Source organism: Dendrobates tinctorius, unplaced genomic scaffold, assembly GCF_039654945.1.
Source record: "Dendrobates tinctorius isolate UK_male_01 unplaced genomic scaffold, ASM3965494v1 ptg000128l, whole genome shotgun sequence".
NCBI classification, from domain to species: Eukaryota; Metazoa; Chordata; class Amphibia; order Anura; family Dendrobatidae; genus Dendrobates; species Dendrobates tinctorius.
The window spans coordinates 7,709,771-7,853,949 of NW_027361796.1; the positions used below are offsets into that span (position 1 = coordinate 7,709,771).

A 144,179-nucleotide genomic window follows, 5' to 3' on the forward strand; every position below is an offset into this window, starting at 1 on the left:
TCAGTACTCTGGGGTGTAATTCATCTGGACCTGGAGACTTGAATTCATTTAGGTTAGCTAAGTGTTTCCTCACTATCTTTCTGTTTATAGATATCCTGGATTCTTCTATTCCCTTAATAGGACAGTGAATAACAGTTGATGTTACATTTCCTTTCTGAGAGAAAACAGATGCAAAATAGGAATTTAAAAGTTCAGCCTTCTCAACATCCTGTCTTACCATTTCATCATTTTCATCCTGTAAAAATCCTATAGCATCTTTGACTTTTCTTTTACTTTTGACATATCCCCAAAATCCTTTATTATTGCTTTTGACATCTCTTGCAAGCCTCAATTCATTTTCAGCTTTAGCTAATCTGATTTGTGCCCTGCAGGTTCTGCAGACAGCATTATATTCTTCTTTAGATATGCCTCCCTCTTTCCATTTTATAAACATTTTTTTCTTCCTTTTTAGCATGTGCTTAAGTTCTGTGTTCATCCATCCTGGTTTCCTTAAATGCTTCCTATTCTTCCCTCTTTTCGGAATTGTTAACAACTGTGCTTTGAGAATTTCATTTTTCAAGATTTCCCATCCTTCCTGGACATTTTTGTCTTTAAGGATATCCAGCCATTGGATCCCTCCAATTCTCTTTCTGAATCCCTTAAAATCTGCCTTTCTGAAATCTAACCTTGACGTCTGAGTCTTCACAGGTCTTCCGCCTCTAGTTATCCAAAATTCTAAAATAGCATGGTCGCTACCTCCTAGGGTCCCAGCCACTTTTACCTCCTCAACCATTTCCTCCCTGTTTATAAGGATTAGATCCAAGGTAGCAGTTCCCCTTGTTTTCTCCTTTACCTTTTGGAAGATAAAGTTGTCAGCAAGAGAGGATAAGAATTTCCTTGACCTGTTAGTTTTGCCTGAGAGAGATTCCCAACAAATGTCTGGATAGTTGAAATCTCCCATGACAACTATGTCATATTTTTTGGAGAACTTGGCCATTTGATGCATAAAGAGTTCATCCATATCTTCAGCTTGCACAGGCGGCCTGTAATAAATGCCTACAATGGTGTCCTTTCCATTGTTCTGTCCTTGTATTCTTACCCAAACAGTTTCCACAGAACTCCCAGTCTCTGAAGCTTCAATCTCTGTGCAGATATACGCATTTCTAACATACAATGCGACACCTCCTCCTCGTTTATCAAGTCTGTTTCTTGCAAATAAGTTGTATCCTTCTAGTCTTGTATTCCAATCATGTGTATTGTCCCACCAAGTTTCAGTGATTCCAATGACATCATATTTCTTTTCCTGTGTTAGTAGTTCCAATTCTCCTTGTTTGTTGCCCATGCTTTGTGCATTAGTATAGAAACATTTTAGTTTGTGATTGGTTTCTCTTTCTCCAATATTTTTATTAATTAGATTCTTTTGTCTTTGTTCTTCCTTTCCACTTCTAATAGCAGAGTTCTCAATAGCATTTGTCAGGTGTATGGCTTTTTCTGGTCTTTTGCTTCCCTTCCCATGTTGTTCTAGTTTAAAGCTCTCCTTACAAGTGTAGCAAGGCGACTTCCAAATACCTGCTTTCCAGTCTTCGTAAGGTGCACCCCATCTCTAGCAAGTAGTCCATCATATAAGTAGTTCACTCCGTGATCCAGAAATCCAAATCGTTGCTGACGGCACCATCGACGTAGCCAGTTGTTCACCTGCAGAATCTTATTCCACCTCCTTGTTCCATGGCCATCCACTGGGAGGATGGAAGAGAAGACCACCTGCGCTCCCAGTTCTTTCACTTTCTTGCCTAAGTCTTCAAAGTCTCTGCAGATGGTTTCCAGGTCGTTTCTTGCGGTGTCATTTGTCCCCACATGTAGTAGCAGGAATGGGTAGTCATCTGTAGGTCTGAAGAGTCCTGATATCCTGTCAGACACATCTTTAATTTTTGCACCTGGAAGACAGCACATTTCTCTTGAAGTTATATCCGGTCTGCAGATAGCGGCCTCTGTTCCTCTCAACAGGGAATCCCCCATGACCACCACTCTCCGTTTCTTCTTCACAACATTTTTCTTTCTCCATCCAGGAGGACTCTGAAGGCGTACAAGGTTGCTGTTTGTTGGCAAAGTCTTATCCTGATGTATTTCTTCATCGTTTTCCTGCGTGAGAGCCTGGTACTGGTTTCTGAGCAGTATGGGTGCTGACTGCCTCCTGATCCTCCTGCTTCTCTGGGTCACATGTCTCCATTCCTCTGTTTCTTCAGGTGCACTTCGAATTTCTTCTCTTTCTGTATCATGAAGAGATAATTCTGCTCTGTCCAAGAACTCTTCACCTTGCTTAATGATCTTCAACGTAGCTAACCTCTCTTCGAGATTTTGCAACTTTTCCTCCAACAGGGTCACAAGCTTGCATTTGTGGCATGTGAAGTTTGGCTTTTCCACTGGTAAATCTGTGAACATGTAGCAAGAAATGCAGCTCACCAAATGGCTCCTGGCCTCTTCCATCTTGAGATTTCTTAAAAACGATGAAAGATGAGCCAAAATTTTTCCGATTTCCTCTTTTCAGCTGCAACGGCCAAAACCCAGTGATCGTTGAGCTCGCGAAGACTCTTCACTTATCCCAGAAGGCACTGGGAATATGCAAATGATCTCCTCAAGACTCTTCCCCTGGTTTTCCGATTTCCTCTTTTCAGCTGCAACGGCCAAAACCCAGTGATCGTTGAGCTCGCGGAGACTCTTCACTTATCCCAGAAGGCACTGGGAATATGCAAATGATCTCCTCAAGACTCTTCCCCTGGTTTAGACAATGTAGACAAAATCCAACAAACTATATAGTAATGTAAAACAAGGTACAAGGTGTCTATAGGACAGGGGAGATTTTGAATTTCTGCAGACACTTGTGGACACTGGACACTTTTGGATTGTGTGAGGCCCAATGAATATTTGAGCGCTATGTGACAGGCTCGATGGCACAGCTGTGACAAAAGTGACGAGAGGATAAGGGAGATTTTGAATTTCTGTAGACACTTGTGGACACTGGACACTTTAGGATTGTGTGAGGCCCAATGAATATATGAGCGCTATGTGACAGGCTCGATGGCACAGCTGTGACCAAAGTGACTAGAGGATAAGGGAGATTTTGAATTTCTGTAGACACTTGTGGACACTGGACACTTTTGGATTGTGTGAGGCCCAATGAATATCTGAGCGCTATGTGACAGGCTCGATGGCACAGCTGTGACCAAAGTGACTAGAGGATAAGGGAGATTTTGAATTTCTGCACACACTTGTGGACACTGGACACTTTTGGATTGTGTGAGGCCCAATGAATATCTGAGCGCTATGTGACAGGCTCGATGGCACAGCTGTTACCAAAGTGACTAGAGGATAAGGGAGATTTTGAATTTCTGCACACACTTGTGGACACTGGACACTTTTGGATTGTGTGAGGCCCAATGAATATCTGAGCGCTATGTGACAGGCTCGATGCCACAGCTGTGACCAAAGTGACTAGAGGATAAGGGAGATTTTGAATTTCTGCACACACTTGTGGACACTGGACACTTTTGGATTGTGTGAGGCCCAATGAATATCTGAGCGCTATGTGACAGGCTCGATGGCACAGCTGTGACCAAAGTGACTAGAGGATAAGGGAGATTTTGAATTTCAGCAGACACTTGTGGACACTGGACACTTTTGGATTGTGTGAGGCCCAATGAATATCTGAGCGCTATGTGACAGGCTCGATGGCACAGCTGTGACCAAAGTGACGAGAGGATAAGGGAGATTTTGAATTTCTGCACACACTTGTGGACACTGGACACTTTTGGATTGTGTGAGGCCCAATGAATATCTGAGCGCTATGTGACAGGCTCGATGGCACAGCTGTGACCAAAGTGACTAGAGGATAAGGGAGATTTTGAATTTCTGCACACACTTGTGGACACTGGACACTTTTGGATTGTGTGAGGCCCAATGAATATCTGAGCGCTATGTGACAGGCTCGATGGCACAGCTGTGACCAAAGTGACTAGAGGATAAGGGAGATTTTGAATTTCAGCAGACACTTGTGGACACTGGACACTTTTGGATTGTGTGAGGCCCAATGAATATCTGAGCGCTATGTGACAGGCTCGATGGCACAGCTGTGACCAAAGTGACTAGAGGATAAGGGAGATTTTGAATTTCTGCACACACTTGTGGACACTGGACACTTTTGGATTGTGTGAGGCCCAATGAATATCTGAGCGCTATGTGACAGGCTCGATGGCACAGCTGTGACCAAAGTGACTAGAGGATAAGGGAGATTTTGAATTTCTGCACACACTTGTGGACACTGGACACTTTTGGATTGTGTGAGGCCCAATGAATATCTGAGCGCTATGTGACAGGCTCGATGGCACAGCTGTGACCAAAGTGACTAGAGGATAAGGGAGATTTTGAATTTCTGCACACACTTGTGGACACTGGACACTTTTGGATTGTGTGAGGCCCAATGAATATCTGAGTGCTATGTGACAGGCTCGATGGCACAGCTGTGACCAAAGTGACTAGAGGATAAGGGAGATTTTGAATTTCTGCACACACTTGTGGACACTGGACACTTTTGGATTGTGTGAGGCCCAATGAATATCTGAGCGCTATGTGACAGGCTCGATGGCACAGCTGTGACCAAAGTGACTAGAGGATAAGGGAGATTTTGAATTTCTGCACACACTTGTGGACACTGGACACTTTTGGATTGTGTGAGGCCCAATGAATATCTGAGCGCTATGTGACAGGCTCGATGGCACAGCTGTGACCAAAGTGACTAGAGGATAAGGGAGATTTTGAATTTCTGCACAAACTTGTGGACACTGGACACTTTTGGATTGTGTGAGGCCCATTGAATATCTGAGCGCTATGTGACAGGCTCGATGGCACAGCTGTGACCAAAGTGACTAGAGGATAAGGGAGATTTTGAATTTCTGCACACACTTGTGGACACTGGACACTTTTGGATTGTGTGAGGCCCAATGAATATCTGAGCGCTATGTGACAGGCTTGATGGCACAGCTGTGACCAATGTGACTAGAGGATAAGTGAGATTTTGAATTTCAGCAGACACTTGTGGACACTGGACACTTTTGGATTGTGTGAGGCCCAATGAATATCTGAGCGCTATGTGACAGGCTCGATGGCACAGCTGTGACCAAAGTGACTAGAGGATAAGTGAGATTTTGAATTTCAGCAGACACTTGTGGACACTGGACACTTTTGGATTGTGTGAGGCCCAATGAATATCTGAGCGCTATGTGACAGGCTCGATGGTACAGCTGTGACCAAAGTGACTAGAGGATAAGGGAGATTTTGAATTTCTGCACACACTTGTGGACACTGGACACTTTTGGATTGTGTGAGGCCCACTGATATCTGAGCGCTATGTGACAGGCTCGATGGCACAGCTGTGACCAAAGTGACTAGAGTATAAGGGAGATTTTGAATTTCTGCGCACACTTGTGGACACTGGACACTTTTGGATTGTGTGAGGCCCAGTGAATATCACAGCGCTATGTCACAGGCAGAAATTGGCTAGTGTATCACAAACTGCAAGGTGTATGTAGAATTGGGCAGAATAGGAATCTCCCTAGAGTGCAGGTCTGTAAGAACGGAACATGTCCTCGTTTTATTCTCACAGAGTGACACACTGAAAGCTTCACTGTGGCTGTGATAACAGCCGTTACACGGTACTGTGTGAGGAGCGTACACCGCTGTATGGTGTGAAAAAATGCACGCTCAGTACCTCAGCAGGACAAAAAATTGGGATTGCTTTTAAAAAAGCAGTTTGCGGAGCAGTGGGTAAACAGCAATGCAAGAATGTCAGGAAGCCTTAGAAGGCAGCCCAACAACCAACACCACTGATACACCACTATATAGCCTCTCCTTGCACTGCACACACAGTGACTGATGTGTTGTACAGGCAAAATCGCTAGCAGCAGAAGCAGTTTTTGGTGTCTTCTTCCCTGCCTAACGCTCTCCCTACAAAATCATCATCAGCAGCAGCTCTCCCTATTCTGAGATCAGCATGAGTAACATGGCGGTCGGCGTGCACGCCCTTTTATACCCCCTGTGACGCCCCCCAAAGCAAGCCAATCACTTGCATGCCCTTCTGAAAGATGGTGGTGACCCGTGCCTATGTCATCACGTTGCCCTCAGTGTCCGTGGATCCTGATTGGCTGAAAAAGAGCGCAAAACAAACTTTTGAAACGCGACTTTGGCGCGTAAGTCGCCGACCTCGTGGCCGACCCCATCCTAGGGTCGGGTTTCGTTTCATGAAACCCGACTTTGCCAAAAGTCGGCGACTTTTGAAATTTTTCGACCCGTTTCGCTCAACTCTATTGGTCACCTTATATGGTCAATAGCCACGACCACCAGATCACATGGCTATGACCTTATCGCAGGTCCTACAACTATTCACACACATACTGTTCACTATGAGCATTTTAAACACACGCCCATGGGTGGATTTGTAGGTGATTGATCCCACCAGTCTCACCAACCACCTAAAGGCTTCTCCCTGACACATTGTAACAGAACATCAGCAGTAGCCCTGCTGATAAACACATAATCAAGCTTTCTTCCCAAGGCCACCCACCTTGGGATACATAAGGGTCATTTAGGATCCTGCTCCTATTACCACCCTGGATATGGCTATATGCCCATCTTGGGACACCCACACAGTGCCCTCTAGCGGACAGAGTGGTCACTACAACCATATATCTAATATATAAAGCTCAAAGTGTGTATGTATGTGTGTGTGTGTGTGTATGTGTATATGTCCGGTATAGGCATCCGCACCGTCGCAGCTACAGCCACAAAATTTGGCACAGTCGCACGTCTCGACCCCAAGAGCATCCTAAGCTATGTTGTGAGGCGAAATTTTAACCCCGTGCGCTCTAATTCACCAAACAATTTTGCCCCTATCTACATACTGGGGGAAAAAGTGTGTGCACGTCAAGCCCCGCCCCTCATTGTGATGTCATAATGCCCCTATTTGCATACTGGGGAAGCAGTGTGTGCGTATCAAGCCCCGCCCCTCATTATGATGTCACAATGGTTGCCATGGCGACGCTGATGTCATCAAAGGTTGCAAACCCTGCCGCCGCTCATTATGATGTCATAATGGTTGACTATGGAATGGAGGATGTGTGATGGGTATATGGGCACTGGACTATGGGATGGAGGATATGTATGACGGGTATATGGGAACGGGACTATGGGATGGAGGATGTGTGATGGTTATATGGGCACTGGACTATGGGATGGAGGATATGTATGATGGGTATATGGGCACGGGACTATGGTATGGCGGATATGTATGATGGGTATATGAGCACTGGACTATGGGATGGAGGATATGTATGATGGGTATATGGGCACGGGACTATGGGATGGAGGATGTGTGATGGGTATATGGGCACTGGACTATGGGATGGTGGATATGTATGATGGGTATATGGGCACGGGGACTATGGGATGGAGGATATGTATGACAGGTATATGGACACGGGACTATGGTATGGCGGATATGTGTGATGGGTATATGGGCACGGGACTATGGGATGGAGGATATGTATGATGGGTATATAGGCACGGTACTATGGGATGGTGGATATGTATGATGGGTATATGGGCATGGGCCCATGGGATGGTGGATATGTTTGATGGGTATATGGGCATGGGACTATGGGATGGAGGATGTGTAATGGGTATATGGGCACTGGACTATGGGATGGAGGATATGTATGATGGCTATATGGGCATGGGACTATGCGATGAAGGATGTGTGATGGGTATATGGGCACTCTACTATGGGATGGCGAATATGTATGATGGGTATATGGGCACGGGCCTATGGGATGGTGGATATGTATGATGGGTATATGGGCACAGGACTATGGGATGGAGGATGTGTGATGGGTATATGGGCACTGGACAATGGGATGGAGGATATGTATGACAGGTATATGGACACGGGACTATGGTATGGCGGATATGTGTGATGGGTATATGGGCACGGGACTATGGGATGGAGGATATGTATGATGGGTATATAGGCACGGTACTATGGGATGCTGGATATGTATGATGGGTATATGGGCATGGGCCCATGGGATGGTGGATATGTATGATGGGTATATGGGCATGGGACTATGGGATGGAGGATGTGTAATGGGTATATGGGCACAGGACTATGGGATGGAGGATATGTGATGGGTATATGGGCACTGGACTATGGGATGGAGGATATGTATGATGGCTATATGGGCATGGGACTATGCGATGAAGGATGTGTGATGGGTATATGGGCATGGGACTATGGGATGGAGGATGTGTGATGGGTATATGGGCACAGGACTATGGGATGGAGGATATGTGATGGGTATATGGGCACTGGACTATGGGATGGAGGATATGTATGATGGCTATATGGGCATGGGACTATGCGATGAAGGATGTGTGATGGGTACATGGGTATGGGACTATGGGATGGAGAATGTGTGATGGGTATATGGGCACTCGATTATGGGATGATGGATATATATGATGGGTATATGGACACTGGACTATTGGATGGAGGATATGTAATGGGTATATGGGCATGGGACTATGGGATGGAGGATGTGTAATGGGTATATGGGCACGGGACTATGGGATGGAGGATGTGTGATGGGTATATGGTCACTTGACTATGGGATGGAGGATATGTTTGACGGGTATATGGGCACGGGATTATGGGATGGCTGATATGTATATAGGCACGGGCCTATGGGATGGTGGATATGTATGATGGGTATATGGGCACGGGACTATGGGATGGAGGATATGTATGATGGGTATATGGGCACGGGACTATGGGATGGAGGATGTGTGATGGGTATATGGGCACTCGACTATGGGATGGAGGATATGTATGATGGGTATATGGGCACTCGACTAAGGGATGGCGAATATATATGATGGGTATATGGGCATGGGACTATGGGATGGAGGATGTGTGATGGGTATATGGGCATGGGACTACGTGATGGAGGATGTGTGATGGGTATATTGCCACTCGACTATGGGATGGAGGATTTGTATGATGGGTATATGGGCACGGGCCTATGGGATGGAGGATGTGTAATGGATATATGGGCATGGGACTATGGGATGGAGGATGTGTGATGGGTATCTGAGCACTTGACTATGGGTTGGAGGATATGTATGACAGGTATATGGGCATGGGACTATGGGATGGCGGATATGTATGATGGGTATATGGGCATGGGACTATGGGATGGAGGAAGTGTGATGGGTATATGGGCACAGGACTATGGGATGGAGGATATGTGATGGGTATATGGGCACTGGACTATGGGATGGAGGATATGTATGATGGCTATATGGGCATGGGACTATGCGATGAAGGATGTGTGATGGGTATATGGGCATTGGACTATGGGATGGAGGATGTGTGTGATGGGTATATGGGCATGGGACTATGGGATGGAAGGTGTGTGATAGGTATATGAGCACTGGACCTTGGGATGGAGGATATGTATGACGGGTATATGGGCATGGGACTATGGGATGGCGGATATGTATGATGGGTATATGGGCATGGGACTATGGGATGGAGGAAGTGTGATGGGTATATGGGCACTGGACTGTGGGATGGAGGATATGTATAATGGGTATATGGGCACGGGCCTATGGGACGGAGGATATGTATGACGGGTATATGGGCATGGGACTATGGGATGGAGAATATGTATGACGGGTATATGGGCACGGGACTATGGGATGGAGGATGTGTGATGGGTATATGGGCACTCGACTATGGGATGGAGGATATGTATGATGGGTATATGGGCACGGGCCTATGGGATCGTGGATATGTATGATGGGTATATGGGCATGGGACTATGGGATGGCGGATATATATGATGGGTATATGGGCACTCGACTATGGGATGGCGAGTATGTATGATGGGTATATGGGCATGGGACTATGGGATGGAGGATGTGTGATGGGTATATGGGCATGGGACTATGGGATGGAGGATGAGTGATGGGTATATGGGCATTGGACTATGGGATGGAGGATGTGTGTGATGGGTATATGGGCATGGGACTATGGGATGGAAGGTGTGTGATAGGTATATGAGCACTGGACCTTGGGATGGAGGATATGTATGACGGGTATATGGGCATGGGACTATGGAATGGCGGATATGTATGATGGGTATATAGGCATGGGACTATGGGATGGAGGAAGTGTGATGGGTATATGGGCACTGGACTGTGGGATGGAGGATATGTATAACGGGTATATGGGCACGGGCCTATGGGATGGTGGATACGTATGACGGGTATATGGGCACAGGACTATGGGATGGAGGTTATGTGATGGGTATATGGGCACTGGACTATGGGATGGAGGATATGTATGACGGGTATATGGACGCGGGACTATGGGATGGCGGATATGTATGATTGGTATATGGGCACGGGACTATGGGATGGAGGATATGTATTATGGGTATATGGGCATGGGACTATGAGATCAAGGATGTTTGATGGGTATATGGGCACTCTACTATGGGATGGCGAATATGTATGATGGGTATATGGGCACGGGCCTATGGGATGGTGGATATGTATGATGGGTATATGGGCACAGGACTATGGGATGGAGGATAATTATAATTTGTTATAACTAACCACAGTTAGTTACTATGCAAGGGCAGCGCTGGACTCTTCAGTCTTCAGCTAGTACAATATATTTATGCGGTTTGCATCGCCAGGATAGTTCTATTCCTAATCTGTGATATTCCTGGGGCCATTACCTGTGTGGCGAGAGGTGGCCATAAGATTACATGGGTGTCGATTGTGTTGCGATCTGTGCTATTAAAGAGATCCGATTATGTAAGTGCCGTTTTTGTAAAAAGCGCTCTCTTTGTAACTTATAAAGATTAATGATCAAGGCTCCTTGCACTGATCTTTGACTTTTTATTTCATCAGGAACACATTAGTAACACTTTGGCCTTATCTACGCCGCTCGATCATGTTTTGTTCTTATTACTCTGTTTTGTATTGTTTGCTTCTCTCGTTGCTATGGTTCCACCCTTAATTGGTGATGTACTTCCTGGGGTGGATACCACTGTTGCATGGGGATAGCACAAGATCGCGCAGGCGCCGACCGCGTTATGGGCTGCGCTTTCTAAATGATTATACTGCACATGTATTGAATATGTGAAGGTTTGCGTGCTTGGCACCTTTCACTTCCGGGTTCTCTCCGAATCATTTCCTGTCCACGTGTGCTGTATACACACTATCCCAGACTCTTCAAAGGACTTGCCGCCGCTTCCTTGATATGTGACTGATGAGGTAATTTTGCAGCTGCTTTCTATAAATTATCTCCCCTATTTATAGGATACTGTTTTGACATAATCACTTGCCCCTGACGAAGCCACCTAGTTGTGGCTGATACGCGTCGGGCATCTCCACAATTTCCCCCAGCAATTGATTCCCCCACTTGATCGCATTCAGTTTTCCTCTTAAAGGGATGGGTATCTTCTTAATCTAAGTTGTTTTCTGCATTTATACCATCGGTAAATTATATTGATATATTTTTGGATATTGTCTTCATTGCCCCCAGTTGGAGCATTTGGGTCCACCTATGGTGATCTGATTTGTTGGGATCTTTCACTATTTGAATGATTTATATCAACATTTGGGGGATGGGTGACTGAGTGCCGTGTTAGCCTCTATGCTCAATTGCTTCTACTTGTTTATATTCTAAATTTACATCTGTCATATTTAAGGCTATTTGTCCTATATTTTATTGGTTACTCTATATGGCCTATGTATAATATTGGTTTTTGGGGGGAGTTATTTAGCTCTATTGTGGGCTAAATAGGGTATGGTCATTGTCATGTTTTTGACTTTTAAATGTTTTTAACCTTGGTTATGTCTGTCTTGTATCCAATAAAGACTTATATTTGTTTATTCAGGTGATCTGGTTATAGTCTGTAGCTTTTCTCTCCATGATTAAAATAATCACCCCCTCATCCTCATCCTCCTCCTCTTCCTCTTCTTCCTCCACCTCATCCTGGACAGTTCCCTGACCAGACAATGGCTGACTGTCATCAAGGCTTCCCTCCTCTTCCTCTGCAGACGCCTGATCCTTAATGTGCATCTAACTTTGCATGAGCAGATGCATAAGTGGGATGCTCATGCTTATGATGGCATCATCTGTGCTTACCAGCCATGTGCATTCCTCAAAACACTGAAGGACTTTACAGAGGTCTTTCAGCTTTAACCACTGCACACCCGACAATTCCATGTCTTCCCTCAAACTGCCTGCCCGTGTATCCTCCCCAAATGCATTACAGTCTGCCTCAGTTCGCACAGCCTCTCAACCATGTGCAGGGTGGAGTTCCACCTTGTTGCAACGTCTATGATTAGGTGGTGCTTGGGGAGGTGGAGCAATCGCTGCAGCTTCTGCATACGACTGGAGTGTACGGCCGAACAACGGATGTGCAAGCACAGTCTTCGCACCTTATGGAGCAGGGATGTTAACTCCGGATCATTATTAAGGAAGCACTGCACCACCATGTTCAAAGTGTGAGTTTTGCATGGGCTATGGCTGCCACAAAATACGGCCGGTATCACTGACTACCTTGCCTGCCTCAAGATGTAGGCTGCCCAGCCATGACTCTGTTTGTCGCTGAAAGTAGTTGGCCAGTACCTCCGCGGTGTGTCTGTTGTCGCCCAAAGACATCATCTTTAACACAGCCTGCTGACGCCTACCACTAGCTGTTCGATAGTGGGACACCTCGTGTGCAACACTGCCAGCTGCAGATGTAGTGCTCATGCGACTGCGCTCTGTGGACGAGCTTTGGCTGATAGACGAGGAGGAGGAGGCACGAAAGCCTACAGCCAACTGTTTCCTATACCATGGGTTAGGCAGCACTGTTCCACCGCCGCTGTCCCCAGTGATGCCTGCATCCACCACATTAACCCAGTGCGCAGTGATGGACATGTAACGGCCTTGGCAATGCCTACTGGTCCATGCATCCGTTGTGAGGTGCTCTTTTCCACTCACTGACTGTTTTAGTGCATGGACAATGCGGTCTTTCACATGCAGGTGGAGGGCAGGGATGGCTTTTCGAGAAAAGAAGTGCGTGGTCATAGCGTGGGACAGCGTAGGCCATGAGGTCGCGGAAAGCTTCGCTTTCAACCAAACGGTAGGGCATCATCTCTAATGAGATTAGTTTGGCAATGTAGGCGTTCAAACACAGTGTACACGGATGAGAGGATGAGTACTTTCTTGTCCTACTCAGAGTGTCTGGTAGGGTGAGCTGGACTGGAGAGCTGCATATGGGGAAGTAGCAGTGGACCGGATGGAGTGAGAAGGGGTTGGTGATGGCCTAGATTCAGTGTTGTGTTGCAAAACCATTGTGATTCCTTGAGTGCTTTAGCCTTGCGACGACACCTCCACATTTAGTGCTGGTGGTGTGCTAATGGTGGCGATGGTCTTACAGTGGGGGTAGTGATGGAGCGTTGTTGGCTACCTTCAGTCGGAGCAGGTGCACATGTGCTACCTGAGGTTTTGTAGTCCATCCACGCTTGCAAGTGCATGTTGATTAAATGTCTAAGCATGCAACTGGTATTCAAATTTCTGAGTTGTTTACCTCGGCTAAAGGTCCTTCCGCACTTCTTTCAGGTAACCTTTGCCTCATCAGCAGGATTTTGGACAAAGAAGTGCCACACTGCACTCTTCCTGCTATGGTAAACATTTTCTAGCCTTGCATGCTGTGCTAAGTTGACCGTCTGGTCAAACTGTCCTGCCACTCTCATAATTTTTGTACCACATTTTAGGACAGCTACGGGCCTGCTAGATAACCGCTGCTGCGATTTCAATGCCTGCTGCAGATCCTTCTCCTTATCTGAACTATTGCCAGCACCACTCTCCTCCCCCAATGGATGCCAATCAGGGTCCAGAACTGGGTCATCCATCACCTCCTCTTTAAAGTCATCTGCACCTTCCTCTTTACTTTCCTCTGTGTCACCGTTTAAGGTGGTATAGTATGCGGGAAGGGGCATCTGGGTTTCATCAGGGTCAGATTCTGGCTCAATAGACTGCGAGGGCAATGTAGTGCTGTGGGTCAATGTACCAGCAGAATCATCTAGCAGTGGCTGTACATCAGTGCACTCCACGTCAGATTCATTTTGGACAGGGGAATTCAGGTTTTTACTTGATAACCCAGGCATGGTATGTGAAAAGAGCTCCATAGAGTAATCTGAAGTGTGGGCTGCCGCATCCTTAAATTTTGGTGGGGGTGAAGGACACAAGGAAAGGGTTTTTTTATGACCAGAACCCTGCACTGACGACTCTGCTTGCAGGTTTCAACCGTTCAGAAGAGGAGGCAATAGAGCAGGTGGCTGTTTCGGCAATGTACGCCAAAACCTGTTCCTGTTGCTCCGGCTTTAAAACCGATTTTCCTACTCCAAGAAAAGGCAACCTTACAGACCTTCTTGGGTCAGAGGATGATGCAGGCTCAACACCTCCTGCCTTAGCTGCTATTGTGCTTTTGCCAGAACCAACCGATGCACCACCACCATCAGTACCAGCTGCGCCCCCCTGCCCACGTCCGTGGCCTCTTCCACCATACTTCCTCATGTTTGGGAAAATGTACCAAAAATACCAGCAGAGAGATGGTACTGTATGAGGAGCGTCCAGCTGTGTAAGGTGTATTAAACAAATTAAATCAACGTATATATTAAGTTAGTCACAGACGCTCTCACATTACGTATTTGACCGTGATCCAACAAGCAGATATACGGAACTGTATCAGAAGTGTACAGCTGTATACGATTTTTGTGCAACTAACAATCTCTGTATATGTATTTACAGAGTGTCACACACACACCGACAAGGTATAAAAGTGACTGTAATGCGAACGGCAGATATACAATACTGCTGGAGAATCAGACAGCTCTATACGATGTGTGTAAGGAAAATTGTCAAGTTCCGTGTATTTGTATATGGACTGACACACGCTGTCTAGTTTTGACCATTATCAAACAGCAGATATACGAAACTGTTTGAAAAATGGACACGACTCTAAGGTGTAGGTCTGGAAAAGGAAAAACTCGGCTTTTTTTTCCAGAGTCACACACAGGTAGCTTCTATTTGTCCGTGCTAGAAGGCGGTACACGGTAGTGTGTGAGGAGCGTACACCGCTGTACGGTGTGTGTATGTAAAATTGTCAAGCTCCGTGTATTTGTATACAGACTGACACACGCTGTCTCTGTCTAGTTTTGACTGTTATCAAGCAGCAGATATACGAAGCTGTTTGAAAAACGGACACGACCCTAAGGTGTAGGTCTGGAAAAGGAAAAACTTCTCGGCTTTTTTTTCCAGAGTCACACACAGGTAGCTTCTATTTGTCGGTGCCAGACGGCGGTACATGGTAGTATGTGAGGAGCATACACCACTGTATGGTGTGTGAATGGAAAATTGTCAATCTCCATCTATTTGTATAGGGACTGACACACGCTGTCTCTGTCTAGTTTTGACCGTTATCAAACAGCAGATATGCGAAACTGTTTGAAAAACGGACACAACTCTAAGGTGTAGGTCTGGAAAAACTCGGCTTTTTCTTCCAGAATCACACCCAGATAGCTTCTATTTGTCCTTGATACCAGCCGGTACACAGCAGGGTGTGAGGAGCGTACACTGCTAGACGGTGTCTGTATGAAAAATTGTCAAGCTCCGTGTATTTGTATGCGGACTGACACACGCTGTCTCTGTCTTGTTTTGACTGTAATCAAACAGCAGATATACGAAACTGTTTGAAAAACGGACACAACTCTAAGGTGTAGGTCTGGAAAAATGGACAAACTCCTCGGCTTTTTCTTCCAGAGTCACACCCAGATAGCTTCTATTTGTCCGTGATACCAGCCGCTACACGGCAGTGTGTGAGGAGCGTACACCGCTAGACGGTGTCTGTATGGAAAATTGTCAAGCTCCGTGTATTTGTATACAGACTGACACACGCTGTCTCTGTCTAGTTTTGACTGTAATCAAACAGCAGATATTTGAAATTGTTTGAAAAACGGACACAACTCTAAGGCTGGAGTCACACTAGTGAATAAATCGGACGCATGCAATGCGATAAAAAAAGCCGGAGCTGGCTGACCACACGGAAACTGAAATAGACAAAACCAGATCAAATGTGAACAATAGCAAAAGAACACTTAGCTGAGCATGCAGGGACTGAACTGGAAACTAAGACCTCAGGAGGCAGGAAAAATCACCAGCAGGGATAGAGGGAGTCGGCTATCTTAAATCCAGTCAGAAACTCCAGATCTCCAGTCATCCTCCTCAGGTGGCAGGACTCTGTTAATTAGATCAGCTCCATTAGCTCCAGTAACCACCAGAGGGAGCCCGGAAAGAGAACTCGTGACCCCTCTGTCAATATGACCAGCTCCACTACCTTCACTAGTAACCAGAGGTAGGCCAGAAAGCGAATTCACAACACTGGGCCTTTTTTTGAGACCACAAGGACCCAACTCATGTTATCTGCCAAATTTGCAAAAAAAAAAAACTCAGTAGAGGCAAAAATTGCAATAATTTGACAACTACATGCATGAAGCGGCACATGCGCGATCAACATACTTTACTCTGGGAGTCTCACAGCATCAAAATGCCGACTAGCGAGCCTCATCAACCAACGGCCAGCCCATCAACCACATCTGCTGCTTCTTCCTCCGTCACTGTGCCAAATGTTCTCACACAGGTCTCCAGATGCAGAAACTCCACTTGCTGACCCCCTACAGTCAGAGTGAGTGAGTCCATCAGCTGTTTCGGAAATGGATATGACTGCTGTTTTTGTGTCACCTAGCACAACACATCTTTCTCACTCCACCATAGCATCTCCACTTGCACCTCACTCACAGTCCGGCAGTTTGTCTTGTTCTTCCTACTCCATTATCTCTCAGCACACCAGCCAGCCCATAGTCCCACAGTGGTCATGTAAAATAATGTTTCCTCCTAAACATGTCAAATCTATGAGCTTGAACTCCACAATCTCCAATGTGTTGGACATGAAAATGCTGCTCTTCCACCTGGTGGATACAGAGTATTCATGGGTTGCCCCTCACACCTAGGGCAGCGGGGTACTCGGTACCGGGCCGATGTCAGGGGGATGTGTCACAGCAGCGGTGACCCGGTCTGTGGCCCTGGGCGCCCAATATCAATGGCGGTGATGTTAATAGTATAGTTTATATGGATAGTTCGTGACGCCACCAGTGGTGTTTGGCAAGGGAGATGGTAAGCCAACGCTGCATGCAGATCCGCTGGGACTGATGGTGTGGTGCAGCAAAGATGGTATAGCTCCCCACAGGTGGAGCTGTTGTCCCAGGGCAGTGTAGGTGCAATGAACGAGGAGAGGTGCAGAATGGTATAGATGCTGTTACCCAGATGTAACGATGCTGGAGGTGTTAGCAACGAATGAATGGAGGACACCAGGGCTTGTAGTTTCAACGCTTTACTCACAGTTCGTGGTACCCACTGGTGCCTGCCTCCGTGCCGTGTCCTCCGGGGTAGAGACTCAATCAACCTCCCGGGCAAGTCAGGATTCTCCTCTCCAACACTCTGCCAACATGTGCCTTTCCTGAACGACTCCTCTATTGCGCCTTTTAGTGTGAAGAACTCCAGTACTGTAGTTCTCTGGAATTCCTCCTGTCAGATGTTCCTAGAACCTTACTTGTATGACAGACAGCTGTAGCCTCTATCGGGGACTCCCTTCTCAGAAGTCCTGGCTCTCTATCCAGTTGCTGTTGTGCCCCAAGTCTTTGATGGGAGTAGTGCATTTACAGCCAACTACTCCACCGGTGTCTGCTGCAGAACCATAAGTGTCCATACAACCTTGGGGACCGGGCCCCGGCCTTGCGCTGAGAACCTATAGGCAGGGTTTCTCTTCCAACCCACAACTCCTCTCTGTTCTCTTACTCCTTCGTTCCGTGCTGTTCCTTCTCTCTCTTATGGAAGCTTAGGTTGCAGGTCTACGTCTTTCTCCTTCTTTTCTCTATCCCGTACCAGCTGGCTCAGATCACTGAGGCAGCTGCAGCACTCTTTCTAAACTGAACTCAAACTAAACTCAAAACTAACTTCAGAACTAAACTCCTCTCACCTGACCTCCCGTCAGACTAATCTACAATTCTCAACTTTCCCTCTCTTTTATACTAACTCCACCCACCTCCCAGCACATCTTGTGTTACGAAGCAGGGTTCCACAAAGCCTGAAGCTGCTAGGTGGACCTGCTGAACTATCCTGTGTGTGGGATGCAGATGTTGGAGAGAGGAAAGGAGTTCCCAACTTACCTAGGCGGTGAGGCACTACACCTTAGGAGAAGGTGCAGTACCTCTGTGGTGACTGAGCCTCAGGGGCGCCACATTCACACATTAAGTTAATTAAAAAAATACAGTCCACTGCTACTCTGACCTCTCCTCACCCCCTCCTTCATCAAACACATCCCCCCTGCTCATCATGCGGCACCACTGTCCTAGCCAAAGTCCTACCAAAGGCATTAGTGGAAACTCGATCATTTACCGAACTTTGGCCAAATTTGAGGAAAATGCTCCGAAATCTGAACACGAATCTGAATGTGCAACGTTCGTGCTGACTTTGAGATTGTATTATAAGGTCCTCATGGAACCACAGAGAAACACACCAAATATAAATACTTATTTGTATAATGTGTGGCAAACAAATTTATCAATGACAATAAAGGGATCAATTGCTTCTTACACCATAGCACTAATGAAAAATATGATAAAAAAAATCCTAAAAATGTTTTTCAAAAAGTAGAAAAAACTTTATTAAATACATCAAAGATACATGGAGAAGGGAAGGATGGGAGGGGAAAGGCAGAACCACATGTACACACAAACAAAAAAGACACACATGCTACCAAAGGGGGTAAATAGTATTCACATCAATAGTACAAAAATCATAATATTACCCCACTGTATTGCACACTCCCAAATGGCCTAGTAAACAGAACCAACATTATGTTATAGGTATATACAGTTAATTAACAATCATTATTGATATACCTGACCAAGTGCCAGTGTAGCAATACGCCCTCCCCTCCTTCTACTTTTTGAAAAACGTTTTTGGGATTTTTTTATCGTATTTTTTTAAATGAGGAGAATCCAAGTTGGGTGTCCTTCATCTGTGTTGCCTGTAGAAGTAAGGCTCCCAGACAGGCAGGACTGCACTTAATTTCAGTCAACTACCTGTGTTACTATCCTTATATATTTCTCTATGAAACTAATGTTTGTGCCATAAGTGTGACTGGGAAAAAAAGTGGAGCTATTACATGAGGTATCAGGGCTCCCATCAAAGAAGGATTACACCAGTCCCTTAACCACCAGGTCTTCATTGAAACTTCAATTCAAAGCTGTGAATGCTGGCCCAGACCCTGATACCTCATGCATGGCCCATAGTTGACTGCTTTTGTGCCATTATAAAATGTTGTACAGGAAGTCAATTGATCAGTCAGCTACCTGTGTTACTTTCCTTACAATTTTTCTCTGTAGTTTCCTCCCCAATAGAGATCAAACCTGACGCAGGGTCTCCTGCCAATGCAGGGTCCCTATAGGCTTATCCCACTATTATCATTATTCCCTGATAAATCCCCTTTATTGGGGAGGCAACGCATAGGGAGTTTAATCTATATATTTTACCGGTGGGTACATTGTAGCAGCCTACCCTTTGGGACTGTCCTTGTGAAGGCAGGAGCAATGCAGGGGCACAAATGGGAATCACAGGGAACTCTTTTGAGCCCTCATATACAGTATAACTGCATTTGCTGTTCCTATGTAACTTAAACTTACTACAGATAAAATTTGGCAAACTGGTGAGACCAAACCATTTTTTAAATGCACACTGGCATTTTACTCATGTATATGCTGTATTTTGTGTTGAGCGATACCACCCGATACTGAAAAATATCGTATCGGAATGGATCGGCCAATCTAAAAAAAAGTATTGGGTATCGCTGATTCCGATCCTGGAAGTCCCATTCAAGTCAATGGAACAGAAATATCGAAATTAAAAAAAATTCTTCTTCTTCTTCTTCTTTCCAGGGGCACCATGAGGAGGAACGGACTCACCCCCATACACTGCTTAGTCTTCTTCCGCTTATAAATTTGATAATCTCATTTGCTCAGATTTTTAGTCTTATGCTTAATGTTCTTCTGCTTTTGGTTTTTATGCTTCTTGGTCTTCTGTCTCTTGTTGTTCTGCATCTTGGTGGTTGTCTTCCTGTTCTTTGTCCTCTTGGTCATCTTCTTCAGGGTCATCTTTTAGGTATTCTTCTGTGTGGTCTTCAGGGTCGTCATCTTCAGGGTCATTGTCAGGGAGATCCAGAGTGAGAATCAAAAACCATGTCCACAAGCTTGAACTTTGAAAAGTAGCAGAAGTTACAAGAAGGCTGAGGAACTGGCGAGAACCAGCTGATGGTACAGGAACCTGGAGTTGCAGCAGAATGAACAAGAGCCAATGGCACAACCGTGGACCAGCTGACGGTGCTGGAACACGGTTACTAAGCAGGAGGTACCTGTGCTACAAAGCACTACCAAGGACCAGCTGACGTTGCTGGAACTCGGATACCGACAAGGAGGCACCTAGGCCAAAGGCTCTGCCGGGAACCAGCTGACGTTGCTGGAACCCGGATGGGTAGCAGAAGGTACCCATGATTAACAAAGTGTCGCATCCGTGAGCAGGCCGCAGTTACCGAAACCCACAGTCCTACAGGGGGTGCTTTTCCTATTGGCACTATGGAACCAGCCTTTGTTACCAGAACCCGCAGTCCACATAGGAAGCACTGAAACTGCAGGCACCATAGACTCGGCTAACCCGACCGCAACACGACAGGACAACGTATCAGTGGCAAAGTGACGTTGACACTACCCAGAAACAGCAGGCATGCTGGAACCAGGCTGGGCAGGAGGGAGTGCCAGTGCCATAGACACTTCCGAGAACCAGCTGACGGTGCTGGAACCCGGATGGGTAGCATTAGCTACAAGAGTCAATGGAACTACCGAGAACCAGCTGACTGTGCTGGAACCCAGAGTGGCAGCAGAAGGAACAACAGTCAAAGGCACAACCGTGGACCAGCTGACGGTGCTGGAACACGGTTACTAAGCAGGAGGTACCTGTGCTACAAAGCACTACCAACGACCAGCAGACATTGCTGGAACTCGGATACCAAGAAGGAGGCACCTAGGCCAAAGGCTCTGCCGAGAGCCAGCTGACAGTGCTGGAACCCGGATGGGTAGCAGAAGCTGCAAGAGCAAATGACACTAGTGAGGACCAGCTGACGGTGTTGGAACCCAGAGCTGCAGCAGAAGGAACAAGAGCCAATGGGACAACCGTGGACTAGCTGGAAACTGGATGGGTAGCACAAGGTACCCATAATCAACAAAGTTGCAAGGCCTCGAGCAGGACGCAGTTACCGAAACCCACAGTCCAACAGGGGGTGCTTGTCCTATTGGCACTACGGAACCAGCCTTTATTACCAGAACTCGCAGCCGACATAAGAAGCACCTAAACTGCAGGCACCATAGACTCGGCTAACCCGTCCGCAACACGACAGGACAACGTATTGGTGGCCTCTGGCTCCACTGTCTCTAGTATTTCCCCTGGCCTCCAATCCCGCCTCCAATCCCGCCAGTCGCTGCTCTGATGTGCCGAACAAGTGTGGATTGTGCTGACGCCACTTCAGAGCTGTCACTGGCGGGGTTGGAGGCCAGGGGAAATACTAGAGACAGTGGAGCCAGAGGCCTAAGTGGAGCAGGGTTAAAAATCAGTAGTAGTCTGAATGTGGATGGAGCAGGAGACTTTGCCGTCCACACAACAGGGGAGCAGCTGGCATTACTGAACCCCACTAACACAGGAGCGAGTGTTTCAATCTGTGCGGACGGCACTTCCAGGCTACAACTGGCTGTGTTGTAGCCCAGGATCAATGCTCCGAGCAGACTGAGGCCTACTTGGAGCGAGGAGAAAAAGCATTGTAGTGTGAGTTTGGAGAAAGCAGGAGACTTTGCCATCCACACAGCAGGGGAACAGCTGGCGTTACCTAACCCCACAGACACAGGAGCAAATGTTTATATCTGTGCGGACGGCACTTCCAGGCTACAACTGGCTGTGTTGTAGCCTAGGATCAATGCTCCGAGCAGGCTGAGGCCTACTTGGAGCGAGGAGAAAAAGCATTGTAGTGTGAGTTTGGAGGCAGCAGGAGACTTTGCCATCCACACAGCAGGGGAACAGCTGGCGTTACTGAACCCCACTAACACAGGAGCGAGTGTTTCAATCTGTGCGGATGGCACTTCCAGGCTACAACTGGCTGTGTTGTAGCCCAGGATGAAGCATGCAGCAGGCGGAGGACAACTTGCAGCTGGTTTTATAGAGGTTGTAGACTACTACTGATTGTCACCGTGCTCCACTATGGCCTCCGGCTCCACTGTCTCTAGTATTTCCCCTGGCCAACAACCCTGCCAGTTACAGCTCTGAAGTGGCATCTGCACAATCCACACTTGTTCCTGTGTAACTGTGGCTCAGTCCCGTCTGTTAATCCCCTGATGTGTGTCTGGCAAGCTCTCCTGCTCAGTCCTCATTCACACTACTAGTAATGTGAATGTGGACAGAGCAGGAGACCTTGCCGGACACACATCGGGGGATCAACTGACGGGACTGAGCCACAGTAACTCAGGAACAAGTGTGGATTGTGCAGACGCCACTTCAGAGCTGTAACTGGCGGGGTTGTTGGCCAGGGGAAATACTAGAGACAGTGGAGCCAGAGGCCTAAGTTGAGCACAGTTACAAATCTGTAGTAGTTTGCCTGTGGATGGACATTGCTGTCTACATAGCAGGGGAACAGCTGGCATTACTGAACCCCACTAACACAGGAGCTAGTGTGTTTTTCTCTGTGAAGACGGCACTTCTGAATGCCAACTAGCATTGTTGGAGCCCAGGTTGAGGCATGGAGCAGGCTGAGGCCTGATGTTGTTGGCATGTGGAGGCAGCAGGAGACTTTGCCGTCTACACAGCAGGGGAACAGCTGGCATTACTGAACCCCACAGACACAGTAGCGAGTGTGTTTTTCTCTGTGAAGACGGCACTTCTGAACACCAACTAGCGTTGTTGGAGCCCAGGTTGAGGCATGGAGCAGGCTGAGGCCTGATGTTGTTGGCATGTGGAGGTAGCAGGAGACTTTGCCGTCTACACAGCAGGGGAAAAGCTGGCATTACTGAACCCCACTAACACAGGAGCTAGTGTGTTTTTCTCTGTGAAGATGGCACTTCTGAACACCAACTAGCGTTGTTGGAGCCCAGGTTGAGGCATGGAGCAGGCTGAGGCCTGATGTTGTTGGCATGTGGAGGCAGCAGGAGACTTTGCCATCTACACAGCAGGGAAACAGCTGGCATTACTGAACCCCACAGACACAGTAGCGAGTGTGTTTTTCTCTGTGAAGATGGCACTTCTGAACACCAACTGGCGTTGATGGAGCCGAGGATGAGGCATGGAGCAGGCTGAGGCCAACTTGCAGCACGTTTTATAGAGGTAGTAGACTACTACTGATTGTAACCGTGCTCCACTATGGCATCCGGCTCCACTGTTTCTAGTATTTCCCCTGGCCTCCAACCCCGCCAGTGACAGCTCTGAAGTGGCGTCAGCACAATCCACACTTGTTCCTGTGTTACTTGGCCTCAGTCCCGTCAGTTGATCCCCTGATGTGTGTCCGGCAAGGTCTCCTGCTCTGTCCTCATTCACACTACTAGTAATGGGAATGTGGACAGAGCAGAAGACCTTGCCGGACACACATCAGGGGATCAACTGACGTGACTGAGGCCAAATAACACTGGAACAAGTGTGGATTATGCAGACGCCACTTAAGAGCTGTCACTGGCGGGGTTGGAGGCCAGGGGAAATACTAGAGACAGTGGAGCCAGAGGCCTAAGTGGAGCAGGATTAAAAATCAGTAGTAGTTTGAATGTGGATGGAGCAGGAGACTTTGCCGTCCACACAACAGGGGAGCAGCTGGCGTTACTGAACCCCACTAACACAGGAGCTAGTGTTTTTGTCTGTGCAGACGACACATCTGAGCGACAACTGGCTGTGTTGAAGCCCAGGGATTGTAGTTCAGGTGGTAGAAACATGAACACAACAGGAGACCTGGATACAGTTGCCAACCAATTATTTAGTCGGGAAGAGGACTGGCAAATTCTGGGGAGATCAAGGCCTTGTTCATTTTCAGAAAAGTAAGCCGATCGACGTTATCGGAAGAAAGTCGCGTACGACAGTCTGTTAGTACACCACCTGTGGCACTAAGGACGCGTTCCGATAATACACTGGCAGCAGGGCAAGCCAGCACCTCCAATGCATACTGGCTAAGCTCTGGCCATGTATCCAGCTTAGAGACCCAAAACTTGAAGGGGGAAGAGCCATCTGGGAGTACAGTCACAGGGCAAGACATGTAGTCTGTCACCATCTGACGGAAACGTTGCCTCCTGCTGACTGGAGCTGTCAGTGATGGTGTAGACAATTGTGGCGGACACACAAAACTTTGCCACATTTGGGCCATAGTGGTCTTGCCTTGTGCTGAGGCGCTGCCTCTGCTCCCTCTTTGTGCCGAGTTTCCTCCACTGGCTCGACGCACAGAGGTGCTTTGTAAAGCACTAGCACCACTGCTGTCGGGTGGAATGGAAAACATGATGGACTGCACCAGTGTGTCTTGGTACTCCCGCAGTTTATGCTCCCGGTTCAACGTTGGTATGAGGGTTTGCAAGTTGTCCCGGTAGCGAGGATCTAGGACGGTGTACACCCAATAATCAGCCGTGTAGAGAATGTGGGCGATGCGGCGGTCGTTTCTCAGGCACTGCAGCATGTAGTCAACCATGTGCTGCAGACTCCCAACTGCCAAAGAAACGCTGTCCCCTGCTTGAGGCGTGATCTCTGCCTGCTTTGCATCACCCCACCCTCGCTGTACATACTGACTAGAGCTTTGTGTACCTCCCTCCTGTATAGAGATGTCTTCCTCCTCCATCGACTCCTCCTCATCCTCCTCACAAAGTGTCCCCTGCCTAGGCCTTTGTGAGGAAGCACGTAGCGCAGACTGTCCAGAGGCAGATGGCATTTGGGACTCCTCCTCCTCCACCTCTTCCAAAACCTCATCCCTTAGTGCTTGCAGTGTTTTTTGAAGCAGGCAAATAAGGGGGACAGTCATGCTGACTAGTGCATCATCTGCACTCGCCATCCGCGTGGAATCATCGAAGGCACGCAAAACGAGGCAGATGTCCTTCATAGAGGCCCACTCAGTGGTGCTGAAGTGTGACCGGCGCACAGTGCGACTTGTTTGCGCCTGATGCAGCTGGTACTCCATGACTGCTGCCTGCTGCTCACACAACCGCGCCAACATATGTAACGTTGAATTCCACCTGGTGGGTAGGTCACATATGATGCGATGTTCCGGAAGGCGTAATCGGCGCTGCTGAGCAGCAAGACGCGATCTTGCCGTGCTGGAACGACGCAAGTGAGCGCACTCTATGCGGACCTTGTGCAGCAGTGCATCAAGATCCGGATAGTCCCTCAGAAAGCTCTGCACGACCAAGTTGAGCACATGTGCCAGACATGGGATGTGAGTGAGGTTGCCAAGGCCAAGAGCTCCCACCAGATTTTGGCGATTGTCACACACTACCAAGCCTGGCTGGAGATTCGCTGGCAGAAACCACATGTCGCTCTCCTGCTTGATGGCATTCCAGAGCTCCTGCGCTGTGTGGCTTCGATTCCCAAAGAAATTCATTTGAGTACGGCCTGTTGACGTTTGGCCACGGCTGTGCTCATATCGGTCATAACAGGCTCCTGCTGCGCTGTTTCAGAGGAACTTGAGTAGGAGGAGGAGTCAATGTGTACAGACTGGATTCCTGCAATCCGTGGAGTTGGCAGAACACAGAGCGCCAGTCTCCAGATCTGTACCCGGCTCCACAACATTGACCCAATGGGCAGTGAGGGAAAGGTATCGTCCCTGTCCATGGTTACTGGTCCACGCATCGGTGGTCAGGTGGACCTTGCTACTGACGGCGTTTAGTAGCGCATGTTTTATGTTTGCCTCCACATGTTTCTGCAGGGCAGGGACGGCTCGTCTGCTGAAATAAAAGCAGCTGGGCACGGTGTATTGTGGGACTGTCAATGCCATGAAGTCCCGGAAGGTGTCAGTCTCCACCAGCCTGAATGACAGCATTTCAAGTGCCAGTAGTTTGGCAATGCCAGCATTCAGAGCCTGTGCTCAGGGATGGTTTGCCGAGTATGGCCGCCTTTTATCCCATACCTGTGCTACCGATGGCTGTAGAGTGGCCTGGTAGTGTGAGGATGACTGGGAACATGGTGGTGTGGGTGGAATGTCACAGGGTCTCCGGACAACAGTGCCGAGGGTCTTCCTTGGCGATCCTGTGAGGAAGCCGAACCAGCTGTGTGTGAGCTAGAGGAAGAGGCCCCAACACGAGCTGAAGAGGTGGTAGGTGGTGCTGTACATTGGCCTACGTCTTCATTTGGTCTGTGTAACTCCACCTCGTGCATGGTCCGTACATGTTTCCACATATTTGTCGTATTGAGGTTGCTGACATTTTTCCCTCTTTTGACTTTCTGATGACACAGCTTGCATTTGACAAAGCAAATGTCATCTGCAACTGTGTCAAAAAAGGACCACGCACTGCAAGTCTTGGGAGCGCCCGTTTTGCCTTTTGAAAGTGGAATGCTCCTAACGGGTGCCGAAGTGGAGGCTACAGGCAACCAAGTCTGCCCCCTCCCTCTCCCTCCGGTTTTGGCCATTCGGGGAATCTCTTCCTTAGAGCTGCTCCCACCACCTTCCTGTTCCTCACGCCATGATGGGTCAAGGACCTCATCATCTACACTCCCCTCTTCAAACACCTGCTCCTCCTGGGTTGTCTCACCAGCACCATACGCACCAGAAAGTGGTAACGGAGTCTCGTCATCATCTGATGCGTACTGAGGTGTGCTGACCATAGGCACTGGCCCACCCGCCTCTTCAGATTCAGAGGGACAAAGAAGTTGCGCATCACTGCATATTCCCTCTTCTTCACATTCTGGAATGCTGCTTGGCTGGCCCCCTCTTTCCAAACCAACAGATTCCGAGAACAGAAGTAGAGACTGTGATGGCTCCTGTCCAGGGCTCTCTGACTGCCTGGGCACTTTGGCAGGTGGTGAAGAGACAGATGGTTGCTCTTCGGTGCTCTGGCTCTGAGAGGATGTGGAAGCAATTGAAGTCAATGCGTTAGCTGCCATCCATCCCACAACGGCTTCAATTTGTTCCTCTCTGCGCATAAAGGACTGTTGCCTGCTAAAACTGGGGGATGCTGACTCACTGGTGCCAACAGCAGGCACAGAATCCCCACGTCCTCTCCCTGCAGAATCCCCACGTCCTCTCTCTGCTGAAACGCCACGCCCACGGCCACGTGCCTTACTCCCTGCCTTCTTCATCTTGCTAGACTGAGAAAGATAGGCAGAAAAGTACAAAGGGGTGCCTTAGTGTGCTTATTCCTGAACAGCTGGTTACAGGTATAAGAAACACTAATTTTATTAAGTGTGTGTGTCGACTACACTTTAATGGGAGCTAATGTGGCCTACACAACTTTCAAATGTAGTGTTTGGTGAACTTTGTTGTTTTTTTGGGGGGGGAAAAAGCTAAAAGGATGTGGCCAAAGATTTGAAAGTCAGAGTATCACCAACTTTCTGGAGCTATTACAATGCAGGCAGGTAACCTACAATGCAAAAGATGAGGCTCCAAAAAAATTGGGTAATACTAATCTGGCTGCAGCTGAAGGGCACACGCCAGAAAAAAGGCTCCTCTATCTACTCCTATATAGTGTTTGCAAACAACCAATGTAGATGGATAGGGATGGATGCACACTAATAGGAGAAGAAAAATGAGCTGCAATTAAAGAAAAATATGTGTGAGGCAGTGACGCACGCTGAGCGGCCTACAACCAGACAGAGCTGCAGGACACACTACTCAGCGTGAGCTGCACTCACACACAGTCAGAGACCTCTCAGACAGCCGTGAACAGTGCAGCTAAGTGGGCACTAGCACTGAAAGGCTGCAGAAAGGCTCCGCTGTCTACTACTAGTGTTTGCAACCAACATATATGGATACGGATGGAAGCACACTAGATAGAATTTTTTAAAAATAAGCAGCTCAAAAAGAAAAATATGTATGAGGCAGCAGTGAGGCACGCTGGGCGGCCTACAACCAGGCGTGGCTGCAGGACCCACTCCACAGCGTGAGCTGCACTCACACAGCCCTTGCAGACAGCTGTGAACACTGCTGCTAGGCAAAAGAAAGCTACAGTGGTGGTTTATGTAGCCTGGGTAAAGCACAATATTGTTTTTAGAATCGCTATTTCTAACTGTCCCTCACAGTCTTCAACAGCAGCCTGTCCCTAACTGAATTCACAGCAGAGTGACCAGAAATGGCGGCGGCGGTGGCTTTTATAGTGCATCATGACATCATTTCAGCAGCCAATCACAGCCATGCCAATAGTTAACATGCCTATTTGCCTAACAAGATGTGCCCACACTTCTGAGGATTCCCATTGGCTGAATCAAAGCGAGCGGGCTGATAGCATTATGGGAACTTCCGATTCCGGTATCCGATATAAAAAAGTATCGGAAGTCAGTATCGGAATTCCGATACAGCTAATATCGGCCGATACCCGATACTTGCGGTATCGGAAAGCTCAACACTAGTTGTGTCACCGCGGTTTATGTACAACATTAATTTTATCTTGGTTTAAATAAAAGTTACATTTTACACATAGGGAATCTCTCCCAGCTACATTCCTGCTGTGCCATTAGCAAATTTCTACTGTGAGTCAATTGATGCCACATTTCATTGTGTCTGCCCCTAATTTTAGTTGTTTGGGAAGCTTTTTGTCACCCTTAAGGTATTGTATATATATTGGTTTGGCCTCCCATTGAATTTAATGGTGTCCGGATACATTCGTTGAACATGTTCGGCGAATATTGGGACGTTTGGCGAACCAAAAGTTTGGCTCATCTCTATGCATAACCTAGAGAATTACGCTATATAAAAGCTCATGTTAAAATCTTGTTGCAATCGGATAGCAATTGCATGGCATTCGGATGTCAATCGGATGGTAGGTGTGAAAAATTGGATTGAATGCGCATGAAAATCGCATGGAACTTGCGTGACAGTAGTCCTACTTTTCTAGACCAAAGTCGGAATGTTTTTTTCACTGTGAAGGTTATGAGCTCTTAATGAAGGTGGAGCCGAGGAACAAATGGAGGAGGATGAGGAGGAAGATAAGATGGGTGTGCAACAGTCAGGAGATGAAAAAGATAATGATCCACTGTCTGTAGTCGGTGGCAGGAGATGGAGGAAGAATGCTTTAGTGTTACCCCGACACCAATACACCTTGGACCTTATGGAAGATCCAGACACATAAGCACCTTCTTGCTGCAACATGAATGTTGGCCGCATTTTTAGGATTAGAAATAGTGCTGATTGCTGGGCTGCCACTCTGTTAGATGCACGATACAAGAGTAAATTTTGCCAGATGCTTCACCCACTGGAAAGTGACGTTTGCATACTGGAGTATCGAAGTATAGAAACACGCTTGTAGACAAACTTAAGGGTGGTTTTCCCCAAGACAGCAGTGAGGCACACACAGTGTGCATTGCAGTTTTAGACTTCCATCCCTGGGAATGTTGAGTTGTCAATGCAAAAGCATTACCAACATCAATTTCTGTGAGTCATTTCACACAATTTTTAGACCAGTCTGTGCACCAGCAGAACAGAGTACAAGTCTGACACATAGTGAACAACTCGAGAGGATGGTGCAGGAGTATCTAGAGCTAATTATTAATGCCATCAGGAGGGTTTGACCCCTTTTGCATTTTGATCTTCAAAAAATGGAAGAGTGGCATGAGCTCGAGTGTCACTCCTTGGAGGTTTTGTCATGCCTGGCAGCCAGCATGTTGGTGGTGTCCTGATAGATAACCTCCTAACTTTCATCAAAATTAATAATTGATGGATATTTAATACTTTTGCACCCCAGTCGCAGACTAGGCAGTCTGAGCAGACCAGGTGGTGGTGTAGTTTGTAGTGTGCTGCATTGATCTCACATTAGTGCAGTCTGTGCCGCCTTTGTTGTGGCTTCTGTGCCTGCTGTTGCTACTGCTGCTGAATGTTACTAACAATTTTTTCACGCATGGATACTCCAAGTTGTGTCTTTATCTGGTGGCTTGCCTGTAGTGGAAGAAGTGTCAAAGCCCCATAATTCTATTTCTACTCTGGGAAAATTGATGACATTTTACTGATATCTGCCCCTACTATTTGGAAATCTTGGATTCCAAGTTGTGTCACCTTCATGTGTGCTGCCTGTAGAAGTAGGGCTCCCAGCCCGGTAGGCCTGTACTTATTTTCAGTCAACTACCTGGGTTAGTTTTCTTACATTTTTTAAACAATAGTAGTCTGCGAAGGTGATATGTGTTCCATCTGAGTGTATCTGAACAGTAAAGCAGTTTGAGCTGTTGCAGCCCTACAGTGGTCCTTCACTCACCTCTTAATTTGAACTTAAATTCAAAGCTGTAAATACTGGCCCAGATCCTGGCTCATAAATGGTCCATGCCTGACTGCTTCTGTCCTGTGCCATTATAACATTTGTACTGTGGGTCAGTTGATGTCACTTTTCCTGGTGCCTATGCCTAATTTTTTGGAAATGTTTGGACTCAAAGTTGGGTCTCCTTCATGTGTGTTGCCTGAATTTTTCAGGGCTCTCAGAGCACCAGGCCTACACCTATCACTCATCCACTTATCCACCTGTTACTGATCAATGTTTAAGCTAGAACTGCAGGTCCAAGCCCTGTCCCATGCATTCATGCTGCACAATTATACTATTTGTACTCTGGGTGAGTTGGGCGGTTGGAGAGTTGTGACGAGGGGGAAGCAAGGGTAATTGGTAATTGGGCTGCCACCTCTGAGGACTCTACTGTGTATGATGTTAAGCTGGAGGAAGAGGAGGAGAGGCTACTTGATGCAGCGTTTACCATCCACTGGAGCACATGTTCATTCTGGCCCTCATTTACAAGGCTGTGCTGCTGCCAAAAAAAGGGAGTCGAGTAGACCATCCAGTAAAAGAAGTTGCCTGTCAGCTTTCTTTTGATAGGATGAGCCGGTGTTTGTTCAGTAAAGCTTTCTGTAACTTTACCACCTACCCTATGTACACCTCGAACACTAAGCCTATTCCCCCTTCCACTACTACCTCGCTTTTTCCCACTCATGTTGGATATACCCTTCCCCTCTTTTAACCAGCTGCTTCGCAACCCAAGGCCCACACCATTCGGTCCCCTGTTACTAAATTAACAATCTGTGTTTATTTGCTGTGAAAGTGTAGCTGGACCACAGAATCAGTACGAAGGATTTAGATGCTGAAATGTAGACCCTTGAATGGACAACATAATTAGCACAAAGGATTTAGATGCTGAAATGTATACTGCTGGCTGGACTAGATAATTTGCACAAAGGATTTATATTCTGAAATGTGGACTCCTGGCTGGACCACACTTTTAGCATAAGCTATTTAGATTCTGAATGTGGACTCCTGGCTGGTCCACACTATTAGCAGAAAGGATTTAGATTCTGAAATTTGACCTGGTGTCTGGACCACACTATTACCACAAACAATATAGATTCTGAAATGTGATCTAATGCATGGCCCACTCTATTAGCTGGAAGGATTTAGATTCGGAAATGTGGCCTGGTCTCTGGCCCACACGATTAGCGCAAACTATTTAGATGCTGGAAGGTCGATTTTACACAAGATCCTATCTATCTGAACTAGCTGACTACATGCAGCAGCAGCTTCTTTGCGCTATTACACTGACAAAATGGCGCAAAAACAGCATGTCCACTATATGGAGAGGGACATGTGACTTCGGCAGCCAGTGACAGAAGCCCTTGTATCTGGACATCGTGGATGGTTTCTGAGCCCTGATTGGCTGCCAGAATATTCACACATTAAGTTAATTAAAAAAAAATACAGTCCACTGCTACTCTGACCTCTCTTTACCCCCTCCTTCATCAAACACATCCCCCCTGCTCTTCATGTGGCACCACTGTCCTAGCCAAAGTCCTAACAAAGGCATTAGTGGAAACTTGATCATTTACCGAACTTTGGCCAAATTTGAGGAAAATGCTCCGAAATCCGAACATGAATCTGAATGTGCAACGTTTGTGCTGACTTTGAGATTGTCCTCATGGAACCACACAGAAACACACAAAATATAAATACTTATTTGTATAATGTGTAGCAAACAAATTTATCAATGACAATAAAGGGATAAATCGCTTCTTACACCATAGCACTAAATAAAAATATGATCAAAAATTCCTAAAAACATTTTTCAAAAAGCAGAAATAAACTTTATTAAATACATCAAAGATACATGGAGAAGGGAAGGATGGGAGGGGAAAGGCAGAACCACATGTACACACAAACAAAAAAGACACACATGCTACCAAAGGGGGTAAATAGTATTCACATCAATAGTACAAAAATCATAATATTACCCCACTGTATTGCACACTCCCAAATGGCCTAGTAAACAGAACCAACATTATGTTATAGGTATATACAGTTAATTAACAATCATTATTGATATACCTGACCAAGTGGCAGTGTAGCAGTGCGCCCTCCCCTCCTTCTACTTTTTGAAAAACGTTTTTAGGATTTTTTTTATCGTATTTTTCATTAGTGCTATGACTTTGAGATTGGTAAACATTTTCCGAGCAGGTTCGTTCATCTCTAGTAATACCTCTACATAATTATCCAGTCTGTTGACATTATGAAGTACCTGTAAATGTAAGCTACATCATTACAGTACCTTTTTCTTAGGTACTAAATGCTATTTAGTAGAATGCTAAAGTCTTCAGATGCTTTCTGGAACATTGTCAAATGATCATAGCAACCCAAATCTATAGAAACAGAATAAATAAAGACTTTTTTTCAGTCCAGCAAATCCACTTTTTCTGGTTTGGCATTCACATTTTCTTTTTTTGGCAGTTTAGGATAGATTTTACATTGTGACTAATACACAATGCAGCTAGTGTTTCACTGTTTCTAAAAAATAGATATGGCTGTATGGGGAAAACATGTACACAGTACACCAGTCACTATATAAAGGGCAAATGGAAAAGTGGTGTTAAGCAATAAAATGAATATGGGTCAAATGAATATGAGTCAGGAGATTTTCCATACTTCTGAGCTTCTCGCTATGCCTGAAATATTCCATAAAACATGCACAATTTATTAAACTTACCTGACCAGAGGTATTCTGCGCATTTGGGATGGACACATAAATATGAGCAGACATGCTGCTGTCCTTGGAGGGTATACTGACCGTGACTAATTTTCATTACTGCCCTAATATGTTAAAAATTAAATTTATACAACTTTATAATAGTTCTTGGTTTACAATTTTTAACAATGTTTTTATTTGGTATATTCAGTAAGAAATATAAACCCCACCTATAACTTTGCAATGTGTCTCATTATTATGAAGAGAAAGAAAAAATAGGATGGCACTCACCGGTCATGTGAATCAATTCACTTTATTTCACATACACAAGGCATCGGCATAGGCACGGGAGCAATGTACTGGAAGACGGACAACAGCCGTTTCACGCTCAATACGCTACAACAGGTCCTATGCTCAGAATACAGGTAATGTAAATAAAACACATGTGTGAATAATAACTCCTCCCCTTCACCTGAGCATGTCTTGTGACTCCTCTACCAAAAAAACTGTTTAATGAAAAAAACAAAAAACAGAAAACAGAAAAACAAGAAGATAAAAAACATTTCCCTCTACAGCATTATAATACAATAAAAAATAAAAAAAAATGTTTTAATTTTTTTTTATATTAAATATTCCAAGGAATACAGCCATATCTACCTTTTCATTTAACCCTAATGGACCTGTGGCTTTAGTGCGGAGAATCCATCTAGCTTCAACCTGCAAAAGACGCTTATCATGATTCCCTCCATATTGCGGTGCAGAAACTCTTTCAAAACCAGCAAAACGCAGTGCCTCCGCATGTCCACCATGGAATTTCCTCATGTGTTCTATAAGTCTGGGGACTCCTTTTCCTGTGGTAATTGAATTAAAATGTTCTCTAAACCTGATGTAAAGAGGCCGAATTGTTTGTAGAACAAACAAGTGCTGTAGAGGGAAATGTTTTTTATCTTCTTGTGTTTTTTGTTTTTTTGTTTTTTTCATTAAAGAGTTTTATTGGTAGAGGAGTCACAAGACATGCTCAGGTGAAGGGGAGGAGTTATTATTCACACATGTGTTTTATTTGCATTACCTGTATTCTGAGCATAGGACCTGTTGTAGCGTATTGAGCGCAAAACGGCTGTTGTCCGTCTTCCAGCACATTGCTCCCGTGCCTATGCCGATGCCTTGTGTATGTGAAATAAAGTGATTTGATTCACATGAACGGTGAGTGCCATCCTATTTTTTCTTTCTCTTCACAATGAAATGTTCTGTTTTTTCAACATGGGATTGAGCACCCGTTCCAAGTGGGATTAAGGTGTTTTTTATAAATGTGAAAAATATATGTGCAGACATCCAGGGTATTTTTCCACACAACGGTGCCGGATATCTATTTTCTCAATTTGTCTCATTATTATGTATAGGAATATACATTTGTGGCTGAAAGTGTTGGAACCCTTGAAATTGTTGCAAAAAATGAATTGTTTCACCCCAAAAATTAATGCAATTGCACATGTTGTTATACTCATGTTTATTTCCTTTGTGTGTTTTGTAACAACACAAAGAAACAGAAAAAAAAAAAGGCAAAATAGACATAATTTCACAATTTTTTTCACATACTGTAATTTTCACACTTTCGGCCATGACTTTATATGTTAAGACAATTACATGTCGTAAGTAAATATTATGTTAGCATGCTGTGGAATGCATGGTCAGGTCTACCATGTTATTCAACAAAATGTGGTTGTTTTAATGATATATTTAGCCTATAGGAGCTATTATGGAATTATTAGAGATGAGCAGATCGTTCTGCTGCAGCTAGTCTTGGAGTTAAATTTACTGACATACACAATTTCTCACAAATTCCAACAAATTAAAATTTGATTTGCAAGGATTGAAAAAAAAATGCATGGTGCCAATTCGCACACTGCTGAAGATTGCAGGAGCCATAAAGCAGGCTCATAACATCAGGAGCAGCCGTGCAGCCTTTCCCATAATACCATGCAGCTATCACATCACTTGGTCTAGCACAGACAATCAGGGGAGCTGACTCCAGCCCCTATAAAGATGAAGGTTGAGTGAACGAAGTGCAAATAGTAATCAGCACCCAGACATTGACAAGATCTCCTGTAGCTCAGCAGACAATCACAGGACTGCCGAATTGAATCCCAGGGCATGACATCAACAGAGTAGAAATCAAGGGAACGGTAGGAGGGGTAAACAAAATGGGAGAGGTCTGGATAAACACACAATACCAAATTCACTCAGAAATTTCCTGCAATCTAAACCTAATTCAGAACTGTCCTTAACCACCAAACCAGGAGTCTATGACTGACAACTCTCAGGTGGCACTGGCAAGCATATTTACCAGAGGCGAATGGCCAACACAGAACAGCTGAGACAATTCAGGATGGAAAGCTCCAGGAGACCAAATGAACTGACTAACTCTTGCCATGACAGAGCAAGAAAAAACCAAAGACAGAAACATAATGATTAAATACCCTGCAGTAAATAAAAAAATAGCATAGTGCATGAAAATAATATACGGTACTTAATGTTTTTATACTAAAAAAAATGCAAAAGCCATCTCGCCTCATCATGGCGGCCATAGTTGGGAGAATCCTAACTCTAATATTAAAAATCTTACTGTTTGTGGCTGAGAGGGACTAAACCCAACTAGTGGACAGACAGCCAAGGAAGACCACATCAATAATGCTCAGTTCCAAAGAAAGGCAGGCCATACCTTTATATGCAAACAGAGCGAAAAAAACCCAAAGGTATGAACTGGGATATAAACTGGTGTGCATGCAGCGTGTAAGCCCACGTTCACACAGGCCACTAACCAGAAAAAAACAAAGACAAACATAATTAGATACCTTGCAGTAAATAAATAAATAGCATAGTACATGAAAATAATACACGGTACTTAGTTATCATGTTTTTTGATTAAAAAAATGCGAAAGCCATCCCTCCTTGTCATGGCGACAGTAGTTGGGACAATTCTAACTATAATATTAAAAACCTATTATGTCACTTGACAAATGGTATGGTTTTTAATATTAGAGTTAGGACTGTCCCAACTACGGTTGCCGTGACAAGGGGGAATGGCGTTCACATTTTTTTTATAATAAAACATGTTAGCTCAACACCGTATATTATTTTCATGCACTAATCATTATATTTCTGTCTTAGTTTTTTTTCTGTTCAGTTGCCAGTGTGAATGTGTGCTTACTTGATGCATGCACACCACTTCATATCCCAGTTCATACCTTTATTTTTTTTAATGATTGAGCAAAGAAAACCTGCACTGTTTAATAGGGTGGTGAAGCAGTTCGAATCAGTACAGGAGATTGTGTAAATAGATGCCGCAATCTTTTGGCCCCTCTCTGTAGCAATATCCCTGTACCAATTATTGTCCAGTAATATGTATTCCTACATTTTTATTTTCTATAATCCACAGCATAAATAGGTATACAGATCCCCATTCTAATCTCCTTCCCTGTGGGTCCCCGGATCCAAGATGGCGATGGGGACCTTCGGGGGCCTGCAGGGAGCTGGCTTCCTCAGTGCCTGCAAAGCGCATGCATGAAGAAGTCTGATTCTATGCCTGTGACAGATCGCTGATCTGTCACAGTGATCTGTGATGTGACAGATCAGCGATCTGTCACATGACAGCTATGTCCCCCCTGGGACAATATAATAAAGTTAAAAAAAAAAAAGGTGTAAATTTTTTTTTTAAATAATCGCTAAATAAATTAAAAAAAATTAAATAAAACGTCACTACTTCCCTTCAAAGCCCCAACGTTTGCCCATAACAGTAGTTTTCTCCCACATATGGGGTATCAGCGGACTCAGGACAAATTGGACAACAACTTTTGGGGTCCAATTTCTCCTGTTACCCTTGGGAAAATAAAAAATTAGGACTAAAAGATCATGTTTGTGGAAAAAATATGATTTTTTCATTTTCACGCCTGGGCGTTATAAGCGTCTATGAAGCACTGGGGGGTTTAAAGTGCTCACCACACATCTACATAAGTTCCTTAGGGGATCTAGTTTCCAAAATGGGGTCACTTGTGGGGGTTTCCACTGTTTAGGCACATCAGGGGCTTTCCAAGCGCGGCATGTGTCCGATTCCAATTCCAGCCAAAAAAGTCAAATGGCGCTGCTTCCCATCTGAGCTCTGCCATGCGCCCAAATAGTGGTTTACCCCCACATATGGGGTATCAGCATACTCAGGACAAATTGCACAATAACTTTTGGGGTACTGTTACCCTTGGAAAAATAAAAATTGAGGATGAAAAGATGATTTTTGTGGAAAAAATGTGATTTTTTTTAATTGTATGGCTGTACGTTAAAAGCTTCTGTGAAGCCTTTCGGGGTTCAAAGTTCTCACCACACATCTAGATAAGTTCCTTGGGGGGTCTAGGTTCCAAAATGGTGTCATTTGTGGGGGGTTTCCACTGTTTTGGTACATCAGGGGCTTTCCTAACACGACATGGTGTCCGATCTCAATTCCAGCCAAAAAAGTGAAATGGCGCTGCTTCCCTTCCGAGCTCTGCCATGCGCCCAAATAGTGGTTTATACCCACATATGGAGTATCAGCGTACTCAGGACAAATTGCACAATAACTTTTAGGGTCCTGTTATCCTTGGGAAAATAAAAATTGGGGGTGAAAAGATCATTTTTGTGGATAATATATGATTTAATTGTACGGCTGTACGTTATAAACTTCTGTGAAGCCCTTGTGAGTTCAAAGTTCTCACCACATATCTAGATAAGTTCCTTGGGGGGTCTAGTTTCCAAAATAAGGTCACTTGTGGGGGGTTTCCACTGTTTAGGTACATCAGGGGCTCTCCAAATGTGACATGGCATCCGATCTGAATTCCAGCCAATTTTGCATTGAAAAAGTCAAACGGCACTCCTTCCCTTCTTAGCTCTGCCATGTGCCGAAACAGTGGTTACCCCCCACATATCAGGCATCAACGTACTCAGGACAAATTGCACTATAACATTTGCAGTCTAATTTCTCCTGTTACCCTTGGTAAAATAAAAAAAATTGGACGTGAACTAATTTTTTTTGTAAAAAAAAGTTGAATGTTCATTTTTTTTAAAACATTCAAAATATTCCTGTGAAGCACCTGAAGGGTTAATACACTTCTTGATTGTGGTTTTGAGCACCATGAGGGGTGCAATTTTTAGAATGGTGTCACTTTTGGGCATTTTCTATCATGTAGACCCCTCAAAGTGGCTTCAAATGTGATGTGGTCCGTAAAAATAAAATGGTGTTGCAAAAATGAGAAATCGCTGGTCAACTTTTAACCCTTATAACTTCCTAACAAAAAAAATTGGTTCAAAAATTGTGCTGATATAAAGTAAACATGTGGGAAATGTTACTTATTAAGTTTTTTGTGTGCTATATTTCTGTGATTTAAGGGCATAAAAATTCAAATTTGGAAAATTACGAAATGCTAAAAATTTTTGCCAAATTTCCGTTTTTTTCACAAATAACCGCAAGTTATTTGAATGAAATTTTACCACTCTCATGAAGTACAATATGTCACGAGAAAACAATGTCAGAATCACCAGGATCCATGGAAGCGTTTCAGAGTTATTACCTCATAAAGGGATAGTGGTCAGAATTGTAAAAATTGGCCCTGTCATGAACATGCAAACCACCCTTGGGGGTAAAGGGGTTAAGACCCCCCCCCCTTACCCATCCTCCAAAAAAAGGTATCAAACAATGCATTCTTTTAAATAAAGGCATCAAAATATATAAGCTAGAAAAAAAAATAACAATGAACTCTAGCAGGCATATTGTCTAAGGAAGTAGTGCCCAAAGATGCTCAGCTGATCTAACCAATTATGAAATTTGAATGCGCAAAAAGAGAAAAGAGGATGGCACTCACCGTTGTGTGTGAGTTGTCTCTTTAGACTTCTCTAAGAGACTATGGTGGTGCAGAGGTGCCGAATCTGTTTCTTTTCGCTGGACTCCAATTATGAAATTTGGTCTACCATCACACAAAGAAGAGTATTAAAAAAACTCTATATTTTTTGATAATCTAGATCTTCCAAATAGACATTCAAAGTGTTCATAATAAAACCTCATCATTTGTAAGTATGGAAGTTCAATAGTGGACAATCTTCTGAATAAATCGCAAAATGCGATGTAGTGTTACCTTAGGGCAAGAGCTAATTTTTTTAATCGCACAAAGCCTAAGGTCTGTTCATGAACCCTTTGCTTTACTATTAACATTCACATCATGGTGTTTGACATATTCATCATACTATAATTTTCACAATTCAAAATAATACCTTTAATCTTTGTGAAGAAGAAGCCGCCCAGGAAGTCAGAATAAGTGCCTAGCCTCTATATTATTAGACTTTTATTCTATCATGGAATTGTTTCCTCCAGTGTCTTTTACCCACTTGCAAGTCCTTTTATTATCCAATGACAACATAATTATCTTTGATCGGATATTCACAGCTATTTGTACGCACATGAATTCAAAACAAGAGGGTATATTTAGTATTTTCTGCTTTTATGGAGCAGAGGAATGAGGTTATGACAGGAAGCATAAAATTAGGAAATGCATCATCTAACAGGTTTTCTAATAGAAAATAAATGCTGAACCACTAGGTATAATAAGAAAGGAAATAAACATGCTCAAAGAATTTCATGTCTAGTCTAATCTTTTTCCAAAACATTAACTTTTTTTTTATTTTTGAGGTTTTTAAAATATTTCATCATACAAGTTCTTAAGGTTTAACCCCTTTCTGATATATGTCATAATAATACATCCAAGTTCCAGGGCCTATCTGACCAGGGACGTATTACTACTGCATGGCAATCATGCGTGCACACGATCGCCGCTGCATGTCAGCTGATTCTGACAGATGACACACGGCACTAAGTGCCAGGAGTGGTCACACACCGCCCCCGGCACTTTAACCCGCTAAATGCTGTGATAAGAGGGATGACAGCCTTTTTGCCTATGGTTTGGTGACCCCATGGAGTGAAGCAGGGTCCCGATCATTGCCATGGTGACTCAGTGTCATCATCACGACATCCAGGTCACAAGAGCTAGGAAAGTTGCTTGATCATGTGCAGTGCATGATCAGCAACTTTCTCAGTCAGTGCAGAGCTGACAGTTTCTACAGCACAACTATGCTGCTGCATCCCCATACTATACAAGCGATCGGCCTGCAAAAAATGACAGTACCATAGTGGGACAAAGTAAAAAAATAAAAAAAAGAAAAAAAGAAAAAAATTTTTTTTTAAATAATTGGAAAAATATTTTTAAAAATATCAAAAATAATAGTAAAAAGAAATCTAAAGATATTGTATCTCTATGTCTAATATATAAAGCTCAATGTGTGTGTGTGTGTGTGTGTGTGTGTGTATCACCAACCAATCACGAAGTATCTTTCATTTCAACAGAGCTTTTCAAAAGAAGCTGAACTATGATTGGTTGCTATGAGCAACAGTTTTCCTTGCAACCAATCACCAAGCATCTCTCATTTCACCAGAGCTGGTTAAAAGAAGCTGAGCTGTGATTGGTAGCTATGAGCAAGTTTTCCTTACTTGACAACACCTCAGCAGACACTGACATGGTGGGAGAAATCTAGCATCCCTGGGAACATACGCTCCCAGCCACTGTCTGCCCCCGGAAAGGAGCAGAGAGCACATGACAGAAATGAGTCACCCCCTCCCGTGCCTATATCCCCATCACACATCCTCCATAATATAGGCACATCTTCACTCTTAAAGGGATCAATGGTATGGAAGTCAAAGTAAATCCATCCAGCGCTTTGGTTTTGACCCCAGGCCTCTCTTAAAGGGATCTCCGGTATGGAAGTTAGGACCGTTCCACTCAGCTCTGTGGTACTGACCCCAATTTCTCTTAAAAGGTCATTGGTATGGAATTTAGGGCAAATCCACACTGCGCTTTGGTACTGACCCCAGGCCTTTCTTAAAGGGATCTCCGGTATGGAAGTCAGGACAATTGCCTTCAAATGCTCTGGTACTGACCCCAGGCTCTCTTAAAGGGATCTCCTGTATGGAAGTTAGGGCAAATCCCTCAGTGCTCTAATTCTGACCCCAGGGTTCTATTAAAGGGATCATTGGTATGCAAGTCAGGGCAAATCCACTCAGCGCTCTGGTTCTGATCCCAGGCTCTCTTAAAGGGATCCCCAGTACGGAAGTTAGGGCAAATCAACTCAGCGCTCTGGTTTTGACCCAAGGCCCCTCATAAAGGGATCACCGGTAAGGAAATAGCGGCAAATCCACTCTGCACATTGGTACTGACTCCAGGCCTCTCTTAAAGGGATCTCTGGTATGGAAGTTAGGGCAAATCCCTCAGCACTCCGATTCTGACCCCAGGCTTCTATTAAAGGGATCATTGGTATGGAAGTCAAGGCAAGTCAACTCAGCACTCCGTGTTGTGAATTCTCTCTCTGCCTTCCCTCTGGTGATTACTGAAGGTAGTGGAGCTGGTCAGATTGACAGAGGGGTGGCGAGTTCTCTTTCTGAACTCCCTCTGGTAGTTACTGGAGATAGTGGAGCTGATCTGATTGACAGAGGCTTGCCACCTGATAATGAGGAAGACGATTGGAGATCTGGGGTTTCTGATTGGGATTTAAGACAGTTGACTCCCTCTATCCCTGCTGGTGATTTTCTTCCAGTCCCATCTGAGGTCTGATGTCTCCTGCTCTTTCCCTGCATGGTTCAGCTAAGTGGCTCATTTGCTACTCTGTTTGCATTTGATCTGGTTTTGTCTATCTCTGCTTTGTGCGGGTCAGTCAGCTCCTGCTGGGGCTGTGCTGAATCACCGCCCATATGTTACTGCATGTGCCAGTTTTTTTGTCCCCTGTTATATTGGTCTCTTTTTGCTTTGCTTTCAGAATATACCAGAGTGCTGATATAGTGGGGGCGAAGTCATGCGACTTCAGTGTTTTTTATGCATCAGACGTTTTGGACTTTTTGCAGGGTTTTTTGTGTGATTGCAGACAGTGTCTTTCCTTTCCTGTCCTATCTAATCAGTGTGGACCCCATCGTTTGCTCAGTCTATTTTTCTGCCTGCGTTTGTGTTTTCATCTTGTCTCACCGACAATATATGTTTGGGGGCTATCTATTCCTTTGGGGTCTGCTCCGGGGCTGTTTAGATTTCCCCTTTCTTGCTTTAGGCTTAGTTAGCTCTCCGGCTGTGCTGAGGTGTCTAGGATTATCGTAGGCACGCTCCACGGATACTGCTAGTTGTGTGAACAGGATCAGGGGTCTGCATCCGCTTAGTTACCAACCTCTCTAGTTTTCTGTGGCTTAGCTTGGGCCTGCTATCCTCCTCAGTGCCCATTCATAACAACTCTGGTTCTGACGCCAAGCCTCTCTTAAAGAGATCCCCAGTATGGAAGTTAGGACCGTTTCACTTAGCACTCTGGTTCTGACCCCAGGCTGACGGCATGATGTGGGATATTAGAAGTAGTAGTCTGTTGGCTCTGGCTGAAGGGATGATGTGGGATATTAGTGGTAGTTGTCCGGTGCCTCTGGCTGACGGGATGATGTGGGATATTAGGGGTAGTAGTCTGGTGGCTCTGGCTGACGGGATGATGTGGGATATTAGGGGTCGTAGTCCGGTGGCTCTGGCTGACGAGGCGATATGGGATATTAGGAGTTGTAGTCCGGTGACTCTGGCTGATGGGACGATGTGGGATATTAGGGGTAGTAGTCCGCTGGCTCTAGCTGACGGGATGATGTGAGATAGTAGGGGTAGTTGTCCGGTGCCTCTGGCTGACGGGATGATGTGGGATATTAGGGGTAGTAGTCTGGTGGCTCTGGCTGATGGGATGATGTGGGATATTAGGGGTCGTAGTCCGGTGGCTCTGGCTGACGAGGCGATATGGGATATTAGGAGTTGTAGTCCGGTGACTCTGGCTGATGGGACGATGTGGGATATTAGGGGTAGTAGTCCGCTGGCTCTAGCTGATGGGATGATGTGAGATAGTAGGGGTTGTTGTCCGGTAGCTCTGGCTGACGGGATGATGTTGGATATTATAGTGAATGTGGCTATGCGGAGTGGGCGGGGCTCTACACTCAGCTTTATATATATATATACACACACACACTACATACCAAAAGTTTGTACACTCCTTCTCATTCAAAGAGTTTTCTTTATTTTCATGAAAATTGTAGATTCACTCTGAAGGCATAAAAACTATGAATTAAGACGTGGAATTATATAATTAACAAAAAAGTGTGAAACAACTGAAAATATGTCATATTCTAGGTTCTTAAAAGTAGCCACCTTTTCCTTTGATTATTGCTTTGCACACTCTTGGCATTCTTTTGAAAAGCTTCAAGAGGTGGTCACTGGAAATAGTCTTCCAACAGCCTTGAAGGAGTTCCCAGAGATGCTTAGCACTTGATGGCCCTTTTGCCTTCACTCTGCGGTCCAGCTCACCCCAAACCATCTCGACTAGGTTCAGGTCTGGTGACTGTGGAGGCCAGGTCATCTGGCGTAGCACCCCATCACTCTCCTTTTTCGTCAAATAGCCCTTACACAGCCTGGAGGTGTGTTTGGGGTAATTGTCGTGTTGAAAAATAAATGATGGTCCAACTAAACGCAAACCGGAATAGCATGCCACTGCAAGATGCTGAGGTAGCCATGCTGGTTCAGTATGCCTTCAATTTTGAATAAATCCCCAACAGTGTAACCAGCAAAGCACCCGCACACCATCACACCTCCTCCTCCATGTTTCACGGTGAGAACCATGCATGTAGAGTCCATCCGTTCACCTTTTCTGAGTCACACAAAAGATCTCAAATTAGGACTCATCAGACCAAAGCATAGATTTCCACTGGTCTGATGTCCATTCCTTGTGTTCTTTAGCCCAAAAAAGTCTCTTCTGCTTGTTGCCTGTCCTTAGCAGTGGTTTCCTAGCAGCTATTTTACCATGAAGGCCTGCTGCACAAAGTCTCCTCTTAACTGTTGTTTTATAGAGATATGTCTGCTGCTAGAACTCTGTGTGGCATTGACCTCTAATCTAATCTGGTCTCTAATCTGAGCTGCTGTTAACCTGTGATTTCTGAGGCTGGTTACTCGGATGAACTTATACTCCGCAGCAGAGGTTACTCTTGGTCTTCCTTTCCAGGGGCAGTCCTCATGTGAGCCAGTTTCCTTGTAGCACTTGATGGTTTTTGCCACGGCACTTGGGGACACTTTCAAAGTTTCCCAATTTTTTGGACTGACTGACCTTCATTTCTTAGAGTAATGATGGCCACTCATTTTTCTTTACTTAGCTGCTTTTTTCCTGCCATAATACAAATTCTAACAGTCTATTCAGTAGAACTATAAGCTGTGTATGTGTTCTGCACAACAGAACTGATGGTCCCAACCCCATTTATAAGGCAAGAAATCCCACTTATTAAACCTGACAGGGCACACCTGTGAAGTGAAAACCATTTCCGGTGACTACCTCTTGAAGCTCATCAAGAGAATCCCAAGAATGTGCAAAGCAGTAATCAAAGCAAAAGGTGGCTACTTTGAAGAACCTAGAATATAAGACATATTTTCAGTTGTTTCACACTTTTTTGTTAATTATATAATTCCACATGTGTTAATTCATAGTTTTGATGCCTTCAGAGTGAATCTACAATTTTCATAGTCATGAAAATAAAACTCTTTGAATGAGAAGGTGTGTCCAAACTTTTGGTCTGTACTGTATATATATATACAGTATATATATATATATATATATAGCTATAATCATTATAATTTGTTATAACTAACCGTAGTTATTTACTATGCCCGGGCAGCGCCGGGCTCTTCAGCTAGTCTGTAAATAAATATTTGTACAATAAAAAGGTATAGAAATAATAAAAGTACACATAATTGGTATCGCGGCATTCACAAAGATCTGACCTATAAAACTGTCCCACTACTTAACCTTTTTAGTGAACACCATAAAAAATAAAAACAAGGCAAAAAACAATGTTTTATCATCATACCGCTGAACAAAAAGTGGAATAAAACGCGATCAAAAAGACAGATATAAACCTGGTACTGCTGAAAACGGCATCTTGTCACGCAAAAAACAAGCCATTAGACAGCTCCATCAGTGGAAAAATAAAAAAGTTATAGCTCTCAGAATAAAGTGATGCAAAAATATATATTTTTTTTACAAAATAGTATTTATTGTGTAAAAGCACTAAAACATAAAAAAACTATATAAATGAGGTATCGCTGTAATCATACTGACCCGAAGAATAAAACTGCCTTATTAATTTTACCACACACGGAACGGTATAAACCCCCCAAAAAATCCTGAATTGCTGATTTTTGCTAATTCGGCCTCTCAAAAATCTGATTAGAAAGCGATCAAAGAATCTCAAGTGCTAGAAAATGGTACCAATAAAAACGTCAACTTGTCCCTCAACAAACAAACCCTCACCTGACTCTGTGGGCCAAAATATGGAAAAATTATAGCTCTCAAAATGTGGTGAAGCAAAAACAATTTGTTGCAATAAAAAGTGTCTTTTAGGCTGGTTTCACATTTGCGTTTTTTTTCGCGGTAATTTAGCGCTAAATAGCGCATGCGTTTTTTTTTCCTATACTTTGCATGGGATGCGCTTATGTGCGCATACACATGCGTTTGTACGCGTTTTACCGCGCATGCGTTTTTTTGCGGTATGCGCTCGGGCGCACAAAATGCAACTTGTTGCATTTTTTGTGCGTCCGATTTGCCTCAAAAAAACGCATGCGCGCGCAATGCGTTTTTTTACAGCAAGACACCCATTATAAGTCTATGGTGAGCATATGTGCGCATTGGCATGCTTATATATGTGTTTTTTTGCACATGCGTTTTTTTTTTACCATTAGTTTAGACAATGGAATTTAGGGGTTTGGGTAAAGTTAGGGTTAGTTAAGGGGGTTTAGGGTTAGGGTCAGGGTTAGGGTTAGGGTTAGGGTTAGGGTCAGGGTTAGGGTTAAGTATGGTTTGGTTAAGGGTTAGGGTCAGGGTTAGGGTTAAGTATGGTTTGGTTAAGGGTTAGGGTCAGGGTTAGGGTTAGGGTTAGGGTTAGGGTCAGGGTTAGGGTCAGGGTTAGGGTTAAGTATGGTTTGGTTAAGGGTTAGGGTTAGGGTCAGGGTTAGGGTTAGGGTTAGGGTTAGGGTCAGGGTTAGGGTTAGGGTTAAGGTTAAGTATGGTTTGGTTAAGGGTTAGGGTCAGGGTTAGGGTTAAGTATGGTTTGGTTAAGGGTTAGGGTTAGGGTTAGGGTTAGGGTCAGGGTTAGGGTTAGGGTTAGGGTCAGGGTTAGGGTTAGGGTTAGGGTTAGGGTCAGGGTTATGGTCAGGGTTAGGGTTAAGTATGGTTTGGTTAAGGGTTAGGGTCAGGGTTAGGGTTAGGGTTAGGGTTAGGGTCAGGGTTAGGGTTAGGGTTAAGGTTAAGTATGGTTTGGTTAAGGGTTAGGGTCAGGGTTAGGGTTAAGTATGGTTTGGTTAAGGGTTAGGGTCAGGGTTAGGGTTAGGGTTAGGGTTAGGGTCAGGGTTAGGGTTAGGGTTAAGGTTAAGTATGGTTTGGTTAAGGGTTAGGGTCAGGGTTAGGGTTAAGTATGGTTTGGTTAAGGGTTAGGGTTAGGGTTAGGGTTAGGGTTAGGGTTAGGGTTAGGGTCAGGGTTAGGGTCAGGGTTAGGGTTAAGTATGGTTTGGTTAAGGGTTAGGGTCAGGGTTAGGGTCAGGGTTAGGGTTAAGTATGGTTTGGTTAAGGGTTAGGGTCAGGGTTAGGGTCAGGGTTAGGGTCAGGGTTAGGGTTAAGGTTAGTTAGGGTTTGGGTTAGGGTTAAGTATTTTTTGGTTAAGGGTTAGGGTCAGGGTTAGGGTTAAGTATGGTTTGGTTAAGGGTTAGGGTTAGGGTTAGGGTCAGGGTTAGGGTTAGGGTTAGGGTCAGGGTTAGGGTTAGTAAAGTCATGGTTTGGGTTAGTGTGAGGGGCCACCTAATGTTGGAAAAAAACGCAAACGCGGTAAAAACGCACTAAAAACGCATACAAACGCATAAAAACGCTGCGTTTTTTTCATGCATGCTCATAAAAATGCTTGAAAAAAACGCAGCAGTTGTATGCTTTTGTATGCGTTTTTCAATGCGTGTTTTTGCGGGAAAAACGCGCTGCAAAAAAAAGCAAGTGTGAAACAGGCCTTAGTGTGTGACAGCTGCCAAACATAAAAACAAATACAAATCTGATATCGCTGTAACTGCACCGACCTGAAGAATAAAGTTGCTTAATCATACCACACGAGGAAGGCGGTAAAAAATAAATAAAACCAATTCTCCACTTGCTGTTGATTTTTTTTATTATGCCTTCCAAAGATCGTAGTAAGGCTTGACGCACATTTATCCTGTGCTCTGCGCTGAGCGCTTGCACCAGAATTCCCGTTTAAATCTCTGAAATCCGTGATTCAGATGGAACCTCTGGAAGATTCCCTGGAATGAGGCAGATGGAGGCACTGTGGATGCAGTGTGAGCTGTGATACGCCAGTGTCCATCTTTTTAGGGTTGCATAAAAGTGCCGATGGCCACAGTTTTGTGCACTTCTGAAAACAAGGACACGACTGAACAGAGGCCAGATGGAGACCAGAGTAACTCTGCTGCCTCATTGTAGTGAATGAATCCCTCGGAAGTTTCATTTGAATCACATCACTCAGAGATTTAGATGGAAACCCCAAAGTAAGTTGTCAGCGTAGAGTACTGGATAAATATGATCCCAAACGTTATGTAAAATGTTTGCTATAAAAGCTTCAACTCAATCCCCAAAAAAACTAGTCCTCACTCAGGTCTGTCATCTGTTAACAGAAATATAGGGGGCTTCCATGTTGCTGGTAGCACATAGGCTCGGAAAAATCAATATGGCTCCTCGCCCCAAAAGAAATTAAGCAAATTCTCCACTCCCTAATCCAAATTCTCCCCTCCCTTCTGAGCTCCACAGTGTACCTAAACCAAATATTGTGTCCAAGTTTGGCATTTCTGAAGCGATGAAAACCTGCCTAACTTATGGGTGCATGCCTCCAGAAGCACGGGCTGGACATAACATACTGGTGACTGCAATGTACTGTTAACTACAGTGTACTGGTCACGAAAGCGTAGTGGTCAATACATCGGCAGTTTGCAGTTTTCACTCAGCAACTTTCATTGCTGCTTGTTTCTGTAAAATACCCATGGTGTCAAAATCGTCACTACACATGTAGATAAATTCACCAAGGGGTCTCGTTTCCAAAATGGGATCACTTGGGGGAGATTCTGCTCTTCTAGAAATTAGGGACTCTATATATGGAGTCTGCAAACTGTTCTAGGATCATCTGTTCTCCAGGAGGCAAATAGCGCTCCGTTTCTTCTGAGTCTCATCGTATGGCTAAGTAGTCAATATGATCACTGTACCCCTAGAGGAATTCATTAAGAGTTGTAGTTTGTAAAATGGGGGTTTCTGCTGTTCTGGCACCTCATGGACTCTCCAAGTGGGTCATGGCACCTGCAAACCATAACAGTAAAATGTGGCGCTCCTTGCCTTCTGAGTTTTGCACTGTGCTGGAAAAATAGTTCCCTATTACACGTAGGGTATTGGTGCACTTAGAAAAAATGGACTTCAGTTTGTTTTAAAAACTTTTTCTTACTAGCCCTAAAAAAAAACCTTAAAAACTTGGGGCTAAAACAACATTTCAGTGGTAAAAATGTAATTTATTCTTTCTTCGCCACTCAATGGTATAATATTCTGTGAGGCACGTGTGGTTTCAATATGATCACTGCACCCCTAGATGAATTCATTTGGGAGTATAGTTTTTAAAATGAATTCACATATAGGGTTTTCTGTTGTTTTGGCACGTCAGGGGCTCTGCCAATGTGACATGGCACCTTCAAAAAACTCAGCAAATTCTGAACTCCAATGGCGCTTCTTCCCTTCTGAGCTTTGCACTGTGCCTCAAAAGTAGTATTCTCCCACACATGGGGTATCAGTGTACTCAGGAGAAATTGCATAACAAATTGCATGGTGCAATTTCCCCTATTACCCTTATGAAATTGCAAAATTCGGGGCAAAAATAACATTTTTGTGAGGAAAATGTGATTTTTTTTTTTTTTATTTTCACAGTTCAACATTCTAAACTTCTGTGAACCACCGTAGCTTTCAAAGTACTCACCACATATCTAGATACATTCCTTGTGGGGTCTAGTTTCCAAAATGAAGCAACTTATGGTGGGTTTCCACTGTTTAGGCACATCAGGGCCTCTCCAATTGGGGCATGACGTTCGCTAATGATTCCATGAAATGTTACATTCAAAAAGCAAAATGATGCTCCTTCCCTTCCGAGTCCTGCCGTGCTTCCAAACAGTAATTTTCGCCCTCATTTTGGGAATTGGCATACTCAGGAGAAATTGCTCAATAAATTATATGCTGCAATTTCTCCTAGTACCCTTATTAAAATGCAATATTTTGGGCTAAAAACATATTTGTGGGGAAAAATTTTTTTTTTTATTTTTTTTATTTTTACGGCCCAACGTTATGAACTTCTGTGAAGCACCTGAGGATACAATGAGTTCACCACACATCTAAATCAGTTCCCTGAGGCATCTAGTTTCCAAAATCGTGTCACATGTTGGGAATTTTCACTGTTTAGTCACATCAGAAGCTCTCCAAATGCGACATGGCATCCGCCAATTGTTCCAGTAAGTTTTGCATTGAAAATGTCAAATGGCACTCCTTCCCTTCTGAGCTCTGCCGTGCACCCAAACAGTGGATTTTTCCCTCATTTGGGGTATTAGCATGCTCAGGAGAAATTAGACAACAAATTTTGGAGTCCATTTTTATCTGTTACCGTTAGAAAAAAAAAAAAATTTGGATCTGAAGTAAATTTTTTGTAAAAAAAATTTAATTTTTTTTTTCCCACACAAAAAATGGTTTTGTAAATTTTGTTGGAAAAATGAGAAATCACTGGTCAACTTTTAACCCTTATAAAATCCTAACAAAAAAATTTTGGTTCTAAAAATTGTACTGATGTGAAGTAGACATGTGGAAAATGTTGTTTACTAAATATTTTGTGTGACATATCTCTGTGAAAATTCAAAGTTCAAAATTCAAAGTTGGAAAATTGCAAAATTTTAAACATTTTTGTCAAATGTCCTTTTTTTATCACAAATAAACGCAAGTCGTACCAAATACATTTTACCACTATCATGAAGTACAGTATGTCACAAAAAATCATCTCAGAATCACTGGGATCCATTGAGGTGGTTCAGGGTTATGACCGCAAAAAGTGACAGTGATCAGAATTGTAAAAATTGGCCTGGCTGTTAACATGCAAACGGGTTAAAACACATGTTCTGAAACTAGTTTTCATGGCAGTGGGGTCTACATTTCAGAAGAGTGTAGAGACTAGGTTTCCAATGACCAGATTATAAAATTTTACATAACTGATTTATGGATTTAGAATTTATTAACAAAGGTACCTCCAAATATGCCAGGAAATCAGAAAGCTGATTAACATTTCTAAACATACACATATATGTATAATGCCATTGTGCTGAAAGATGTAGTTAGTGACTCATACAAAGCTGTTAATGTAAGCACGGAAAATTAGCGAAACTTGCTAAGGTTGCTTATTGTATTTATGTATGTCTTGTATTCATGACAAGCCGCACCCAAAGCAGAAACGAAGTGGAAAAAGAAACAAGTATTTTTTACATTCTTTCCCATAAATCATAGAAAATCTAGTAAATAATCCTCTGTAATATCTATAATATGTCACAAAAATACTGTACTTAAAATATGATTACATGCTAATCCTTTTACTGCAGTCTATAGCTCTGCTAAGAGGCTGCTGTATTAGTACATTTTAGCTTTGGTTTCTGTTGTTTTACCAATTTTTGCAGCTCTTGCAGAAAACCGCATTGTAGTTAAAATACCCTGAATTGTTTTCATTGTCAGCACTCAGACAAGTTGAATTTTTACAGTCAATGTGCTAAATCCTCATGCTTTAGATTCGACAAAATGGAAACATGACCTGGTGATGACAAGCTGAGTTATAGTGCAAGGTATTTGCAGTACAGGCCTTCCCCAGATTATGAATAAAATAGGTTCTGTGGGTTTATTCACAACTAGTGTTGAGCGATACCATCCGATATTCAGAAATATCGGATCGGATTGGATCGGCCCGATACCCCAAAAAATATCGGTATCGCCGATTCCGATACTGGAAGTCCCATTCAAGTCAATGGGACAGAAATATCGGATTTAAAAAAAAAACCTTTCTTGCCTTGTACATCCTGTTTGGGAGGGGGGAAGAGTGTGGGCGGTGCGTGGGCGGACACTGTGCGTGTCTGTGTGTGCGGGCAGGCTCTGTGCTGGCCTATCGGGGGTCTGTGCCACCTGTCGGGGGCCTGTGCCGGCTGTCTGTACGGGCCTCTCGGGGGTCTGAGCCGACTGTCGGGGGCCTGTGCCGGCTGCCGGTGGTCTGTACGGGCCTCTCGGGGGTCTGTACAGGCCAGTCAGGGGCCTGTGCTGGCTGCCGGTGGTCTGTACGGGCCTCTCGGGGGCCTGTGCCGGCTGTCGGTGGTCTGTGCCGGCTGCCGGTGGTCTGTAGGGGCCTCTTGGGGGCCTGTGTCGGCTGTTGGTGGTCTGTGCCGGCTGCCGGGGGCCTGTGCCGGCTGCCGGTGGTCTTACGGGCCTCTCGGGGGCCTGTGCCGGCTGCCTGGGGCCTGTGCCGGCTGCCGGTGGTCTGTATGGGCCTCTTGGGGGCCTGTGCCAGCTGTCGGTGGTCTGTGCCGGCTGCCGGGTGCCTGTGCTGGCTGCCGGTGGTCTTTGCCAGCTGTCGGGGGCCTGTGCCGGCTGCCGGTGGTCTGTACGGGGCTCTCGTGGGCCTGTGCCGGCTGTCGGTGGTCTGTGCCGGCTGCCGGGGGCCTGTGCCGGCTGCCGGTGGTCTGTACGGGCCTCTCGGGGGCCTGTGCCGGCTGTCGGTGGTCTGTGCCGGCTGCCTGGGGCCTGTGCTGGCTGCCGGTGGTCTATACGGTCGTGCCTGTGGTCTTGTGTGTGTGCAGGCATGGTCCGATGGGACTACAAGTCCCATCGGGCGATGCCTGCTACAATGACAGTGATTGACACATTAGCCAATGATGGGACAGTAGTTGTCCCATCATCCGGCTAATGTGTTGAATGTAAAAAAAAACTAAAAACATACTACATTCATACAGCATACATACATACATACATACATGCTACATATATACTACATTCATGCATACTACATACATGTTGTATGAATGTAGTATATATGTAGCATGTATGTAGTATGTTGTATGAATGTAGTATATATGTAGTATGTATGTTGAATGAATGTAGTATATATGTAGCATGTAGTATATATGTATGTTGTATGAATGTAGTATATATGAAGTATGTATGTATGTTTTATGAACGTAGTATATATGTAGTATGTATGTAGTATGGTTTTTTTTTTTTTACATTCAACACATTAGCCGGATAATGGGACTACTACTGTCCCATTATTGGCTAATGTGTCAATCACTGTCATTGTAGCAGGCAGCGCTCGATGGGACTTGTGTAAGCAGACGATGCCTGCACACACAAGACCCCCGGCAGGCCCGCACAGACCACCGGCAGCCAGCACAGGCCCCTGAGAGGCCCGGACAGACCACCGGCAGCCGGCACAGGCCCCCGACAGCCGGCACAGGCCCCCGAGAGGCCCGTACAGACCACCGGCAGTCGGCACAGGCCCCTGACTGACCTGTACAGACCCCCGAGAGGCCTGTACAGACCACCGGCAGCTGGCACAGGTCCCCGACAGGCCTGTACAGACCCCCGACAGTCGGCACAGACCCCCCGCAGTCGGCACAGACCGTGCATCATGATGCGCACAGACCGCGCTTCATGATGACATCATTTCAGCAGCCATTATGGGGACTTCCGATTCCGGTATCCGATATTGAAAAAATATCGGTACTCAGTATCTGAATTCCGATACAGCGAATATCGGCCGATACCCGATACTTGCGGTATCAGAATGCGCAACACGATTCACAACCCAAATTTGTATGTGGAACAGGGTTGGCAAGAAAAAATAAAACTACTGTTTCATCGCTGACCTATCCATAAGCTCCTCTGCTCACTCTCCGGTCCACTTCTTTTTGTTGAAACGCACCGCATCACCGGGCTCTTGACTATAAACCAGAACTTCTGGCTGATTCCAGGCTTTGTAGGTCACTGCATGTTGTAAGGTTGTAATATCAAAATATGTGCCACAACCTTATGAAGCGCAATGACCTCCGAGGCCTGGCCAATCGAAGAAGACATAACTGCATCACGCGATGGTGGAAAGAAGAGGACCGGACAATGGGAAGTGAGTAGTGAGACAGCCAGAGTGGTAAGTGTAAAGTTTTTTTTCTTTCACTTACAGTAACCTCATTGCTTACCTCTTAAGCCACCTAGCTGCCAAATGTCTGGTTCTCTTCTTTCCTGTGTCATGCGCCACATCTTTGGGCCTCTTCACTATGGGTCAGGATGTCAAAGCCTTGGAAGTCACTGTGTTTCACAGGATCACCACACGCATCCTGATGTCACAACATTGTGACCTTACAATGCACAGTGACCTCTGAGGCCTGGAAGCCGCCAGAAGTTCTAGCAAAAAGTAAAGAGGCAAGTAACAGAGGAAGAGGACTACCTGTACATTGTGGGCACTGAGCAGTGAAACGTTGGGATAGGTGAGCGACTAGGTGAGTTTTATCTTCTTATTTATTTTTTGTACACCATACAGTATGTTCATAACTATGAGTCATACGTAATTCGAGTATTCTTAAAGGGAATCTGTCACCCCTTTTTTGAGATATCATATAATGATATCATTCAATTGTGTGTCACATGAGGATTCTCTTAGTACTTTAGTACTTTTGCTTCCCCCTGACCCCGCACCTTTCATGCATAAATACCTTTTTTATATCGGTTCAGATGTATGTAAACTGCCGTGGTCCGGTCCGATGGGCGGGGCTTATTCACCTGCTCCCCCCTCCCTCTCTTGCTCTATGCCTTTCTTCTTGCGTAGAGCAAGAAAGGGAGGGGGGAGCAGTTGAATAAGCCCCGCCTAGCAGACCGGACCGTGGCAGTTTACATATATCTGAACTGATATAAAAAAGGTATTTATGCATGAAAGGTGCGGGGTCAGGGGGGAAGCAAAAGTACTAAGAGAATCCTTATGTGACACAGAATTGAATGATATCATTATACGATATCTCAAAAAAGGGGTGACAGATTCCCTTTAAGTTGGGGACTGCATGGTATAGAAAAGTAAGTAAAGTGAAAACAGAAAAAGTATGATTAGAGATGGTTATTTAAGAGAAGATTGAATTTCAGTTCTAATAATATACATTATTTTCTTCATAAATTAGGCTCAATGGACCCTAGACATCATTTGAATGGCCTTTGTACTTTATATTCTCCTCTAATTGGCATGCTTTCTCCAGATGCTTTGCTTAAAATAAAGAAATTAAGTTGCGAGCCCCATTGGGTAATGAAATTGATTTCAATGTGCAGAATAGAAGAATACCTTGGCATTATATAGCCAACAGGAACAAAATATTCCATAAATAGAACATTCTGACATTTATTGTAAGAATCTTTCAATTTCTTTCTTAATGTTGTGTTTCTTTCGCTGTCAAATGTCTATTTTGCCCATTGCAGCTTGAAAAGGAAGTAATGTTGCAAATATCATGAAGACAACTAATGGTTTCATAATATTTTATCAAAAAGAGCTGTATTGCATCCAAAGGCTTTCAAAATATTGTACCCAGTGGTGTTGTAAATTATATTCCATGTTTAGGGGAACCTGTCATCAGCTTTTATGTATCTATACAAATGCCACCACCTTTATCTACTCCTTTGCTGCAGTCCATATATGCACTGCAGTAAATATACGCACATACGAAGGAGCCAGAATGACATCTTCTGTCACATGCTCATTAATGTCATGAGGGCAGAGCAAAATGCGCCTGCACAAACCTGCGATGCTACTGCACATACGTGAGATTTTGTTGCTCTATGTGGTTGATGCAGATTGCATCATTCACATCAATTAAAGCCAGAGGATGGTGATTGGGAAAAGAGAGGAGGCAGAGCCACCGCAGCGATGACACCACATTGGACCGGACCATATTAATTTACGTGCCGCCTGGGAGAAATTCAAATGGTATTTTTTGTGATATAAAAGGGGGAGTCAGGAGGTGATAGACACATTTGTGGACTACAGTAAAAGAACAGATAAAGGTGGTGGCATATTTTGTTTGACTTTCTCCAAATATAAGAATGTTTGGATTGGATCATTAGGCATTAAGACAAATTTACGTTTAATTCACATTTTTTCATATATTAACCTTTTTACCCGCCAAGGTGGTTTGCACGTTAATGACCAATTTTTATAAATCTGACCACTGTCACTTTATGAGGTAACAACTCTGGAATGCTGTAATAGTTCCAGCTGATTCTGATACTGTTTTTTTGTGGCATATTATGCTTCATGATAGAGGTAAAAAAAAATTGATATGACTTACGTTTTTTTGTGCAAAAAATTGAAATTTGGCCTCCAAAAATGTTGAAAATTTTGCAATTATAAAACTTTGAATTCATATGTCCATGGATCCCGGTGATTCTGACATTGTTTTCTCGTGACATATTGTACTTCATGTTAGTGGTAAAATTTCATTCAAATAACTTGCATTTATTTGTGAAAAAAGCAATTTTCCAACTTTGAATTTTTATGCCCTTAAATCACAGAGATACGGCACACAAAAAACTTGATAGCTAACATTTCCCACATGTTTACTTTACATCAGCACAATTTTGGAACCAAAATTTTTTTTTGTTAGGAAGTTATAAGTAGAGTTGAGCGAAACGGGTCGAAAAATTTCAAAAGTCGCCGACTTTTGGCAAAGTCGGGTTTCATGAAACGAAACCCGACCCTAGGATGAGGTCGGCCACGAGGTCGGCGACTTACGCGCCAAAGTCGCGTTTCAAAAATTTGTTTTGCGCTCTTTTTCAGCCAATCAGGATCCACGGACACTGTGGGCAACGTGATGACATAGGCAGGGGTCACCACCATCTTTCAGAAGGGCATGCAAGTGATTGGCTTGCTTTGGGGGGCGTCACAGGGGGTATAAAAGGGCGTGCACGCCGACCGCCATGTTACTGATGCTGATCTCAGAATAGGGAGAGCTGCTGCTGCTGCTGATATTGTAGGGAGAGCGTTAGGCAGGGAAGAAGACACCAAAAACTGCTTCTGCTGCTAGCGATTTTGCCTGTACAACACACCAGTCACTGTGTGTGCAGTGCAAGGGGAGGCTATATAGTGGTGTATCAGTGGTGTTGGTTGTTGGGCTGCCTTCTAAGGCTTCCTGACATTCCTGTATTGCTGTTTACCCACTGCTCCGCAAACTGCTTTTTTAAAAGCAATCCCAATTTTTTTTTTGTCCTGCTGAGAAGAAAAAAAAACTGCTTCTGCTGCTAGCGATTTTGCCTGTACAAAACATCAGTCACTGTGTGTGCAGTGCAAGGGGAGGCTATATAGTGGTGTATCAGTGGTGTTGGTTGTTGGGCTGCCTTCTAAGGCTTCCTGACATTCCTGCATTGCTGTTTACCCACTGCTCCGCAAACTGCTTTTTTAAAAGCAATCCCAATTTTTTTTTTTTGTCCTGCTGAGGTACTGAGCGTGCATTTTTTCACACCATACAGCGGTGTACGCTCCTCACACAGTACCGTGTAACGGCTGTTATCACAGCCACAGTGAAGCTATCAGTGTGTCACTCTGTGAGAATAAAACGAGGACATGTTCCGTTCTTACAGACCTGCACTCTAGGGAGATTCCTATTCTGCCCAATTCTACATACACCTTGTAGTTTGTGATACACTAGCCAATTTCTGCCTGTGACATAGCGCTGTGATATTCAGTGGGCCTCACACAATCCATAAGTGTCCAGTGTCCACAAGTGTCTGCAGAAATTCAAAATCTCCCTTATCCTCTCGTCACTTTTGTCACAGCTGTGCCATCGAGCCTGTCACATAGCGCTCAGATATTCATTGGGCCTCACACAATCCAAAAGTGTCCAGTGTCCACAAGTGTCTGCTGAAATTCAAAATCTCCCTTATCCTCTAGTCACTTTTGTCACAGCTGTGCCATCGAGCCTGTGACATAGCGCTCAGATATCAGTGGGCCTCACACAATCCAAAAGTGTCCAGTGTCCACAAGTGTCTGCTGAAATTCAAAATCTCCCTTATCCTCTAGTCACTTTTGTCACAGCTGTGCCATCGAGCCTGTGACATAGCGCTCAGATATCAGTGGGCCTCACACAATCCAAAAGTGTCCAGTGTCCACAAGTGTCTGCTGAAATTCAAAATCTCCCTTATCCTCTAGTCACTTTTGTCACAGCTGTGCCATCGAGCCTGTGACATAGCGCTCAGATATCAGTGGGCCTCACACAATCCAAAAGTGTCCAGTGTCCACAAGTGTCTGCTGAAATTCAAAATCTCCCTTATCCTCTAGTCACTTTTGTCACAGCTGTGCCATCGAGCCTGTGACATAGCGCTCAGATATCAGTGGGCCTCGCACAATTCAAAAGTGTCCAGTGTCCACAAGTGTCTGCTGAAATTCAAAATCTCCCTTATCCTCTAGTCACTTTGGTCACAGCTGTGCCATCGAGCCTGCCACATAGCGCTCAGATATCATTGGGCCTCACACAATCCAAAAGTGTCCAGTGTCCACAAGTGTCTGCAGAAATTCAAAATCTCCCTTATCCTCTTGTCACTTTTGTCATAGCTGTGCCATCGAGCCTGTCACATAGCGCTCAGATATTCATTGGGCCTCACACAATCCAAAAGTGTCCAGTGTCCACAAGTGTCTGCTGAAATTCAAAATCTCCCTTATCCTCTAGTCACTTTTGTCACAGCTGTGCCATCGAGCCTGTGACATAGCGCTCAGATATCAGTGGGCCTCACACAATCCAAAAGTGTCCAGTGTCCACAAGTGTCTGCAGAAATTCAAAATCTCCCTTATTCTCTCGTCACTTTTGTCACAGCTGTGCCATCAAGCCTGTCACATAGCGCTCAGATATTCATTGGGCCTCACACAATCCAAAAGTGTCCAGTGTCCACAAGTGTCTGCTGAAATTCAAAATCTTACTTATCCTCTAGTCACTTTTGTCACAGCTGTGCCATCGAGCCTGTGACATAGTGCTCAGATATCAGTGGGCCTCACACAATCCAAAAGTGTCCAGTGTCCACAAGTGTCTGCAGAAATTCAAAATCTCCCTTATCCTCTCGTCACTTTTGTCACAGCTGTGCCATCGAGCCTGTCACATAGCGCTCAGATATCAGTGGGCCTCACACAATCCAAAAGTGTCCAGTGTCCACAAGTGTCTGCAGAAATTCAAAATCTCCCCTGTCCTATAGACACCTTGTACCTTGTTTTACATTACTATATAGTTTGTTGGATTTTGTCTACATTTCTACTAAAAATGAGGAAGGCTGGTGGAAGAGGCCGTGGAATTGGGCGGGGGTTGGCAGCTGGTAATGATGGTGTTGGTGGTGGATCTGATGGTAGTGGCAAGAGCAAAATAGGACCGAATGCAGGAGGTGTTGAGCCTGCGTCATCGTCTGGCTACATAAGGCCTCGAACACTTAGTTTTCTAGGAGTTGGCAAACCGCTTTTATAGCCAGAGCATCAGGAAAAAGTTTTGTCTTACATTGCTGACTCAGCCTCCAGCTCTATCGCCTCCTCTTCTTCAGTTGTAAAAAGTAAAAGCACTGAGTCGTCATTGGAGGCTCATGCTCATGAACCACACCTTTCCTTGTGTCCTTCACCCCAACCAAGATTGAAGGATGACGCAGGCCATACTACTGATTACTCCATGGAGCTGTTTTCACATACCATGCCTGGATTATCAAGTGAAATGGTGAATTACCCAGGCCAAGATGAATCTGACATGGAGTGCACTGATGCACAGCCGCTGATGGATGATTCTGCTGGTAAATTCACTCAGAGCACTACATTGTCCTCGCAGTGTACAGAGCCAGATTCTGACCCTGATGAGACTCAGGTGCCCCTTCCCGCACATAGAAGAGGAGGTGATGGATGACCCAGTTGTTGACCCAGATTGGCATCCATTGGGGGAAGAGGGTGCTGCTTCCAATAGCTCAGATGAGGAGCATCCACAGCAGACATCGACATGGCAACAGCTGTTATCTGGCAGGCCCGGAGCACTCCAAAGACAGGTTCCAAACATCAAAAGAGTTGCTGGACAGCTTGTCCAGAGGGTCAAAAGATCACAGTGTGCTAGGCCGCAAAATGTCTGCCAAAGTAGGAAGAGTGCAGTGTGGCACTTTTTTGAACAAAATCCTCATGATCAGGCCAAGGTTATCTGTAAGAATTGCGCATAGACCTTTAGCCGAGGGAAAAATCTGAAGAATTTGAATACCAGTTGCATGCTTAGACATTTAACCAGCATGCACTTGCAAGAGAGGACACAACACCAAACCTCAAGTGCCACATGTGCAACTGATCACAACAAAGGTAGTCAGCAACGCTACATTGTTTCCCCCACTGTAAGCCCACCGGTTAGCACAGCAGCAAATGTTGAGGTGTCGTTGCAAGGTCACAGTAGTCAGGGAATCCCACTGTTATATCAACGAAAGACTGATTCTAGGCCATCAGAAAGAACACCAACTCCATCACCATCATCAACCCTCTCTCAGTCCGCCCTGTCCACCGCTACTTCCACCATATGCAGCTCTCAAGTCCAGCTCACCCTCCCAGACACTATGAGTAGGTCAAGAAAGTACTCAGTCTCTCATCCGCGTACACTGGGTTTGAACGCCCACATTGCCAAACTAATCTCGTTTGAGATGATGCCCTTTCGGTTGGTGGAAAGCGCAGCTTTCCGCGAACTCATGGCCTATGCAGTACCACGCTATGACCTACCCAGTCACCACTTCTTCTCTCGCAAAGCCATGCCAGCCCTCCACCATCATGTGAAAGACCGCATTGTCCACGCACTCAAGCAGTCAGTGAGCGGAAAGGTGCACCTCACAACTGATGCATGGTCCAGTCGGCATGGCCAGGGCCGTTACGTGTCCATCACTGCACACTGGGTTAATGTGGTGGATGTAGGGTCCACAGGGGACAGCGGTGGTGGGACAGTGCTGCCTAGCCCACGGTATAGGAAACAGTTGGCTGTAGGCGTTCGACCCTCCTCCTCCTCCTCCTCCTCCTCCAGAAGCGAAAGCTCATCCACAGAGCGCAGTCGTACGAGCACTCCATCTGCAGCTGCCACTGTTGCACATGAGGTGTCCCCCTATCGAGCAGCTAGTGGAAATCATCAGCAGGCAGTGTTGCAGATGATGTGTTTGGGCGACAGACACACCGCCGAGGTGCTGGCCGAGTACTTTCAGCGACAAACTGAGTCATGGCTGGGCAGTGTACATCTTGAGGCAGGCAAGGTAGTTAGTGATAACGGCCGTAATTTTGTGGCAGCCATAGCCCTTTCAAAACTCAGCCACATACCTTGCTTGGCTCACACCTTGAACCTGGTGGTGCAGTGCTTCCTCAAAAATTATCCGGAGTTAACAGCCCTGCTCCAGAAGGTGCGAAGACTGTGCGCGCACATCCGCCGGTCGCCTGTACACTCCGTTCGTATGCAGAAGCTGCAGCGATTGCTCCACCTTCCCAACCACTGCCTCATTATCGACATTGCAACAAGGTGGAACTCCACCCTGCACATGGTGGAGCGGCTGTGCGAGCAGAGGCAGGCCATAATGCATTTGTGGGAGGATACACGGCCAGGCACTTTGAGAGCAGACATGGAGTTGACCGGTGTGCAGTGGTCGAAGCTGAAAGACCTCTGTAAAGTCCTTCAGTGTTTTGAGGAATGCACACGGCTGGTAAGTGCAGACGACGCCATCCTAAGCATGAGCATCCCACTTATGCGTCTGCTCATGCAAACTTTGACGCACCTTAAGGAGCAGGCTTCTGCAGCCAATGTTGATGAGGAGGAAGAGGAGGAGGGAATCCTTGATGACATTCAGCCATTGTCTGCTCAGGGACCTCTCCTGGACGAGGTGGAGGAAGAAGAGGAGGAGGAGGAGGATGATGGGGATGATTACTTAGGGGAGGAGGATGCATCTCGTGGGGCAAGTGAAAATGTTGGCGTGGCAAGGTCTGGTACAGGGTTTGTGCGTGACTGGAGGGATGTGGATTTGCCAGAAAGTGCTCCTCCAACCAGCACTCGCAGTGCATCATTGACACCGGGAACATTGGCCCACATGTCAGATTATGCCTTGCAGATCCTAAACAGGGACCCCCGCATTGCCAAAATGATGAACGATGACGACTACTGGTTGGCCAGCATCCTGGATCCACGCTATAAAGGCAAATTACAAAACATCATGCCACAGGAGAACATTGACCTAATATTGGCTAATAAACAAGCAACTCTGGTAAATCGGTTGCTTGAGGCATTCCCAGCACACAGCAGCGGTGATGGTTCTCACACGAGCCGTACGGGCCGGGGGCAGCTTGGCAGAGGTGTTCGTGGTGCACACAGCAGAAGTGGCATTGGAGACAGGGGTTTCATGACAATGTTGTGGACTGATTTTTTAAGTACCACTCACACAACTGGTAATACTGCATCGATGGAAAGTGACAGGAGACAGCAGTTGTCAACTATGGTTACAAACTACTTTTCCTCCCATATCGATGTTCTCCCACACAGGTCATTCCCCTTTGACTATTGGGCCGCTAAACTGGACACCTGGCCTGAATTGGCACAATATGCCTTACAGGAGCTCGCTTGCCCAGCTGCAAGTGTGCTATCGGAAAGAGTCTTCAGTGCAGCTGGATCAATCCTGACAGAAAAAAGGACCCGTCTGTCAACCCAAAATGTGGATGATCTAACCTTAATTAAAATGAACCACGCATGGGTTTCCAAGGATTTTGTCCCACCTTCCCCTGATGACACATAGGGTGACAGAAAAATGGCTTGCTTTGGTCCACCTCTTCCTGGGACTTGACCTATTTCGCCTTTTGCATCAGCTGAATGTCCAACATCAACATATGCCACTTTCTAAACCTCCCTAACTGTGCTGCCTCCCCCCCCCATGGCCGGGGTCACCACCTAGCGCACGACACCGTGCGAGTGCCGTTGCCCTGGACAGGTGGGTAGGCCGACTCTTGGGCGCGGGCACTGGCACAGGGTCGTTCATAGTGCAATCAAGTGTCTCTGACGGTGGTGGTGCACACCCGCCGTCAGACACACCGCCGTACTATGAGGGGCCCAGTGCCAGTACCGACGCCCACGAGTGGGCCCCCCTTGCTTGGGCAGGGCCCCAGCATTTGCAATCTTTACCTCTCCCTTCTCCTCCGATGTGTAGTCTGGGCCGTCAAATCCATACTGTGCCTGACACCATCTGAGCCTGCCTCCTGATGTATAGACATATATTTTGAATGTGTACGCTATCCATACATGTTATCCGGGGATACGGTACCCTTTCTAACCTTTGTGCAATCACGTGCAATCCATACTGGGCCTAACACCGTCTGAGCCTGCCTCCTGATATATAGACATATATTTTGAATGTGTACGCTACCATACATGTTATCCGGGGATACGGTACCCTTTCTAACCTTTGTGCAATCACGTGCAATCCATACTGGGCCTAACACCGTCTGAGCCTGCCTCCTGATGTATAGACATATATTTTGAATGTGTACACTATCCATACATGTTATCTGGGGATACGGTACCCTTTCTAACCTTTGTGCAATCCATACTGGGCCTAACACCGTATGAGCCTGCCTCCTGATGTATAGACATATATTTTGAATGTGTACGCTATCCATACATGTTATCTGGGGAAACGGTACCCTTTCTAACCTTTGTGCAATCACATGCAATCCATACTGGGCCTAACACCGTCTGAGCCTGCCTCCTGAGACATATATTTTGAATGTGTACGCTATCCATACATGTTATCCGGGGATACGGTACCCTTTCTAACCTTTGTGCAATCACGTGCAATCCATACTGGGCCTAACACCGTCTGAGCCTGCCTCCTGATGTATAGACATATATTTTGAATGTGTACGCTATCCATACATGTTATCCGGGGAAACGGTACCCTTTCTAACCTTTGTGCAATCACATGCAATCCATACTGGGCCTAACACCGTCTGAGCCTGTCTCCTGATGTATAGACATATATTTTGAATGTGTACGCTATCCATACATGTTATCCGGGGATACGGTACCCTTTCTAACCTTTGTGCAATCACGTGCAATCCATACTGGGCCTAACACCGTCTGAGCCTGCCTCCTGATGTATAGACATATATTTTGAATGTGTACGCTATCCATACATGTTTTCCGGGGAAACGGTACCCTTTCTAACCTTTGTGCAATCACGTGCAATCCATACTGGGCCTAACACCATCTGAGCCTGCCTCCTGATGTATAGGCATATATTTTGAATGTGTACGCTATCCATACATGTTTTCCGGGGATACGGTACCCTTTCTCACCTTTGTGCAATCACGTGTAATCCATACTGGGCGTGAGAACGGCTGGCGAGCTGTTAAGCAAGCTACAGCACCTGTGGTTTGCACACGTAAGTTTTTCATTTTTTCAGGAATGACGGTTAGGCCTAATTCTGGAACTGCGGTTGACCTGCACTTACTGGGAAATCATTGTTCGTGGGTAATAATTGTTATCAGTGATCCCCATCACTAACGTTGTTCAGCGGGTTATCTGCACCTGTAAGCGACAAACGCTGGCCTTTTCAGTGTAGCGCACATGCAGCCACGGACATGTAAGGGCATGACACACCAGTTATTGGCCAATCTCATGTGCCAGAGCCTCACGTGTCCCTCTAGTAAGCCGGACTCGGACCGCGGGGCATGACGGAGTCTCGTTCATTAACGGAATTAAGCTTGCAATGTGTGCATCTGTTCTGTAGCTGGCATGGTTGATGTTTCCCAGGTGGAGTCGAATTTAACCGTAGGCTCCACTCCTGGTGGTGCCCTTCTGGACATTCCTTTAAGGTTCAGCTTTGCAACCATACTGCCCACGTAAAACAAACACTTTGCCTTCATGAACGCTGTTTGGAGGGTCATGACTCGTGGGTAGTGTTGAGCATTCCGATACCGCAAGTATCGGGTATCGGCCGATACTTGCTGTATCGGAATTCCGATACCGACTTCCGATATTTTTTCAATATCGGAAGTCGGCATCGGAATCGGAAGTTCAAAGTTGATTGACAGCCTGACGTCATCATGATGCGCGGTGTGTGCGCATCATGATGCGCCGTCATTTTGGGCCTTCCGGGGGTCTCTGCCGGCCTGCCGGGGGGCTGTGTGGACTGCCCGGGGTCTGTACCGGCCTGCCGGGGGGCTGTGCCGGCCTGCCGGCGGGCTGTGTGGACTGCCCGGGGTCTGTACCGGCCTGCCGGGGGGCTGTGCCGGCCTGCCGGGGGGCTGTGCTGATGTCCGGGGGTCTGTGCAAGCATCGTCCGATGGGACTATAAGTCCCATCTGGCAATGCCTGCTACCATGACAGTGATTGACACATTAGCCAATGATGGGACAGTAGTAGTCCCATCATCCGGCTAATGTGTTAAATGTTAAAAATACTACAAACATACTACATACATACTACATGCATGCTACATACATACTACATGCTACATACATACTACATGCATGCTACATACATACTACATGCTACATACATACTACATATATACTACATGCATGCTACATACATACTACATGCTACATACATACTACATATATACTACATACATACTACATATATACTACATACATACTACATGCATGCTACATACATACTACATACATACTACATGCATGCTACATACATAACACATATATACTACATGCATGCTACATACATACTACATGCTACATACATACCACATACATACTACATACATACTACATACATACTACATGCATGCTACATACATACTACATGCTACATACATACTACATGCTACATACATACTACATAAAAAAAAGTCCCTAGTCTCACTTTATGCCATTGCTGCGTGGGAAATTCCCACACAGCAATGGCATAAAGTGAGACTAGGGACTTTTTTTTTTTTTAAGTGGCGGAGGAATACAGTGCAGAAGGATACCTACCTTCCGTCATTGGATTCCTGCAGCCCGTAGAGAACGGCGGCATCAGCTGATGCTGCCGTTCTCTACCCAAGATCGTCGTGGGACACACTCGTGGACTGCTTCGGATCGTGGGTGAGTATTTTTGTGGTTTGTTATGTTAATATTTATTCCGTAAAAGACAATGGCTTCGGGGAACAATGTGACAAGTATTGGTAAGTATGTTACTCTATGTTATATGTACTGTATGTCTATGTATGTATTGTATGAATGTATTGTATGTAGTATGTATGTAGTATATATGTGGTATGTATGTAGCATGTAGTATGTATGTAGTATGTATGTTGCATGCATGTAGCATGCAGTATGTATGTAGCATGCATGTAGTATATATGTAGTATGTATGTGGTATGTATGTAGCATGTAGTATGTATGTAGCATGCATGTAGTATGTATGTAGTATGTATGTAGCATGCATGTAGTATGCATGTAGTATATATGTAGTATGCATGTAGCATGTAGTATGTATGTAGCATGCATGTAGTATATATGTAGTATGTATGTAGCATGCATGTAGTATATATGTAGTATGTAGCATGTAGTATGTATGTAGCATGCATGTAGTATGTATGTAGTATGTATGTAGCATGCATGTAGTATGTATGTAGCATGTAGTATATATGTAGTATGTATGTAGCATGTAGTATGTATGTAGCATGCATGTAGTATATATGTAGTATGTATGTAGCATGTAGTATGTATGTAGCATGCATGTAGTATGTATGTAGTATGTATGTAGTATGTATGTGGTATGTATGTAGCATGTAGCATGCATGTAGTATGTATGTAGTATATATGTGGTATGTATGTAGCATGTAGTATGTATGTAGCATGCAGTATGTATGTAGCATGCATGTAGTATATATGTAGTATGTATGTAGCATATATGTAGTATGTATGTAGCATGCAGTATGTATGTAGCATGCAGTATGTATGTAGCATGCAGTATGTATGTAGCATGCAGTATGTATGTAGCATATATGTAGTATGTATGTAGCATGTAGTATATATGTAGTATGCATGTTGCATGCATGTAGTATATATGTAGTATGTATGTTGCATGTAGTATATATGTAGTATGAATGTAGCATGTATGTAGCATGTAATTTTTTTTTTTTTTTTTTACATTAAACACATTAGCCGGATGATGGGACTACTACTGTCCCATCATTGGCTAATGTGTCAATCACTGTCATGGTAGCAGGCATCGCCCGATGGGACTTGTAGTCCCATCGGACGATGCCTGCACAGACCCCCGAAGCCTGCACAGCCCCCCGGCAGGCCGGCACAGCCCCCCGGCAGGCCGGCACAGCCCACCGGAGCCTGCACAGACCACCGGCAGGCCGGCACAGCCCCCCGGCAGGCCGGCACAGCCCACCGGAGCCTGCACAGCCCCCCGGCAGGCCGGCACAGCCCACCGGAGCCTGCACAGCCTCCCCGGCAGGCCAGCACAGCCCCCCGGCAGGCCGGCACAGACCACCGGAGACTGCACAGACCCCCTGGCAGGCCGGCACAGCCCCCCGAAAGGCCCGTACAGACCCCAGAGAGGCTGTACAAGGCAAAAACAGGGTTTTTCTTATTCCGATACCGTAAGTCCCATAGACTTGAATGGGACTTCCGGTATCGGAATCGGCGATACCGATACTTTTTTTTAAGATCGGCCGATCCATTCCGATCCGATACTTTGAAGTATCGGACGGTATCGCTCAACTCTACTCGTGGGAATAACGCCGCCTAATCAGTTAACCTGCTAGAGAGATCGTTCGTTGCTCCCAAGCATGACATCACACTCCCTAGGAAGAAGGTAATGCCACTGTGGTGACCGTACTCCTGGGGGTGACACAAGTGCACTGATGCCCAGCCACTGCTCGATGAATCTGCTGGTACATTGACCCAGACCACTACATTCCCCTCGCACGCTACACGACCTGAATCTGACCCTGATGAAACTCAGGTTACCCTTCCCATATACAGTTCCATCTTACACGGTGACAAAGAGGAAGCTGCAGATGAAAGTGCAGGTTCGGCCCACCCGCCATCAGACACACCACCGTACTATCAGGGGCCCTGTGCCAGTGCCGTCGCCAATGAGTGGGCCCCCCCTGCTTGCTCAGGATCACAGCACTTGCAAAGTTGAAATACTGTGCAGTGAGATGGGAGATGGGGACGACGAGGAGTCCAGACAAGTACAGGGATTCCCTAGCGAGGAGACTTATTTGATTGTTTTCAATGTTGGGACAGCAATTTTTGGGGAGCCCTATACTCTGGAGAATGATAGATGGGGCCCACCATACACTGGAACATTCCAAAGGTGGACATCAGACACTGGAGCAGCATTTACAGGGCCCATTATACACTAGAGCATTAGAAATGGGGCCCATTATGTTTGGAGTATTATTTGGGCCCATAAGACAGTGGAGCTTCATCCATGGGGACCAACATATACTGTAGCATTATGTGGAGCTCATCATATACTGTTTCAAACATTATATGGGACCAATGATTCTGTATGGAGAAATAGATGGGCCTCGTCATGAGATGTAAAAAGTGAAGTATTTTTCATTGTACTATACCGCTATTTCTCTGCCGTATCGGAGCATGATGAGTTGTGGTATGTGTTAACCCCTTCATGACCCAGCCTATTTTGACCTTAATGACCTGGCCATTTTTTGCAATTCTGACCAGTGTCCCTTTATGAGGTAATAACTCTGGAACGCTTCAAAGCATCCTAGCGATTCTGAGATTGTTTTTTCGTGACATATTGGGCTTCATGTTAGTGGTAAATTTAGGTCGATAATTTTTGCGTTTATTTGTGAAAAAATCAGAAATTTGGCGAAAATTTTGAAAATTTCGCAATTTTTGAATTTTTATTCTGTTAAACTAGAGAGTTATGTGACACAAAATAGTTACTAAATAACATTTCCCACATGTCTACTTTACATCAGCACAATTTTGGAAGCAAAATATTTTTTTGTTAGGAAGTTATAAGGGTTAAAAGTTGACCAGCGATTTCTCATTTTTACAACAAAATTTACAAAACCATTTTTTTTATGGACCACCTCACATTTGAAGTCACTTTGAGGGGTCTATATGGCAGAAAATACCCAAAAGTGACACCATTCTAAAAACTGCACCCCTCAAGCTACTCAAAACCACATTCAAGAAGATTATTAACCCTTCAGGTGTTTCACAACAGCTAAGGCAATGTGGAAGGAAAAATTGGACATTTTAATTTTTCCAACACAAATTTCCTTTCAGCATCAATTTTTTCATTTTCACATGGGCAACAGGATAAAATGGATCCTAAAATTTGTTGGGCAATTTCCCCTGAGTACACCGATACCTCATATGTGGTCATAAACCACTGTTTGGGCGTACGGCAGGGCTCAGATGGGAAGGAGCACCATTTGACTTTTTGAATGGAAAATATGCTGGAATATTTAGCGGTTGCCATGTCGCGTTTGGAGAGTCGCTGTGTGCCTAAACACTGGAGCTCCCCCACAAGTGACCCCATTTTGGAAACTAGACCCCCCAAGGAACTTATCTAGATGCATAGTGATCACTTTGAACCCCCAGGTGCTTCTCAAATTGATCTGTAAAAAAAAAAAGTACTTTTTTTTCACAAAAATTATCTTTTAGCCTCAGTTTTTTCATTTTCACATGGGCAACAGGATAAAATGGATCCTAAAATTTGTTGGGCAATTTCTCCTGAGCACACCAATACCTCATATGTGGTCATAAACCACTGTTTGGGTGCAGGGCAGGGCCCGGAAGGGAAGGAGCACCATTTGACTTTTTGAATGGAAAATTAGCTCCAATCGTTATCGGACACCATGTCGCGTTTGGAGAGCCCCTGTGTGCCTAAACATTGGAGCTCCCCCACAAGTGACACCATTTTGGTAACTAGACCCCTTAAGGAACTTATCTAGATGTGTAGTGAGCACTTTGAACCCCCAAGTGCCTCACAAAAGTTTATAACATAGAGCAGTGAAAATAAAAAATCATTTTTTTTTCCTCAAAAATGATTTTTTAGCACGCTATTTTTTATTTTCACAAGGGTAACAGGAGAAATTGGACCACAAAAGTTGTTGTCCAGATTGTCCTGAGTACGTTGGTACCCCATATGTGGGGGGGGGCACTGTTTGGGTGCACGGCAGGGCGCAGAAGGGAATGAGCGCCATTTGACTTTTTGAAATGAAAATTGGCTCCAATCGTTAGTGGACACCATGTCGTGTTTGGAGATCCCCTGTGTGCCTAAACTTTGGAGCTCCCCCACAAATGACCCCATTTTGGAAACTAGACCCCTAAGGAACTTACCTAGTTGCATAGTGAGCACTTTGAACCCCCAGGTGATTCACAGAAGTTTATAATGCAGAGCAGTGAAAATAAAAAATCTTTTTTTTTTCCTAAAAAAAAATTTTTTAGTCTGCAATTTTTTATTTTCACAAGGGTACCAGGATAAATTGGACCCCAAAAGTTGTTTTCCAGTTTGGCCTGAGTACGCTGGTACCCCATATGTGGGGGGAGACCACTGTTTGGGCACACGTCGGGGCTCGGAAGGGAAGTAGTGACATTTTGAAATGCTGACTTTGATGGAATAGTCTGCGGGCACCATGTTACATTTGCTGAGCCCCTGTGTGCCTAAACAGTAGAAACCCCCCACAAGGGACCCCATTTTGGAAACAAGACCCCCCAAGGAACTTATCTAGATGTGTGGTGAGCACCTTGAACCCCAAGTGCTTCACAGAAGATTGTAACGCAGAGCCGTGAAAATAAAAAATCATTTTTTCCCTCAAAAAAAATGATTTTTAGCCCGCAATTTTTTTTTTCACAAGGGTAACAGGAGAAATTGGACCCCAAAAGTTGTTGTCCAGTTTGTCCTGAGTACGCTGATACCCCATATGTGTGGGGGAACCATTGTTTGGGCACACGTCAGGGCTCGGAATGGAAGTAGTGACGTTTTGAAATGCAGACTTTGATGGAATAGTCTGCAGTCGTCATTACGTTTGCAGAGCCCCTGATGTGCCTAAACAGTGGAAACCCCCCACAAGTGACCCCATTTTGGAAACTAGACCTTCCAAGGAACTTATGTAGATGTATGGTGAGCACTTTCAACCCCCAAGTGCTTCACAGAAGTTTATAATGCAGAGACATGAAAATGAAAAAAACATTTTTTTTCCACAAAAATAATTTTCTAGCCCCCAATTTTTTATTTTCCCAAGGGTAACAGGAGAAATTAGACCCCAAAAGTTGTTGTGCAATTTTTCCTGAGTACGCTGACACCCCATATGTGGGGTAAACCACTGTTTGGGCACACGTCGGGGCATGGAAGGGAGTGAGCACCATTTGACTTTTTGAACGCAAAATTGGCTGGAATCAAAGGTTGCACCATGTCGTGTTTGGAGACCCCCTGATGTGGCTAAACAGTGGAAACCCCTCAATTCTAACTCCAACCCTAACCCCAACACATCCCTAGCCCTAATCCCAACCCTAACCCTAACCCCAACACACCCCTAAACCCAACACTAACCATAACACTAACCACAAGCCTAACCCTAATTCTAACCCTCTTTTCAACCCTATCCCTCTTTCCAACCCTAACCCTCTTTCCAACCCTAACCCTCTTTCCAACCCTAACCCTAATTCCAACCCTAACCCTCTTTCCAACCCTAACCCTCTTTTCAACCCTAACCCTCTTTCCAACCCTAACCCTAACCCTCTTTCCAACCCTAACCCTCTTTCCAACCCTAACCCTCTTTCCAACCCTAACCCTCTTTCTAACCCTAACCCTCTTTCCAACCCTAACCCTAACCCTGATGGAAAAATAAAAATAAAAATATTTTCTTTATTTTATTAGTTCTTCCTACCTATGGGGGTGATAATCGGGGGGTTCATTTACTTTTTATTTCATTTTGATCACTCTGAGAGTGATCAAAATGAAATAATGGAATCTGCAGCCGGCAGATTCGGGCGGGCGCACTGCGCATGCGCCCGCCATTTTCTAAGATGGCGGCGCCCATGAACCGGACCCGCCGGACACCGGGAGCGACGGGGGGACTTGGAAGGTGCCGGGGGCGGTGAGAGTGGGTGAGGGGGGGATCGGAAGCTGACGGGGTGCGAAGGGAATGGGAGGGGGGGCAGATGATGACAGCGGCGGCAGATCGCCGCTGTCATTCAGTGGCAGGGGGGGCGATCGCCGGTGGGGGGGTCAAATCGGTGTCTCCAGCCATGTCCGATGCTACTGCAGCATCGGCCATGGCTGGATTGTAATATTTCATCAATTTTCATTGATGAAATATTACTATCGCTCTGATTGGCTGTTTCACTTTTAACAGCCAATCAGAGCGATCGTAGCCACGTGGGGGCGAAGCCACGCCCCCTGTGGTGAATTACAAAGCCCCCTGTATCTGCGGGTCAGGTGACCTTTCATTGACCCCGGTCACCCGACCCGCAGGGGGGCTTTGAATTCATGACACAGGGTATGCGTCATAGGTCGGATTGGCACCGACTTTCATGACGCATACGCTGTGTCACAGGTCGGGAAGGGGTTAAAGGGGCGCTCTTTCGCCCAGGGCACATGAAAACCTGCAGCCAGCCCTCCCCCCCACAACTTTAGCCAAATAACCCCCATTTTTCAGTGCGTAACTTGTATTATGAAGTTAATTAAGGTTGACAAGCTTAAGTAAGAAGAATTGATGCTTTTGGCATTCAAATGGGCACTGTAGGTGTGTTTCCTGTCCTCCTCTCACTGCCGACTTTTATTCCCCATTGACTTACATTGGGTTTCGTGTTTCGGGACGACCCCGACTTTTCCCTATAATCGGATGATCTTGCTCGACCCGACTTTTGGAAAAGTCGGGTTTCACGAAACGAAACTGGACCCTAAAAAACCAAAAGTCGCTCAACTCTAGTTATAAGGGTTAAAAGTTGACCAGCGATTTCTCATTTTTACAACACCATTTTATTTTTAGGACCACATCACATTTGAAGCCACTTTGAGGGGTCTATGTGATAGAAAATACCCAAAAGTGACACCATTCTAAAAACTGCACCCCTTAAGGTGCACAAAACCACATTCAAGAAGTTTATTAACCCTTTAGGTGCGTCACAGGAATTTTTTTGAATATTTAAAAAAAAAATGAACATCTAACTTTTTTTCACAAAAAAAATACTTCAGGTTCAATTTTTTTTATTTTACCAAGGGTAACAGGAGAAATTGGACTGCAAAAGTTATTGTGCAATTTGTCCTGAGTACGCTGATACCTGATTTGTGGGGGGGAACGACTGTTTCGGCGCATGGCAGAGCTCAGAATGGAAGGAGTGCCGTTTGACTTTTTCAGTGCAAAATTGGCTGGAATTCAGATCGAACGCCATGTCACGTTTGGAGAGTCCCTGATGTACCTAAACAGTGGAAACCCCCTACAAGTGACCCCATTTTGGAAACTAGACCCCCCAAGGAACTTATCTAGATATGTGGTGAGAACTTTGAACCCACAAGGGCTTTACAGAAGTTTATAACGTACAGCGGTACAATTAAAAAATCATATTTTTTCCACAAAAATGATCTTTTCACCCCAATTTTTATTTTCCCAAGGGTAACAGGACCCTAAAAGTTATTGTGCAATTTGTCCTGAGTATGCTGATACCCCACATGTGGGGGTAAACCACTATTTGGGCGCATGGCAGAGCTTGGAAAGGAAGAAGCGCCATTTGACGTTTTTGGCTGGAATTGAGATCAGACACCATGTCGCGATTGGAAAACCCCTGATGTACCAAAACAGTGGAAACCCCCCACAAATGACACCATTTTGGAAACGAGAACCCCTAAGGAACTTATCTAGATGTGTGGTGAGCACTTTGAACCCCCAAGGGCTTCACAGAAGTTTATAATGCCCTGGCATGAAAATAAAAAAATCGTATTTTTTCCACAAACATGATCAATTAGTCCCCAATTTTTTTATTTTCCCAAGGGTAACAGGAGATATTGAACCTCAAAAGTTGTTGTCCAATTTGTCCTGAGTACGCTGATGCCCCACATGTCAGAGAAAACTACTGTATGGACACACGTCAGGGCTCGGAAGGGAAGTAGTGACGTTTTGGAATGCAGACATTGATGGAATGGTCTGCGGGTGTCATGTTGCCTTTGGAGAGCCCCTAATGTACCTAAACAGTGGAAACCCCCCACAAATGACCCCATTTTGAAAACTAGACCCCCTAAGGAACTTATCTAGATGTGAGGTGAGCACTTTGAACCCCCAAGGGCTTCACAGAAGTATATAATGCCAGGGCATGAAAATAAAAAAATCGTATTTTTTCCACAAACATGATCAATTAGTCCCCAATTTTTTTATTTTCCCAAGGGTAACAGGAGAAATTGAACCCCAAAAGTTGTTGTCCAATTTGTCAGTACGCTGACACCCCATATGTGGGAGAAAACTACTGTATGGACACACGTCAGGGCTCGGAAGGGAAGTAGTGACGTTTTGGAATGCAGACTTTGATGGAATGGTCTGCGGGTGTCATGTTGCCTTTGGAGAGCCCCTAATGTACCTAAACAGTGGAAACACCCACAAATGACCCCATTTTGGAAACGAGAACCCCTAAGGAACTTATCTAGATGTGTGGTGAGCACTTTGAACCCCCAAGGGCTTCACAGAAGTTTATAATGCCAGGGCATGAAAATAAAAAAATCGTATTTTTTCCACAAACATGAACAATTAGTCCCCAATTTTTTCATTTTCCCAAGGGTAACAGGAGAAATTGGACCCCAAAAGTTGTTGTCCAATTTGTCAGTACGCTGACACCCCATATGTGGGAGAAAACTACTGTATGGACACACATCGGGGCTCGGAAGGGAAGCAGTGACGTTTTGGAATGCAGACTTTGATGGAATGGTCTGCGTGTGTCATGTGCGTTTGGAGAGCCCCTGATGTACCTAAACTATTGAAACTCCCCACAAATGACCCCATTTTGGACACTAGACCTCCCACGGAACTTATCTAGATGTGTGGTGAGCACTTTAAACCCCCAAGTGCTTCACAGAAGTTTATAACGCTCGGTCGTGAAAATAAAAAAATCATTTTTTTCCACAAAAATGATATTTTTGCCCCCAATTTTTTATTTTCCTAATGTAACAGGAGAAATTGGACCCCAAAAATTGTTTTGCAATTTATCCTGAGTAGGCTGATACCCTACATGTGGGGGTAAAACACTGTTTGGGCGCATGGCAGAGCTTGGAAGGGAAGGAGCACCATTTGACTTTTTCAACTCCGAATTGGCTGGAATTGAGATCAGACGCAATGTTGCATTTGGAGAGCCCCTGATGTGCCCAAACAATGGAAACCCCCAATTCTAACTCCAACCCGAACCCCAACACACCCCTAACCCTAATCTCAGCCCTAACCCTAACCCTAGCCCTAACCCTAGCCCTAACCCTAGCCCTAACCCTAACCCTAACCCTAACCCTAACCCTAGCCCTAACCCTAATGGAAAAATGGAAATAAATACATTTTTTTTATTTTATTATTTTTCCCTAACTAAGGGGGTGATAACGGGGGGGGGTTTGAATTACTATTTATGGCGTTTTTTATGTTTGGCAGCTCTCGCACGCTAAAACACGCTTTTTATTGTAAAAATAGTTTTTGCATCACCACATGTTGAGAGCTATAATTTTTCCGTATTTTGACCCACCAAGTCATGTGAGGTCTAATTTTTTGCGGGACGAGTTGACGTTTTTATTGGTATCATTTTCGGGCACGTGACATTTTTTGATCGCTTTTTATTCCGATTTTGGGGACGCAGAATGAACAAAAACCAGCGTTTCATGAATTGCTTTTGAGGGGGTGCGTTTGCACCGTTCTGCGTGCGGTAAAATTGATAAAGCGGTTTTATTCTTCGGGTCAGTACGGTTACAGCGATACCTCATTTAGGTCGTTTTTTTATGTTTTGTCATTTTTATGCAATGAAAACAATTTTATATAAAAAATAATTATTTTTGCATCGCTTTATTCTGCGAGCTATAACTTTTTAATTTTTTCACTGATGATGCTGTGTCGTGGCTCGTTTTTTGCGGGACAAGATGACGTTTTCAGCAGTACCATGGATATTTATATGCGTCTTTTTGATCGCGCGTTATTACACTTTTTGTTTGGCGGTAAATCATTATTTTTTGCTTCGTTTTTTATTTTTATTTTGTAAGGGGTTCTTTAAAAGGGTTAACTAATGGGACAGTTTTATAGGGCGGGTCGTTACGGATGCGGCGATACCTAACATGTGTACTTTTATTGTTTTGGTTTTTTTATTTCCAAAAAATGGATTTATTTGGGGGAATTTTTTTTTTTTTTTTCTAATTTATTTGGCGATTTTTTTAAAATTATTTTAACACTTTTTTTTTTTTTAACTTTATTAAATAGTCCCAGGTGGGACATCACTGTCCTGTGACAGATCGCTGATCTGTCACATCACAGATCACTGTGACAGATCAGCAATCTGTCACAGGCATTGAATTAGACTTCCTCTTGCCTGCGCTTTGCAGGCACTGAGGAAGCCAGCTTCCTGCAGGCCCCCGAAGGCCCCCGTCGCCATCTTGGATTCAGGGGCCTGCAGGAAAGGAGCCCCCGCAGCAGCGCTGCACATTGCGCTGCCGTGGGGGACTCAGGGAAGCACGGAGGGAGCCCCCTCCCTGCCGATGCTTCCCTTTAACCCCCGGTACACCGCGATCATGTTTGATCGCGGTGTGCAAGGGGTTAACGTGTTGGGGGCGGTCCGTGACCGCCCCTGACACATTATCACAGCTGACACCCGGCACAATCAGCTGACACCCGACCGCGATCAGCGGCGCTCACCACGTGGGCGCCGCTGATCGCAGTAGACGTACTATCCCGTCCATGGGGTGACCACAAAAAAATCGATGTCGGAATTTTGTCCGTCTGGACCCCACAAAACGATTCCCCTTTCCAGATATTGAGAGAGCCAAAATTTGAGCTCGATCAAACGACGTTAACCCGTGCCGCTCGTCGCTCAAAGTTTGAAAAAATCCAAATTTTTGGCCAAAAAGCTGACATATGGAGCCATAGCTCCAGAACGGTAAATAATAAAAACACGCTTAATATCTCAAAAGAAAGCTAATGTTGTTCTTCAAAATTTATATTTAATACATAATTGTTGTTATTTTAAGTCGAACTGAGTTACAACAGCTTTTAGCCCCAAGAACGTGACCTGGTACCACTAGGAGCAATGGAGCATACTTCGTATATTTTGTTATTAAGTGATAAATTTTGGGTTTTTTTGGTATATTTTTGAGTTTAAAGTAGAAATATAACAAAAAAACATGTAATACTGATAAGTCTAATGACATTTTTTATTTTAAAATAAAAAAATGAGGTATATAATACATACAAAACAGACCCAGAAAAGATACAGACGTAGTACCTACATGAGTTGATAATTTTACATAGTTATCTAATCTATTCTAGAGCTTTTGTTAAAGTAGTTTTTGAAACGTCAGAATATAATGTTCGGCATTTGCTTACAACTTGCAGGACATATTGCTTTTGTTCTTCATCTTTTGTCAGAAGGTCGTTAAAGTCGGTTATTAATTTAACACCACGCTCAGCCATATCATTAACTACTTTTAATGTTTTGACAATTTTCAATCCTTCTTGGAAGTTATTATTTTGAGGCCAGGTGTTTGGATTTTGTCTTAGGAAATCTGTTTTTATATTAAATCGGTCAAAGAATGTAAATGTTTCTTTGGTAAGTAAATTTACCAATCCTCCATCAACTACCTCTTTTAATTTTTCTTTCCTAACTTTTGGATTTACAACCCTAGCATGCTCTGATGGTTCATCTGTGCTACTGAGCAATTTATTAGCCATTAACAACTTTTCATCGTCTGTAATGGTGGATCAAAAAACGATAGTCCCACCAACTCTGCATTCAAATACCACAAATGGTTCGAAAATTTGGTCAGGGCTATTTCTGCAATGTCGTTGTCACATTCTTTATAGTCTAACAGACTATGCAAAATACCTAAATCTTGCTTTGGCGCAAGATGAGCTTTTGGAGCATTGAACCAAGCTTTACAATAAATTTTAACTAGGAAAACAGAAATGGCACGCACAGAACTTTCTTCTTCTTTAGACATCTTAAATTGACGACGAAAAATGGACATTTTTAAGCAGTAAATAGCCTTTGCCATCCACCTAGCGTGATGAATGGCTCCTGGAGTTCTAAAACCCACAACATTGCCGTCTAGTGATCCAACAAATACGAGAACCAACTGCAACAGTTCCTTGTAGTCATCTCTGGGGTGGCTCTCAGTTAATTTGGTCTCGAATTCAGCAGTAACATTTGCAATTACTTCTGGAGTTAGCTGCTTTTGTATTAGATTGTCACTGATACCTGTGTCGTATTTTCCTTTGTCTATCTTGGGCCACGCAGTGAGGAATCTTTTGAAAATGTCTCGATGAGGTCCAGTGGTTGATCCCATTTTTGTGTCAAATACGCCTCTTAACACAATTTCCAAGATATGGTGACGGCAAGCTAGGTGTAGCAATTCTCTTCCTAACATTTGCTCCAATAGGACACATGCTCCTTTGAGTCTTCCCGTGTTCGATGCTGCAGTGTCGTAGGCATTCATATACGGCTACGGCTAGCTCTTCTCCAGAGCTGCTTGCTGTTACAGGAACTCCCAGCAGCTGTTCCTTTTCGCCATATGAAATAGCAATAGCTATTCGCTCACATTGCTCATGTTTTAAAACACCCGGTAAAAGTTTATCATCCCAATGGACAACCACAGGCTCTTTTTCAGGAATGTTTACTTTATCTAAAAATTTTTTAGTATATTGTTCTCTGAACATTTGCCTTCTAGAATGTAATAAAGTTTTCGAGACTTTGTACTCAAGAGGGTCAAGGTTTAGTGCTTCTAGAGTAGCTATTAAAATTCTCGTGGCATTTCTGTCGGATACCTTACATCGATCTAACACAATGGATAATTTCATGTTTAAAATCTCTTTAACGCCCCTTGCAAATGAAACTTTCATCCTCTTGCTCTCAGATGGTCCTGGATCTTCTGCAGCTTCTTCAGGGATGTCCATTTCCTCTAAGCTCTCAAGTTCCTGGTAGATGCTGTCCTCTTCAGTATCTTCTTCTTCTTTTCCTTCTTCGAGCTTGTCTTCATCATCCGTCTCTAAGAAGCAACAAAAGAAAGAGAAAAAAAAGACTATAAAAACTTGTTGTTTTAGCAGAATAGTAATAATACATAGGTACTAAATTACCTACTTCTAATTATCAATAGGTATTATTTTAAGAATATAAACTCAATCATAAAGATGCCAAATGATGCTCTCATGTACAATTTTCTTTCAATTATAATGAAACTATTTACTTATTTGTTTATCTACTTTTTAGAATAATAATAATAATAATAATAATAATAAAATAAACTGACCAATATCAAAAGTTTCTTCTTGGATTTGTCGGTTCATTTTTGCAAGTTCCTTTTGCGCCTTGATTTCTTCAGCTCGAGACAACTTGAGATCCACTCCAGCCATGGAACCTGAGCTGCCCTTCTGCCTCTGTTTCACGAGAAATGCCTTATCTTCTTCCAATTTCATCAGAGCCAAGGCATCTTGTTGAGCAATATCAAAGAGATCATTCAACTTTTCAACAAACTGTTTAAATTTGTTCTTGGCTGTTTCCGATGTTTTCTTCCGGTCTTTTTGAAGACTTCTCCACTCGGCGTGAAGTTTTTCCAGCTTAGTAATTGCATCTTGCTCATGTTTAGTCGGGATTCGAGCTTTCCCCAAAAAATGAACACTTCTCGTATGGTCAGTTTTGCTGATTCTCTTACAGTTAATTTCACAGTACGTAAATTATAAAATAAAGCACATAAGACTTGACGATTTGAGGGTAGTTTACAACCGGTGATCTGGTGAATGGGATAGCCCACAAGAAATAATTTATCCTTGTTCCGGCTTTGTACACCTGATGTGAATGCCATTTCAGAGTCCAATAGGTAAATAACAGTTAACTAGAAAAACGAAACAAAATATATTACAAACTTTAATTTCAATAAAATATTTTCAAATATCTTTTAAAATAATACTATAATATCGCGCATCACCCCTACTCTGGAACTCTCTACCACAACATATCAGACTCTCACCTACCATCGAAACCTTCAAAAAGAGCCTGAAGACCCACCTCTTCCGACAAGCCTATAACCTGCAGTAACCACCGATCGACCAAACCGCTGCACGACCAGCTCTACCCTCGCCTACTGTATTATCACCCACATCTTGTAGATTGTGAGCCCTCGCGGGCAGGGTCCTCTCTCCTCCTGTACCAGTTATGACTTGTATTGTTCAAGATTATTGTACTTTTATTATGTATACCCCTCCTTACATGTAAAGCGCCATGGAATAAATGGCGCTATAACAATAAATAATAATAATAATAGCTATAAAAACAATAACACACACACTTGGAAAATTAAAAAAAAAATGTTAAAATATCTTCACTGGATAATTGTTCGATCTAACCAGCTCAAAGGTGCTTTAGAAACTAAACTGAATTAATAAAAGGTCGGTTGTACGCTGAAGTAAAATCACCATCCCTAAAATAGAAATTACATGCACCCTGTGTGTAACATATAAATTTTGAAGAACAACATTAGCTTTCTTTTGAGATATTAAGCGTGTTTTTATTATTTACCATTCTGGAGTTATGGCTCCATATGTCAGCTTTTTGGCCAAAAATTTGGATTTTTTCAAACTTTGAGCAACGAGCGGCACGGGTTAACGTCGTTTGATCGAGCTCAAATTTTGGCTATCTCAATATCTGGAAAGGGGAATCGTTTTGTGGGGTCCAGACGAACAAGATTCCGACATTTTTTTCCCCCCATATGAGATCCGGTCACCCTAATGGGCATAGGGGCCCGGGTCCCATGGACGGGATAGTACGTCTGATGTCAGAAAGGGGTTAAGGGAATAGAAGAATCCAGGATATCTATAAACAGAAAGATATGGAGGAAACACTTAGCTAACCTAAATTAATTCAAGTCTCCAGGTCCAGATGAATTACACCCCAGAATATTGAAGGAGATAGCAGAAGAAATTTTTGAACCCCTCTCCATAATCTTTGAAAAGTCTTGGCAAACAGGAGAAGTCCCAGAAGACTGGAGAAGAGCAAACATTGTTGCTATATTCACAAAGGGCAAAAACGTGGACACAAGGAGCTAGAGGCAGAGAGTCTGACTTCTATACCAGGAAAGATCTTTGAACAAATTATTAAACAACATGGAAGTAAGTACCTGGATAAGAATGAAGTGATTAGAGTCAGCATGGGTTTGTAACTAATAAGTCATGTCAGACTAACTTATTTTCCATCTGTGACAGAATCACTGATTGGGTGGATCAGGGAAATGCTGCAGATATGGTATATCTTGACTTCAGCAAAGTATTTGACAAAGTATCTCACACAATCTTTATTCAAAAAAATGACTAAGTATGGAATGGACAAGGCAACTGTTAGATGGATTTATAACTGGCTTAGTGATCGGACCCAAAGAGTGGTTGTAAATGGCTCTGTACTGGGCCCAGTATTGTTCAATATCTTTATCCATGATTTAGATGCATGAATTGAAGGTAAACTGATTAAATTTGCTGACGTCACAAAGCTAGGAGGGATAACTAATACTAGAGAAGAGAGAGAGAGGATTCAAAAAGATATAAATAAACTAGAGCAGTGGGCAGCAACTAACAATGGTTTTGAACAGGGAAAAATGCAAAGTACTACATCTGGGCAATAAAAATGAAAAAAGCATATACAGAATGGGAATAATAATAATAATCTTTATTAATATAGCACCAACATATTCTGCAGCGCTTTACAGTTTAACAGTTTCAAAACACAAGTCATAAGTAGAGTTGAGCGACTTTTGTTTTTTTAGGGTCGCGTTTCGTTTCGTGAAACCCGACTTTTCCAAAAGTCGGGTCGAGCAAGATCGTCCGATTATAGGGAAAAGTCGGGGTCGTCCCGAAACACGAAACCCAATGTAAGTCAATGGGGAATAAAAGTCGGCAGTGAGAGGAGGACAGGAAACACACCAACAGTGCCCATTTGAATGCCAAAAGCATCAATTCTTCTTACTTAAGCTTGTCAACCTTAATTAACTTCATAATACAAGTTACGCACTGAAAAATGGGGGTTATTTGGCTACAGACTGTGGGGGGGAGGGCTGGCTCCAGGTTTTCATGTGCCCTGGGCGAAAGAGTGCCCCTTTAACACATACCTCAACTCATCATGCTCCGATACGGCAGAGAAATAGCGGTATAGTACAATGAAAAATACCTCACTTTTTACATCTCATGACGAGGCCCATCTATTTCTCCATACAGAATCATTGGTCCCATATAATGTTTGAAACAGTATATGATGAGCTCCACATAATGCTACAGTATATGTTGGTCCCCATGGATGAAGCTCTACTGTCTTATGGGCCCAAATAATGCTCCAAACATAATGGGCCCCATTTCTAATGCTCTAGTGTATAATGGGCCCTGTAAATGCTGCTCCAGTGTCTGATGTCCACCTTTGGAATGTTCCAGTGTATGGTGGGCCCCATCTATCATTCTCAGACGGTGTTAGGCCCAGTATGGATTGCACGTGATTGCACAAAGGTTAGAAAGGGTACCGTATCCCCAGATAACATGTATGGATAGTAGTGTTGAGCATTCCGATACCGCAAGTATCGGGTATCGGCCGATACTTGCTGTATCGGAATTCCGATACCGACTTCCGATATTTTTTCAATATCGGAATTCGGCATCGGAATCGGAAGTTCAAAGTTGATTGACGGCCTGACGTCATCATGATGCGCGGTGTGTGCGCATCATGATGCGCCGTCATTTCGGGCCTTCCGGGGGTCTCTGCCGGCCTGCCGGGGGGCTGTGTGGACTGCCCGGGGTCGGTACCGGCCTGCCGGGGGGCTGTGCCGGCCTGCCGGTGGTCTGTGCACCCTGTGGGGGTCTGTACCGGCCTGCCGGGGGGCTGTGCCGGCCTGCCGGTGGTCTGTGCACCCTGTGGGGGTCTGTACCGGCCTGCCGGGGGGCTGTGCCGGCCTGCCGGGGGGCTGTGCTGATGTCCGGGGGTCTGTGCAAGCATCGTCCGATGGGACTACAAGTCCCATCTGGCGATGCCTGCTACCATGACAGTGATTGACACATTAGCCAATGATGGGACAGTAGTAGTCCCATCATCCGGCTAATGTGTTAAATGTTAAAAAAAAAAAAAAAAAAAATACTACATACATACTACATACATACTACATGCTACATACATACTACATATATACTACATGCATGCTACATACATACTACATGCTACATACATACTACATATATACTACATGCATGCTACATACATACTACATGCTACATACATACTACATATATACTACATGCATGCTACATACATACTACATGCTACATACATATTACATATATACTACATGCATGCTACATACATACTACATGCTACATACATACTACATATATACTACATGCATGCTACATACATACTACATGCTACATACATACTACATATATACTGCATACATACTACATACATGCTACATACATGCTACATACATACTGCATGCTACATACATACTACATACATACTACATACATACTACATGCATGCTACATACATACTACATACATACATACTACATGCATGCTACATACATACTACATACATACTACATGCTACATACATACCACATACATACCACATACATACTACATACATACTACATACATACTACATACATACTACAAACATACTACATATATACTACATGCATGCTACATACATACTACATGCATGCTACATGCATGCTACATACATACTACATGCTACATACATACCACATACATACTACATACATACTACATACATACTACATACATACTACATGCTACATACATACCACATACATACTACATACATGCTACATGCTACATACATACTACATACATACTACATACATACTACATGCATACTACATACATACTACATGCATACTACATGCATGCTACATACATACTACATGCATGCTACATACATACTACATGCATACTACATACATACTACATGCTACATACATACCACATACATACTACATACATACTACATACATGCTACATGCTACATACATACTACATATATACTACATGCATGCTACATACATACTACATATATACTACATGCATGCTACATACATACTGCATGCTACATGCATGCTACATACATACTACATACATACTACATGCTACATACATACCACATATATACTACATACATACAATACATTCATACAATACATACATAGACATACAGTACATATAACATAGAGTAACATACTTACCAATACTTGTCACATTGTTCCCCGAAGCCATTGTCTTTTCCGGAATAAATATTAACATAACAAACCACAAAAATACTCACCCACGATCCGAAGCAGTCCACGAGTGTGTCCCACGACGATCTTGGGTAGAGAACTGCAGCATCAGATGATGCTGCCGTTCTCTACGGGCTGCAGGAATCCAATGACGGAAGGTAGGTATCCTTCCGCACTGTATTCCTCCGCCACTTAAAAAAAAAAAAGTCCCTAGTCTCACTTTATGCCATTGCTGCGTGGGAATTTCCCACACAGCAATGGCATAAAGTGAGACTAGGGACTTTTTTTTTTTTAAGTGGCGGAGGAATACAGTGCGGAAGGATACCTACCTTCCGTCATTGGATTCCTGCAGCCCGTAGAGAACGGCAGCATCATCTGATGCTGCAGTTCTCTACCCAAGATCGTCGTGGGACACACTCGTGGACTGCTTCGGATCGTGGGTGAGTATTTTTGTGGTTTGTTATGTTAATATTTATTCCGGAAAAGACAATGGCTTCGGGGAACAATGTGACAAGTATTGGTAAGTATGTTACTCTATGTTATATGTACTGTATGTCTATGTATGTATTGTATGAATGTATTGTATGTATGTAGTATATATGTGGTATGTATGTAGCATGCATGTAGCATGCAGTATGTATGTAGCATGCATGTAGTATATATGTAGTATGTATGTAGCATGTAGTATGTATGTAGTATGTATGTGGTATGTATGTAGCATGTAGTATGTATGTAGCATGCATGTAGTATGTATGTAGTATGTATGTAGTATGTATGTAGTATGTATGTAGCATGCATGTAGTATGTATGTAGTATGTATGTAGTATGTATGTGGTATGTATGTAGCATGTAGTATGTATGTAGCATGCATGTAGCATGCATGTAGCATGCATATAGCATGCATGTAGTATGTATGTAGTATGTATGTAGTATGTATGTAGTATGTATGTAGCATGTAGTATGTATGTAGCATGTAGTATGTATGTAGCATGCATGTAGTATGTATGTAGTATTTTTTTTTTTTTTTTTTTACATTTAACACATTAGCCGGATGATGGGACTACTACTGTCCCATCATTGGCTAATGTGTCAATCACTGTCATGGTAGCAGGCATCGCCCGATGGGACTTGTAGTCCCATCGGACGATGCCTGCACAGACCCCCGAAGCCTGCACAGACCACCGGCAGGCCGGCACAGCCCCCCGGCAGGCCGGCACAGCCCCCCGGAGCCTGCACAGACCACCGGCAGGCCGGCACAGCCCCCCGGCAGGCCGGCACAGCCCACCGGAGCCTGCACAGACCACCGGCAGGCCGGCACAGCCCCCCGGCAGGCCGGCACAGACCACCGGAGCCTGCACAGACCCCCCGAAAGGCCCGTACAGACTCCAGAGAGGCTGTACAAGGCAAAAACAGGGTTTTTCTTATTCCGATACCGGAAGTCCCATAGACTTGAATGGGACTTCCGGTATCGGAATCGGCGATACCGATACTTTTTTTAAAGATCGGCCGATCCATTCCGATACTTTGAAGTATCGGACGGTATCGCTCAACTCTAATGGATAGCGTACACATTCAAAATATATGTCTCAGGAGGCAGGCTCAGACGGTGTTAGGCCCAGTATGGATTGCACGTGATTGCACAAAGGTTAGAAAGGGTACCGTATCCCCAGATAACATGTATGGATAGCGTACACATTCAAAATATATGTCTCAGGAGGCAGGCTCAGACGGTGTTAGGCCCAGTATGGATTGCACGTGATTGCACAAAGGTTAGAAAGGGTACCGTATCCCCGAATAACATGTATGGATAGCGTACACATTCAAAATATATGTCTCAGGAGGCAGGCTCAGACGGTGTTAGGCCCAGTATGGATTGCACGTGATTGCACAAAGGTTAGAAAGGGTACCGTATCCCCGGATAACATGTATGGATAGCGTACACATTCAAAATATATGTCTCAGGAGGCAGGCTCAGACGGTGTTAGGCCCAGTATGGATTGCACGTGATTGCACAAAGGTTAGAAAGGGTACCGTATCCCCAGATAACATGTATGGATAGCGTACACATTCAAAATATATGTCTCAGGAGGCAGGCTCAGACGGTGTTAGGCCCAGTATGGATTGCACGTGATTGCACAAAGGTTAGAAAGGGTACCGTATCCCCGGATAACATGTATGGATAGCGTACACATTCAAAATATATGTCTCAGGAGGCAGGCTCAGACGGTGTTAGGCCCAGTATGGATTGCACGTGATTGCACAAAGGTTAGAAAGGGTACCGTATCCCCAGATAATATGTATGGATAGCGTACACATTCAAAATATGTCTCAGGAGGCAGGCTCAGACGGTGTTAGGCCCAGTATGGATTGCACGTGATTGCACAAAGGTTAGAAAGGGTACCGTATCCCCAGATAACATGTATGGATAGCGTACACATTCAAAATATATGTCTCAGGAGGCAGGCTCAGACGGTGTTAGGCCCAGTATGGATTGCACGTGATTGCACAAAGGTTAGAAAGGGTACCGTATCCCCGGATAACATGTATGGATAGCGTACACATTCAAAATATATGTCTCAGAAGGCAGGCTCAGACGGTGTTAGGCCCAGTATGGATTGCACGTGATTGCACAAAGGTTAGAAAGGGTACCGTATCCCCAGATAACATGTATGGATAGCTTACACATTCAAAATATATGTCTCAGGAGGCAGGCTCAGACGATGTTAGGCCCAGTATGGATTGCACGTGATTGCACAAAGGTTAGAAAGGGTACCGTATCCCCAGATAACATGTATGGATAGCGTACACATTCAAAATATATGTCTCAGGAGGCAGGCTCAGACGGTGTTAGGCCCAGTATGGATTGCACGTGATTGCACAAAGGTTAGAAAGGGTACCGTATCCCCAGATAACATGTATGGATAGCGTACACATTCAAAATATATGTCTCAGGAGGCAGGCTCAGACGGTGTTAGGCCCAGTATGGATTGCACGTGATTGCACAAAGGTTAGAAAGGGTACCGTATCCCCGGATAACATGTATGGATAGCGTACACATTCAAAATATATATGTATAAATCAGGAGGCAGGCTCAGACGGTGTCAGGCACAGTATGGATTTGACGGCCCAGATTACACAGCGGAGGAGCAGGGAGAGGAAAAGATTGCAAATGCTGGGGCCCTGCCCAAGCAAGGGGGGCCCACTCGTGGGCGTCGGTACTGGCACTGGGCCCCTCATAGTACAGCGGTGTGTCTGACGGCGGGTGTGCACCACCACCGTCAGAGACACTTGATTGCACTATGAGGGACCCTGTGCCAGTGCCCGCGCCCAAGAGTCGGCCTACCCACCTGTCCAGGGCAACGGCACTCGCACGGTGTCGTGCGCTAGGTGGTGACCCCGGCCATGGGGGGGGAGGCAGCACAGTTAGGGAGTTTCAGAAAGTGGCATATGTTGATGTTGGACATTCAGCTGATGCAAAAGGCGAAATAGGTGAAGTACCAGGAAGAGGTGGACCAAAGCAAGCCATTTTTCTGTCACCCTATGTGTCATCAGGGGAAGGTGGGACAAAATCCTTGGAAACCCATGCGTGGTTCATTTTAATGAAGGTTAGATCATCCACATTTTGGGTTGACAGACGGGTCCTTTTTTCTGTCAGGATTGATCCAGCTGCACTGAAGACTCTTTCCGATAGCACACTTGCAGCTGGGCAAGCGAGCTCCTGTAAGGCATATTGGGCCAATTCAGGCCAGGTGTCCAGTTTAGCGGCCCAATAGTCAAAGGGGAATGACCTGTGTGGGAGAACATCGATATGGGAGGAAAAGTAGTTTGTAACCATAGTTGACAACTGCTGTCTCCTGTCACTTTCCATCGATGCAGTATTACCAGTTGTGTGAGCGGTATTTGAAAAATCAGTCCACAACATTGTCATGAAACCCCTGTCTCCAACGCCACTTCTGCTGTGTGCACCACGAACACCTCTGCCAAGCTGCCCCCGGCCCGTACGGCTCGTGTGAGAACCATCACCGCTGCTGTGTGCTGGGAATGCCTCAAGCAACCGATTTACCAGAGTTGCTTGTTTATTAGCCAATATTAGGTCAAGGTTCTCCTGTTGCATGATGTTTTGTAATTTGCCTTTATAGCGTGGATCCAGGATGATGGCCAACCAGTAGTCGGCATCATTCATCATTTTGGCAATGCGGGGGTCCCTTTTTAGGATCCGCAAGGCATAATCTGACATGTGGGCCAATGTTCCCGGTGTCAATGATGCACTGCGAGTGCTGGGTGGAGGAGCACTTTCTGGCAAATCCACATCCCTCCAGTCACGCACAAACCCTGTACCAGACCTTGCCACGCCAACATTTTCACTTGCCCCATGAGATGCATCCTGCTCCCCTAAGTAATCATCCCCATCATCATCCTCCTCCTCCTCTTCTTCCTCCACCTCGTCCAGGAGAGGTCCCTGAGCAGACAATGGCTGAATGTCATCAAGGATTCCCTCCTCCTCTTCCTCCTCATCAACATTGGCTGCAGACGCCTGCTCCTTAAGGTGCGTCAAAGTTTGCATGAGCAGACGCATAAGTGGGATGCTCATGCTTAGGATGGCGTCTTCTGCGCTTACCAGCCATGTGCATTCCTCAAAACACTGAAGGACTTTACAAAGGTCTTTCAGCTTCGACCACTGCACACCTGTTAACTCCATGTCTGCTCTCAAAGTGCCTGGCCGTGTATCCTCCCACAAATGCATTATGGCCTGCCTCTGCTTGCACAGCCGCTCCACCATGTGCAGGGTGGAGTTCCACCTTGTTGCAATGTCGATAATGAGGCGGTGGTTGGGAAGGTGGAGCAATCGCTGCAGCTTCTGCATACGAACGGAGTGTACAGGCGACCGGCGGATGTGCGCGCACAGTCTTCGCACCTTCTGGAGCAGGGCTGTTAACTCCGGATAATTTTTGAGGAAGCACTGCACCACCAGGTTCAAGGTGTGAGCCAAGCAAGGTATGTGGCTGAGTTTTGAAAGGGCTATGGCTGCCACAAAATTATGGCCGTTATCACTAACTACCTTGCCTGCCTCAAGATGTACACTGCCCAGCCATGACTCAGTTTGTCGCTTCAAGCACTCGGCCAGCACCTCGGCGGTGTGTCTGTCGCCCAAACACATCATCTGCAACACAGCCTGCTGACGCTTTCCACTAGCTGCTCGATAGGGGGACACCTCGTGTGCAACAGTGGCAGCTGCAGAAGGAGTGCTCGTACGACTGCGCTCTGTGGACGAGCTTTCGCTTCTGGAGGAGGAGGAGGAGGAGGGTCGAACGCCTACAGCCAACTGTTTCCTATACCGTGGGCTAGGCAGCACTGTCCCACCACCGCTGTCCCCTGTGGACCCTGCATCCACCACATTAACCCAGTGTGCAGTGATGGACACGTAACGGCCCTGGCCATGCCGACTGGACCATGCATCAGTTGTGAGGTGCACCTTTCCGCTCACTGACTGCTTGAGTGCATGGACAATGCGGTCTTTCACATTATGGTGGAGGGCTGGGATGGCTTTGCGAGAGAAGAAGTGGCGACTGGGTAGGTCATAGCGTGGTACTGCATAGGCCATGAGTTTGCGGAAAGCTGTGCTTTCCACCAACCGAAAGGGCATCATCTCAAACGAGATTAGTTTGGCAATGTGGGCGTTCAAACCCAGTGTACGCGGATGAGAGACTGAGTACTTTCTTGACCTACTCATAGTGTCTGGGAGGGTGAGCTGGACTTGAGAGCTGCATATGGTGGAAGTAGCGGTGGACAGGGCTGACTGAGAGAGGGTTGATGATGGTGATGGAGTTGGTGTTCTTTCTGATGGCCTAGAATCAGTCTTTCGTTGATATAACAGTGGGATTCCCTGACTGCTGTGGTCTTGCAACGACACCTCAACATTTGCTGCTGTGCTAACCGGTGGGCTTACAGTGGGGGAAACAATGTAGCGTTGCTGACTACCTTCGTTGTGATCAGTTGCACATGTGGCACTTGAGGTTTGGTGTTGTGTCCACGCTTGCAAGTGCATGCTGGTTAAATGTCTAAGCATGCAACTGGTATTCAAATTTTTCAGATTTTTCCCTCGGCTAAAGGTCTTTGCGCACTTCTTACAGATAACCTTGGCCTGATCATGAGGATTTTGTTCAAAAAAGTGCCACACTGCACTCTTCCTACTTTGGCAGACATTTTGCGGCCTAGCACGCTGTGATCTTTTGACCCTCTGGACAAGCTGTCCAGCAACTCTTTTGATGTTTGGAACCTGTCTTTGGAGTGCTCCGGGCCTGCCAGATAACAGCTGTTGCGATGTCGATGTCTGCTGTGGATGCTCCTCATCTGAGCTATTGGAAGCAGCACCCTCTTCCCCCAATGGATGCCAATCTGGGTCAACAACTGGGTCATCCATCACCTCCTCTTCTATGTCATGTGCACCTTCCTCTGTGTCACCGTGTATGGTGGTATAGTGTGCGGGAAGGGGCACCTGAGTCTCATCAGGGTCAGAATCTGGCTCTGTACACTGCGAGGACAATGTAGTGCTCTGAGTGAATGTACCAGCAGAATCATCCATCAGCGGCTGTGCATCAGTGCACTCCATGTCAGATTCATCTTGGCCTGGGTAATTCACCATTTCACTTGATAATCCAGGCATGGTATGTGAAAACAGCTCCATGGAGTAATCAGTAGTATGACCTGCGTCATCCTTCAATCTTGGTTGGGGTGAAGGACACAAGGAAAGGTGTGGTTCATGAACATGAGCCTCCAATGACGACTCAGTGCTTTTACTTTTTACAACTGAAGAAGAGGAGGCGATAGAGCTGGAGGCTGAGTCAGCAATGTAAGACAAAACTTTTTCCTGATGCTCTGGCTTTAAAAGCTGTTTGCCAACTCCTAGAAAACTAAGCGTTCGAGGCCTTATGTAGCCAGACGATGACGCAGGGTCAGCACCTCCTGCATTCGGTCCTATTTTGCTCTTGCCACTACCATCTGATCCACCACCAACACCATCATTACCAGCTGCCAACCCCCGCCCAATTCCACGGCCTCTTCCACCAGCCTTCCTCATTTTTGGTAGAAATGTAGACAAAATCCAACAAACTATATAGTAATGTAAAACAAGGTACAAGGTGTCTATAGGACAGGGGAGATTTTGAATTTCTGCAGACACTTGTGGACACTGGACACTTTTGGATTGTGTGAGGCCCACTGATATCTGAGCGCTATGTCACAGGCTCGATGGCACAGGTGTGAAAAATGTCACTAGAGGATAGCGGAGATTTTGAATTTCTGCACACACTAGTGGACACTGGACACTTTTGGATTGTGTGAGGCCCACTGAATATCAGAGCACTATGTCACAGGCTCGATGGCACAGGTGTGAAAAAAGTGACTACAGGATAAGGGAGATTTTGAATTTCTGCAGACACTTGTGGACACTGGACACTTTTGGATTGTGTGAGGCCCAATGATATCTGAGCGCTATGTGACAGGCTCGATGGCACAGCTGTGACCAAAGTGACTAGAGGATAAGGGAGATTTTGAATCTCTGCACACACTTTTGGACACTGGACACTTTTGGATTGTGTGAGGCCCAATGAATATCTGAGCGCTATGTGACAGGCTCGATGGCACAGCTGTGACCAAAGTGACTAGAGGATAAGGGAGATTTTGAATCTCTGCACATACTTTTGGACACTGGACACTTTTGGATTGTGTGAGGCCCAATGAATATCTGAGCGCTATGTGACAGGCTCGATGGCACAGCTGTGACAAAAGTGACTAGAGGATAAGGGAGATTGGATTGCTTTTAAAAAAGCAGTTTGCGGAGCAGTGGGTAAACAGCAATGCAGGAATGTCAGGAAGCCTTAGAAGGCAGCCCAACAACCAACACCACTGATACACCACTATATAGCCTCCCCTTGCACTGCACACACAGTGACTGGTGTGTTGTGCAGGCCAAATCGCTAGCAGCAGAAGCAGTTTTTTTGTCTTCTTCCCTGCCTAACGCTCTCCCTACAGAATCAGCAGCAACCTCTCCCTATACTAAGATCGGCAGAAGTAAGATGGCGATCGGTGTGCACGCCCTTTTATACCCCCTGTGACGCCCCCCAAAGCAAGCCAATCACTTGCATGCCCTTCTGAAAGATGGTGGTGACCCGTGCCTATGTCATCACGTTGCCCACAGTGTCCGTGGATCCTGATTGGCTGAAAAAGAGCGCAAAACAAACTTTTGAAACGCGACTTTGGCGCGTAAGTCGCCGACCTCGTGGCCGACCTCATCCTAGGGTCGGGTTTCGTTTCATGAAACCCGACTTTGCCAAAAGTCGGCGAGTTTTGAATTTTTTCGACTCGTTTCGCTCAACTCTAGTCATAAGTAACAACATTAACAATACAATATTTAAATCAAAATAAGACGACCCTGCTCGTGAGAGCTTACAATCTACAATAAGGTGAGGGAGATACAAAGTACAGGTGTGTATTTACAATGGTGTATTTACAATGATGTTCCAGCCATATTAAGGGACTGAGGGATGGATGGAGATAGTGAATGGGCTACACACGCACACTTACACATAGAATGACTTTGATTAGTGAACGTGATAGGCCGCTCTGAACAAATGTGTTTTGAGGGAGCGCCTGAAACTATGCAAATTGTGGATAGTCCTAATTTCTTGGGGTAGAGCATTCCTGAGGATTGGCGCAGCGCGGGAGAAGTCTTGGAGTCAGGAGTGGGAGGTATGGATTAGTGTAGAGGTTAGTCGAAAGTCTTTTGCAGAGCGCAGCGGTCAGTTAGGCCAATAGACAGAAATGAGGGAGGAGATGTAGGGGGGTGCCGCACTGTGGAGAGCTTTGTGAGTGAGTACAAGCACTTTGAATTGGATCCTATAATGAATGGGCAGCCATTGTAAGGACTGGCGAAGAGCGAACGTGTCCGAGTACCGATTAGCCAGATAGATGACCCTGGCTGCTGCATTAAGTATGGATTGGAGAGGGGATAGTCGAGTAACAGGGAGGCCAATTAATAGAGCATTGCAGTAATCCAGGCGGGAGTGGATCAATGCTACAGTGAGGGTTTTTGTTGTTTCCATGGTGAGAAAAGGGCAGATTTTAGAGATATTCTTTAGGTGTAAGCGGCAAGACCGGGCAAGAGATTGTATATGGGATGTGAAGGAGAGATTGGTGTCAAACATAATACCCAGACAGCACGCCTGCTGCCAGGGTGTTATTGTGGTGCCACCCACGGAGAGGGAAATGTCAGCTTTAGGGAGGTTAGTAGACAGCAGGAGCAGAAGTTCAGTTTTGGAGAGGTTGAGTTTCAGATAGAGAGCAGACATGATGTTGGAGACTGCGGACAGTCACTGGCGTTCTGTAGTATAGCGGGGGTAAGGTCGGGGAATTACGCATATAGTTGTGTGTCATCAGCATAAAGATGATACTGAAAGCCAAATCTGCTGATGGTCTGTCCAATTGGGGCTGTTTAGAGAGAGAAGAGAAGGGGGCCAACGACTGAGCCCTGAGATACCCCGACAGCGAGAGGAAGAGGAGATGACGTGGAGCAATAGGAGGAATAGGTCTAAGCAACAGCACATGTGAAAAAGACTTGGGTATACTAATAGATCACAGACTGAACGTTAGTCCACAGTGTGATGCAGCAGCAAAAAAGGCAAATACAATTCTAGGATGTATTAGCATAGGCATACAATCTAGATCATGTGAAGTCATTATTTCCCTCTACTCCTCTTTGGTCAGACCTTATCTGGAATACTGTGTCCAGTTTTGGGCACCACATTTTAAAAAAGACATCAACAAACTGGAGCAAGTTCAGAGAAGAGCGACCAGAATGGTGACCAGTCTGAAAACCATGTCCTATGAGGAACGGCTGCAGGATTTGGGAATGTTTAGCTTGCAAAAGAGAAGATTGAGAGGAGACTTAATAGCTGTCTAGAAATATCTGAAGGGCTGTCACATTGTAAAAGGATCATCTTTATTCTCATTTGCACAAGGAAAGACTAGAAGCAATGGGATGAAACTGAATGGGAGGAGACACAGATTAGATATTAGAAAAATCTTTTTGATAGGTTGACCAATGAGTGGAGCAGGCTGCCACGAGAGGTGGTGAGTTCTCCTTCAATAGAAGTCTTCAAACAGAGGCTGGACAGACATCTGTCTGGGATGATTTAGTGAATCCTGCTTTGAGCAGGGGGTTGACCAGATGGCCTAGGAGATCCCTTCCATCTATACTATTCTATGATTCTATGATTCAAAATAGTTAATAAATAACATTTCCCACATGTCTACTTTACATCAGCACACTTTTTGAAACAAATTTTTTTTTTTACGAAGTTAAAAGAGTTAAAAGTTGGCCAGCAATTTCTCATATTTCCAACAAAATTTACCAAACCATTTTTTTAGAGATTACATCACATTTGAAGTGACCTTGAGGGGTCTATATGAGAGAAAGTGGATACTTTTAATCAAGAAAAAGAGAGATGGCACTCACCGGTCTCATACTAGCATTCTCCTTATCCTATTCTCCCTGCCAGCATGTTTTAACCATCTTCAATAAAGCATGGACTACTGAGACCAGTGAGTCCCATCTCTCTTTTTCTTGATTAAAAGTATCCACTTCACTGTTACATTTCGATTGAGCACCCAAGAGTCCAGTGTGGATGCCCGATTCTCCACATGGACGGTTGTCATACAAGTGCACATTATATTCCTGCTGGTGCCGCATTGGGCTTTGTGGTGCGGATCATTTTCTTTTCTACAGTGGACTATAAGAGAGAAAGTGTCCAAAAGTGACACAATTCTAAAAACCACACCCCTCAATGCACTCAAAAGTACAAAAAAAAAGTTTATTAACCTTTCAGGAACTTCACAGGAATTAATGGAATGTGAAAGGAAAAAATGAACATTTAACTTTTTTCACTAAAATGTAACTTTAGACCAATTTTTTTATTTTTACAAGGGAAACAGGAAAGCCCCAAACTAGTAGTGCAATTTCTCCTGAACATGCTGATAACCCCATATATGGGGGAAAACCACTGTTTAGGCGCACAGCAGAGCAAAGAATGGAAGGAGGCACCATCTGACTTTTTGAATGTAAAATTTTCTGGAATAGAGAGAGGACGTCATATCGCGTTTGGAGAGCCCCTGATGTGAATTAACTGTGGAAACCACCACAAGTGACCCCATTTTGGAAACTAGATCCCTAAAGAATCCATCTAGATATGTGGTGAGCACTTTGAACACCTGAGTGCTTCACAAAAGTTTATAACGTAGAGCCGTGAAAATAAAAAATCTATAGAAATTATATTTTAGCCCCAATATTTTTTCATTTCCACTAGGGTAACAAGAGAAATTGGACCCCTAAAGTTGTTTTGATATTTGCCCTGAGTATGCTGATATCCCATATATGGGGGAAAACAAATATTTGGGTGCACAGCAGAGCTAGGAAGGGAAGGAGCACCATTTGACTTTTTCAACGCAAAATTGACAGGAATTGAGATCGGTTGCATTTGGAGAGCCCCTGATGTGCATAAACAATGGAAGCCAACAAGTGACCACATTTTGGAAACTAGACCTTTCATGGAACTTATCTACATGTCTACATGTTTGTTGAGCATATTGAACCTCAAGTGCTTCACAGAGTTTATAAAGTAGAGTCGTGAAAATAAAATATCACTTTTTTCTGCGAAAAATATCTTTAACCCACTATCTTTTATCTTCTCATAGAGAGAAAAGAGCCAGCTCACAGTCTTTCAAATGGAGCACGGAACATCATCCTGGTATGGCTTGTTCAATGAAGAAATGGAAGATTGAAACGCGTCGCTTATGTCTCTCCTTTTTTGAGCTGTTGCTGTCCTGAGGAGCTGAATTGTTTTATATCCATGTTGGAATAAAAATTGAAATTTTATCTTCGCAAGGAGCTGGTTTTTTTCTTCCTTTTCTTTATCTTTTATCTTTATAAGGGTAACAGGAGAAATTGGACCCTAAAAGTTGTTGTGTAATTTCTCCTGAGTAAGCTGATACCCCATATGTGGGAGAAAAATATTGCTGGGTGCCGGTCGGGGCTCAGAAGGAAAGGAGTGACGTTTAGGAATGCAGACTTTGATGGAATGGTCTGCGGACGTCAAGTCATGATTGCAGAGCCCCTGATGCTTTGAAACAGTGGAAATGCCACACAAGTGACCCCATTTTTTAACTGATCTACTGTTTCATGGTATTTTAATTTTATAATGTATTGGCATTTGTTAGTCATGTAGAGTCCATCAGGTTGGTATACGTGAGTAGTGTAGAGTTCGTCAGGTTGGCATTCGTGAGTTGTGTAGTGTTTGTCAGGTTGGCATATGTGGATAATGTAGAATTCATCAGGGTGGCATTCATGAGTTGTGTAGTGTACGTCAGGTTGGCATACATGAGTAGTGTAGCGTTTGTCAGATTGGCATGCATGTGTTGTGTAGTGTTCATAAGGTTGGCATTCGTGAGTTATGAGAAACTGGGTCTGAGCAGAAAAAGTAAATTAATGTGCATGCAAAATGTAATTGCATATGAACACATGACCTTTACACAGAGAAAACCAAAAGCAAAACACAAAACAAATATCCTGGAATAAAAAAGTAAAAAAATATATTGCAAAAATTGCATGAAGGTAGTAATAATAGTAATAATAAGGGTATTTAGTTAACATAATTTAGATCAAAATAATGTAGAAGCCATCCCGCCACGTCACGGCAACCCTTGTGGGACAGTCCTAACTCTTGTATTTAAAACCTTTCCACTTGTCAAGTGACGTAAATGTGAACAAGGACAGAGCGACTGAACCACCAGTAATAGTATAGGCCAGACAGGATGGATTTTCCAACTCAGAAACAGGGCGGTCACACCCTTATATGCACAGAATGCACAATGAAACAAATGAGAAACTGGGTCTGAGCAGAAAAAGTAAATTAATGTGCATGCAAAATGTAATTGCATATGAACACATGACCTTTACACAGAGAAAACCAAAAGCAAAACACAAAACAAATATCCTGGAATAAAAAAGTAAAAAAATATATTGCAAAAATTGCATGAAGGTAGTAATAATAGTAATAATAAGGGTATTTAGTTAACATAATTTTGATCAAAATAATGTAGAAGCCATCCCGCCACGTCACGGCAACCCTTGTGGGACAGTCCTAACTCTTGTATTTAAAACTCGTGAGTTATGTAGTGTTTGTCAGGTTGGCATACGTGAGTTGTGTAGTGTACGTCAGGTTGGCATAGGTGAGTTGTGTCAGAAACAAATTTAGTAGTCCATGTATGTGTGGTACAGTCTGAAGAATTCTTTCATGCATAGACCATGTTTGTCAGGGCAGACGTCGCATTAATAAGTGGTGTCCTTGTGTATCCCCCTTCTGTAACACATGCACTGTAATTTCTACTGCCTCTACTGGAGTCCAGTTAGAAACTGATGATGGGTTGTTTTATGATAAAAATTGTTGGGCGTACAAATTTGTTTGGCCCACCATGAGGTTTACAAAAGCCTCAGAGTAAAAGACTTTGAAAAAAAATATTTCAGTGAGGTTGCTGGTGTCAAATTTGATTCCTGATTGCACTACAAAATCAGGAATCAGTGGCTTGTAATCTTTGTGAGGTCCATACAGGGTCAGAAATGGTAGGCAGTACTTCAGTTTCTCCCCAGGGGTGTCTACATGGCAGTTCATTATCACTGGAGGAAGAGGAAGAGGAGGAGTTGGAAAAATAAAGGAAAGTGGAATCTCCCTCACTGTCCTCCGTTGTATACATATTTGATGTTCGTGTGAGTACCAAACTTTTTTCATGAGTGAGTGCTTGGTGTAGTGTAAACTCTTATCTTTTTTGTAAAGAAAAAAAAGAAAAAAGCAGCAACCAGAAGCCAGTCAGTGATGTTGTAATGAATGGAAGCGGAGGCAGAGATGGTGAAGTTCACATTCGTTTTTATTTTTTAAGTGGAACCTCGGGACCACGGTCTGGGGGGCTCCGAAGGGGGCGTGATTAGTGAGCCCCGGGTACCCGTAGTAAAATGGAATACCCGGAGGACACAGGTGCTACCTCCAGTGAGACCCCGAACACGTGGTAGCTGTCCCAGCAGGACCAAAATGGATAAGAAAAGTTACAGCAGAGTCCGTAATGAGACAGGTCCTGGATCCGGGTAGTTTGTAAGGAGTCGGTTCCAGTGACCTTCACACAGTCCTTGGACTCGGATGGCTGTTGGCAGAACGGGATGGCTTAGGCCCAGATGGTTGCAGATATAACCAGGTAAGGGTGGTTTCACATTAGCGCTTTTTAAGCGCACGCATGGCCGGGGGTAGCTCCGCCCCAGAGCCGGCTCTCTGCCCGGCGTGCCCGCCCCTTGCTTGTAGCACCGCCTACTAGCGGACAGCGGCGCCTGCGATCGGCGCACCCTATCTTTAGCATAGGGTGCGCAGATCGTGCGCAGGCCGTGCGCTAGTTGCGCTTTGACCTGCGCTGCGCACTTTTGACGGTGCGCCGTGCGCGCCAAAATCCGAAAAGTTCGATTTTGGCGCGCACGGCGCACCATCAAAAGTGCACAGCGCAGGTCAAAGCGCAACTAGCGCACGGCCTGCGCACGATCTGCGCACCCTATGCTAAAGATAGGGTGCGCCGATCGCAGGCGCCGCTGTCCGCTAGTAGGCGGCGCTACAAGCAAGGGGCGGGCACGCCGGGCAGAGAGCCGGCTCGGGGGCGGAGCTACCCCCGGCCGTGCGTGCGCTTAAAAAGCGCTAATGTGAAACCACCCTAACACAGGATACTGATATGCTGTGGTGACAGAGAGCATTAGACAATGCACAGAGGCTGCAGACGCAGCACAGACAGGTTAGCATGAGAATCAGATATAGCAATGATAGATACTCATTGCTCCGGCGCTCTCCCTATAGAGGAGAGGCCAGAAATAGCAGCCAGTGTGCTGTCATTGGTTAATTGCACTTTTTGAATAATGCACGCCGCCCCTTTGAGAAGGCAAGAGAGTGGGCGGGCGTGCCCTAATAGCCTTAGCTACAGATCTCCTCACAGGACACCATGAGGAGGAGGCAGGAGGGAGGCCAGAACGCTGAGCAGCAGCATGAGATCCAGAGGAGGCCGGCTGCTGCCTAAGGGCATCATGTGAGGCTCGAGGTGAGTGCCCAGAACGGAGAGCAGTGGCAGGCCTGGACGCAGCGCCAGGATGGGGGCCAGGTGTAACAGTGGCACACCTGGACGCAGTGCCAGGATGGGGACCGGGTGTAACAGTTGTGCGTAGGACGGACTCAGTGATGCGGTGCAAGGAGGTCGGGGAATAGTCAGTGGAAAAAAAAAGTTGTGGAAAACATCGAGCACAAGTGCAGATCAGCGGTTAGAGTCGCTTATCAATGCTCGGCAGCTGCTGGATGCATGCACAGAGGTGGTGCAAAGGAGAGGAGGGTGAAATGGACAAGGGCAAAATAAGTCATGGAAACCATCAATCACGGACTTTGATCAGTGAATTGCACCACTGATCAGCGCTCAGCCACTGCAGGATGCAGGAAAAAGAAAAACTGGGGGGGTATGGACAGGGATGAAAAAAAGTCCTTGGCAAAAATGAGAGCTGGTACTAATCATCGGTGCACATCTGATCAGTGGCTCGGCGGCTGCAGGATGCACACATGGAGTGATGCAAAGGGGGAGAAAAGATAGTCATAACTGTGAATCAGTGAATTGAGTTGCTGATCAACGCTCGGCGGGTGGTGGATGCATAGACAGAGGTGGTGCAAAGGGAAGGGGAAGAAAAATGGACAGGGATGAAAAAAGTCCTGGAAACCAGGGAGCACAGACATTGATCAGTGAATTACATCACTAATCAGCGCTCAGCCGTTGCAGTACACAGGAAAATGAAAAAACTGTCAGATCAGCGCTCAGTAACAGACCGGGATGGGGAGGGGGAGAGGAAAATGGGGGGAAATTGGGGGAAGGACAATTGAGGTGGATGAGTAGAGAAAAGAGATCAGGAAGTCTTTGTTCATTTTTTTTTAATTCAGCAGGAATGGCAATGATCAGGCAGCAGAAGCAGGATCTGTTATATCACAGGCTTCTGTGGCACCACAGAGCCCAGCACAGTGCACAGGTGAACAGATTGACCACGCTGTACAAATCCGAAGCTAGAAGGAGGAAGTACACAGTGGTCACATACAGGTGACATACTCAGCACGTCTATGTGGTCTGAATGATGTGATCGAAGTCATAGTCGATTGCACCAATCACAACTGGCCATGGTGATGCTGACATTGCTAGGCTCCAGCCAATGATTGGTGCTCTTACAGCACCAATCCTAAACTGAATATCAGTGCTTTAGGCAATCTGATTGCTTGAAACACTGAGAAATACTGCGAAATACAGCCAAATCACAGTGATTGTAGTTGTGGGTGGCGTCGCCACCCTATGGGACGACGACTCCAAGTGCCCAGCTTTAAAATGACACAGGAAATTTAATGCTAGCACCACGACAGCGGTTCCGGTGCCGCATTAAAAATGAGACAGGTTAGAGGTTAAATAAGCCAAATTTGGTGACATAATTCCTTTAAGTAAATTTTTACATTTGAAAAAAAATCCTGAAAAAAAATAATAGTGCTGCAGTTTTTACTTCTTATGCCATACATCATTCATCATAAATTAGATTATGCTTTTATTGCACATGTTACAGGTAAGTTAAACACTAATGTATATGTACCAAAACATGCTGCGAACGTAAAGTAGAACTCATTTCACATAAAGTCTCATACAGTTATGGTGGCAAAAAATAATTGTAAGATTCACTTGGAGTGTAAAGAGACAAAATGGAGAAAAAATTAAAAAAAAACAAATCTAGTCTTCAAGAAGGGTTTTTCTACCTATTGTTACCAGTGCCCTTTTGTCTAAAAGAAAATTTGGTCTTATTCAGACATGTCCAGAAAATCATACCTAAATTAGGAATTAGACTTGCCAAGATTTAAGCATCATTATTTTTAATGCAGGTATTTTTGTTTGGAATTTATTTAGAAGAAAAATTGGCTAAGGCAGAATTTTTATAGCGGAAAGAAAATTATAGACATTTTTTATGTCATGTATTATTGTTTCTCTCTGAAAGTTCCATTTACTTAAAGCTTTTCCATATTAATAATCTGCATGAGTACATGGTAAAATTTCGAGTCCAAATAGAAAAAAAAAGTTTTAATTTGTGCTTACTAACTGGAAACCGGGGAAACTTTACCTAATCAAAATAAGCATTATTAAAAACTATATATTGAGAGCTATGTTTTTTTAGGGAAATTAATTTTGGAACCAAATAACTTTCATAAAGTGAGCTGGGGAAATTTGCAGTGTGTTTCATTTTGCATTGGATATTTTATTGGATTCACGTTTAATGGTCTTAGTTTTGTTGTGTCTTTTAAATGAGAAAAGACAAGAAATATTTAGTATATAAATAAAATATGTAAGAAGTCATGAATAACACATGAAATACATTTTTTCAGGTGTGTCCATCACGTATTTAAATTAATATAAGCGTACAGAACATAAGCCATGACCAAGTGCTCCATAGGCTGTGATCGTAGTGAAATATGCACTTATTTCACGATTTGAGGAGAACTAGTTATATAATATTGATTACATTTCTATTATAATCCAAGAAAAAGCCAGTACTTCAATATTAAAATGCAAAAGATATGGATATTACTAGCCTATACATTTGGCTTTGACATTAGAGCCTTTATAAATCAGATAAAGGCTCTGATATTAGGAGCCAAAACATCACCACAGTAATGGGTTAATAAAATCCGTAGCTTTTGCACCTTAATAATGGAGTGCAAACTTTTTTCAAGGATTATATGTGATGAAGTCCTTTCTTAAAGGGGTTGCTCTCTTGCAGTAAATGTTGGTCTTCGGCTCCAGGTTACTATAAAGAAACATCACTTGAGACAATCAGTGAGCTCAGTGGATCTGCCCACTTAGATGAAATGCCCCAATTAGTATTATTGACCTCAGTGATTAACTGCCACACTGTCAATTTGACATCAGCGCCAAAGCCAATACCAGAGACCAGAAGCAGTGACAGAGATTCCCTGGGGCTTACATTTTTCTATTTTAAAATTTCTATTAGATATAATGTCTCAAAACTAGAGAAGAATAAATCAATTTGAGGCAAGTTGCTTCTTGTAAATCCCACAAAATAATGGCCAGATGGCTTATAGTTTGTTGAATTCTAAAAGTTCAAGAAGGGATAGATTAGGCCTCACGAAATCGTGAGGCAGCGCACAACATGACATTGAATGAGACCTTGGCTATCTAGGCCTCACATGAGTTCGTCACGCATATAATCGCAAAGTTACAAGCCCTAGAGGGTGCCAGAGGCAATGCAAGACACCATAAGACAAAAATGACAAAGTGTGGCCTACATTTATTATCCTCTAGGGCAGGGATCCCCAACCTGTAGCTCGGAAGCCACATGTGGCTCGCGATCTCATCAATTGTGGCTCGTGGCTGTCTGCTAGCTTTGTGCATTAGCTCCAGGTCTAGCAAAGAGCTATGAAGAGCGCATCTCAAAATGGTGAATTTTGTAAGTAGTGCAACACAAAAGAACAGATCTGGAAGCACATATACTGGTCTTAGGAGTTTAGAGGGCAAGTGGGAAGAACCCGACAAAGCTCCAGAATAGGCCCATCTAATTTTCTGGGCAGCTGTGGGGGCCTTATTCATTGCCCCTTACCAGCCTGGGAATAGCAGCCTACTCCTCTTAGTTTTGCCGGGTTGGTTCAATATATAAGGGTGACCCCACTCCATTTTTTTTCATTCATTCTTCACTGCTCGCACTGTTGACGGCAGAGCAGGGAGAATGGCAGCCGCGTTCAGCACCACATGCGGGGGAATAGCGCTTTCTGTAATGCTACTATCCCTGCGGTCATCTGTGTGGTACTGATGCGGCACACGGGTGGCACACGTGTGCCACATGGACACGGATATCTCCGGTACCGTGTTTTCTGGTACTGGAAATATCTGGACGTGTGAAACTGGCCTGACAGGTAGGAGAGCAGGAAGAAAGAGACAAAGACTTGTCCTTATTTCTTGTAATCAGTCTCGGCATCTCTGCTGCTAGAGATGTATTGCACTTAGGAATGAGCATTGGACAGGAAATCGGACAGAGTGCCTCCTAGTGCACATCACTTTGGAGTAAATTTTTGGGTGAAAGACATCATTAAAAAAGTGATTTGCCTAGATATTTTTGTCAGTAAATAAAAAAAAAATCCTTGTAGAACATTATGGCATAAATGTAGAAAAATCAGCACATGATGACTCTACCAAAGAATTGCATGGATATACTGTGACTACGACAATCCAAATTTTTAATGGTTTAAAATATAATGTTAAACAGAAGAGTAAAATGGCACTACCTAAACATTTTGACCACTAATACAGGGGTAGCAGTTTGGAATACATATTAACAATACCATGTCACAGAAAAATGTCTTAAAGGGAACATGTCACAATGAAAATACAGTCCAATCTGAAGGTACCTTGTGATAGAGCAGAGGGAGCTGAGTAGATTGATGTACAGTTTTATATAAAAAGAATCAGTATAACCTGTGTTTTCATCATTTAAACTTTTAGTCATTCTGGTATTTTCTGTCCAGTGGATGGTCCTATCAGTGATTGTCAGCTTATCTGTAGGCACGCCCTAGCTATTCCTGCTCTCCCTAATACTTATGATGGTGAAGACATCAGGGCCATGTGTCTTAGTGAGCTTCTAAATCAGAGTTGTAGTGTATAATAATATACATATGTATAATAATATGCAAACCAGACTAACAAAGGAAAAGAAAAAAAGAAAAGAAAAAGACGTACAGGGATAAATGAAAATGAAGATGTCAGGGCTAGTGTTGAGCGATACCACCCGATATTGAAAAATATCGGATCGGATCGGCCGATATCCAAAAAGTATTGGGTATTGCCGATTCCAATCCCGGAAGTCCCATTCAAGTCAATAGAACAGAAATATCGGAATTAAAAAAAACCCTTTTTTCCTTGTAGGTTAATTCTACATGAAGAAAAACAACTAATAATAATGTAGAATGTATTGTGGGAGGTGTAGGAGACATTAAAGCCATAGAGGTTTAGCCCAATCAAATGGAATAGCAGGAATTACATTTTTTTTTTTAAAGACGTTGGGAGTTACAAAGATATTGACTATGTTAACCTCTTTTATATTTTGTCAGATATGTATGTTTCACTACTTCCATGCTCTTCACCTTATTTGTTACTTCTCCCACACTTCCTCCTTCATCAGCCTCAGCAGCAGCATCTTTTTCATCAACTTCTTCTTCACCTTATTCATCTTCTTCTTCTTCACCTATTTCCTATTATTCTTTTTTTTACATTCTTCATATTCTTCTTATTCAACTATTATTCTTCTTCTTATTCTACTTCTTCATCTTCTTCCTATTCTTCTTCTTCATCATATTCTTATTTGTGACAGGCATTCCTGTAGCTGTTATCTATAAAAGCTTTAAGATTACACCTTCCGTTCTGCCTGTCACAAAAGATTTGCAGCAGGATTAGTCCGCATTCATAGAATCATAGAATCGTAGAGTTGGAAGGGACCTCCTGGGCCATCTGGTCCAACCCCCTGCTCAAAGCAGGATTCGCTAAATCATCCCAGTCAAATGTCTGTCCAGCCTCTGTTTGAAGACTTCCATTGAAGGAGAACTCACCACTTCTCGTGGCAGCTTGTTCCACTCATTGATCACTCTAACTGTCAAAAAGTTTTCGACTATCTAATCTGTGTCTCCTCCCATTCAATTTCATCCCACTGCTTCTAGTCTTTCCTTGTGCAAATGAGAATAAAGTTGATCCTTCTACAATGTGACAGCCCTTTAGATATTTGTAGACAACTATTAAGTCTCCTCTCAGTCTTCTCTTTTGCAAACTAAACATTCCCAAATCCTGCAACCTTTCCTTATAAGACAGGGTTTGCAGACCGGTCACCATTCTGGTCGCTCTTTTCTGAACTTGCTCCAGTTTGTTGATGTCTTTTTTAAAATGTGGTGCCCAAAACTGGACACAATATTACAGAAGAGGTCTGACCAAAGAGGAGTAGAGGGAAATAATTACTTCACGTGATCTAGACTGTTCAGTTTGGCCTGCAGCAGCAGGCATTTTCCAGGGGCACCACGAGCAGGAACGGACTCACCCCCATATACTGCTTAGTCTTCTTCTGCTTATAATTCAGATAATATCATTTGCTCTGATTTTTAGTCTTATGCTTAATGTTCTTCTTCTTTTGGTTTTTCAGCTTCTTGGTCTTCTGTCTCTTGTTGATCTGCATCTTGATGGTTGTCTTCATGTTCTTTGTCCTCTTGGTCATCTTCTTCAGGGTCATCTTTTTGGTCGTCTTCGGTGTGGTCTTCAGGGTCGTCATCTTCAGGGTCGCCGTCAGGGAGATCCAGAGTGAGAACCAAAAACCATTTCCACAAGCTCGAACTTGGAAAAGTAGCAGAAGGTACAAGAAAGCTGAGGAACTGCTGAGTACCAGCTGACGGTACTGGAACCCGGATGGTTAGCAGAAGGAACAAGAGCAAATGGAACTAGCCAGAACCAGCTGACGGTGCTGGAACCCCAAGGGGCAGCATAAGGAACAAGAGCCAATGGAAAAACTGTGTACCAGCTGACGGTGCTGGAACACGTTTACTAAGCAGGAGGTACCTGTGCTACAAAGCACTACCAAGGACCAGCAGACATTGCTAGAACTCGGATACCGAGAAGGAGGCACCTAGGCCAAAGGCACTGCCGAGAACCAGCTGACGGTGCTGGAACCTGGATGGGTAGCAGAAGCTGCAAGAGCAAATGGAACTAGCGAGGACCAGCTGACAGTGCTGGAACCCGGAGGGGCAGCAGAAGGAACAAGAGCCAATGGCACAACCGTGGACCAGCTGACGGTGCTGGAACACGGTTACTAAGCAGGAGGTATCTGTGCTACAAAGCACTACCAAGGACCAGCAGACGTTGCTGGAACTCGGACACCAAGAAGGAGTCACCTAGGCCAAAGGCACTGCTGAGAACCAGCTGACGGTGCTGGAACCCGGATGGGTAGCAGAAGGTACCCATAATAAACAAAGTTGCAAGGCCGCGATCAGGCCGCAGTTACCGAAACCCACAGTCCAACAGGGGGTGCTAGTCCTATTGGCACTACGGAACCAGCCTTTATTACCAGAACCCGCTGCCCACATAGGAAGCGCCTAAACTGCAGGCACCATAGACTCGGCTAACCCCACCACAACACGACAGGACAATGTATTGGTGGCAAAGTGACGTTGACACTCCCCGGAAACAGCAGGCGTGCTGGAACCAGGCTGGGCAGGAGGGAGTACCTGAGCCAAAGACACTGCCGAGAACCAGCTGACGGTGCTGGAACCCGGATGGGTAGCAGAAGCTACAAGAGTCAATGGAACTACCGAGAACCAGCTGACGGTGCTGGCACACGGTTTCTAAGCAGGAGGTACCTGTGCTAAAAAGCACTACCAAGAACCAGCAGACGCTGCTGGAACTCAGATACCGAGAAGGAGGCACCTTGGCCAAAGGCACTGCCGAGAACCAGCTGATGGTGCTGGAACCCGGATGGATAGCAGAAGCTATAATAGTCAATGGAACTACTAGAGAACCAGCTGATGGTGCTGGAACCCGGAGTGGCAGCAGAAGGAACAAGTGCCAATGGCACAACCATGGACCAGCTGACGGTGCTGGAACCCGGAGGGGCAGCAGAAGGAACAAGAGCACTACCAAGGACCAGCAGACATTGCTGGAACTCGGATACCGAGAAAGAGGCACCTCAGCCAAAGGCACTGCTGAGAACCAGCTGACGGTGCTGGAACACGGAAGAGCAGCAGAAGGTTCCCATAATAAACAAAGTTGCAAGGCCGCGAGCAGGCCGGAGTTACCGAAACCCACAGTCCAACAGGGGGTGCTAGTCCTATTGGCACTACAGAACCAACCTTTATTACCAGAACCCACAGCCCACATAGGAAGCACCTAAACTGCAGGCACCATAGACTCGGCTAACCCCACCGCAACACGACAGGACAATGTATTGGTGGCAATGTGACGTTGACACTCCCCGGAAACAGCAGGCGTGCTGGAAACAGGCTGGGCAGGAGGGAGTACTCGTGCCGAAGACACTTCTGAGCAGCAACTGGCGATGTTGGAGCCCAGGGTCAATCATGCAGCAAGCTGAGACCTACTTGGAGAAAGTAGTAAATAAGATGTTCCTTCTTCTGCCCATCCACGTTCCAGCACCGTCAGCTGGTTCTCGGTAGTTCCATTGACTCTTGTAACTTCTGCTACCCATCTGGGTTCCAGCACCATCAGCTGGTTCTTGGCAGTGTCTTTGGCACGGGTACTCCCTCCTGCCCAGCTTGGTTCCATAATGCCTGCTGCTTCCGGGGAGTGTCAACGTCACTTTGCCACCAATACATTGTCCTGTCGTGTTGCTACTATTAGTGGGAATGTGGACAGCGCAGGAGACATTGCCGGACACACATCAGGGGATCGACTGACATGAAAGGGCCCCAGTAACACAGGAACAAGTGTGGATTGTGCAGAGGCCACTTCTGAGCAGCAACTGGCGGGGTTGGAGGCCAGGGGAAATACTAGAAACAGTGGAGCCAGAGGCCTAAGTGGAGCACGGTTAAAAATCTGTAGTAGTGTGACTGTGTAGGCAGCAGGAGACTTTGCCATCCACACAGCGGGAGAGCAGCTGGCGTTACTGAACCTCACTGACACACGGTCGGCACTTCCAAGCATCAACTGGCTGTGTTGAAGCCCAGGATCAATCATGGAGCAGGCTGAGGCCTACTTGGAGCAAGTAGAAAATAAGATGTAGTGTGATTTTGGAGGCAGCAGGAGACTTTTTCGTTCACACAGCAGGGGAGCAGCTGGCGTTACTGAACCCCACTAACACAGGAGCTAGTGTGTTTTTCTCTGTGAAGACAGCACTTCCGAGCGACACCTGGCTGTGTTGAAGCCCAGGATCAATCATGCAGCAGGCGGAGGCCAACTTTCAGCAAGTTTTATATAGGTTGTAGACTACTACTGATTGTAACCGTGCTCCACTATGGCCTGTGGCTCCACTGTCTCTAGTATTTCCCGTGGCCTCCGACCCAACCAGTTACTGCTCTGAAGTGGCGTCTGCACAAACCACACTTGTTCCTGTGTTACTGGGGCTCAGTCACGTCAGTTGATCCCCTGATGTGTGTCCGGCAAGGTCTCCTGCTCTGTCCACATTCCCACTACTAGTAATGGGAATGTGGACAGAGCAGGAGAGATTGCCGGACACACATCAGGGGATCAACTGACGTGACTGAGCCCCAGTAACACAGGAACAAGTGTGGATTGTGCAGATGCCACTTCAGTGCAGCAACTGGCGGGGTTGGAGGCCAGGGGAAATACTATAGACAGTGGAGCCAGAGGCCTAAGTGGAGCACGGTTAAAAATCACTAGTAGTTTGATTCTGGAGGGAGCAGGAGACTTTGCCGTCCACACAGCAGGGGAGCAGCTGACGTTACTGAACCCCACTAACACAGGAGCTAGTGTTTTTCTCTGTACAGATGGCACTTCTGAGCGACAACTGGCTGTGCTGAAGCCCAGGGATTACAGTTCAGGTGGTAGAAACATGAACACAACAGGAGACCTGGATACTGTTGCCAACCAATTATTTATTCTGGAAGAGGACTGGCAAATTCTGGCGAGATCTAGGCCTTGTTCATTTTCAGAAAAGTAAGCCGGTCAACGTTATCGGAGGATAGTCGCGCGCGAAGGTCTGTTAGTACACCACCTGCGGCACTATAGACGCGTTCCGATAATACACTGGCAGCAAGGCAAGCCAGCACCTCCAATGCATACTGGCTAAGCTCTGGCCACGTATCCAGCTTAGAGACCCAAAACTTGAAGGGGGAAGAGCCATCTGGGAGTACACTCACAGGGCAAGACATGTAGTCTGTCACCATCTGACGGAAACATTGCCTCCTGCTGACTGGAGCCGTCTGTGATGGTGTAGACATTTGTGGCAGACACACAAAACTTTGCCACATTTGGGCCATACTGGTCTTGCCTTGTGCAGAGGTGCTGCCTCTGCTCCCTCTTTGTGCAGAGTTTCCTCCACTGCCTCGACGCACAGAGCTGCTTTGTAAACCACTAGCAGCACTGCTGTCGGGTGGAATGGAGAACATGATGGACTGCATCAGTGTGTCTTGGTACTCCCGCATTTTACACTCCCGGTTCAAAGGTGGTATGAGGCTTTGTAAGTTGTCCCGGTAGCGAGGATCTAGGAGGGTGTACACCCAATAATCAGCCGTGTTGAGAATGTGGGCGAGGCGGCGGTCGTTTCTCAGGCACTGCAGCATGAAATGAACTATGTGCTGCAGACTCCCAACTGACAAAGTAACGCTGTCCCCTGCTTGAGGCGTCATCTCTGGCTGCTCTGCATCACCTCACCCTCACTGTACATACTGATTAGAGCATTGTGTGCCTCCCTCCTCTGGAGAGATGTCTTCCTCCTCCATTGACCCCTCCTCATCCTCCTCACAAAGTGTCCCCTGCCTAGGCCTTTTTGAGGAACCACGTAGTGCAGACTGTCCAGAAGCAGATGGCATTTATGACTCCTCATCCTCCACCTCTTCCAAAACATCCTCCCTTAGTGCTTGCAGTGTTTTTTGAAGCAGGCAGATAAGGGGAACAGTCATGCTGACTAGTGCATCATCTGCACTCGCCATCCGCGTGGAATCATCGAAGGCACGCAAAACGAGGCAGATGTCCTTCACAGAGGCCCACTCAGTGGTGCTGAAGTGTGACCGGTGTGCAGTGCGACTTGTTTGCGCCTGATGCAGCTGGTACTCCATGACTGCTGCCTGCTGCTCACACAACCGCTCCAACATATGTAACATTGAATTCCACCTGGTGGGTAGGTCACATATGATGCGATGTTCCGGAAGGCGTAATCGGCGCTGCAGAGCAGCAAGGCGCGATCTTGCCGTGCTGGAACGCTTCAAGTGAGCGCACTATGCGGACCTTGTGCAGTAGTGCATCAAGATCCGGATAGTCCCTCAGAAAGATCTGCACGACCAAGTTCAGCACATGTGCCAGACATGGGATGTGAGTGAGGTTGCCTAGGCCCAGAGCTGCCACCAGATTTCGGCCATTGTCATACACTACCAAGCCTGGCTGGAGATTCGCTGGCAAAAACCACACGTCGCTCTCCTGCTTGATGGCATTCCAGAGCTCCTGCGCTGTGTGGCTTCGATTCCCCAAAGAAATTAATTTGAGTACAGCCTGTTGACGTTTGGCCACGGCTGTGGTCATATCGGTTGTAACAGGCTCCTGCAGCGCTGTTTCTGAGGAACTTGAGCAGGAGGAGGAGTCAATGTGTACAGACTGGATTCCTGCATTCCGTGGAGTTGGCAGAACACATACAGCTCCACTCTCAAGATCTGTACCCGGCTCCACAACATTGACCCAATGGGCAGTGAGGGAAAGGTATCATCCCTGTCCATGGTTACTGGTCCACGCATCGGTGGTCAGGTGGACCTTGCTACTGACGGTGTTTAATAGCGCATGTTTAATTTTTCCCTCCACATGCTTTTGCAGGGCATGGACGGCTTGCCTGCTGAAATAAAAGCGGCTGGGCACGGTGTATTGTGGGACTGCCAATGCCCTGAAGTTCCAGAAGGTGTCAGTCTCCACCAGCCTGAATGAGAACATTTCAAGGGCCAGTAGTTTGGCAATGCCAGCATTCAGAGCCTGTGCTCAGGGATGGTTTGCCGAGTATGGCCGCCTTTTATCCCATACCTGTGCTACCGATGGCTGTAGAGTGGCCTGGTAGTGTGAGGATGACTGGGAACATGGTGGTGTGGGTGGAATGTCACAGGGTCTCCGGACAACAGTGCCGAGGGTCTTCCTTGGCGATCCTGTGAGGAAGCCGAACCAGCTGTGTGTGAGCTGGAGGAAGAGGCCCCAACACGAGCTGAAGAGGTGGTAGGTGGTGCTGTACATTGGCCTACGTCTTCATTGGGTCTGTGTGACTCCACCTCGTGCATGGTCCGCACATGTTTCCACATATTTGTGGTATTGAGGTTGCTGACATTTTTCCCTCTTTTGACTTTCTGATGACACAGCTTGCATTTGACAAAGCAAATGTCATCTGCAACTGTGTCAAAAAAGGACCACGCACTGCAAGTCTTGGGAGCGCCCGTTTTAGCTTTTGAAAGAGGAATGCTCATAACGGGTGCCGAAGTGGAGGCTACAGGCAACCAAGTCTGTACCCTCCCTCTCCCTCCTGTTTTGGCCATTCAGGGAATCTCTCCCTCAGAGCTGCTCCCACCACCTTCCTGTTCCTCATGCCATGATGGGTCAAGGACCTCATCATCTACACTCCCCTCTTCAAACACCTGCTTCTCCTGGGTTGTCTTGCCAGCACTGTATGCACCAGAAAGTGGCACCTAAGTCTCGTCATCATCTGATGCGTACTGAGGTGTGCTGACCATAGGCACAGGCCCACCCGCCTCTTCAGATTCAGAGGGACAAAGAAGTTGCGCATCACTGCATACTCCCTCTTCTTCACATTCTTGAATGCTGCTTAGCTGACCCCCTCTTTCCAAGCCAACAGTTTCAGAGAACAGAAGTAGAGACTGTGATGGCTCCTGTCCAGGGCTCTGTGACTGCCTGGGCACTTTGGCAGGTGGTGAAGAGACAGATGGTTGCTCTTCAGTGCTATTGCCCTGAGAGGACGTGGAAGTCATTGAAGTTGATGCGTTAGCTGCCACCCATCTGACAACGGCTTCAATTTGTTCCTCCCACAGCAGTGGGGTACGGCGAGGTCCTACAAAGCTGCGCATAAAGGACTGCTGCCTGCTAAAACTGGGGGATGCTGACTCACTGGTGCCCGCAGCAGGCACAGAATCCCCATGTCCTCTCCCTGCAGAATCCCCACGTCCTCTCCCTGCTGAAACTCCACGCCCACGTGCCATACTCCCTGCCTTCTTCATCTTAGTAGACTGATAAAGATAGGCAGAAAAGTACAAAGGGGGGGCTTAGTGTGCTTTTTCCTGAACAGCTGGTAACAGGTATAAGAAACACTAATTTTATGAAGTGTGTGTGTGGACTACACTTTAATAGGAGCTAATGTGGCCTACACAACTGTCAAATGTAGTGTTTGGTGAACTTTATTTTGTTTTGTTTTTTTGAAAAAAAACTAAAAGGATGTGACCAAAGATTTGAAAGCGATAGTATCACAAACTTTTTGGAGCTATTACAATGCAGGAAGGTAACCTACAATGCAAAAGATGAGGCTCCAAAAAATAGGGTATTACTAATCTGGCTGCAGCTGAAGGGCACAAGCCAGAAAAAAGGCTCCTCTATCTACTCCTATATAGTGTTTGCAACCAACCAATGTAGATGGATATGGATGGATGCACACTAGTAGGAGAATAAAAAATGAGCTGCAATAAAAGAAAAATGTGTGAGGCAGTGACGCACGCTGAGCGGCCTACAACCAGACGTAGCTGCAGGACACACTACTCTGCATGAGCTGCACTCACACACAGAGACCTCTCAGACAGCCGTGAACAGTGCAGATAAGTGGGGACTAGCACTGAAAGGCTGCAGAGAGGCTCCGCTGTCTACTCCTATAGTGCTCGCAACCACCATATATGGATACGGATGGATGCACACTAATAGGAGAATTAAAAATTAGCTGCAATAAATGAAAAATGTGTGAGGCAGTGACGAACGCTGAGCAGCCTACAAGCAGACGTGTCTTCAGGACACAATACAGCGTGAGCTGCACTCACACAGAGACCTCTCAGACAGCCGTAAACAGTGCAGATAAATGGACACTAGCACTGAAAGGCTGCAGAAAGGCTCCGCTCTCTACTCATATAGTGGTTGCAACCAACGTATATGGATACGGATGGATGCAATTGCACACTAATAGGAGAATGAAAAATTTGCAGCAATAAAAGAAAAATATGTATGAGGCAGTGAAACGCTGAGTGGCCTACAAGCAGACGTGCCTGCAGGACACACTACACAGCGTGAGGTGCACTCACACAGACCTTGCAGACAGCTGTGAACACTGCTGCAAGGCAAAAGAAAGCTACACTTATTGAGAATGTAGCCTGGGTAAAGCACAATATGATTTTGAAAATATTATTTGGAAAATCGCTATCACTAACTGTCCCTCAGAGTCTTAAACAGCAGCCTGTCCCTAACTGAATTCACAGCAGAGTGAACCAGAAATGGCGGCGGCTTTTATAGTGCATCATGACATCGTTTCAGCAGCCAATCACAGCCATGCCATTAGTTAACATGCCTAACAGGATGTGCCCACACTTCTGAGGATTGTCATTAGCTGAATCAAATCAAACTGGCTCATAGCATTATGGGAACTTCCGATTCCAGTATTCGATATGCTAAAAGTATCGGAACTCAGTATCGGAATTCCGTTACAGTGAATATCGGCCGATACTTGCGGCATTGGAATGCTCAACACTAGTCAGGGCACATACCTTGCTGAGCTCTTGAATCACCCCTTATCTGCACCCTCCCAGACCCAGAAAAGTGGGGAATAGTTATATATAAGGGAAGATGTACAGAGATAAATGAAAATACCAATCATATAGGGGAGGATGAGGTTATGCACACAGACAAATTACTAAGCAATAGTCTTTTGAACAACTCTACAGACACCTTCTCAAACAACAAACACCTGCAACTCCAGAACCAGGCAGTATTAAACTAACACTAGCAACCCAGGATTACCAGAAGAGAGTATATATAGCAAAGGGGAGTGGCCAACACTGAACAGCTGAGACCATCAAAGCACGAAAGCTCCAGGAGCTCTCTACTGAACAAATTAACCCCTGCACTGCTAGCAAAAAACTGCACTGTTTAATTTGATGGTGAAGCGCTTCTAATCATTGCAGAAGTACATGAAATCAGACACTGTGGTCTTCTGGCCCCTCTCTATTGCTGTAAACCAATAACATCACACTTATACAAGGAAAGCTGTCAATCCCACACAGAGAAGTTATGTAAATGATGAAAACATCAATATTATTGAATATTTTCAGCAAAGCTACATATATCAATCTGCTCAGCTCCTTCTCTATCACATGGTGCGTGCAGATTGAACTGCATTTTCTCTGTAATGTAGAAAACTGTAACTGGACACTTAATAAAAGTTGATGGACATGTCAAGTTACGTGTTGAGTTACAGAATTCTAGATATCTTTTTGCATTGTAGCATTTGTGTCATGTTAGGAATGCTACATCTGTTAATCAGAAGATGTGTTAGACGTGGCTACAATCAACATTGGGGGCATACACACAATCATCCTTTCCCAGACTTTTGTTAGTAGGAAACCTTCTTTAGCACAAAAGTACATTGCCATACTTGTATTTTATTTGACTTGATTACACAAAACAAATGCAATCCATTGTGAGTGATTGTTTGTTGTTACAGCATACAGACATGACAAAATGTGACTTATATCTTTCTTATTAGTGGTCTCCACCCTATATTAGTAGACAGACAACTTAATCCTCTTTCTTGCAAGACATGTTAATACCAAGTGTAGTGAATGTAGAGGTTGGCCTGCTCACACAAGTAAAACAGGTATATTATATTAGTTATTTTACAGATAGAGTGCTAGAATGTGACTTATTGGGCTACAGTATATGATGTCAAATTGGGTCCTACTCTAATGTTGTCATTCAGAAAGTTTTGCTTCATATTATATATGAACTTGTTGAACCAGTTCTTTAAGGAAAACATTATATCATAATGCAGGTCTGGACTGTAAATCCAGTTCTGAGTTAATGTAATGTTTGTAGGTTGCATTTACTCTGGTTAATACAAGAGTACACTAATGCTGGGTGTTGATTGCCTGAAAGGATGAGCACATACTATAGATACCTTGAATTAGTATAATTGAAGTTCTGAATCTATTATTTCTAAACACTGTTTTTTGGTGATTACTTTGTATCCCCCGTTCATACTGCACCCACACACACAAATGATACACCATTTGAAAGGTAAACTTGCCCCCTTCAGCAAGAATATAGCCAAACAAACCAAACATACACGATTTGATCACAAAATACAGTTTAAATGTTAATTTTCATAAACCTGCAGTAAGGAACAATGACCTGCAGGTGGCACCACAGTACCCCAAAGCACACTACCAACACATTTGTAAACATGCTGTGACGACTCCTGGAGTGGACCCTCTGGGTTGTGACACCAACCCTCCCAGGGCGAGCTGACCTAGTGAAGACCACCCCCTATACAGGGAGTGTCAGGGGCAAGCCACAGGGGGTGAGGCACCACGACTGCTGGCACGAGGCGGCCGGCTCACAGGAGACACGAGAGGGTGAGTATGTCTGCAGGAACGTGTAAAGCGTGGACAAGGGAACACGTGGTATACAGAGACTTTGTTCGTCCGGGTGTGAGTGAAGCAGGATGCATGCAAGGAGCACGTCAGAGCACTGAGTCAGGCAGCAGGTGTGCCAGGAGGTGTAACAGAGTACAGGAGCAGGGTGTGTGCCAGAGTGCACAACTGAGCATAAGACAGAGCGCAGGATTGGTACATGTGCCAGGAGGCACAACAGAGTAAGAGACTGAGTACAGGATCAGAGCATGTGCCAGGAGGCACAACTGAGTATAAGACAGAGCACGGAATCCGAGTGTGTGCCAGGAGGCACAACTGAGTATAAGACAGAGCACGGAATCAGAGTGTGTGCCAGGAGGCACAACTGAGGATGAGACAGAGTACAGGGTAAGAGCGTGTGCCAGGAGGCACAACCGAGTATGAGACAGAGTACAGGGTCAGAGCGTGTGCCAGGAGGCACAACAGAGTGCAAGGCAGGGGACCTGAATACAGCGCACAGTCAGGCAGGGACACGGCAGACCAAGCCAGGAAGCACAACAATAATCAGGCACCTCCCCTAGGGGGAGGTCGTCTGATATAGCACAGGACTACTACTGGTTCTGGGTCAGGACCTAGCCAGAAAGCACATTACCACTACAGGTTCTGGGTCAGGTCCTCCATTACCATAGAGAGGACCGAGCCCTATACAGCACTGACAGGAGCGCGCAAGCGCAAACGTGACATGTAGGAGGAGACCCGGGGACGAGAGCTGCGCGTGCGCACCCGACGGGACCCCCGGAGTGACCGTGGCTCCGGAAGAGATGACGTCGGGACCGAGGTCCCGCCCCCAGGTGAACACGGCGTGACAGTATCCCCCCCTTTACGCCCCCTCTTTCTAAAACTGGAGAGGAACTTAGACAAAATCTGGGGTGCGTGGATATTCTCCCTGGGTTCCCATGACCTCTCCTCGGGGCCAAAACCCTTCCAATCGACCAAGAACATGGTTCTCCCTCTTACTTTCTTCATGGCCAAAATGTCATTCACCTCAAACTCATCCCCCAAGCCAACAGGCTGGGGTGTGTGGCCTGGAGAAGGATGAAATCGGTTAAGAACCACAGGTTTTAGGAGAGATACAGGGAAGGAATTGGGAATACGGATTGAAGGAGGCAGCTTCAATTTGTAAGCAACATCATTAATCCGCCTGAGGACCTCAAAAGGACCAATGTAACGGGGACCCAGTTTGTAAGATGGTACCTTAAGGCAGACGTATTTGGTGGAGAGCCACACCTTGTCACCAGGGAGAAATGGAGGAACGTCCAGGCGCCTCTTGTCAGCGTGTAATTTCATTCTGTCCCGTGCTTTCTTGAGAGCGGTTTTGGTCTCCTGCCATACCCTGGAGAACTCCACAGACAGAGAATCGGCAGCAGGTACCCCCGAGACAGAAAGTACCGGTAGAGGCACATTGGGATGCTGTCCAAACACGATGAAGAAAGGAGACTTGGTAGGCGATTCACTGGAGTGATTATTGTAGGCGAACTCAGCCCAAGGAAGTAGACCGACCCAGTCACTCTGATGAGCATTAGAAAAATGCCGGAGGTAGGATGTAAGGATCTGGTTGGTACGTTCCACCTGCCCATTGGTTTGGGGGTGATAAGCGGAAGAGAAATCCAATGACACTTTCATGAGTCCGTATAGAGCTCTCCAGAATCGGGAGGTGAATTGGACCCCTCTGTCTGACACGATGTGCTGGGGGAAGCCGTGAATCCTGAAGATATGGGAAATGAAGATCTTCGCCAAGTCAGGAGCAGAGGGTAGTCCGGGAAGAGGAATGAAGTGGGCCATCTTTGAAAATTGGTCTACAACCACCAAGACCACAGTACAACCGGAAGAACAAGGCAGATCAGTAATGAAATCCATGGCTATGTGCTGCCATGGAGCCGACGGAACGGGAAGCGAGATCAGAAGACCGGAGGGTGGTTGTCTGGGTATCTTGTCCTGGGCACAGGACGGGCAAGATGCTACAAAGTCTTTAACATCCTGGGAGAGTGAAGGCCACCAATAATGGCGAGAGATTAAGTCCAAAGTCTTTTTGACACCAACGTGGCCGGCAATCTTGGACGAATGTCCCCAATTTAGCACTCGTTTTCGGTTATTCTCAGCCACAAAGGTTCTTCCCGGAGGTAACATGGTTAACTTGACAGGAGCCACAGTAATTACTTTGGATATATCAATGATATGAGAGGGTTCTTCCTCTGCATCAGACGACAGGAATGATCTTGACAACGCATCCGCTCTAACGTTCTTATCGCCGGGCCGAAAATGTAGCTCAAAGTCAAAGCGGGCAAAGAATAGGGACCACCTGGCTTGCCGAGGATTGAGCCTCTGTGCAGACTGGATGTACGCCAGGTTCTTATGGTCCGTGAAGATTTTGAATGGATGTATGGCACCTTCCAGTAAGTACCTCCACTCCTCCAAGGCCAACTTAATGCCCACTAGCTCTTTGTCGCCAATGGAGTAGTTCTGCTCAGTGGAGGAAAATACTTTAGTAAAGAAGCCACAGGTGACAAAACATCCAGAAGAGGATTACTGCAGAAGGATTGCGCCAGCCCAAGTAGAGGATGTGTCCACCTCGAGAGTGAAAGGTCTACTAACCTCAGGTCGGTGAAGCGCCGGAGCAGCGGAGAAAGCTTGTTTCAATGATTGGATGGCCTCTTCAGCCTCAGAGGGCCAAGCCTTTGGGTTAGCTCCCTTGCAGATAAGGGACGAGATGGGGCAAACCAACGAGGAGAAATGAGGAACGAACTGTCGGTAGTAGTTCGCAAAACCAAGGAAGCGTTGAATTGCCTTCACCCCATGGGGCTGTAGCCAATCGAGGACGGCGGACACCTTTGCCGGATCCATGCGTAGACCTGATTCTGAGATAATGTACCCCAAGAATGGCAGGGACGTTTGCTCGAAGGCACATTTCTCGAGCTTGGCATAAAGGCGGTTCTCCCTCAGGCGCTGGAGGACTTGACGCACGTTCTTTCTGTGGGCGGAGAGGTCTGGAGAAAAAAACGAGGATGTCATCCAGATAGGCTACCACGCAGGAGTACAGCATATCCCGGAAGACGTCATTCACGAACTCCTGGAACACCGCTGGGGCATTGCAGAGGCCGAAGGGCATGACCAAGTACTCATAGTGACCGTCTCTGGTGTTAAAGGCGGTCTTCCACTCATCCCCGGAACAAATGCGGATCAAGTTGTAGGCCCCACGAAGATCCAGTTTGGTGAAAATTCAAGCTCCTCTAAGTCGGTCAAAGAGCTCCGGCATCAATGGCAATGGGAACTTGTTCTTGACCGTAATATCATTCAGGCCTCGGTAGTGTATGCAAGGATGGAGGGAGCCGTCCTTTTTTACAAAGAAAAATCCCGCTCCCGCAGGCGAGGAGGACTTACGGATAAAACCTCTCGCAAGGTTCTCCTGGATATAGTCAGACATAGCTTGGGTCTCAGCAGGGGATAGCGGGTATATCCTACCCCTGGGTGGTGTAGAACCAGGAATGAGGTCAATCGGACAGTCATATGGCCGATGGAGGGGCAGAGTCTCGGCCTCCTTCTTGTCGAAGACATCTGCAAAGGACCAGTAAGCCGACAGCAGACCTGTAGGTGCCGGGGATGGACCGGCAGAGTTCATCGGACAAACGGGCAACCGGCACTTATCCTGACAGAACGGTCCCCACCGGAGTATCTCGCCCGACCGCCAGTCCAGGGTTGGCTCATGAATCCTTGGCCAAGGGAGGCCTAGAAGAAGTGGGTAAGGGTGGTTTCACATTAGCGCTTTTTAAGCGCACGCACGGCCGGGGGTAGCTCTGCCCCCGAGCCGTCTCTCTGCCCGGCGTGCCCGCCCCTTGCTTGTAGCGCCGCCTCCTAGCGCACAGCGGCGCCTGCGATCGGCGCACCCTATCTTTAGCATAGGGTGCGCAGATCGTGCGCAGGCCGTGCGCTAGTTGCGCTTTGACCTGCGCTGCGCACTTTTGACGGTGCGCCGTGCGCGCCAAAATCCGGAAAGTTTGATTTTGGCGCGCACGGCGCACCGTCAAAAGTGCGCAGCGCAGGTCAAAGCGCAACTAGCGCACGGCCTGCGCACGATCTGCGCACCCTATGCTAAAGATAGGGTGCGCCGATCGCAGACGCCGCTGTGCGCTAGGAGGCGGCGCTACAAGCAAGGGGCGGGCACGCCAGGCAGAGAGCCGGCTCGGGGGCGGAGCTACCCCCGGCCGTGCGTGCGCTTAAAAAGCGCTAATGTGAAACCACCCTATGACATGGTAGACAAGACGAGGAAGGAGATCTTCTCCAGGTGCAGGGCTCCGATCTGCAGCTCGATCTCTTCGGTGGCCTGGGTAACGGTCTCCTGCACGGACGTACCATTGACCGAAACAATCGACCGAGGAGTCTCCAGGGATCTGACAGGAATCTGGTATTTTTTAACAGCCTCGAGTGTGATAAAATTCCCCTCCGCACCAGAATCCAGAAAAGCCTCCTCAGAATAACGCTTGGCACCGAGATTCAATAATACGGACACGAGCAGGGGAGGAGAGGAATCACATACACCTAGGGAGGCCTCTCCTATCAACCCTAGCATAAGAAAGAGCGCAGGATTGGTACATGTGCCAGGAGGCACAACAGAGTAAGAGACTGAGTACAGGATCAGAGCATGTGCCAGGAGGCACAACTGAGTAAAAGACAGAGCACGGAATCCGAGTGTGTGCCAGGAGGCACAACTGAGTATAAGACAGAGCACGGAATCAGAGTGTGTGCCAGGAGGCACAACTGAGGATGAGACAGAGTACAGGGTAAGAGGTTGTGCCAGGAGGCACAACCGAGTACGAGACAGAGCACAGGGTCAGAGCGTGTGCCAGGAGGCACAACAGAGTGCAAGGCAGGGGACCTGAATACAGCGCACAGTCAGGCAGGGACACGGCAGACCAAGCCAGGAAGCACAACAATAATCAGGCCCCTCCCCTAGGGGGAGGTCATCTGATATAGCACATGACTACTACTACTACCCGGAGGTCAGGACCTAGCCAGAAAGCACATGACCACTACAGGTTCCGGGTCAGGTCCTCCATTACCATAGAGAGGACCGAGCCCTATACAGCACTGACAGGAGCACGCAAGCGCAAACGTGACATGTAGGAGGAGACCCGGGGATGAGAGCTGCGCGTGCGCAACCGACGGGACCCCGGGAGTGACCGGGGCTCCGGAAGAGATGACGTCGGGACCGAGGTCCCGCCCACAGGTGAACACGGCGTGACAGTATACCCCCGTTTACGCCCCCTCTTTCTAAAACTGGAGAGGAACTTAGACAAAATCTGGGGTGCGTGGATATTCTCCCTGGGTTCCCATGACCTCTCCTCGGGGCCAAAACCCTTCCAATCAACCAAGAACATGGTTCTCCCTCTTACCTTCTTCATGGCCAAAATGTAATTCACCTCAAACTCATCCCCCAAGCCAACAGGCTGGGGTGTGTGGCCTGGAGAAGGATGAAATCGGTTAAGAACCACAGGTTTTAGGAGAGATACATGGAAGGAATTGGGAATACGGAGTGAAGGAGGCAGCTTCAATTTGTAAGCAACATCATTAATTCGCCTGAGGACCTCAAAAGGACCAATGTAACGGGGACCCAGTTTGTAAGATGGTACCTTAAGGCAGACATATTTGGTGGAGAGCCACACCTTGTCACCAGGGAGAAATGGAGGAACGTCCAGGCGCCTCTTGTCAGCGTGTAATTTCATTCTGTCCCGTGCTTTCTCGAGAGCGGTTTTGGTCTCCTGCCATACCCTGGAGAACTCCACAGACAGAGAATCGGCAGTAGGTACCCCCGAGACAGGAAGTACCGGTAGAGGCACATTGGGATGCTGTCCAAAGACGTTGAAGAAAGGAGACTTGGTAGACGATTCACTGGAGTGATTATTGTAGGCGAACTCAGCCCAAGAAAGTAGACCGACCCAGTCACTCTGATGAGCATTAGAAAAATGCCGGAGGTAGGATGTAAGGATCTGGTTGGTACGTTCCACCTGCCCATTGGTTTGGGGGTGATAAGCGGAAGAGAAATCCAATGACACTTTCATGAGTCCGTATAGAGCTCTCCAGAATCAGGAGGTGAATTGGACCCCTCTGTCTGACACGATGTGCTGGGGGAAGCCGTGAATCCTGAAGATATGGGAAATGAAGATCTTCGCCAAGTCAGGAGCAGAGGGTAGTCCGGGAAGAGGAATGAAGTGGGCCATCTTTGAAAATCGGTCTACAAACACCAAGACCACAGTACAACCGGAAGAACAAGGCAGATCAGTAATGAAATCCATGGCTATGTGCTGCCATGGAGCCGACGGAACGGGAAGCGGGAACAGAAGACCGGAGGGTGGTTGTCTGGGTATCTTGTTCTGGGCACAGGACGGGCAAGATGCTACAAAGTCTTTAACATCCTGGGAGAGTGAAGGCCACCAATAATGGCGAGAGATTAAGTCCAAAGTCTTTTTGACACCAACGTGGCCAGCAATCTTGGACGAATGTCCCCAATTTAGCACTCGTTTTCGGTTATTCTCAGCCACAAAGGTACTTCCCGGAGGTAACATGGTTAACTTGACAGGAGCCACAGTAATTACTTTGGATATATCAATGATATGAGAGGTTTCTTCCTCTGCATCAGACGACAGGAATGATCTTAACAACGCATCCGCTCTAACGTTCTTATCGCCGGGCCGAAAATGTAGCTCAAAGTCAAAGCGGGCAAAGAATAGGGACCACCTGGCTTGCCGAGGATTGAGCCTCTGTGCAGACTGGATGTACGCCAGGTTCTTATGGTCCGTGAAGATCTTGAATGGATGTATGGCACCTTCCAGTAAGTACCTCCACTCCTCCAAGGCCAACTTAATGCCCACTAGCTCTTTGTCGCCAATGGAGTAGTTCTGCTCAGTGGATGAAAATACTTTAGAAAAGAAGCCACAGGTGACAAAACATCCAGAAGAGGATTTCTGCAGAAGGACTGCGCCAGCCCCAGTAGAGGATGCGTCCACCTCGAGAGTGAAAGGTCTACTAACCTCAGGTCGGTGAAGCGCCGGAGCAGCGGCGAAGGCTTGTTTCAACGACTGGAAGGCCTCTTCAGCCTCAGAGGGCCAAGCCTTTGGGTTAGCTCCCTAGCAGATAAGGGACGAGATGGGGCGAACCAACGAGGAGAAATGAGGAACGAACTGTCGGTAGTAGTTCGCAAAACCAAGGAAGCATTGGATTGCCTTCACCCCATGGGGATGTGGCCAATCGAGGACGGCGGACACCTTTGCCGGATCCATGCGTAGACCTGATTCTGAGATAATGTACCCCAAGAATGGCAGGGACGTTTGCTCGAATGCACATTTCTCGAGCTTGGCATAAAGGCGGTTCTCCCTCAGGCCCTGGAGGACTTGACGCACGTTCTTTCTGTGGGCGGAGAGGTCTGTAGAAAAAAACTAGGATGTCATCCAGATAGACTACCACGCAGGAGTACAGCATATTCCGGAAGACGTCATTCACGAACTCCTGGAACATCGCTAGGGCATTGCAGAGGCCGAAGGGCATGACCAAGTACTCATAGTGACCATCTCTGGTGTTAAAGGCGGTCTTCCACTCATCCCCGGAACGAATGCGGATTAAGTTGTAGGCCCCACAAAGATCCAGTTTGGTGAAAATTCGAGCTCCTCTAAGTCAGTCAAAGAGCTCCGGCATCAATGGCAATGGGTACTTGTTCTTGACCGTGATATCATTCAGGCCTCGGTAGTCTATGCAAGGATGGAGGGAGCCGTCCTTTTTTACAAAGAAAAATCCCGCTCCCGCGGGCGAGGAGGACTTACGGATAAAACCTCTCGCAAGGTTCTCCTGGATATAGTCAGACATAGCTTGGGTCTCAGCAGGGGATAGCGGGTATATCCTACCCCTGGGTGGTGTAGAACCAGGAATGAGGTCAATCGGACAGTCATATGGCCGATGGAGGGGCAGAGTCTCGGCCTCCTTCTTGTCGAAGACATCTGCAAAGGACCAGTAAGCCGACGGCAGACCTGTAGGTGCCGGGGATGGACCGGCAGAGTTCATCGGACGGACGGGCAGCAGGCACTTATCCTGACAGAACGGTCCCCACCGGAGTATCTCGCCCGACCGCCAGTCCAGGGTTGGCTCATGAGTCCGTAGCCAAGGGAGGCCTAGAAGAAGTGGGTAAGACATGGTAGACAAGACGAGGAAGGAGATCTTCTCCAGGTGCAGGGCTCCGATCTGCAGCTCGATCTCTTCGGTGGCCTGGGTAACGGTCTCCTGCACGGATGTACCATTGACCGAAACAATCGACCGAGGAGTCTCCAGGGATCTGACAGGAATCCGGTATTTTTTAACCGCCTCGAGTGTGATAAAATTCCCCTCCGCGCCAGAGTCCAGAAAAGCCTCCTGAGAATAACGCTTGGCACTGAGATTCAATAATACGGACACGAGCAGGGGAGGAGAGGAATCACATACACCTAGGGAGGCCTCTCCTATCAACCCTAGGCGGAGAAGTTTCCCGGCTAGAGGTGAGCGAAACAGGTCGAAAAAATTCAAAAGTCGCCGACTTTTGGCAAAGTCGGGTTTCATGAAACGAAACCCGACCCTAGGATGAGGTCGGCCACGAGGTCGGCGACTTACGCGCCAAAGTCGCGTTTCAAAAGTTTGTTTTGCGCTCTTTTTCAGCCAATCAGGATCCACGGACACTGTGGGCAACGTGATGACATAGGCACGGGTCACCACCATCTTTCAGAAGGGCATGCAAGTGATTGGCTTGCTTTGGTGGGCGTCACACGGGGTATAAAAGGGCGTGCACGCCGACCGCCATCTTACTTCTGCCGATCTTAGTATAGGGAGAGGTTGCTGCTGATTCTGTAGGGAGAGCGTTAGGCAGGGCAGAAGACAAAAAAACTGCTTCTGCTGCTAGCGATTTGGCCTGCACAACTCACCAGTCACTGTGTGTGCAGTGCAAGGGGAGGCTATATAGTGGTGTATCAGTGGTGTTGGTTGTTGGGCTGCCTTTTAAGGCTTCCTGACAGGCTGGCATTGCTGTTTACCCACTGCTCCGCAAACTGCTTTTTTAAAAGCAATCCCAATTTTTTTTTTTTTGTCCTGCTGAGAAGAAAAAAAAACTGCTTCTGCTGCTAGCAATTAGACCTGCACAACACACCAGTCACTGTGTGTGCAGTGCAAGGGGAGGCTATATAGTGGTGTATCAGTGGTGTTGGTTGTTGGGCTGCCTTCTAAGGCTTCCTGACAGGCTGGCATTGCTGTTTACCCACTGCTCCGCAAACTGCTTTTTTAAAAGCAATCCAATCTCCCTTATCCTCTAGTCACTTTTGTCACAGCTGTGCCATCGAGCCTGTCACATAGCGCTCAGATATTCATTGCGCCTCAAACAATCCAAAAGTGTCCAGTGTCCAAAAGTGTGTGCAGAGATTCAAAATCTCCCTTATCCTCTAGTCACTTTTATCACAGCAGTGCCATCGAGCCTGTCACATAGCGCTCAGATATCAGTGGGCCTCACACAATCCAAAAGTGTCCAGTGTCCAAAAGTGTGTGCAGATATTCAAAATCTCCCTTATCCTCTAGTCACTTTTGTCACAGCAGTGCCATCGAGCCTGTCACATAGCGCTCAGATATCAGTGGGCCTCACACAGTCCAAAAGTGTCCACTGTCCACAAGTGTGTGCAGAAATTCAAAATCTCCCTTATCCTCTAGTCACTTTTGTTACAGCAGTGCCATCGAGCCTGTCACATAGCGCTCAGACATCAGTGGGCCTCACACAATCCAAAAGTGTCCAGTGTCCAAAAGTGTGTGCAGATATTCAAAATCTCCCTTATCCTCTAGTCACTTTTGTCACAGCAGTGCCATCGAGCCTGTCACATAGCGCTCAGATAATAGTGGGCCTCACACAATCCAAAAGTGTCCACTGTCCACAAGTGTGTGCAGAAATTCAAAATCTCCCTTATCATCTAGTCACTTTTGTCACAGCTGTGCCATCGAGCCTGTCACATAGCGCTCAGATATCAGTGGGCCTCACACAATCCAAAAGTGTCCAGTGTCCAAAAGTGTGTGCAGATATTCAAAATCTCCCTTATCCTCTAGTCACTTTTGTCACAGCAGTGCCATCGAACCTGTCACATAGCGCTCAGATATCAGTGGGCCTCACACAATCCAAAAGTGTCCAGTGTCCAAAAGTGTGTGCAGATATTCAAAATCTCCCTTATCCTCTAGTCACTTTTGTCACAGCAGTGCCATCGAGCATGTCACATAGCGCTCAGATATCAGTGGGCCTCACACAATCCAAAAGTGTCCAGTGTCCAAAAGTGTGTGCAGATATTCAAAATCTCCCTTATCCTCTAGTCACTTTTGTCACAGCAGTGCCATCGAGCATGTCACATAGCGCTCAGATATCAGTGGGCCTCACACAATCCAAAAGTGTCCAGTGTCCAAAAGTGTGTGTAGATATTCAAAATCTCCCTTATCCTCTAGTCACTTTTGTCACAGCAGTGCCATCGAGCCTGTCACATAGCGCTCAGATATCAGTGGGCCTCACACAATCCAAAAGTGTCCAGTGTCCAAAAGTGTGTGCAGATATTCAAAATCTCCCTTATCCTCTAGTCACTTTTGTCACAGCAGTGCCATCGAGCCTGTCACATAGCGCTCAGATATCAGTGGGCCTCACACAATCCAAAAGTGTCCACTGTCCACAAGTGTGTGCAGAAATTCAAAATCTCCCTTATCCTCTAGTCACTTTTGTCACAGCTGTGCCATCGAGCCTGTCACATAGCGCTCAGATATCAGTGGGCCTCACACAATCCAAAAGTGTCCAGTGTCCAAAAGTGTGTGCAGATATTCAAAATCTCCCTTATCCTCTAGTCACTTTTGTCACAGCAGTGCCATCGAGCCTGTCACATAGCGCTCAGATATCAGTGGGCCTCACACAATCCAAAAGTGTCCAGTGTCCAAAAGTGTGTGCAGATATTCAAAATCTCCCTTATCCTCTAGTCACTTTTGTCACAGCAGTGCCATCGAGCATGTCACATAGCGCTCAGATATCAGTGGGCCTCACACAATCCAAAAGTGTCCAGTGTCCAAAAGTGTGTGCAGATATTCAAAATCTCCCTTATCCTCTAGTCACTTTTGTCACAGCAGTGCCATCGAGCCTGTCACATAGCGCTCAGATATCAGTGGGCCTCACACAATCCAAAAGTGTCCAGTGTCCAAAAGTGTGTGCAGAAATTCAAAATCTCCCTTATCCTCTAGTCACTTTTGTCACAGCTGTGCCATCGAGCCTGTCACATAGCGCTCAGATATCAGTGGGCCTCACACAATCCAAAAGTGTCCAGTGTCCAAAAGTGTGTGCAGATATTCAAAATCTCCCTTATCCTCTAGTCACTTTTGTCACAGCAGTGCCATCGAGCCTGTCACATAGCGCTCAGATATCAGTGGGCCTCACACAATCCAAAAGTGTCCACTGTCCACAAGTGTGTGCAGAAATTGACAATCTCCCTTATCCTCTAGTCACTTTTGTCACAGCTGTGCCATCGAGCCTGTCACATAGCGCTCAGATATCAGTGGGCCTCACACAATCCAAAAGTGTCCAGTGTCCAAAAGTGTGTGCAGATATTCAAAATCTCCCTTATCCTCTAGTCACTTTTGTCACAGCAGTGCCATCGAGCCTGTCACATAGCGCTCAGATATCAGTGGGCCTCACACAATCCAAAAGTGTCCAGTGTCCAAAAGTGTGTGCAGATATTCAAAATCTCCCTTATCCTCTAGTCACTTTTGTCACAGCAGTGCCATCGAGCCTGTCACATAGCGCTCAGATATCAGTGGGCCTCACACAATCCAAAAGTGTCCAGTGTCCAAAAGTGTGTGCAGATATTCAAAATCTCCCTTATCCTCTAGTCACTTTTGTCACAGCAGTGCCATCGAGCCTGTCACATAGCGCTCAGATATCAGTGGGCCTCACACAATCCAAAAGTGTCCAGTGTCCAAAAGTGTGTGCAGAAATTCAAAATCTCCCTTATCCTCTAGTCACTTTTGTCACAGCTGTGCCATCGAGCCTGTCACATAGCGCTCAGATATCAGTGGGCCTCACACAATCCAAAAGTGTCCAGTGTCCAAAAGTGTGTGCAGATATTCAAAATCTCCCTTATCCTCTAGTCACTTTTGTCACAGCAGTGCCATCGAGCCTGTCACATAGCGCTCAGATATCAGTGGGCCTCACACAATCCAAAAGTGTCCACTGTCCACAAGTGTGTGCAGAAATTGACAATCTCCCTTATCCTCTAGTCACTTTTGTCACAGCTGTGCCATCGAGCCTGTCACATAGCGCTCAGATATCAGTGGGCCTCACACAATCCAAAAGTGTCCAGTGTCCAAAAGTGTGTGCAGAGATTCAAAATCTCCCTTATCCTCTAGTCACTTTTGTCACAGCAGTGCCATCGAGCCTGTCACATAGCGCTCAGATATCAGTGGGCCTCACACAATCCAAAAGTGTCCAGTGTCCAAAAGTGTGTGCAGATATTCAAAATCTCCCTTATCCTCTAGTCACTTTTGTCACAGCAGTGCCATTGAGCCTGTCACATAGCGCTCAGATATCAGTGGGCCTCACACAATCCAAAAGTGTCCAGTGTCCAAAAGTGTGTGCAGATATTCAAAATCTCCCTTATCCTCTAGTCACTTTTGTCACAGCAGTGCCATCGAGCCTGTCACATAGCGCTCAGATATCAGTGGGCCTCACACAATCCAAAAGTGTCCACTGTCCACAAGTGTGTGCAGAAATTCAAAATCTCCCTTATCCTCTAGTCACTTTTGTCACAGCTGTGCCATCGAGCATGTCACATAGCGCTCAGATATCAGTGGGCCTCACACAATCCAAAAGTGTCCAGTGTCCAAAAGTGTGTGCAGATATTCAAAATCTCCCTTATCCTCTAGTCACTTTGTCACAGCAGTGCCATCGAGCCTGTCACATAGCGCTCAGATATCAGTGGGCCTCACACAATCCAAAAGTGTCCAGTGTCCAAAAGTGTGTGCAGAAATTCAAAATCTCCCTTATCCTCTAGTCACTTTTGTCACAGCTGTGCCATCGAGCCTGTCACATAGCGCTCAGATATCAGTGGGCCTCACACAATCCAAAAGTGTCCAGTGTCCAAAAGTGTGTGCAGATATTCAAAATCTCCCTTATCCTCTAGTCACTTTTGTCACAGCAGTGCCATCGAGCCTGTCACATAGCGCTCAGATATCAGTGGGCCTCACACAATCCAAAAGTGTCCAGTGTCCAAAAGTGTGTGCAGATATTCAAAATCTCCCTTATCCTCTAGTCACTTTTGTCACAGCAGTGCCATCGAGCATGTCACATAGCGCTCAGATATCAGTGGGCCTCACACAATCCAAAAGTGTCCAGTGTCCAAAAGTGTGTGCAGATATTCAAAATCTCCCTTATCCTCTAGTCACTTTTGTCACAGCAGTGCCATCGAGCATGTCACATAGCGCTCAGATATCAGTGGGCCTCACACAATCCAAAAGTGTCCAGTGTCCAAAAGTGTGTGCAGATATTCAAAATCTCCCTTATCCTCTAGTCACTTTTGTCACAGCAGTGCCATCGAGCCTGTCACATAGCGCTCAGATATCAGTGGGCCTCACACAATCCAAAAGTGTCCAGTGTCCAAAAGTGTGTGCAGATATTCAAAATCTCCCTTATCCTCTAGTCACTTTTGTCACAGCAGTGCCATCGAGCCTGTCACATAGCGCTCAGATATCAGTGGGCCTCACACAATCCAAAAGTGTCCACTGTCCACAAGTGTGTGCAGAAATTCAAAATCTCCCTTATCCTCTAGTCACTTTTGTCACAGCTGTGCCATCGAGCCTGTCACATAGCGCTCAGATATCAGTGGGCCTCACACAATCCAAAAGTGTCCAGTGTCCAAAAATGTGTGCAGATATTCAAAATCTCCCTTATCCTCTAGTCACTTTTGTCACAGCAGTGCCATCGAGCCTGTCACATAGCGCTCAGATATCAGTGGGCCTCACACAATCCAAAAGTGTCCAGTGTCCAAAAGTGTGTGCAGATATTCAAAATCTCCCTTATCCTCTAGTCACTTTTGTCACAGCAGTGCCATCGAGCATGTCACATAGCGCTCAGATATCAGTGGGCCTCACACAATCCAAAAGTGTCCAGTGTCCAAAAGTGTGTGCAGATATTCAAAATCTCCCTTATCCTCTAGTCACTTTTGTCACAGCAGTGCCATCGAGCCTGTCACATAGCGCTCAGATATCAGTGGGCCTCACACAATCCAAAAGTGTCCAGTGTCCAAAAGTGTGTGCAGAAATTCAAAATCTCCCTTATCCTCTAGTCACTTTTGTCACAGCTGTGCCATCGAGCCTGTCACATAGCGCTCAGATATCAGTGGGCCTCACACAATCCAAAAGTGTCCAGTGTCCAAAAGTGTGTGCAGATATTCAAAATCTCCCTTATCCTCTAGTCACTTTTGTCACAGCAGTGCCATCGAGCCTGTCACATAGCGCTCAGATATCAGTGGGCCTCACACAATCCAAAAGTGTCCACTGTCCACAAGTGTGTGCAGAAATTGACAATCTCCCTTATCCTCTAGTCACTTTTGTCACAGCTGTGCCATCGAGCCTGTCACATAGCGCTCAGATATCAGTGGGCCTCACACAATCCAAAAGTGTCCAGTGTCCAAAAGTGTGTGCAGATATTCAAAATCTCCCTTATCCTCTAGTCACTTTTGTCACAGCAGTGCCATCGAGCCTGTCACATAGCGCTCAGATATCAGTGGGCCTCACACAATCCAAAAGTGTCCAGTGTCCAAAAGTGTGTGCAGATATTCAAAATCTCCCTTATCCTCTAGTCACTTTTGTCACAGCAGTGCCATCGAGCCTGTCACATAGCGCTCAGATATCAGTGGGCCTCACACAATCCAAAAGTGTCCAGTGTCCAAAAGTGTGTGCAGATATTCAAAATCTCCCTTATCCTCTAGTCACTTTTGTCACAGCAGTGCCATCGAGCCTGTCACATAGCGCTCAGATATCAGTGGGCCTCACACAATCCAAAAGTGTCCACTGTCCACAAGTGTGTGCAGAAATTCAAAATCTCCCCTGCCCTATAGACACCTTGTACCTTGTTTTACATTACTATATAGTTTGTTGGATTTTGTCTACATTTCTACCAAAAATGAGGAAGGCTGGTGGAAGAGGCCGTGGAATTGGGCGGGGGTTGGCAGCTGGTAATGATGGTGTTGGTGGTGGATCTGATGGTAGTGGCAAGAGCAAAATAGGACCGAATGCAGGAGGTGCTGACCCTGCGTCATCGTCTGGCTACATAAGGCCTCGAACGCTTAGTTTTCTAGGAGTTGGCAAACCGCTTTTAAAGCCAGAGCATCAGGAAAAAGTTTTGTCTTACATTGCTGACTCAGCCTCCAGCTCTATCGCCTCCTCTTCTTCAGTTGTAAAAAGTAAAAGCACTGAGTCGTCATTGGAGGCTCATGTTCATGAACCACACCTTTCCTTGTGTCCTTCACCCCAACCAAGATTGAAGGATGACGCAGGCCATACTACTGATTACTCCATGGAGCTGTTTTCACATACCATGCCTGGATTATCAAGTCAAATGGTGAATTACCCAGGCCAAGATGAATCTGACATGGAGTGCACTGATGCACAGCCGCTGATGGATGATTCTGCTGGTACATTCACTCAGAGCACTAAATTGTCCTCGCAGTGTACAGAGCCAGATTCTGACCCTGATGAGACTCAGGTGCCCCTTCCCGCACACTATACCACCATACACGGTGACACAGAGGAAGGTGCACATGACATAGAAGAGGAGGTGATGGATGACCCAGTTGTTGACCCAGATTGGCATTCATTGGGGGAAGAGGGTGCTGCTTCCAATAGCTCAGATGAGGAGCATCCACAGCAGACATCGACATCGCAACAGCTGTTATCTGGCAGGCCCGGAGCACTCCAAAGACAGGTTCCAAACATCAAAAGAGTTGCTGGACAGCTTGTCCAGAGGGTCAAAAGATCACAGCGTGCTAGGCCGCAAAATGTCTGCCAAAGTAGGAAGAGTGCAGTGTGGCACTTTTTTGAACAAAATCCTCATGATCAGGCCAAGGTTATCTGTAAGAAGTGCGCAAAGACCTTTAGCCGAGGGAAAAATCTGAAAAAATTTGAATACCAGTTGCATGCTTAGACATTTAACCAGCATGCACTTGCAAGCGTGGACACAACACCAAACCTCAAGTGCCACATGTGCAACTGATCACAACGAAGGTAGTCAGCAACGCTACATTGTTTCCCCCACTGTAAGCCCACCGGTTAGCACAGCAGCAAATGTTGAGGTGTCGTTGCAAGACCACAGCAGTCAGGGAATCCCACTGTTATATCAACGAAATACTGATTCTAGGCCATCAGAAAGAACACCAACTCCATCACCATCATCAACCCTCTCTCAGTCCGCCCTGTCCACCGCTACTTCCACCATATGCAGCTCTCAAGTCCAGCTCACCCTCCCAGACACTATGAGTAGGTCAAGAAAATACTCAGTCTCTCATCCGCGTACACTGGGTTTGAACGCCCACATTGCCAAACTAATCTCGTTTGAGATGATGCCCTTTCAGTTGGTGGAAAGCACAGCTTTCCGCGAACTCATGGCCTATGCAGTACCACGCTATGACCTACCCAGTCGCCACTTCTTCTCTCGCAAAGCCATCCCAGCCCTCCACCATCATGTGAAAGACCGCATTGTCCATGCACTCAAGCAGTCAGTGAGCGGAAAGGTGCACCTCACAACTGATGCATGGTCCAGTCGGCATGGCCAGGGCCGTTACGTGTCCATCACTGCGCACTGGGTTAATGTGGTGGATGCAGGGTCCACAGGGGACAGCGGTGGTGGGACAGTGCTGCCTAGCCCACGGTATAGGAAACAGTTGGCTGTAGGCGTTCGACCCTCCTCCTCCTCCAGAAGCGAAAGCTCGTCCACAGAGCGCAGTCGTACGAGCACTCCATCTGCAGCTGCCACTGTTGCACATGATGTGTCCCCCTATCGAGCAGCTAGTGGAAAGCGTCAGCAGGCTGTGTTGCAGATGATGTGTTTGGGCGACAGACACACCGCCGAGGTGCTGGCCGAGTACTTGAAGCGACAAACTGAGTCATGGCTGGGCAGTGTACATCTTGAGGCAGGCAAGGTAGTTAGTGATAACGGCCGTAATTTTGTGGCAGCCATAGCCCTTTCAAAACTCAGCCACATACCTTGCTTGGCTCACACCTTGAACCTGGTGGTGCAGTGCTTCCTCAAAAATTATCCGGAGTTAACAGCCCTGCTCCAGAAGGTGCGAAGACTGTGCGCGCACATCCACCGGTCGCCTGTACACTCCGTTCGTATGCAGAAGCTGCAGCGATTGCTCCACCTTCCCAACCACCGCCTCATTATCGACATTGCAACAAGGTGGAACTCCACCCTGCTCATGGTGGAGCGGCTGTGCGAGCAGAGGCAGGCCATAATGCATTTGTGGGAGGATACACGGCCAGGCACTTTGAGAGCAGACATGGAGTTGACAGGTGTGCAGTGGTCGAAGCTGAAAGACCTTTGTAAAGTCCTTCAGTGTTTTGAGGAATGCACACGGCTGGTAAGCGCAGACGATGCCATCCTAAGCATGAGCATCCCACTTATGCGTCTGCTCATGCAAACTTTGACGCACCTTAAGGAGCAGGCGTCTGCAGCCCATGTTGATGAGGAGGAAGAGGAGGAGGGAATCCTTGATGACATTCAGCCATTGTCTGCTCAGGGACCTCTCCTGGACGAGGTGGAGGAAGAAGAGGAGGAGGATGATGGGGATGATTACTTAGGGGAGGAGGATGCATCTCGTGGGGCAAGTGAAAATGTTGGCGTGGCAAGGTCTGGTACAGGGTTTGTGCGTGACTGGAGGGATGTGGATTTGCCAGAAAGTGCTCCTCCACCCAGCACTCGCAGTGCATCATTGACACCGGGAACATCGGCCCACATGTCAGATTATGCCTTGTGGATCCTAAAAAGGGACCCCCGCATTGCCAAAATGATGAACGATGATGACTACTGGTTGGCCAGCATCCTGGATCCACGCTATAAAGGCAAATTACAAAACATCATGCCACAGGAGAACCTTGACCTAATATTGGCTAATAAACAAGCAACTCTGGTAAATCGGTTGCTTGAGGCATTCCCAGCACACAGCAGCGGTGATGGTTCTCACACGAGCCGTACGGGCCGGGGGCAGCTTGGCAGAGGTGTTCGTGGTGCACACTGCAGAAGTGGCGTTGGAGACAGGGGTTTCATGACAATGTTGTGGACTGATTTTTCTAATACCGCTCACACAACTGGTAATACTGCATCGATGGAAAGTGACAGGAGACAGCAGTTGTCAACTATGGTAACAAACTACTTTTCCTCCCATATCGATGTTCTCCCAAACAGGTCATTCCCCTTTGACTATTGGGCCGCTAAACTGGACACCTGGCCTGAATTGGCCCAATATGCCTTACAGGAGCTCGCTTGCCCAGCTGCAAGTGTGCTATCGGAAAGAATCTTCAGTGCAGCTGGATCAATCCTGACAGAAAAAAGGACCCGTCTGTCAACCCAAAATGTGGATGATCTAACCTTCATTAAAATGAACCACGCATGGGTTTCCAAGGATTTTGTCCCACCTTCCCCTGATGACACATAGGGTGACAGAAAAATGGCTTGCTTTGGTCCACCTCTTCCTGGTACTTCACCTATTTCGCCTTTTGCATCAGCTGAATGTCCAACATCAACATATGCCACTTTCTAAAACTCCCTAACTGTGCTGCCTCCCCCCCCATGGCCGGGGTCACCACCTACCGCACGACACCGTGCGAGTGCCGTTGCCCTGGACAGGTGGGTAGGCCGACTCTTGGGCGCGGGCACTGGCACAGGGTCCCTCATAGTGCAATCAAGTGTCTCTGACGGTGGTGGTGCACACCCGCCGTCAGACACACCGCTGTACTATGAGGGGCCCAGTGCCAGTACCGACGCCCACGAGTGGGCCCCCCTTGCTTGGGCAGGGCCCCAGCATTTGCAATCTTTACCTCTCCCTGCTCCTCCGCTGTGTAATCTGGGCCGTCAAATCCATACTGTGCCTGACACCGTCTGAGCCTGCCTCCTGAGACATATATTTTGAATGTGTACGCTATCCATACATGTTATCCAGGGATACGGTACCCTTTCTAACCTTTGTGCAATCACGTGCAATCCATACTGGGCCTAACACCGTCTGAGCCTGCCTCATGCTGTATAGACATATATTTTGAATGTGTACGCTATCCATACATGTTATCCAGGGATACGGTACCTTTTCTAACCTTTGTGCAATCACGTGCAATCCATACTGGGCCTAACACCGTCTGAGCCTGCCTCATGCTGTATAGACATATATTTTGAATGTGTACGCTATCCATACATGTTATCCGGGGATACGGTACCCTTTCTAACCTTTGTGCAATCACGTGCAATCCATACTGGGCCTAACACCGTCTGAGCCTGCCTCCTGAGACATATATTTTGAATGTGTACGCTATCCATACATGTTATCCAGGGATACGGTACCCTTTCTAACCTTTGTGCAATCACGTGCAATCCATACTGGGCCTAACACCGTCTGAGCCTGCCTCATGCTGTATAGACATATATTTTGAATGCGTACGCTATCCATACATGTTATCCAGGGATACGGTACCTTTTCTAACCTTTGTGCAATCACGTGCAATCCATACTGGGCCTAACACCGTCTGAGCCTGCCTCATGCTGTATAGACATATATTTTGAATGTGTACGCTATCCATACATGTTATCCGGGGATACGGTACCCTTTCTAACCTTTGTGCAATCACGTGCAATCCATACTGGGCCTAACACCGTCTGAGCCTGCCTCCTGAGACATATATTTTGAATGTGTACGCTATCCATACATGTTATCTGGGGATACGGTACCCTTTCTCACCTTTGTGCAATCACGTGTAATCCATACTGGGCGTGAGAATGGCTGGCGAGCTGTTAAGCAAGCTACAGCACCTGTCCAGACAAGTACAGGGATTCCCTAGCGAGGAGACTTATTTGATTGTTTTCAATGTTGGGACAGCAATTTTTGGGGAGCACTATACTCTGGAGAATGATAGATGGGGCCCACCATACACTGGAACATTCCAAAGGTGGACATCAGACACTGGAGCAGCATTCACAGGGCCCATTATACACTAGAGCATTAGAAATGGGGCCCATTATGTTTGGAGCATTATTTGGGCCCATAAGACAGTGGAGCTTCATCCATGGTGACCAACATATACTGTAGCATTATGTGGAGCTCATCATATACTGTTTCAAACATTATATGGGGCCAATGATTCTGTATGGAGAAATAGATGGGCCTCGTCATGAGATGTAAAAAGTGAGGTATTTTTCATTGTACTATACCGCTATTTCTCTGCCGTATCAGAGCATGATGAGTTGTGGTATGTGTTAAAGGGGCGCTCTTTCGCCCAGGGCACATGAAAACCTGGAGCCAGCCCTCCCCCCCCACAGTTTGTAGCCAAATAACCCCCATTTTTCAGTGCGTAACTTGTATTATAAAGTTAATTAAGGTTGACAAGCTTAAGAAAGAAGAATTGATGCTTTTGGCATTCAAATGGGCACTGTAGGTGTGTTTCCTGTCCTCCTCTCACTGCCGACTTTTATTCCCCATTGACTTACATTGGGTTTCGTGTTTCGGGACGACCCCGACTTTTCCCTATAATCGGACGATCTTGCTCGACCCGACTTTTGGAAAAGTCGGGTTTCACGAAACGAAACGCGACCCTAAAAAACCAAAAGTCGCTCAACTCTATTCCCGGCTTCTTGGAGCAGGAGCGGAGGAGGTGAGAGTAGCTCCTCTCTCTGGCTAATTCACGGGCACGTTCCTGAAACCGCAAGTCAATGCGTGTCGCCAGAGAGATCAGATCCTCTAAAGAGGTGGGGGTATCCCGACCTGCCAGTACGTCTTTGATCCGACCGGACAGGCCATGCCAAAAGATCCCTACGAGAGCCTCGTTGTTCCAACCGAGTTCGGAGGCCAAGGTACGAAAACAGATGGCATACTGTCCCACCGGTAGCGTACCCTGATGGAGGTTAAAGAGGGACTCGGTGATAGAGGCCAGCTGAGCCGGCTCCTCGAGCACCTTGCTGAAGGTGTCCAAAAAGGTGGAAAGCTGAGAGACGAGTGGGTCATTGCCCTCCCAGAGGGGGTTCACCCATGCTAACGCCTCCCCCTCTAAGTGTGAAACAATAAAGGCAATTTGGGCGCGCACAGTGGGATAGTGCTGCGGCAAAAGCTCAAAATTTAACCGGCAATGGTTCAGAAATCCTCGACAAAACTTGGGGTCCCCGCTATATCGCGGTGGCTTGCCGAGGCACGGCATCGGGTGTGGGACCGAGGACTGGGCAGAAACGGATTGTATGGCCGACAAACGGGACTCCATGGATTTCAAAAAGGCCATAATCCTGGTCTGACTCTCCCGTAGGAACACCAGTTCCTTTTGGATGGAGGTGGTGGTACCAGCGGGGTCCATGGCCTGATTATACTGTGACGACTCCTGGAGTGGACCCTCTGGGTCGTGACACCAACCCTCCCAGGGCGAGCTGACCTAGTGAAGACCACCCCCTATACAGGGAGTGTCAGGGGCAAGCCACAGGGGGTGAGGCACCACGACTGCTGGCACCAGGTGGCCGGCTCACAGGAGACACGAGTGGGTGAGTGTGTCTGCAGGAACATGTAAAGCGTGGACACGGGAACACGTGGTATACAGAGACTTTGTTCGTCCGGGTGTGAGTGAAGCAGGATGCGTGCAAGGAGCACGTCAGAGCACTGAGTCAGGCAGCAGGTGTGCTAGGAGGTGTAACAGAGTACAGGAGCAGGGTGTGTGCCAGAGGGCACAACTGAGCATAAGACAGAGCACAGGATTGGTACATGTGCCAGGAGGCACAACAGAGTAAGAGACTGAGTACAGGATCAGAGCATGTGCCAGGAGGCACAACTGAGTATAAGACAGAGCACGGAATCCGAGTGTGTGCCAGGAGGCACAACCGAGTATGAGACAGAGTACAGGGTCAGAGCATGTGCCAGGAGGCACAACAGAGTGCAAGGCAGGGGACCTGAATACAGTGCACAGCCAGGCAGGGACACGGCAGACCAAGTCAGGAAGCACAACAATAATCAGGCACCTCCCCTAGGGGGAGGTCGTCTGATATAGCACATGACTACTACTGGTTCCGGGTCAGGACCTAGCCAGAAAGCACATTACCACTACAGGTTCCGGGTCAGGTCCTCCATTACCATAGAGATGACCGAGCCCTATACAGCACTGACAGGAGCGCACAAGCGCAAACGTGACATGTAGGAGGAGACCCGGGGACGAGAGCTGCGCTTGCGCACCCGACGGGACCCCCGGAGTGACCGCGGCTCCGGAAGAGATGACTTCGGGACCGAGGTCCCGCCCCCAGGTGAGCACGGCGTGACACATGCACTGTTTTTTTGCTGATTACTCCGCCCCCACACACACACGATGCACAATTTGAAAGGTTAACTTGCACCCTTCAGCAAGAAAGCAGACAAACAAACCACACATTCATGATTTTATCACTAAATACAGTTTAAGCATTCATTTTCATAAACCTACAGAAAGACGCCATGACCTGCTGGTGGCATCTCAACCGGAAGACATTTTTTGGCCTCTACTTATCAAAACAATTTATTGTATTCCCAATCCACACATATAAATACCTGTCTGTGTTCATCATCTCATGAAATACATTTACATTTGACCAGCTTGCTTTTGTTGAAAATGCCTGCGCCGAACAATGTGCAAAAATTTTGCGGGGGCCAAGCTAGTATCTTTTGAATTGAAGAATTGATTCTGCTTTTGTGCTTAAATCCTTCTATCATTAGGGCTGCACTCTACATAGATGATCTCTCAATGACTCTGAACACCACATAAAGATAACTACACTGCAAAAAGTCTATAAACACCCAGCATTGTCTCAGAATAGTCAGTAAGCTCTCCAGACATGTATGTATTAGCAATTACCTATACTCATAAAATATATTAGGATACTCTGTCACTATCCAATCAGAGATGCCAGGGTCAGACTGTATAAAGAGGGACATGCCCCTTTGACAAAGGAATGGTGACACCCACTTATAAATGATTCACTTTCACATGGATTCAGTAAAATGGCACCTGCTGGCCTTCAAAAAAACTACGATTTAAAATATTTATACTAACTTCACCAGAGCCTCTGCTCCTCATCATCACTTTTCCAGCCCTGATTGCATCTTCTTTCCACCACTGTGAGCGCTGAATTCTCTGCTTGGCTGCCAACCATACAGAAATTCCAGGACAGTATCTAAAAGTAGGGATCTTTTTTGCAATGTCAGTAAAAAAAAATGTAAGGCATCTGTTCTTTTTTTAAGGCTGAAGAAAATCTTATACAGATTATTATGACTGTCATTATCATTATTTTAAAGTTTAGGCTATGTGCACACGCTGCATTTTTGCTGCGTTTTTTTATGCTGGTAAATGCTCCAAAAACGCAATGGAATACTAAAGCAAGATAATTCAATGACAAACCTGAAGTGTTGTGCACATGATCAGTAAATTTCCATGTGTATTTGCAGCGTTTTATTTTTTTGCAGCATGTCAATTCTTTTTGCATTTCTGCAGCATTTTTGACTCATTGTCTTGAATTGAATCAGTCACATCTGCTGTGAAAAACGCTGCTAATTGTCAAAGGAAATGGAGGAAGAGTGTGTGGGTGGAGAATAAGTGTGTGAGCGGAGAATATGTGCATATCTGTCTGTGTCTGTCTGCGCCTGTGTCTGTTTCCAGGTGTCTGCGTCTGTCTGCCTGTGTGTGTGTACCCATGCGATAAACAGCCCATAGTGATTGTGCTTAGGCGTCGTCAGATGGGAATACTACTCCCATCTTGCTATGTCTGCTGTCACATATAACAGAGACAGCATGAGCCGATGATGGGAGAATAGTTCCATGATCCGGTGCCTGTGTTCAATTGCAAAAGAAAAAAAATCAAAACATTTACAAAATTACATACATATTCACATACAAAATGCATACAGTTGGTATGGAATTTATTCAGGCCCCTTTACATTTTTTACTCATTGTTTCTTTGCAGCCATTTGGTAAATTCAGAAAAGTTCATTTTTTCTCATTAATATACACTCTGCACCACATCTTGACTGAAAAAAACAAATGTAGAGATTTTTGCAAATTTATTAAAAAAGAAAACCTGAAATATCACATGGTCATAAGTATTCAGAACCTTTACTCAGTAATGAGTAGATGCACCCTTTTGCGCTAGTACAGCCATGAATCTTCTTGGGAATTATGCAACAAGTCTTAAACATCTGGATTTGGGGATCCTCTGCAGTTCTTCCTTGCAGATACTCTCCAGTTCCGTCAGATTGGATGGTGAATGTTGATGGACAGCAATTTTCAGGTCTCTCCAGAAATAATCAATTTGGTTTAGGTCAGGGCTCTGGCTGGGCAAGTAAAGAATGGTGACAGAGTGGCTCTGAAGCCACTCCTTTGCTATTTTAGCTGTGTGCTTAGGGTCAATGTCTTGTTGAAAGTTGAATCTTTGGCCAAGTCTGAGGTCCAGAGCACTCTGGAAGAGGTTTCTATCCAGGATATCTCTGTACTTGGCTGCATCAAGGTTTCCTTCTATTGCAAAAAGTTGTCCTGTCCTTGCAGCTGAAAAGCACCTCCATAGCATGATGCTGCCGCCACCACATTTCACTGTTGGGATTCTATTGGGCAGTTGATGAGCAGTGCCTGGTTATCTCCACACATACCGCTTAGAATTATCACCAAAAAGTTCTGTCTTCATCTCATCAGACCAGGAAATCTTATTTCTCATAGTCTGGGAGTCCTTCATGTGGTTTTTAGCAAACTCTATGCAGGCTTTCATATGTGTGGCACTGAGAAGAGGCTTCTGTCGGTCCACCTGCCATAAAGGCCTGACTGGTGGAGGGCTGCAGTGATAGTTGACTTTGTCAAACTTTCTTCCATCTCCCTTCTGCATCTGTGGAGCTCAGCCACAGTGATCTTGGGGTTCTTTTTTACCTTTCTCACCAAGGCTCTTCTTCAACGATTGCTCAGTTTGGCTGGATGGCCAGGTCTAGGAAGACTTCTGGTGGTCCCAAACTTCTTCCACTTAAGGATTATGGAGGTCACTGTGCTCTTAGGAACCTTGAGTACTACAGAAATTCTTTTGTAACCTTAGTCAGATGTGTGACTTGCCACAATTCTGTCTCTGAGGCCCTTGACCAGTTCCTTTGACCTCATGATTCTTATTTGGTCTGACCTGCATTGTGAGCTGTGAGGTCTAATTTAGACAGGTGCGTGCCTTTACAAATCAAGTCCTATCAATTTAAGTGAATAAGACTTCCTTGGGATCCTGCTGGAATTCACCTGCTTCTTTGATTAGTTCCTCTGAAGCAGCTCTGCCCAGTCCATGCGGGATCTGGAAGTTGGAACTGCTGCTAACATGGGTGAGCTGATGAACTTTTTCTTTTCTTGTTGATATGAGTTTTTTCATCTTGCTTACAAAGGGTAAAATACCCATATAAGAGACATTGCAAATAGCCACTTTATTTAAAGCATGCAGCACCTTTTTCTCCATTTTTTTCCTCCAAATTATTCGAATATGAGCTCTTCGCCAATGAGTTTTAATGACATAGATAATTGATCAGCAAGGCAGAGTAAATTGGCTTCAGTTTTTGGTGGAGAAGGTACTCCCAACACGAATGGATCTGATGAACTCCAACAGCTTATTGTACAATTGGAAAATAAAATGTCCAAAGAAACAAGGCTATGGTGGGATTACACAACCCTGAGAACCTATGGGGATAAGAATATGATGCCAAGGGGTTTGCGTATCAAATAAGTAGCCACCACTATTTTTAATGAACAATTTTTGATGGAATGGAATACCATACTCAGCCAATGTTCATTAAAACTCATCCAATTAATTATAAAATATTAAGAAGGTGAATTGAGCATCATTAAGGAGGATATTAAAAAGTTACAAAATTCATTGGAGAAATACACACCGTCCCAGGATTTTAAAACATTGAATGATAAATTGAAATCTAACATGACAAATCTAGAAAACACTATCATGGACATTAAGAAAAGAAAATTTAAAAGGGACTTGAACGACTATAGTCTTATTCAAGTTTATGACTGACAAAAAAAATCTGCAATCGATTCTAAAAAAACAACATTATAAAAGTTGCTATATAGCAAATAAAGTGAGTTTTTAAAAAAAGAAATTTTTTCTGACACTTCTTATGCTACTACTACGGAAGAATTTTCGGACTCTTCACTAGTATCTAACAGTGAAGGCTTATCTCTACCACAAAGAAGAAATAGCAGTAATGGCAGTGTGAATAATGGGTCAAAAAACAGAGGAAGGCGGCAGGTAGAAAACAGCGGCGCAAATCGCTATCCCACCGGCTACAGGAGCAGATACCGTTAAATTTACCTATATAGAATTTATCCAGCTATATTATTTCAAACCAACAAATCTCTTTATTGAGTAAAGGACTAAGATTTTCACCTACTAATGAGTTTGGCATTGTTAAAACCATCTTGGATGTCAATAGACTTACACGCAACCTTACATTAAAATACCATTTTTTTTATCAAGAGGAGGATTCTGCAGGACAGTATTCCCATATAGGATATGGCCTTTTTTTTGCAAAAAAGTGTTGTGAGCATGGGGCTAAATTCTCTCCGGTTTTAGCCAATTTGGTAATGTCGAGATGGGAGGAACTTTTTCTCTATAATGATGATAACCCCTTTGGTAAATCTATTAAGTGGTGCAGCAGATTTATAGATGACCTATTCTTTGTATGGGGGGGTACTTGATCAGAAGCAATGGCATTTGTAGATTTTATCAATCACAATAATTTTAACCTTAAATTCACATAGTTTTTTGACAATCGTGATATAAATTTTTTTAGTTCTGAAATTACAGGTTAATTGTGATATGAAAAAGATTAATACTGCCCCTTTTAGGAAACCCACCGCTAGCAATACCTTTTTAGCAGCCCAATCGTGCCACCCACCACATGTCAAATATAATATACCGTTTAGGGAACTCACCAGAATAAAACACAATTGTTCTAATTGGATAACTTTTGAAAAAGAATGTAGATCAGCTCCTTGGGGGGTATAGTTTCCAAAATGTCACTTGTGGGGGGTTTATACTGTTTAGTCACATCAGGGGCTCTGCAAACGCAACATGATGCCCACAGAACATTCCATCAAAGTCTGCATTCCAAAATGGCCCTCCTTCAGTTCCGAGCTCTCCCATGTGCCCAAGCAGTGGTCCCCCCCCACATATAGGGTATCAGCGTACTCAGGACAAATTGCACAACAACTTTTGTGGTCCAATTTCTCCTGTTACCCTTAGGAAAATAAAAAATAGCGGGCTAAAAAAATCATTTTTGAGGAAAAAAAATGATTTTTTACTTTCACGGCTCTGCATTTATTATCTTCTGTGAAGCTTTTGGGGGTTCAAAGTGCTCACCACATATCTAGATAAGTTCCTTCAGGGGTCTAGTTTCCAAAATGGTGTCACTTGTGGGGTTTTTTCACTGTTTAGGCACATCAGGTGCTCTGCAAATGCAACATGACGCCCACAGAAAATTCCATTAAAGTCTGCATTCCAAAATGGTGCTCCTTCCCTTCCGAGCTCTCCCATGCGCCTGTCATGATCTGCTGAGTTCGTGGGATCAGGTAGTTTAGAGGTTAATCTGGACAGGCCTCACTCTGAGATTCTGGGAGGCTTTTTATAGCCTCATTGTGGGCTCACTCCTTGTTGCTTATACTCAGACCCTTGGCCGAGTGTGTGACCCTGGTGTGCTTTGTGACTGTGATACTTTAGGCTTGCTTGGTTTTGATCTGGTTCTGTCCCTGTTATGAGTTCTGCCTGTTCCTTTTGTACTGTTCTGCTATTCCCATGTATGACTCTGTTGCCTTGGACCTGACTACTCTCTGACTGCCTCCCTTGTACTGCGTTGCTATCTCTGTGTATGATTCATTGCTTACGCTTTGACTATTCTCTTCTTGTCCCTCTGGTACCGCGCTGTCCTCCCTGTGTATGACCCCCGCTTGTCTGACCTGAGTTTCCCTAGCCTTTGCTCCAGGATTCCTGTAATAGAACCCCATCCTGCAGCAGGACGCTAAGCCATGCCCCCTGTGGTCACATGATCGTAGGTCCTTGTACTGCTAAAATACTTTCAGTGTCACAGGTCCTGTTGTCTGAACTTTCCCTGCAGTATCGGACCCCGGGTTCTCCCGTAGTCTGGGTGAGTTACGCTGTTCAGCCGCAGCAGCCCGCCAGCGCTGACAGGATCCTGATAGCGCCCAAACAGTGATTTCCCCCCACATATGGGGTATCAGCGTACTCAGGACAAATTGCGCAACAAC

At 45.7% G+C, this 144,179-nt stretch overlaps 1 long non-coding RNA gene across 1 annotated transcript; it reads left to right on the forward strand.

Moving 5' to 3' along the window:
- Positions 1-34,500: 34,500 nt before the first annotated feature.
- Positions 34,501-96,037, forward strand: LOC141047593 (uncharacterized). The gene is made up of 2 exons (XR_012219839.1): positions 34,501-34,597; positions 95,857-96,037. It is a non-coding gene; the product is annotated as an uncharacterized lncRNA (long non-coding RNA).
- The last annotated feature ends 48,142 nt before the right edge of the window (positions 96,038-144,179 follow it).